This window comes from Ursus arctos, unplaced genomic scaffold (assembly GCF_023065955.2).
Source record: "Ursus arctos isolate Adak ecotype North America unplaced genomic scaffold, UrsArc2.0 scaffold_19, whole genome shotgun sequence".
Classification (NCBI taxonomy): Eukaryota; Metazoa; Chordata; class Mammalia; order Carnivora; family Ursidae; genus Ursus; species Ursus arctos.
The window spans coordinates 28,488,364-28,591,506 of NW_026622863.1; the positions used below are offsets into that span (position 1 = coordinate 28,488,364).

Below are 103,143 nucleotides of genomic sequence, written 5' to 3' on the forward strand. Positions count from 1 at the left end.
CAGGCGGCCTACAAACCAAAGCCAAGCATTCGCGCAAACCAAAGGTTTACCCCATCCCTTGAGGCCTGCCCTAAAAGTATATATAAGTCTGAAGGCGCGATTTATTGTTTCATACCGCGCAGCAACGCCTACCAAACTGACCAGGGACCCCGTCTCCAAAGGCGAAACTTTCCCTGATTCTACTAAGGCCATTATTCGCCTTTTTCAGTTTCATTCTCTCACCAGTGCACAGTGGTTTTCCAGAGGCTCCGTGGTATAGCTTAACAAGCTGAACGTCAGAAGCAGATGTGAGAATCCAGCGTTTTTCTATTAAGCCAGACATTGAAGAGATTTGCCGTTCCTCCCACTAAAATTTTTTCATTTTAGGAAACATAGGTATTTTTTACTTACAAAATGTATTATTAATATTAATGTGCATTAATGTTTGAGTGAAATCATGAAAAAATATTTTTTTTAAATTCTCCGTTTTAATTTCTAATAGTTATGGGGTACCTGGGTGGGTCAGTGGGTTAAGTGTGGGACTCTTGATCTCAGCTCAGGTCTTGATCTCAGGGTCCTGGGATAGAGCCTTGCATGGGGCTGCCTGTCCAGTGGGAAGCCTGCTTCTCTCTCTCCTGCTTCCCCTGCTTGTGCTCTCTCTCTGTCAAATAAATAAATAAAATCTTTAAAAGATAATAAATTTTAAAAATTAAAATAAAAATAAGAATTCCTAATAGTTACTCTCAGTAGATACAGCTCACATAAAAGTTTGGTGGGGAGGGTCCTTAATAATATTTAAGAGTGTAAAGAGATCCTGAGATCAAGAAGTTTGGGAACCACTGTGCTAACATGGTGGTAAGTGGTGAGTTCTCTTCTTCTGTTCCACCCTTTCAAATCCTAGCTTACCCAGCTTAGCTTCAATTTCCTTATGAAAAGGAGAAATGACCTACTTCCTTAGTTTGGTTCTTGTGAGGAGTTAAGGACAAGGCCAGGAACGTAGTGAATATGAATACTCTTACTGTTAATATTATCACTACTTCTGTGTACAAGTCCTTGTGTGAGTAGAGATGAGAAGGACTACCTTCCCTCCTGGAGTCTTGCATATAATGGGGAAAGAAAGACATATCAACAAATTAGGGTGACCAACTTGCCCAGGAAACCCTTCCATCCAGACAAAGGTGGATAGTTGGTCACAGTACAATAAGTATACGTTTGGGACAATGAATTGGGTTTTATAAAACACTTGCAAGCAACGTGGCAGAAAAGGACAGCCTAAATAAGAAACCTGACATGGCATCCTGAGCAAGGTGACATTTAAGCTTTTCAGTATACTATTAGCATTTTCGTAGAATACACTATCAAAAAAAAGCATTTCAGCTTTGAAAGTGAACAAAGACCCTTAAGCGTGAAGAGGGGGGATGCGTTCCAAAGATAAAGCAATTCCCCAAAACACAGTCACAGAGCTGTGCTGCTTTCTTTTCCTTCGGAATATAGAATCACAATTTGTAATTCAGTATTTGTTTGTTTATTTAATGTTTTCAAGCTTCGGGAGGATAGGGACCAGATCTCCTTTGTTCAGCCTTGCATGGTGACTACACACCAAGGCACTCCATATTTGTCCAATTAATGAATGGGAAAAGCATATAAAGTCAGGTCCCCAGAGTACTGTCTAGGGCAAAAGGATGCCTTCTGCGAAACCAAAAGTAATTTCTAAAACCATTCAAGGTCTTCACTTGTAACTCTTTACAGCCACAAGGGGATACAGAACCACAACATGTTCTCCTCAAAACCCTTCACCTATTAGTTATTCTCACACACTGCAGCCCTTTAAAAACTCCTCCAGCCCTGGCCTTCACCCTCCTGTAGTGGCCTTTCTTCTTGCCTCCCAGTTTCCTCCCAGTTCTCTATCACAAAAGGCCAAAGCCTGCTCTGGAAAGAAGGGCCTCAGCTCACGGGGCCAGGAAGGGAAAAAACTGCAAGCCAGGTTCAAGGCCAGAGAGAAGGAAAGATAAAGAATACTTGCTATGCACGTTCAGACTGTCACATGGGAATAAATGAATCCATTCATCTAACATGCCATATTCTTATTTGTTTATTTGCCTACAGCCTTGGATGTAGTAGGTGCTCAATAAATATCTGCCAAGTGACTAGCAAATAATCAGGTATGGTTATCACGTAGGGTAAATGGCAGGATGTAGCAAGAAGTACAGCTAAAAAAGCTGGTAAGGGCTAGTGAGGAAGGCCCTTGCTTAGGCATTTGAGTTTTATTTTGGAGACAGAGATACAGGTATTTCAAAGCTCTCTGACTATATATAGCTTGGTAATCTGTTTCCCACCGGAACTGGTAGGATTGCCCTCGTCTGAGCATTTCTGCAACCTTCCCCCACTCCCACCTCTTTACTTCGTATTTGTCTACTTCTCAAAATCTGCTTGTCATGGTTCATAGGAACAGAAAGTACTTTGGGTTTCAAGTCCTTGGTGCTCTCTGTTCTCTCAATGTTTTCTCTCTTAGATATGAAAAGGGCCCTGGTAGAATTTTTGAGAGAGGGAGCATGAGCACCTTTCATACAGCCCCCTGGGGCCCTTCCTTTTCTATCTCCCACCCACACTGTCATCACAAAAGAGTGGGGACTCTGGAGCTAAATCTAGAGCTCTCTGGCTGCTTCTTGATTGCTGTGTGCCTCTGAGACCCACAGATGAATGTCCTGTCTCAATCAGAGACTGGGGACTGTTGGGGGTCCCTTGTCAAGTACACTTCAACTTGCTGACCAGGCCATAGGGCTCTGATCACCAAGCAAGCTCTTTTCAGAAGGTCACTTGCCAGCCACGCCACAGGAAGGCAGGGGACATGGTCAACCCAGAAATCCAGGGCTTTGGCTGGCTGTTATCAGCGGCTACCCTTGCAAGTTTAAACACAGATCCTTTATCTTTCTAGTCCTCCGCTTCCTCTTCTGCAGAATGTGGAGTTAGCCGACCCCTCAGTCTCTTTACATCTGGGAATCTTGGAATCCTGCCCTGAGCCCCACTAGTAATTTTCCTCTCCATCAATCAACAAATATTTGTGGACGTGCACGCATGCTCGTGCTCCTTGCTTTGTGCATTTGGTTGCCCATTGCCCTGGTTTCTCTAAGTTTTCTCTTTTCAAGCAAAATAATGCAAATGTAAAGAGCTCTGAGAAATCTGGGGGCAAGTTTCTTACTGAGAGATTCTTATCCACCCCCAGAGGCGGTGCTGGGGGCTCCCTCCAGAGCCATGGCTCTTGGAGACAGAGAGGAAGGAGGCCACAGGTTTCCCAAGGCTTCTTAGGAGCAGGCCCCAGCAAGCTGCTTGCCTCATTTTCCGAACCTTTCAGGAACTTCCCAGACTTACATTCTTCCAGAAATGTCTGAAACTGGGGCTTTGCAGCATTGTTATGCACTGGCATTTGCAGGCTTTGGCAACACCAATTTTATACAGCCGTTTCTCCTGTCAGTTCTGGAAGGGGGGTCAGTGGTTTATTAACCCTGTTTCACAGCTGAAGAACAGTCAGAAAGCAGCACACCCAGGGTCAACGAGAGCAGGAAGGTAAAAAATTATAAAACAGAGTCCTAAGTCTAGCTAGGGCCCTTTCTGCATCTGATCGCCTTGCATTGAGAGGATCCAAAATGACTTGATACCTCTCCAGACCCATTAACTTTAACCCAAGAATCCACAGGAGAAAGTTGCTGCAAAGCCCATACTGGACTCTCAACGCAACAAATGACAAAATGAAATAATCGGAGGCTGCAGGTCTCCGTGGATGCCTGTTGCTAGGCCATGAGTCACTCTGCCTAAGATGTAAAGGGGAGAGGCAAGCTACTGAATGAAGAACTTTCCCTGCTCTGTATTTTAATATTGTAATTTCAAAGGAAATGTGTTCTTTAGTAAGTGCACAAGGAGATAACAAGGGCATTGCCTGAGAAAGGCTGCCAGTCAGAGTCCCACAGGGCACCTAAGCCTAGTGTCACCACGCTGCGGAGAGTACAGGCTTCAGCCACTGTTCAGGCTTTCAGCTGTTCCGTGGTGCCAGATGGGAGAGAGCCTGGCCTCTCATAGTCAGTAGACTGGATTATAAACCTTAAAGGCAAATTCTTAAGTTACAAAAAGAAATAGAGCTGTTAAGCAGACCTACTCTTTTTCACCCCATTGGTGAGTGTACAGAGTAAATGAACTTGTCATCCAGAGATTCCTTGATGAACACGTTCACTGGGAAGCTTAGGAGTCCGGCTCTGCCCCTACAAGCCGGGTGACTTTAACGCCCGTGTGTAGACTTTCTCTCTCTGTCTCCCTCAATTTAAATGACTCCAACACTAAGATACAAAAAAGTACATAATGAAACAAAATCTTTGCCATCCATCCTGTCACCCCACTGTTCAGTTTCCACTGCCCACCCCCCAGGGGGACGACATCATATTGTTTCATGTTTCTCTCCAGTATCTTTGTGAATCTAGAAGCTAAGAAGAATATAGATGTTTATTTGGGGAGGGGGCAAGTTTCTTAATTTTTCAAGTCTTGACATCTTCAGTGCTCATTAGTCATTGGCCATTCTTATTTGTACTGATAACAATGTTGATAAATCTTCCTAGAGTTCCATAACCCCTCAGGATATGGTTCATGCTCCCTACTGTGGCTCCTAGGACCCTCAGGTTTGCCCCTGAGGACCAGTTTCATCTTCGGTTCCCACATTTTCTCCTTTCAGCTCCACTGCAGCTTTCAGTTCCTTGAAGATGCCATGTTCTCTAGGCCTTCAAACATGCTAGGAACATGCTTTGAACATGCTTTGAACATGCTTGTCTTCCTGGAACGCAGTTCTCCCCCTGCGACCCTGTTCCCAGGCTCGTTAGCAGCTCATCTTTTAGGCCTTGGCTCAGACCCACTGTTACTGCCTGTCTCCTTCCATCAACACCAGGCACTTTCGCTTTCATGGCACTTCCTCATTCATATGGAGGGCTAATTACACGCCAGGCACTGTTCTAGGCCCATCTGTCACAGCGTATTGTCACTGCTTATTTCAGTACTTTGTATGGCAGTGCACTGTCATTCACATACTATTAAATTCACCCTTTTAAGTGTGTAATCCAGTTACAAGGTTGTGCAAACATCACCATTATTCTTTTTTTAAAAAAGATTTTGTTTGAGAGAGAGAGAGGGAGAGAGCATGAGCAGGGGGAGGGGCAAAGGGAGAGGGAGAAGCAGACTCCCCGCTGAGCAGGGAGCCCAACAATGCAGGGCACAATTCCAGGACCCCAGGACTATGACCCGAGCCGAAGGCAGACGCTCAACCAACTGAGGCACCCAGGCACCCCAAAATCACCATTATTTAACACAGAACATTTTAATCACTCTAAAAGGAAACTAACCCATTAGCAGTCATTCTCCATTCTCACCTCCCCCTCGGCTCCGACAACCATTAACCTTTCTGTCTCGGTAGGTTTGCCTGTTCCGGAAATTTCTTGTAAGTGGAATTACACAATATGTGGTCTTTTGTGATTAGCTTCTTTTACTTCGTGTAATGTTTTCAAGGTTCATCCATGTTGTAACACGTATCAGCACTTTATTTCTTTTTGTGGCTGAATAATAGTCCACTGCGTAGGTACACCTCTTTTGCTTTATCCATTCATCAGGCGATACACCGTTGGGTTACTTCCACTTTTTAGCTATTTTGAATAAGGCCGCTACGAGCATTCACATACAAGTTTTTCTGTGCATAAATGTTTTCATTTCTTTTTGAAATAGACCTAGGAGCGGAATTGCTGGGTCATATGATAACAATTTGTTTAATCTTTCTGAGGAATCACCAGACTGTTTTCCAAAGCAGCTGTACCATTGTTCATTCCCACCAGCAAGGTATGAGGGTTCCAGTGTCTGCACATCTCACCAACACTTGTATTTGTCCCCTTTCATTATAGCCATCCTAGTGGGTATGGAGTGGTTCTTCGGAAGCTTTGTGAGAACCAGGACTCCATCTGTCTTGCTCACCACTGAATCCCAGAACCCAGTGCAGTGCCTGGCACTTACTAGACATTCCTATTTTGTTCTATGTGCTGAAGAAGTGTTGAATGGATAGGTAAATCAAAAGTTACTTAGATGGTTACAATAATCCTTCTTGATTGTGTGTTCGTCTCCCCAGTAGAGATCTGTCAAGGGATCTAGTATCCTTTTTCCTGCGCAGTACTGCACCATCGCCTTTCCGTTACCACACTCTTTCTTCAGGGAGAAAATTCGGTTAAACTTTCTTATTTTCCTTCAGACCACTCATTTGGGTCTTAGGTGTGCACACATTCCTTATTTAGGCACTTACAGATAATTTCTTGTGTTTTGGAACATTTTTTCCCCTGTGTAATTCTCAAGCAGAATTCTCTACTTCCTTCCGCAGGGCTTTCTGCTCACCCCTAAGCACTCCATGCTTGCAAATAAATAGCCTTCCTCCTGTTTCTTTCCAAGCTGCTCACACTGGGACAGTCAATACCTGTGACAGACCAGCTCTTCTTTGGGGGGGGGGGTTCTTTTAATATCTCTTTACACCCTGTTTTGGCTTCTTGATGTGGAAGTATCTGGGGACATTTAGAACAAGGAAGTCGGACCAGGGACTGAGTGATGCTCATAGCCAGCACCTAGCACTGGAAAAATAGTTGTTGAACGAATGGATGGATGGATGGATGGATGGATGGATGGATGGATGTAAATATGTGAGAGAGACATATTGTGAAATGCAGACTAGGCCGACAAATACTGAGTACCCACTGTGTCCCACTATGCATGTTGGAATAAAAGGTAAACAAAACCGGGGAGTCGCCTTGGACTAGGGAGTTTCTAAAATCACCAGTTCTGGTTGTGTCTAGATCTTGTCACTTTCTATCCTACACCTAATGATTATCAGAATCACATTTTAGCCAAGGAATGCACCCACTGCTTAAGCCCCAGATAGGAAGTTCCGATCTACTCTCAGCAAAATCCATAGTCAAAAGTGCGCCAGTGCTCTGTGTACCCCCAAACAGGTAAAAATCCCCCAAGTCCTAGGCTTCCTGATCTTAGGGGTTCCTGGTTGGGAAACCTCCGCATGAATGGACAGCACGTCCACCAGAGGGTGCTGTGGGGGCAAATTTGTGCCGGGAGGGAGGCTTGACCAGTGACCCTCAGAGCCAGGTAGGCGTCTCGAGCAATTTTCATTCTTCCTTGCATTTCCTTCCCGGCCCCTTGAACCGTCGCCGCCCCTCCTCCCATAGGTGGTTCCCCCTCAATAATTAGCCATTTTCGGGGCCTTTAAAGAGTGCTTGCTTTGAAAAGACGCCTGGCTTCTGTTTCTGACGCCCCGAGGCTCGGGCCACTCAGGTCACAGGCCGGTCGTGCTGGGTGGGTGGGTGGGTGGGGACCTCCCGGGCGTCAGCGGCCGGGCGCCGCAGGGGCCGCGAAGGGGTTAACCCGGCGGGGGGGAGGGGAGGGGGCGCGGGCCGCGCCTGCGCTCTGCCGCCCTCCATTGTCTCCACGGCGGCGAGGAGCGCCGGCGAGCGCAGCCCGGGACCGAGCGGGGCGGAGCGGCTGGCGGGGCCGGCGGCGGCCGGAGCGAGAGCGCGACGCGACGCGACCGCGGCTTCCCGAGCTCCGCCTGGCCGCCCAGCGCCGCAGCCCGCCCGAGGCCTGGAGGGGTCCGGGCCGGCGTCCATGTTCGCGGCGTCCTGAGGCGGGGGACGCGCCCGGTGTCCCCAGCCCTCCTCCGCCTCCTCCTGTCCGGCGGGCGGCCTCCTCCGGCGCCTCCCTGCGCCCGCCCGCCGCCTTCCTCCCTCCTTCCCTGCGGCTCCACCGGCTTTCGGGAGCCCGGGGGCGGCCTGTGGCGCGCCGAGCCCGCGCCGGACTGCGCCTCTTTGGACCTTAAGGGGAAACATGCGTTTGGCTTGGATCGTTTTAAATTCTTAGTTTGGGATCCCCGCCCGCCTGCCTCTTCCGCCCCGTGGGTTTTCTTTTCTTTTTTCTTTTTTTCCCCTTTTTTTCCTCCCGGTCTCCTTTTTGACTCCCTCCCCCTTTATGCTCGCCCAACCCTCCCCCCGCTGCTGAGAAGTGGGGGAGGGTCTCGGCCTCCAGGTTCCCGCCCCACCGGGGCCCGGGCGAGCATGGGGGGCAAGCAGAGCACGGCGGCCCGCTCCCGGGGCCCCTTTCCGGGGGTCTCCACCGATGACAGCGCCGTGCCCCCGCCGGGAGGGGCGCCCCACTTTGGGCACTACCGGGCGGGCGGCGGGGCCATGGGGCTGCGCAGCCGCTCGGTCAGCTCGGTGGCGGGCATGGGCATGGACCCCAGCACGGCCGGGGGGGTGCCCTTTGGCCTCTACACCCCCGCCTCCCGGGGGACCGGCGACTCGGAGAGGGCGCCCGGCGGCGGAGGGTCTGCGTCCGACTCCACCTATGCCCATGGCAATGGTTACCAGGAGACCGGCGGCGGTCACCATAGAGACGGGATGCTGTACCTGGGCTCCCGAGCCTCGCTGGCGGATGCTCTACCTCTGCACATCGCACCCAGGTGGTTCAGCTCGCACAGTGGTGAGTCCGCGGGCGGTGGAGGCCTCGGAGGGTGGAGTGCAAGGGAGGGCGCGCCGGGGCGCCCCAAACCTTCGCGCGCTTGCGAAGATTTGGATGTGGAGTGCGCGACCTGGATCTGTCTGCCGTCCCTTTGGTTCCTGGGGATGAATGGGCTATCTACCTTTTAGAAAAGAGGTTTCCTGCGAGGCTGCGGAGCCGGGCGTTTTAGGACTTCAGGCGTTGGTTCACTTGTGGATGAGCAGGGTGAAACCTGCCCATTGAAGTCCCGTTTATCGGCATCACCGTCCTCAGAGAGGAGGTCTTGTCTGGCTTATAGCAAGTCAGCCTCGATCGCTTCCTTTCTGTCACTGCAGCATTGTGCCTACCTCACCGTTAACAGAGAGAGAGGGATCCAGTTTGACCAAGCGGTGTCTCCCAAACAAAGAGTGTGAAAAGAAAGAAAATTGGGGGCAAGTGTTGTTTGGATTAGGGCTCTCACTCTTGCTGGGAGAAGGGGGTGCCCGGTTTTGCCACCCTGCTGGAGATCTGTTTGAATTGTTTAAAATGGAGCAGCCGGAAGGCTGCTGCCATAGACAGGTGTGGCCTGCCGAATGGAGGGCCTAACCAGGGAGCCTCCCTCTGAGGCTTTGCAGGACCAGGGCTCTAGTGGCGGGTGCTGCATGCAGTAGGCTTGGCTCGATGACTCTCACATCCCTCCATCTTTTTTCTTCCCCTCCATGCTAAGTGCTAGGTCTTCCTGGTAATCGGTATCTTTTTGTAATGGGGGGTGGGACTTTATTGTCCGGCCGTTGTTGGTACATGACAGGAAAAGAGGAGGATTCAAAAAATCTGGATAAATTCATTTTGTGAACTTCTGGTGACAGGCCAGCAAAAAGCTGGAGGAGGATTTCCCAGGCCCTGACTGGCAGGGCAGAAAAGGCACTGGCAGGAGCTTCCGGAGGAAAACAGGTCTGTCTGCTCAGCTAACCTGAGAAGCCAGGTTAGGCTTCTAGAAAATTGGTCAAAAGGGGTGTGGGGCCCCTATTTGCTAATTGTCAGGTCGGAGTGAAGAAGTTAACAGATTCAGATTTCTTTGGGAGAGTTAAGAAAATTTAGATATTGTGTAGAAAGAAGAAAGATTGCCGTACGGAGGGTGTATCTATTGGATCACTGTTCTAGCAATTGTGAAATAGGGTAGATTTAAAAAAAATTTTTTTTTTAACTTCTGAGAATAGTCTGGCTTTTGTTTCAATTCTGTAAACTTTAATTTGTGAAATAATTTTTGAGGGGAAACTAGTGACTAATTTAGGGTAACACTTGAAAGTGGCTTTTGAATTGCTAAAATGGTATTTTAATTCCTGAACAGACCTCTGGATATCATCGGAGCTTCCTTGATCTACATCAGTCTCTGCCCTGAATAAGATGAGAGGTGTGACTGCTCTGGGCACTTTTAGACATTTGATCCGTTTTAGACCTCATGAATTAAAATTTTTTCTTGTAAAATTTGGTCCAGAAACGGTAGGCTGCATTTGTGAGATGACTGTGATTAACTTGTTGAAAGCACTGTCATTAGTATCTGATTTTAAACTGAAAAGCAGTATAAGTAGGTTCTCTAAAATCACAGAATTTTGTGTGTTGCAAAACACATGTAATCCTATGGATGCTTGTCTGGGGAAGGAGTTCCCGTTTTGCTAAAATTTCTTATCTGTCTCTTACTATAAACTTCTTTTTCCTTATTCCACCTGGTACCAGGTTCCGTGTTGGAGTTACGAGCTTACAGTTGGATTCCAAAATTTCAGACTCCTCAGTTGTGCAACCTGAGTTTAATTTTTTTCATCCAGCTGCAGTGAGGGTAAGAAGAGCCATCGAACCATGAGAATACAGGAAAAGCTGGGGCATAGTAATCCCTCTGGGATTAATATAAAAGTGTGTGAGGCTGCTCTTAATATTTTGGGTAATACAGTCTTTTCCCAATTTGTGTGTGTGTGTGTGTGTGTGTGTGTGTATATATATATATATATATACACATTTTTTTTTTTAAGTAATCTTTATACTCAACGTGGGGCTTCCGCTTACGACCCCAAGATCAAGAGTCTCATGCTGTACTGACTGAGCCAGCCAGCCTCCTGGGTAATACATTCTTTATAGGATCATCCCGTCCTTTTGTAAGACTTTGAGCATACCTGCCTCTGCCCACTACATGCCTCCACAAAATTTCCAAATGCTGTTGGTGTAGGAGCAGAACACCACCCCAACTGACAACCACTGCTTTAGGGAGTCATCCTTTTATTCAAGTAAAGTAATTCGTTTTTCCTTTGCAGTTCATTTAAGATGAACCTTCATATTTCCACTCTCCTGCACTGGTGGTTCTGTCTCACTTTCCGGAACAGCCACAGGATCTTCCTTCCAGGACATCCCTTTCCTCTCTTGTTTATTGCTGTAAGAAGAGAAACTTGTTTCTATTTTGGAGGCTTTGAGTAAGGTCCAAGCAGTTTTTGCTCCTGTGTCATAAGAGTGAAGGATAAGGACTTTGGTGCACAATTGACTAGATGCCTAGAAGTTGATGTGATTGCTGTTGCTTCTGTTTTTAAGGTGCTTTTGGAACTCTTCATGGGCACCGAAGACAGTTGTCAGTGAAATAAGTGGGGGAGTTCAGTGTGCATGAAGCTTCCTCAGAGGGAGGGAGCTGATGTTGTGTCTGGAGGCAGAATCCTGGGGTCTCAGGCCCTCCTCAGAGTAGGTCTGACCTTGGGAAAGACATCACCTCTCTCGAGCCTCATCTTTGTTATTTTTAAAATAACTGTGGTAGTCTTGGCAGCCAGCCTGTGAAGGTTGTTCCCCAAATCCCGTGAGGATACATTAGCCATCACATTTGTCTTCTTGTGGTTCCCAAGCTTCCCCAGGTTGTGACCCTTGCACGCCCTGGTCCCTGTAACTGGAATGCTTTCCCTTCTGCTTTCCATCCTGTGTATGGATACCTCTTCCTGATCCCTCATGCCTCAAACTGAAATTTCTCCTTAGACACCACTCTTAAAATTTGCCTCCCTCCTGTTAATCTTTCCAACCACTCACCTATTACCTTAACAGCACTTCACACACTTTACAAGTATCTTATTTATCCATTTGCCTTTTCTATTTAGTTTGACTGAATTTTAAGCTCCGTGAAAGTAGGACTGTGCCTCTTGCTCACTCTTGTATCTCTTGCACCGTGTGTGCCTGGCACAAATATTTGCTGAGGGAATGAATCTGAGCGCCCCATGTCCGTCATCTCATTTAATCATCACTATAACTCTGTGTGGTAGATGGTGTCATCCCCATTTTACAGGTGAGGAAACGGAGATGTAAGGTGAGGAGCAGACACAAGGTCAGATAACGAAGAGGTGGCAGAGCTGGGATTGGAATGTAGGTCTGCCGGTGTCAGGACCTGGGCTCCTAACCATTACACTGCACTGCCTTCCATCCCGAAACACGAGGAAGCTGGCCAGTGTCCTGGAAATCGGATTGGCCGGCGAGGCAGAGGGCTAGACTCATCTACTGGTTGGGCTACCAGATGACTGCCTGACTTGTGATCTTGGGCACGTGAGTCATTTAGCCTCAGAGGCACTATTTTCTCACCTGTAAGGTGGAGATAATGCCTGTCCTGCTTACCTTTCAGAGTCATCTTGAGGGTCTCACGAGCTAGTGTTTACAAAAGCCAAATAACATACATAAGGAGAGGGGTGTTCCTGTAGGGACTTCTTCAGTTCTCTGCCTTTTTTGCTGTCTGCAGAATTTGCTAGGCAGGGAGATTGAGAACTGTGTGAACTGTTTCCCCAAAATGGAAGCTAGTGCTCTCCACTGAAACCTGACCTACATTGGCATGCCGTTGATAATAATGAATGCCACTGAGAAGAACTGCCTTATAGGATGAGAGTTAGTGTCCCTTCCTTTCCACATTAAAATTTTCTCTAAGGTGTTTAATCTCCAAATGGTCTTCTGGGTGGTGTTCTGGAGGTCTGGCCATTCTTTTGTAGTAGCTCTGTTTATCTCAGAACATGGATTTCTAGGGCGCTTGGGTGGCTCAGATGGTTAAGTGTCTGCCTTTGGCTCAGGACAGGATCCCAGAGTCCTGGGATCGAGCCCCACATCGGGCTCCTTGCTCAGCGGGGAGTCTGCTTCTCCCTCTCCCTCTGCCACTCCCCCCACTCATTCTCTCTCTCTCTCTGTGTCAAATAAATAAATAAAATCTTAAAAAAAAAAAAAAAGAACATGGATTTCTAGATGTGGGAGTGAAAACATGGAGCATTCACTATGTTGGAAGGAAAAGTTTGCCTGTTTTCTGGATCCTGCTATAAAACGTCTGGTCATGGAAGGTTTCTCTCCAGCTTCTTAGTCACAAGTATGTATACATGTGCATATTCAGAAAAATCTAAACTGTTCTTTGTTGTCACCACGTCATCAACTGGGGCTGATAGAAGGTAACTTTTGATAAGTCTTTGAACAAGCTAGCAGGATATCTCCTGGATTCTATTTGCTGCCATTCTGGGGTTCTCAAGTGATTTAATTGTCTCTCCTTAAATAATTAAACAGAGTTGCCAACTCCATTGGAGTGGATCAGAAAGCCTCTTTGTGCCTCACCATAGGTGTGCTGGAGGTAATGGTCCTTTAAACGGTTTCTGGGGAAGGAAAGGCATTCTTTGGTCTTCAGAGAGCATGGTGGGTCTCCTGCCCTGCAGAAGTTCTGTTGTTAATGAAAATTTTTCTGTAAAGCGGAGTTTATAGTTTTCTATTACCATGAGGGCTTATTTTCTACAAAATAAAAATTTTAAAAGTTCCCTTGAGAAGCCGGTAATTCCTTAAAGGTCACAGTTCACTCTTCCTTATTGGGGTTTGAAAGGTGTTGCAAGAAACAATGGTTTGGCTCTTAAAGTGTTTGTTTTATGGGATGTGTGCATTTTGCTATCAAATAAAGACACACCCCAAATATGTCATAAGGAATACTCTGAGCCAGGCCACGCTGCACCAAAGAAATGCAACTCTAGTTCCTTTTGAGAAAAGGGACGTGCTTTGTATTTTACAAATGTGATATTCAACACAAGCTTCTTGGGCACTAACATTTTTGTAAATCAATTATAAAACTAAACATCAATTTTGACAGTTTCAAATTGGAAAAAACTTAATAGAGAAGTGGTCGTAACATAAACAGACTAGTCTTGCTCCTGCTAACCCTTAAATAGGGGTGCTTCTAGTAACAGTGGGTCACTGAGGTTGTAGTACTAGAATCTTGAGGTTAGCTCAAAACGTAAATCCTAATCCCAGCCTTTCAGAATGCTGGATGAGTGTAAATTACCATGTGTTTCTTTTCTAAACTTTGTCATGGCCTAGTCTGTATCAGATCGTCCTTAGTGATTATTGTGGATACAGGCTTGAGTATGAGAAGGCACTTCTCATAGACCCAGCAGTTTTCACTTCTTTTTTTTTTTTTTTTTAAAGATTTTATTTATTTATTTGACAGAGATAGAGACAGCCAGCAAGAGAGGGAACACAAGCAGGGGGAGTTGGAGAGGAAGAAGCAGGCTCATAGCGGAGGAGCCTGATGTGGGGCTCGATCCCATAATGCCGGGATCACGCCCTGAGCCGAAGGCAGACGCTTAACCGCTGTGCCACCCAGGCGCCCCAGCAGTTTTCACTTCTGAATCGTATTTTCTCAATAAGGACAGAGGTTTATCCTTGAATGCAACACTTGGGTTCCTGGTTTCGATATTTGAGGGGTGAGTTGTGGGTATGAATGAATAACCTGAAAACGCAGCAACCCTCAAGTGTGAAGCAAATAAAGAGCCAAGTTTAATCTTAAAGCAGCAGCTAGGGGTAGCTTCTAGACTGATGAGACTGTTTACCCCGAAATCTCCCTGTAGCTATTAGAATCGAGAGTACAACCTTCCTCTGCTGGAAGTAAAGGGGAAGGGGGAATTCACTGGGTCCCTATAAACACCAAGTTAAAGGAGGCATGGTAAGAATTTATAGTGCACTCTTCAGATCTGTAACAAGGAGGAGGCAGAAACAAACAAGTGCCCTCTTGATTTCTGTGAATGGGTCAAGGGGTTTTCAAACTTGACTGCCCCGTGTTCTCTGGGGGGCTTGTTAACAATGCAGATGACTAGACCTCACTCCCAGAATTCAGTAGAGCTAAGGAGACACCTGAGAATCTGAACTTGTAACAAATGATTCTGAAAATTCTCATTCCAAACAAAGAAAGAACTCTGAATGCTTTTTTGGTGCACTCATCAGCATTATTTTCAATATTACTAAATGAATCAAGTATCCCCTAAGCAGGATCCGTACAGATCTTCCTTTCAGCTGCTCCGGAGGGTGGATTCACCCAGCAAGAGCATTGCTGATGGTTTGATGTTTTTCTTTTACATGGAACTAAGCCTTTTTCTCCCAGAGATAGGCCTGAGCCCATCTGCCTTGGTCCTGAGAATTGAAGTTGCTCAGAACAGAAGGTAATTGTGGCAGTGTCCCCTTCCCTCCTGTGCTTGTCTTCCCCTGATTTTTCTTCTAAGGCACAGCTGCCTTTGGCTGCTTGTGCTACAGAAGGGCTTACTGAGCCAGATCCTCTTTTATGTATCCCCAGCCAGCAGCTAGACAAGATTGTTGCTTTAAATGGACAAAATACCTATTTTTCCTTTTTTCCTATAGACGCAAAAGTGTGAGACTTTTTGAGTGTGTGTATGGAGATTTGTTAAGACATTCATTTATTCAACTGGTATTCACTGAGTGCCTCCACTATACTAGGACCTGTGTTAGGTGCTGGGAATATATATTTATTATAAGGGTGATTAACATTACTTTGTTCTTTCTAAGAATCTTTGCTTCCTTACTCCTTAAGAGAGAGTCTGAATATTGCAGCTTATGGGAGATTTTTACCTTCTTCATCAGTTCTTCTGTTGAATAAATACATTCAAGGTTTTGTCCATGAGGCTGCTACCCGGATGGTATTTGCTCCCTACTCTTCACTGACACTCTCCGTTCTTTCCTAAACCCTGCTTCTGGGCTGGAGCAGGTGATCTTTTCTTTGTGGTTCCAGCCAAGTGCCTGCTAAGAGATTCCTCGTATATCCTAATACAAGTGGTCCTCTGTCTTCTCAATGAGAATATCAAAAGGAAAAACTGTTTTGCAAACTCTTTGTGTGTATCTTTGGCATCGGTATCTTTGTCATCCCTAGAGCTACTTTTCTTTCTGGTCATTGAACACTGTTTTCTAGAAGCATGATCTACCACTTTAGTCATCTTGTCTCTGTAAAATTCATCCCAAGCCACAAATACCCATAAGGAAATATGAGGAACAGTTTTTCCCCTTGGTCTTGTATGTCTCTGAGCTCTGCAAGGTTGACAGTGCTATTTTAAGTGATTTTTAAAGCCTTGTTTATGATAGCCAGCATTGGTGACTGAAATGTCCTCCTCACCTCTCCCAAATAATTATTAAATGTGTGTTATATTCAAGTATTTTTTTGCTGACAGAAAAGCGTTTAGAAGAATGCTCCATGCTCAGAGACTTGATGGGGGCTTGGCTATAAGATGATACCTTAATTTTTGGAGAAACCTCACCTTATATTTGTGAACATGTAGTCATCTTGATCTTAGTGAATTAGGTTTGCATTGCTTGGCTCCAGCTTTTTCGTTGGTAGTACCCTTTAGCCCTCTAAAAAGTACAACTAAATAAGCCATGCTTCCCAAGGAGTTGTTCTGAAATTGGTCAGCTTTGCCATATAGTGTCTCTTAAGGTCAAAATTGATTTGTTAGCATGTGGGAGAAACTTAAATCTGCAGGCGCCCAGAGGATCTGGGACAGAGCGGGGAGAACCCAAGACCCTAGACCCCAACCATTTTGGTCACTTTGCCCATATTTCTCAACTCTTTGGAGATGTTTTCATTTGATTCCTCTCCAGTAACCCTTTTTTTCCTGCTAAGAGCGTGCATTTCCTTAGGGAGATCCATTAGAATTTTTTATCCTAATGCTTGCCTAAATACTCTGGGAATCCTACAAGGATTTGAGGGAGTTCTTGGGATTCCAGCCCAAACCACTAAAGTACTTGCCTACCATATATACAAATTAGCTTGCTGTGATATTGTTCGATTCTATTTAGATTATTTACACTTTTAATGCCCTGTAAAGTATAATGCTATCTAAGTCAGCTTTTCAGAGAAACTCTGTTATAACACCACTCACTACTGTGACGAGCATCACCAAATACCCCATGTACACCATATATTATTAGATTTCCTCTGTCCTGGTCAGATGTGGCTGAAATAGTCATACCATTGCAGCCAGTTGCCCTGGAGAACTATGGCAAGTCTAATACCTCTGATGAGGGCTGGCTTACACGCACTTGACGAGCCCAGTCTTGTTGGCTGTATTTAATTCATCTATTCCCTACCTCTTCCCTCAGCCCAGAGGCCAAGTGCGACATAAAAGGATAGAGAATCTAAGCATCTCCAGTATTTTGAGGTATAGGAATCGCCTATGAAGTGGCAGACCTTTGAGAAATAGTATTATGAGCTGTTCTGTGTTTGCTGTGGCTTTGGAAAACCTTTAGATTCTTCTACTGAAAATTTGTTTGAAAAAAAAAATCTTTTTAATGAAACAGTGAGTCACAAAGCAGCCACTCCTTCTCATAATAGCATTTCTCACCAGGGGAATTTTTGGTAGCTGTTGGGGGAGGGATTTGAGTAGGTTGTGGATGATAAATCCCTGGGTGGAACATGACCAGAGGCTGCCATATCAGAACTCTGGTGCTTTCCATGCTGACGGTGAGCCCTGAATTCAAAGTGCAGGACAGCAGAATAGAGTGGGGGAGGCCTGTGCTCAGTGAATTGCCACAGGAGCATGACCAATGAGATTGGGGTTGAACATTCAAACTCAGTTCATTAAAACACCGTTGTAGTGTAAAAGGATCATGAAACAGGCCTTGGGTCAGAGGGCCTGAGGCCTTCTACGGGAAGAACATCACATTTCTGGATTAAGGGATGGCTGTGGACCTAATGATGACAATGTAAGAGGAGTGTGCCTCCTTTTTCCATATTGTGAAATGGTGTCCTGGTGCTTGGCACTGACTGTGGGACTGCGTTATAAGGAGACAATTTATACAAGGTCATCTGTGCTCTGAAGATTTTAGGTCTTAATAAAGTCTTTACAATGACTCCTACAGTGAGCGTCTTACCCAGTCAGCCTCTATAGAATGGTGAGAAGGAAGAAGGAAATGCTAGGGTTGGTAAGAGTTGAGAACAAGCCAGGATTAGGATTATGCTATCAGCATCCAAAATGCTGTCCTCAACCTCTCTGCCCACCCAAACCTGAGTTTTAACTGTTCCCAACTTCAGTGACCTACAACTCTTCAGTTCTTATGTCTGAACCACTGTCTTATGTAAGCTACAGACAGAGGAAAAGTCTGAAAGGTTATTACAACCGTGTTAAGATTTGCTTTCCTTTGGAAAGTTGTAGCTGTCTCCATTCCGTGTTTTCCTGGCTTTGTACTTTTCTTCAAAGCCTCTTACCAGTTCCAAGGCCCCAGAGCTCAATAAAGGGGAACAGGAAGTCAGCATTTAATGCCTAAGAGCCAGCAATAACTCATAGAGAAAAGAGCACAAACAAGGGATTCAGAGGGGGATTTCTGGGCCTTAAAGCTCTCAGGCCTGTAGGATTATAGATCCATCCTTCAGGGATGACTTTGACCAGGTCTTCAAACAAGGTGAGAGCAAGAAGAACCTCTACTCAGAGAGGACTTTTTCTTGGGTTATATAGTGGAGGCTCAACATTTTTAATTGATGGCATAATTACAAAGTATCTTTTGCCTAAGGAGTTCAAGACACTGAAGGAAAAAGTGATGGTCACTTTTTTTTAATTAAGATTTTGGTTTTTTTTTTAAGATGTTTTTATTTGTCAGAGAAAGAGAGCATAAGCAGGGGGAGTGGCAGGCAGAGGGAGATGCAGGCTCCCCGCTGAGCAAGGAGCTGGACTGTGCAGGACTTGATTCCAGCACCCTAGGATCCTGACCTGAGCCGAAGGCAGACGCTTAACCGACTGAGCCATCCAGACTTCCCATTTTATTAAGTTTTCAATTTTAACTCCAGTATAGTTAACATAGTGTTACATAATTTTCAGATGTACCCTATAGTGATTCAACAATTCTCTACATCACTCGGTGCTTATCACGATAAGTGTACTCTAAATTCCCAGCACCTATTTCCCCCATCCCTCCGCCACCTCCCCTCTGGCAACCGTCAGTTTGTTCTCTATAGTTAAGAGTCTGTTCCATGGTTTGTCTCTCCTTTTTTTTTTTCTCCTTTGCTCATTTGTTTTGTTTCTTAAATTGCACATACGAATGGAATCATGTGGTATTTGTCTTTCTCTGACTTATTTTGCTTAGCATTATACTCTCTAGAGCCATCCGTGACATTGCAAATGGCAAGATTTCATTCTTTTGTATGTCTGAGTAATACTCCATTGTATGTACATACCACAGCTTCTTTATCCATTTATCTATTGGTGGAGACTTGGGCTGCTTCCATAGTTGGGCTATTGTAGATAATGCTGCAGTAAACACAGGGGTGCATGGATCCCTTTATGAATTAGCATTTTTGTACTTTTTAGGTAAATACCCTTAGTGCGATTACTAGGTTGTAGGGTAGTTCTATTTTTAACTTTTCTTTTTAAGTTTTGCTTATTTAAGTGATCTATACTCCGCAAGTGGGGCTCCAGCTCACAAACCTGAGAACCAAGTGTTGGCTGCTCTTCCAACTGAGCCAGCCTGGTGCCCTTCTGTGTGCCTGTCTTTATGCCAGTACCATACTGTTTTGATTACTACAGGTTTGTATCATAACTTGAAGTCTGGAATTGTGATGCCTCCAGTTTTTCCTTTATCAAGATTGCTTTGGCTATTTGGGGTCTTTTATGGTTCCATACAAATTTTAGACTTGTTTTGTACTAGCTCTGTGAAAAATGCTGTTGGTATTTTGATAGGCACTGCATTAAATGTGTAGATTGGTTTGAGTACTATAGACATTTTAACAACATTTGTTCTTCCAACCCATGAGCATGGAAGGTCTTTCCATTTCTTATTGCCGTCTTGAATTTCTTTCATCAGTGTTTTATAGTTTTCAGAGTACAGGTCTTTCACCTCTTTGCTTAAGTTTGTTTCTAGGTATTTTATTGTTTTGGGTGCAATTATAAATGGAATTGTTTTCTAATTTCACTTTCTGCTGCTTTATTATTAATGAATAAGAATGCAGCAGATTTCTTTACATTGATTTTTGTATCCTGTGACTTTACTAAATTCAGCTATCAGTTCTGGTAGTTTGTCAATGGAGTCTTTTGGGTTTTCTATATATAGTATCATGTCATCTGCAAATAGTTGAAGTTTTACTTCTTCCTTACCAATTTGAATGCCTTTTATTTCCTTTGATTGTCTAATTGCTGTGGCTAGGACTTCCAGTACCGTGTTGGATAAAAGTGCTGAGAGTGGACATCCTTGTCTTGTTCCTGACCTTAGGGGAAAAGCTCTCAGATTTTCCCCATTCAGTATGATGTTAACTGTGGGTTTTTTTATATATAAGGCCTTTATTATGTTGAGGTGTGTTCCCTCTAGACCTACTTTGTTGATGGTTTTTATTTCAAATGGGTGTTGTACTTTGTCAAATCCTTTTTCTGCAAGGCAATGATTACTTTTATGAAATAGCTGGAATTATTCCTGTACCCCTCTTTTCCTTGAGGGTCCTCAGGGTAAATGTGTCATAGGATCCAGGCTAGAGCCTGACCCTTCCTTCTCCTGTCCATTTACTTGTATTAGAGGAACTCTAACGTTTCAGTCCTGTGATGGCGAAATGAAAAAGTCACAGGAGTTTATACTATCTCAATTTTGGTTTCACTTGCACGTTTCAGGAGATCAGATACTGGTATGACTGAATAGAAGCTCTGGTCTCTTGGAATCTTTTCCAAAAAACTATTTTAGGCATTCAAAAGAGATAATGTATTTACCTACCAAACAGATTAATAAATAAACCATTACAGATGTAACTGCATAAAACCTACCCAGTTCCCATATTTTTTCTTCCCTCCCCAAAGGTAACCATTGCCTGACTCTCCTGTTCATCATCCTCTATATATTTATACTTTTATTGCACGTTTCTGTCTAAAACAATATTCATTTAAGTCACAATAAACTTCGTCATTATGACTCAATCCCATATATATATTATATATATACAATATATATAATATATATATGTAATCTCAAAATGGATTTGAGATCCATAAATCCTTCGTACTACTTTTTGCTTGTATTGACACATTCATGTTCACTGTTGTACGACTGTACCACAAATATCACCATTTCTTGATCCATTCTCTTATACTGGCTATTAAAGTTATTTTCAGTTGCTTTGAGAATTTTTTCTATGTTTGTTTACATACTTGAGTGAGAGTTTTTTAGGGTACATCCTTAGTCGTGAAATAGCTGGGTCATAGATATATATATATATCTTCAACCTTTAATGAGATATTGCCCAGTGGTTCTCCAATATTCTTGTACCAATTTACATTCCCCAAATAGCATATTTTCACTTCCTCCATGCCCCTGCCAAAACTTGATATCATCATACTTTAACTTTTGGCAAGCTCTCGTGGGTATGAAATGGAATACCACTGTGATTTTGTTATTTATATATTTGATAATATGTGTTTACATATAATTAATATATTAATATCATATATTTAAACTAAATGTTTCTCTTCTATGAAACGCTTGTTCATGTCTTTTACCCATGTTTATGTTGGAGAGTTTATCCTTCTCTGACTGGTTTGTATGAATTTATATTTTTGTTCTGTTTCCAGACAATAATTATTTGTTGTCATATGTAATGCAGATGTATTTCTCCCAGCGTATGGCTTATCTCTTTATTCTTTTTGTGATTTGTTACAGTTAGCCTAATTGTGTAATTGAATATTCCAGTGTTTTTCCTTATACCATATGCATTTTGTGTCTTAAGAAAGATTTTCTTTCCCTGAGGTCATAAAGATATTATCTTAGATTTTCTTCTAAAAGTTTTTAACTTTTGCCTTTCATATTTACATCCTTAATCCCTGGATAATTAAATTTGAATGGGGTAGGATAAGAATATATTTTTTTTTCCCGTGTGAGTACTAGCTCTCCCAGCAGCAAGTGAAGAATGGTGAAGTCCTTTCCTACTGATTTGCAAAGCCACCTCTGTCATATATCAAGTTTCCTTCCAGGCCTGTATTTTTCCTGGGCTTTTTGTTCTGTTCCATTGGTCAATTTGTCTATCCCTGTGCTAACACTTTCTTAATTACTGTAGTTTTGTCTTGCTGTGTGGAAGGGCAAATCCTTTCATCTTGTTATTCTTTTTCAAAGCTGTGTTGTCTAAGTGAAGCTTTCTAGGGGACAAATAAGGGAATCAGGATAGAATAAACAAAATGACGTACAAAGTACTAGGAACTGCTCTGTTTATAGCTGGTATTCTTAATGACAGGACATCTGGCAAACTGACCCTAATGGGCAGTTTTGAATTTTTTCCCTTACTATGTTGTACAAACAATAATGTTTCCCTATGTCTTTGTATTGCAAACAGCAGAATAAACAGTTCTTTCTGTATGTTACAGACAACAACAGTAAAAACAACAAAAACTGGTTAGCTATTTTTGGCACTTTCTGCTCCCAGAATCAGCTTTGTCAACTTCTTTGGGGGAAACACTGTTAGGATATTTATTGGAATTACATTGAGTTTATCAGTTGCCATCTTTATAAACTTGAGTCTACCTATGGACCTGATGGGAATGGGTTTACAGATATAATAGAAGTTTAAAGTATTTTTTAAAGCTTTGAAATAATTTCAGACTTACAGAAAAATTGCAAAATTTGCACAAATAAATATTGCATTTGCATCACCCAGAATCCTCAGATGTTACTAGGAACACATAAATAATTGAATGTCCATATAGTTCTTGACTCTGTAAAGTAGCTTAAGATGTTAATAAATGAAACTTACCGGGGCGCCTGGGTGGCTCAGTCTTTAAGCGTCTGCCTTCGGCTCAGGGCATGATCTTGGTGTTCTGGGATCGAGCCCCGCATCAGGCTCCTCTGCTGGGAGCCTGCTTCTTCCTCTCCCACTCCCCCTGCTTGTGTTCCCTCTCTAGCTGTCTGTCTGTCTCTGTCAAATAGATAAATAAAATCTTTAAAAAAATAAAAATAAAAAAATAAATGAAACTTATCAAGTCTGAGGAATCTACATTGACCTCCTGGGAATGGGAAAACCACGTGATCTTAAAAGTGACACAGTGTCTGAAGGGGTGGCTAGATCTAATGCTGAGATCTATTTTCTTCAGAGTTGTTCTGTATTCTTACCATGAACCTTTGCTCCCAAGGTTTGTGCTCTGATCCCATCTGTTGAAATAGGGGCTTGTTGCCCATGGTTCAGGTCGAGTCTGCCTCATAATGACATGAAACTATCTCCTGGAGGCTTGAGTCAAGTGAGCCAGAGGTGCCTTCATGAGAGGAGTGGGACACCCTTCTTGGGAGAGGCAGTGTAGGGTACTGGCTAGGGTTGCAGGCTTGGAGCCAGACTGCCTTAGATTTGAATCCCAGTGTAGCTGATTTTTAGTTTTGGAATCTTGGGCAAGTGATTTATCCTTGTACCATAATTTATTTAAATCTAAAGTGAGGCTAATAATAATTATATCTATCAGATGGGACTATTTAATGAATTAAACTAATTTATAGGCATAACCACACCATTCAAAACAGTGCCCGGCAGATAATAAGTGATGTGTAAATGTGACCTCATATTATTATGAAATGTTTTTAGATAAAGCTTTATAATTTTTTAAAAATCTTGAATCCCTTTTGTTGGATTTATCACTAGGTACCTTGTTTTTGGGTTATTACTGTAAATAGCTTTAAATTTTTTTAAATAATCATTTCAGATTTCTTGTATATTCAGCAAATTTGCTGAACTCTTAGAAAGAGAGAGAATGAGAATGAGTATAATAGTTATAATGGGAAACATCTACAAAGAAAATCCAAGAGAATCATCACATCTGCAAATAACGACTCTTTAGTTCCTTCTTTTCTAATCCTCTTCTGTGTCACTTCTCTTTCTTTTAAGATTGCGGGCTAGTTCCTCCAGTAAAAAGTTTGTTTGAATCGGTAATCATGGGCATCCTTGTTTTCCTCCTATTAAAGGGAGTGCTTCTTGCATTGGAACCATTGTCTGTTTTTGGTCAATTTCCTTTATTCCCTTCTATTCTTAATTTGTTAAGTATCACAAGTGGCAATTTTATCAGATTTTTCCCTTGCATTTATTCAGATGGTCTTTCTCCCTTTATTTGTTAATGATTACATTAATAGATTTTATAATGTTTAACTATGCTTATATTCTGGAAGTAAACCCTACTTGGTTGTGATACATGTATTTTTTATACATTGCTAGATTCAATATGTGAATATTCCACTTGGGATTTCCGCAAATATGTTATGAAATTTCACTCATAATTTTATTTTCTTCTCTTGCTATTATGGTTAATGTAGACTTTTTTTTTTTAAAGATTTTATTTATTTATTTGTCAGAGAAAGAGAAGGAGCGAGCACAAGCAGGGGAAGCAGCAGGCAGAGGGAGAAGCAAACTCCCTGCTGAGCAGGGAGCCTGATGCAGGACTCCCAGGACCCAGGGATTGCGATACTTAACCGACTGAGCCACCCAGGTGACCCAAAGGTTAATGTAGACTTTTAAAAGGAGTTTAGGAATATTTATATGTTCATTCTTTTCCAGAAGAATTTGTATAAAGACCTATTAGAGTTCTGGCTGCAAACAGATGGCACACTCAGGTAATGGAATCAAATTTAATTGAAGAGACAGTTTACAAAGCCTACTTTTGGAAGACAGAAATTTAACTCAGATGAAGTATGATGATAACTGGGCAGGATTAAAGGCACTAAGAGTGGGTGGATGAAGCATCTGGAGATTGGCTGCAGCGGCAATCTGTTAGCACTCCTGGATCTGAAGTGTATGTGGACGGGAGTTGTTAACAAACCTGGTGAGAACTCTGGCCCTGGGAAAGATCTTGCATGTAAAATTCTCCTGTAAAACTGTGTGGGCCTAGCGCTTTTTTAAAAAAAATTTTTATCATGAGTAAGTTTTTATTTAATATGATTCAAGTTCTTCAATATTATTGGTATATTCAGGCTTTCTATTCTTGTGTTAGTTTTGATAAGGCATATATGTCCAGGGAATCTCTGTGTCTATCCCTGTATTATGTCCCCCTTTCCATTCCTTATTATTTGTATGTTTTCTCTTTATTCTTGATTAGTCTTACCAGGGCTCTGTTTTATTAATTTATTTTCAAAGGACCATCTTTTGATTTTATTGATTACCCTTTACCCCCCTCTTTTTTGTTGCTTTCTGCTCTTTTTTAAAAAAGATTTTATTAGAGAAAGAGAGAGAGAGCATATGCAAGCAGGGGGAGGGGCAGAGGGAGAAGGAGAGAGAATCTCAAGTAGACTTCCTACTGAGCGTGGAGCCTGATGCTGGATCGCATGACCCCGAGATCATGACCTGAGCCAAAATCAAGAGTCAGAGGCTTAACTGACTGAGCCACCGAGGTGCCCTTCTTTCTACTCTTAACTGTATTTTATCTTTCCTTCTACTTCCCTTGGGTTTACACTGTGTTTTTCTAACTGCTTGAGTTATCATCATACTTCATCTGAGTTAAATTTCTGTCTTCCAAAAGTAGGCTTTAAAATTTTTTTCAGTAAGTCTCCTAATGGTAAACTCTTTTTACTTGTCTAAAAGTGTTTTTATTTGTCATAACCATCGAATGATAATATGGCTTGATATAAAAATCCGGGTTGGCAGTTATTTTTTCTTAGCAATTGAGTGATATTATTTCTGTTTCATTATCTTCCAGCTTCTAATATTGTAATTGAGAAATCTGCTTCTCCACTCTTATCCGTTTTTTTTTCTCTTAGCTGCTTTTTTATCTTGTCTTTGTTCATAGTGTTCTGCAAATTTACTGTTCCGTTGGTTTATTTATCCTGCTTAATATTTGTCTTTGAATCTGAGATTTCGTGTCTTTCAAAGTACCTGAGAAATTTTCAGCCGTTTATCCCTTCAAATTTTGGTTTTCTTCTATTTTCTTACATCTTTCCTTTCGGAAATCCTAGATTTTATATATTGGACTTTCTTATTCTGTCCTTCATGTTTCTGAAACTGTTTCATATTTCCCACCTCTTTAGCTCTATATGCTGTACCCTGGGTAATTTCTTACCTACACCTGCCAGTACGTTCTTTCTTCACCTGCTTTTTAATCCATCCACTGCTTTTTATATTTCACTGAACTGCATTTTAAATTCCTTGGAATAAGTTGGTGGAGTATTTACGTATTGCCTTCAACTGCATAAAAACAAACAAAAAATGAATAAATCACTTTATTTCCATAGTTCTTGTTTTCCTCATTTGGAAAATAAATGGGGCTGGCTGGTTGCTTTTTGGTCTTGTCCTCAAAAATCCCGTGAAGCCATATCACTGGCTTTATACCCTTGAGCAAACAAGCACTAGGAGCAGGGAGGCAGGAAGCTGGAAGCCCATCTTCAGTTTGATTCCTACTCCGAAAAGAAAGCAGCTCCTGAGTCATATAGGGAAACCTTTTAGCACTGTACCTCTTTGGGGTGGAGGGGGCTGGCTCACAGCTGTGACAAGGATCCGTGTCTATGGCAGTAGGAAGCTTAACTCTTCCTCTGTACTCACGATAAACTTTTAGAGCTTTCCGTTTTCTCAGGGGGCTGAATTTATTCTCTTTCTTCTTCTAGACAGCACTATGCAGTACTGTAGCCACTAGCCACATGTGGCTATTTAAATTATAATTAATTAAAATTTAAAACTTAGTTTCTGACTCACACTAGCCACATTTCAAGTTCTCACTAGCCACAAATTGCTAGTGACTGCTATAATTGGACAGCACAGATATAGAACGTTTCCATCATTGCAGAAAGCTCTATTGGGCAGGACTCTTCTGAACTCTTCCACAGTATTCTTAACAGTAGATAGAGAACTGGTGAATATGAAATTTCAGAAAATGGGTCAGATGAACTTGCTGATACCCAGAATCTAGAAAGGCACTCTTTAGGGGCGCCTGGGTGGCACAGCGGTTAAGCGTCTGCCTTCGGCTCAGGGCGTGATCCCGGCATTATGGGATCGAGCCCCACATCAGGCTCCTCTTCTATGAGCCTGCTTCTTCCTCTCCCACTCCCCCTGCTTGTGTTCCCTCTCTCGCTGGCTGTCTCTATCTCTGTCAAATAAATAAATAAAATCTTTTTTAAAAAAAGGCACTCTTTAGAGTTACCACTATTCTGCACCATCTACATGTAGGAAGAATCCAGAGAGGGCATTACAGTCTAAGAATGATTTATGGGATGAAATGGTGTACTGAAGCCTGCTTGTCTTACCTGTAACCAGGGCCATGGGAAGAGGGGAAGCCATGTATGTAGAAAGGTGAATGAACCCCTGATGTTTAATCAACTTTGGAAACATGGAGAAAAATTACTGCATGAGTATACTGATGTTACGTAATCGTGATTAAGCTGAGAATAGGGAAGATGGCCTTGTGAGGTAACTAGAGAAAACCAGCCCAAGTTCTTATTACTTGAAATTTGACTCAGGTTGGAAATTCCTTGTAATGAAGTCAGCTTTTTCCACCCCCTTAAACTGGCATCTCATTCTCCTTTGAGTTGCTATAGAACAGTTAAAGATTCTCAAGAAAAGAAAAGAGATACTTTCGTTCTCCCCCCAACCACATACACACAAACACCCACACTTTCTTCAAATATAGCCACGTTTCATAGTGACTGGACTCCAGATAGACCAAGAATAAGTGCAATGTAGGTCACACCAGCCCTGGCCCCAGCAGGTTATACTGTGAAGAGCCACTGACCCCAACTTTGTTCATCGCCCATGGCAGACGGTGCAAAAACTTAACTCGCTCTTTATTATGGAACTCTGTGTGGACTCAGAATCCTTCTCAACATAGTGCTCTAAGTTCCCAAACCATATTAACTAGTTGGAGTTGACAGGTGAGACTAAACCTGTTTACTGCTCTTTACTAGAGATTGAGGCTTGGAATTTGCTGTAGAGAAGAGACATTGTTCTTGTTGATTTCAGAGTATAGTACCAATTATAAGCCAAATGAAGTAGTTGGGCTGCCTTGCTGGCTCAGTCCATAGATTATGTGACTCTTGATCACAGGTTCATGAGTTCAAGCCCCATGTTGGGCCTAGAGCCTACTTTAAAAAAAAAAAAAAAAAGTCTATCTTGAGTATTTATGGCCCAATGTAAGAATGGATACCAAAGTAAAAGTTGTTAGTGAAAATGGATGGTATTCATAGGGAATTCATAATGGAAAGGGGTTCAATACTTAATTCGTTCTGTGATTTTTGTAGGGTTGGCAAAAGTAAGTTGGAGTTGACTTTCTGGAAGAAACTGATCTGAAAGAAAAAGAAAAGTAAGATGACTGGGAGGGATTTAGGAGGAATTCACGGACAGCATTTGTAAAAGGAGAAGGAAGTTCTAAAAGAAAAAAAATGCCCTACAACAGGTAAAGGAGTAGGAATGGATAACTAATAGGTTATAGGCCTCTGCAGAAATACAAAAGGTTAGCAGACGTTTGTGATTTGGGGTTTTTTGTTTGTTTTTTAAGCAAATCTGGAAGCATGGATTCTTCCTGGGTGTTTACTCCCCATCACAAAAATAATCAGAATTGTCATTGTAAAGATTTAAAGCATTAATGTAGAAAGCAAAAGTTTCACATGCTTCCTCCGGTGTGTATCACAGACTTTTGCTCTTGTGGATGAATAGCTATGTATAAGGAAGTGGAAACCGTGTTACCATTTCACAGCTTGTCTCTTCTGTTTAACGTCTTCTTCACTGTTCCACATCATCCCCTGTGCATGTGTGGATTTTCTTTTGTTTTTGTTTCTGTTGTAGTTTCCGGAAGCTTGTACAAGGAAGTGGAACCTATTCACAGCAAATCCCTCCCCTTGTCCCGTTGTCATTGTGCCCGTTTGGGTGAAGTCACGATGTAACAGGTCGTTGTCTGTGGAGTTTGCCTAGAAACGGCTTTTGTCCCTTTACTTCTTTGCTAGAGAGACCATATCTACTATTTGGTCAAAACTTCTCTGTAAGGTGTTAAAAGAATACCACAAGGAGAGATCACGAAGCCCCTCCTATAAATTTAGTTCTTTCTCCTAGAGCAAGTGAATTATAAACTAGAAAAAGCTCAGAGTGCGGCCGGCCCCCACGGCAGAGGGTGTTTGGTAAATAAATCACACCAGGCAGTAGGACTCGTAGCAGCCCTCGTTCTCCTCCAGTCTTCAATTCTGAAGCAATCTGAATATGTCTCACTTGTTCCAGAGTTCGCTGCTTCTTTCCATTTTTCTTTCTGATGAGATGATTGCTCCTGCCAGTAGCTAGACTTAGAGCCTGAGAAATTTGTCTCTTGGATCTACAATCTCAGCTACTCTGAAAGAAAACACTGGGCGGGGAATGGGGGTGGAGACATTTCAAGCCAGGCCTGTACGAGGCAGCTCATCCTGGCTCTGCACTTAGCCGCTGCCTTTGCTTCCTTGTGGTGCTGCAAACAGAAACTGTCAAAACAGGCAGCGTGCTGGTGGGGTCTGCAGCCATTCCCTGGGACCTAGCAACTAGCCGGGATTGTATCCCACAGAGGAGTCTCCCGTGGGCTCCATTCCCACAGCCCCACGGTCTGAGTAGCCGTCAGGTGACAGTCAGGCAAGGATCTATTCCTCCCCCTTCCTCCAGTGACCCATGGAGTAAGAAATTACCCTTTCCCAAGGTGTTTTATTAAAGATGCTGCTATTCCACGTGACTGTCCAGTTTTGTGGGCAGGAAGTAAAGGTGCTGGCACAGAACCTGAAAACTGAGTTTAGGAGGAAGTAGAAGCCCTCAACAGCAAGGTTTGATGATTATAGGGGTCCTGTCCTATGAACAGACAGCCCTTTTGGATGGCACGTGTCATTTCTCCCATACCCCCAGAAAGTGGAGAAACAGGAGCAGAGTGGGAAAAGTACTTGGAGAAATTCTGGAATGATTTCTATCTCAGCAGCCTTAATATCTGAGTCTCTGAACTCTTCCCTGCAGAGACTTGCTTTTATAACAGTCTGTTTTTGTTGGTTATTGCATCTTTTAAAAATAAGAAACATGCACGATCTCAGCAAATAGTCAGGCTATTACCAATAGCAGACATTTATTTATCGCTTACAAAGTACCAGGCACAGTTGTAAGTGCTTCGCATATATTCTTTCAGTCCTTATCCTGTGAGTGGTTACTGTTATCCCCATTTTACAGATAACTGAGCCCCAGTGGTTAGGGAATTTGCCTGGTGTCACACAACTAGGAGTGATGTGGCTCTAATTATTAGAACCTCCTGTTGTTACTCAATGCCATCAATCTGGCCATCACAAATTAAATGGTGGGAGTCTCTTTCAGCCCTGGGTCCTTCCTACCACTTAGGAGCCTACAGCGTTCTTTGTAGTTTCCTAAAATGGTGGAGAAATAAAACACACTGCCTTACCCTGTCAACTGTGAGAGTTGCCACTCATGAGTGTGCTTTTCTGCTCTTTATCATAACATCAACCCTCTCAACAGTCTGACTCCAGCAGGACCTGTAGTCCTCCTTTCTCCCTGTCCCTCATCCCCTCATGCTCTGACTTTCTTAAATAACTTGCATTCCAAGGTCAGTCATTGTCAACACTGCCTCATGTAACATACTGTCCATTCCCTTCCCCTCTTTTGCTTTGCCACACTTGCTCGGCTAAACCACAACTCTGGTTAAATCCAAGTCACTGCCTACTCTGTGGGTGTACTCCTGGGCTGGAGGAAACACCGAGCATGTTCTCTGACCTCACTCTTAATTCATGATCACTCACCTCAAGCAGGCCTTTAATGCTGCCAGGGAATCCTGCTGTATTTCCGGAGTGCATCATTCTCCCACTGTCCTAGAGGACTAGTCTATACCTTCCCGTCTCTTCTCAAAACTCCTTTCTCAGCCTTTGCTGATGACCTTACTTCTTATTTCAAGGAAACATGCTATTGACACTCACCACCACATCTATCCACCTATTTGCATCTCTGCTGTTTTCCCCTTTCCTCTAACTGGTACGTCTGAGCTGTCCGTGCCCCTGGGAAGGGCCAGGGCGTCCACTTGTGCACTAGATTCCATTCCTACTTGCTGAGTCAGGAGCATAGCTCTAGCCTTCCTCCTCTCTCTCTCCTAAATGTTGCTTCTCTCGAGTGCATGTTCTATCAGCCCACAACTGCTCATGTTTCTTCCATCTTGAAAACAGTAACACATTCTCTTAGTGCTCTACTTCTCCAGATACTACCCCATGTCTCTACTTCCTTTTATAGCAAATTCCTTAAGAATTCTCTTCTCTTGATTTTCTGAGTTTTCTCCTTCCAGTCTCTTCGAACCCACTCCAATCAGGTATTTGCCCACACTACCAAAGCGACACTCCTCTTATCAAGGTCACTGAGGACCTTTGTGTTGCTAAATCCAGTAATTGCTTCTCACTTTTCAATTTGGGAAAGCCAGCTGCGTTTGGTCTCCTTGAAACACTTTCTTCGCTTGCTTGCAGGATACCACCTTGCCCTAGTTTTCTTCCCACCTCTCACTGCTCTTATCTCCTTTGCGCTCATCCCTCTGCCTCTCATGTTGGAAGGCAATGGAGGCTTAGTCCTTGTCCTCCTTCTCATTCTTCTGTATATCGCAACCTTGGTGAAGTCGAGGCTCGTGGTTTTAAGTACCACGTGTAGGCCCATGTCTCCAAAATTTACTCTCCTGCTCAATGGCTCCCTTGGCCTTTTTTTACTTAACTGCTTATTGAGATATAATTCACATGCCATACAGTTCACCGATTTAAAATATACAGTTCAGTGATTTGTTAGTGTATTAAGAGGATTGTGCAACCATCACCACAATCAATTTTAGAACATTTTCATTACCCCAAAAAGAAACCCTGTAACCATTATAATAACTCTTGTTTCCTTCAATCTACTCCAGCCCAGGCAACTGCTAATCTACTTTCTACCTATTTGTCTCTTCTAGGCATTTCATAGAAGTGGAATCATACAAAATGTGCCTTTTTCCCTCTGATTTCTTTCCTTAGCGAATGTTTGCAGGGTTCCTCCATATTAAAGCATGTGTCAGTACTCCATTCCTTTTTATGGCTGAATAGTATTCCATTGTCCGGGTGTATCCCGTTTTGTCTATCTGGTCATCAGTTGACGGACATTTGGGTTGTTTCCACTTTTTGCCCATTAAGAACAACACTGCTGTGGACATTCATGTACAAATTTTTGTGTGAACATGTGTTTTCATTTCACCTGAACATATACCTGGAATTGCTGAGTCATATGGTAACTATGTTTGATATGTTTTAGAAACTCCAGGCTATTTTTCAAAGAAACTGCAGCATTTCACATTTCCACCCTCAGTGTATGAGGGTTTTGATTCCTCCACATCCTCACCAGTACTGGTTATTGTTTGTCTTTGGTAATAGCCATCCTAGTGGTTGTGAAGTGGTATCTCATTGTGGTTCTAATTTGCATCTCCCTAAGGATGTGGGTCATCTTTTCACGTGTTTGCCCTTCATAGATCTTCTTTGGAGAAATATCAGTTCAAGTCCTTTGCCAATGTTCTAATTGGATTGTATTTTTGTTGTTGAATCAGATACATGATTTGTAACATTCTGTTGTCTTTTCATTTTTTTGATATTGCTTTGAGGCACGGAAGTTTTTAATTTTGATGAAGGCCGACTGATTTATTTTTTTCTTTCGTTACTTGTGCTGCTGGTGGCATATTTAAGAAATTTAAGAAATTATTGCCTAATTCAAGGTCACAAAGATTTACTGCTGTGTTTACTTATAAGAATTTTATAGTCTTAGCTGTTATGCTTAGGTGTTTGATCTGTTTTGCATTAATTCTAGTATTATAATGTGAGGTAAGTGTCCAGCTTTATTCATTTGCACGGGCACCATTTGGGCACCATTTATTGCAAACACTGTTATTTCTCAATTGAATGGTCTTGGCACCCTTATTGAAAATCAGTTGACCCATGGATATTTGGGGTTATTTCTGTACTGTATTCTGTTCCATTGGTCTGTATGTTTATCCTTATGCCAGTATTACTTCTGGATTATTGTAGCTTTGCAGTACATTTTAAAATCAGGAAATATGAGCCCTCCAACTTTGTTTTGGCTGTTTGATGTTGCTTGCAATTTCATTTGAATTTTAGGGTCATCTTACCCATTTTTGTGAAAAAGGCAGTTGGGATTGTGATAGGGATTGCACTCAATCTCTAGATCAATCAAATTGCCGTTACCAATATTAGGTCCTCCAGTGCACGAAGATGGGATGTCTTTCCATTCATTTAGATCTTCCTTTCTTTCAGCCATGTTTTGTAGTTTTCAATGTACAAGTCTTGCACTTCCTTTCAAAGTTTATTTCCCCCCCTAGTTTTTCCAGCACCAAATGTTGAAAAGATTACCCTTTTCCTTACTGAATTACCATGGAACCTTTATAGAAACTCTATTGGCCATGTATATGGGGGTCTGCATCTGGACTTAATTCAGTTCTGCTCTATATGTCTGTCCTTATGCCAGTAGCACACTCGTGATTACTGTGGTATAAAAGTAAGTCTTAAAATCAAGTATTGTAAATCCTCTACCTTATTCTTTGTAATTGTTTAGGGTATTCTCAATCCTTTGAATTTCCATATACATTTTATTTTATTTTTTTAAAGATTTTACTTATTTATTTGAGAGAGAGAGCACACGTGCAAGCACAAGCAGGGGGAGTGGCAGGCAGAGGGAGAGAGAGAAGCAGACTCCCCGCTGAGCAGGGAGCCCGATGCGGGGCTCTGTCCTAGGACCCTGGGATCATGACCTGAACCAAAGGCAGACGCTTAACCGACTGAGCCTTTAGAATGAGCTTATAAATTTCTAGAAAAAAAGCATGCAGGAATTTTGATTTGGATTGAATGAAATTTATGAATAAATTTGAGGAGAATTAACATTTTAATATTACAAATTCCAGTCTATAAAAGCCGTATATTTCTACATTTATTTAAGTGATCTCAGTAATGTTTCGTAGTGTTAGAATAAAGGTCCTGCATACATTTTTAAACATTATCTTTAAATATTTCATGTTTGTTTAAAAACTTTTTTTAATTATTTGTGATTCCACATAACATAAAATTTGCCATCTTAACCACTTTTAAGTTACAGTTCAATGGTGGTAAGTACAGAATATTTATATTGTTGTGTGACCTCTAGAGTCTCCAGAACTTTTTCATCTGGTAAAACTGAAACTTTCTACCCATTAATTAAACAACTCTCCCTTCTCCCTCACCCGGCCCTTGGCAACTATTATTCTACTTTCTGTTTCTATGAGTTTGACTACTCTTGCTTTACTACCTCATACAAGTAAAATCATAGGGTATTTGTCTTTTTGCAACTGGCTTACTTCACTTAACATAATATCCTCACGGTTCATCCATTTTGTAGCAAGTGCCAGATTGTTTTTCCTTTAGAAGGCTGCTTAATATCCCATAGCATGTATGTATCACATTTTGTTTACCCATCCATGCATTGGTGGACATTTGGGTTCTTTCCATCTTTTGGCTACTGTGAGTTATGCTTCTGGGAACATGAGTGTGCAAACATCTCTTCAAGGCCTTCTTTCAGTTCTTTTGTATATATACCCAGAAGTGGTATAGCTGGATCATATGGTCATTCTGTTTTTAATTTTTTTGAAGAACTGCTATCCTGTTGTCCACAGTGGCTGCACCAGTTCACATTCCTGCCAGCAGGGCACTAGGGTTCCCTTTTCTCCACATCCCCACCAGCATTTGTCATCTCTTGTCTTTTGGACAGTAGACATCCTAACAAGTATGAGAGGATGTCTCATTAAGGTTTTGATTTGTATTTCCCTAATGATTAGTGATGTTGAGCATCTTTTCATGTGCTTGTTGGTTATTTGTACATCTTCTTTGGAGAAGTGTCTATTCAAGTCCTTTGTCTATTTTTAAATTGGGTTACTTTTAAATTGTTTTTTTGTTGAGTTATAGAAATTTTTTATGTGTCCTGGTTATTAACCCCTTATCAGGAGGTGCCTGGGTGGCTTAGCCGGTGAAGGGTCGGCCTTTGGCTCAGGTGATGATCCCAGGGTCCTGGGATTAAGTTCCTCATCAGGCTCCCTTCTCAGTGGGGAGCCTGCTTCTCCCTGTCCCTGCACTGCTCCCCTGCTTGTGCTTTCTCTCTCTGTCTCTCTCTCTCTCTCTCATTCACTTTCTCTCTCAAATAAATAAATAAAATCTAAAGAAAAAAAAACCTTATCAGATATATGCCTTGCAAATATTTATTTCCATTCTCTGTTTTGCTTTTTCACTCTGTTATAGTCTTTGATGCACAGAAGTTTTTAATCTTCATGTGGTCCAACTTAATCTGTTTTTACTTTTGTTGCCTATGCTTTTGGTATCTTATCTGCTGATGGTATTTTTTTATTTTTTTTAAAGATTTTATTTATTTATTTGACAGAGATAGAGACAGCCAGCGAGAGAGGGAACACAAGCAGGGGGAGTGGGAGAGGAAGAAGCAGGCTCATAGCGGAGGAGCCTGATGTGGGGCTCGATCCCATAACGCTGGGATCACGCCCTGAGCCGAAGGCAGATGCCTAACTGCTGTGCCACCCAGGCGCCCCTGATGGTATTTTTTAAAAACTTTATTTTCCTATAGTTCGTTGTTAGTCTATATAAATAAATACAATTGATTTTTGTATATTGATCTCGTATCCTATGACCTTGCTAAATTAACTTACTGGTTTTAGCAGCTTTTGTGTAGTCCATAGAACTCTCTACACACATAATTACGTTATCCGTGAATCAAGACAGCTTTACTTCTTTTCAAATCTGTATGCTTTACTTAATTGCACTGGCTCGGATCTCCAATACAGTGTTGATTACAAGTAGTGATACAGATACCCTTGGCTTGCTCCCAGTCTTAGGGGGAAGTGTTCAGTTTTCCGTTATTAAGTGTGATACTAGCTGTATGTGTTTCATAAAGTTTTCTTCTATTTCTAGTTTGCTGAGGGTCGTTATCAATGGCGTTGGATTTTGTCAAATGCTTGTTATGTATCTATTGAGATAATCATAGAATTTTTCTTCTTTATCTGTTAATATTGATGAAAAACTATTTCAGTTCAAATTTATTTCAATTTGTTAAAATTTTAAGGATTTCTGCTTTTATATTTATACATATTTTTTCCATGCACTGTTTTTGTCTTGTTTTGGTATCAGTAATGTTGGCCTCATACAACAAGTTGGGAAGCGCTTCTTTTCTATTTTCTGGAACATGTTCTAGAGTATTTTTCTTTCTTAAACGTTTGCTAGAGTTGACCAGTAAAGCCTTGTGAGCCTGGAGTTTCTTAGTAGGTATGGAGCTACTCAGGTTATTTATTTCTTATCAAGTAAGCTTTAGTAATTTGTCTTTTTAATGTAATTTGTCCATTTCGTCTAAGTTATTGAATTTAGCAATAATTTATTATTATCATTGTGCTTATTATTATTAGCAAAAAGTTGTTTGCTGGTTTTTTGTTTTGTTTTGTTTTTTCATTTTAACAACCATAAGGATATTTAGGGATGACTCATCTTTTACTCCCGACATTAGTAATTTGTGTCTTCTCTTTTTTCTGATTAGTCTGGCTAGAGATTTATCAATTTTATTAATTGTTTCAGTGAACCAGGTTTTGGTTTCATTGATTCGATTACTCTATTGTTTTTCTGTCTTCCATTTTGTTGATTTCTGCTTTTGATTTCATCTTTCTTTCAGTTTAATTTGCTCTTCTTATTTTAGCTCCTAAAGATTGAAGTTTAGATCATTGATTTTAAACCTTTCTTCTTTTCTAGTACAAGCATATAAAGCTGTAAATTTCCCTGTAAACACTGTTTATTTAGCTTTTTTGTATTATGTCGTCCATAAATTTTGATACACTGTGTTTTCATTTTCATTCATTTCAATGTATATTCTAATTTTTTTCTGGTTTTTTTTCTATGACTCATAGAATAAGACATAGAAGTGTCTTATTTAATTGCAGATATTTGAGGGTTTTCCAGGTATCTTTAGTTTAATTCTGTTGTGATTAGAAAACATACTTTGTGACTTGAATTCTCTTAAGTTTATTAAGTTTTTATTTTAATTCCAGTGTTGTTAACATACAGTGTTACGTTAGTTTCAGGTGTACAACACAGCGATTTAACAATTCTATACATTACTCAGTGCTTGTCACAGTAAGTGAACTCTTAGTCTCCATCCCCTATTTCCCCCATGCCCCACCACCTCCCCTTTGGTGACCATCGGTCTGTTTTCTAGAGTTAAGAGTCTGTTTCTTAGTGTGTCTCTCTTTTTTCCCCTTTGCTTGTTTTGTTTCTTAAATTCCACATATGAGTGAAATCATGTGATATTTGTCTTTCTCTGACTTATTTTGCTTAGCATTATACCCTCTAACTGAATCCATGTCATTGCAAATGAATCCTCTTAAATTTTTCGAGATTTGTTTTGTGGCTCAGAATGTGTTCCAGTTTGGTGATGTTCCCCATGAATTTGAGAAGAAAGTGCTTTCTGTTGCTTTGGGGTGGATTTTCTATGAATGTCAGGTCAATTTGGTTGATAGTGTTTTTCAAGTCTTCTGGAATTATACTAATTTTCTTTTTTTTTTTAAAGATTTATTTCTTTTTATTTGAGAGAGTGTGTGTGCTTGCATGCAAGCCGGAGGAGGGGCAGAGGGAGAGGGAGAGAGAGATTCTCAAGGAGACTCCACACTGAGCGGAGAATCCTGTTTTGTGGCTCACCGTGGGGCTTCATCACAGGACGCTGGGATCCTGACCTGAGCCAAACGAAACCAAGTGTCTGCCGCCTAACCCACTGAGCCACCCAGGCACCCCCTCCTGATTTTCTGTCTACTTGTTTTATCAGTCACAGAGGAAAGTGTTAAAAGCTTCAGCAATAATTGTAGCCAGTCCAGCTTTCTTTTGATTAGTGTTTGCATGATTATCTTTTTCAACTTTTTCCTTTTAACCTATCTGTATCTTCCTACTTAAAGTGGATTTCTTAGAGGAAGCATATAATTTTGTGTTACTTTTGTTTATCCAGACTGTCTTTGCCTTTTAACTGTAATATTTGCATTTAATGCAGTTATCAGTATGATTGGCTTTAAGTTGACCGTCAACTTGCTTATTTGTTTTCTTTCTCTCTGCTCTTTCTTTTTTTTCATCTTTTCCTGACTTCATTTGGACTAAGAGAATTTTTTATTATTCCATTTTATGTCTACTCTGGGCTTATTAGCTTTTTACCTCTTTGACTTGTTTTATTAGTGGTTGCTTCGGTTTTACAAAATACATCTTTAACTTATCACAGTGTACTTTCGATTAGTGTTTCATCACTTCACGTACAGGGTGAGAACTTTGCAGCAGTGTTCCGTTTATTTGCCTGCCCCAGAAAATCTCTAAGTCCTTTACCAGTGCCACAAGTTCAGCCCCTGTACCTGAGAGGAGAGTGAATGAGTAGGCCCTAAGTGACGAAATTCAGATTTCACATTTCATTTACCAGACATAAGATATTGAGCAAATCATGTAAAGTTGAGACCTGAAAAACAAATGTAGTTTCATTTTTTTTTAGGGGTGGAGGGTTCTGTGATTCCATTGGATAAAAGAGTGAGGGAAAGTTTGGTATAATAGAGACACGTGAAGCCTAGGCTGTGATTAGCAGGTGGCTGCCCTTATCAGTTTAATGCCAGTTAAAGATGGAGATTCTGCTTACTACTTTATGTAAGAATCAGGAAGGGTTCCATTGAGAATCATCAGTGTCCTAAATCCTACCAGAGCTAAGCTTCTCCACCTGCCAGCATCCTTCTGAATGCTAAGACTGTTGGCCCTGTTTCAACCAAGCCTTCCTCTCTCTCAAGCAGTAGACTGAAGGACTTGTTACATCCCAATGCTGAAGTTCACGAGCCAGCTCTCAGTTGTGAGTGGAGATCATTAAGACTTGCATAGCTGCTTTGGGCTTAGAGCTCATCTCTCCAGTTCTCCTTTTAAGGATCCATCTCTAGATGAGCACTGCTTGTTCTCTGGCAGCTAAGTTATCTGCTCTCTCATCCAAAGAACTTTGGACAACCTGTCCAGAAATGTAGAAGCAGCTTCATTCATTTTCTTTCTCAGATGTTGACATTTTAAACACTTAAAAGAGATAGTAATATCTGTATGGTACTTGGAGGAGTAAAGTTTGTCCAGCGTACCTGGATGGTATATATTTACATATACAGACATATGTTTAATTCCCATGGGCACTATTAACTGAGTCATATGTGATTTAGTTTCTTTATTGTATCTGCTTAGAGTACATTCAAGAAAATCCCAGGGCTATGCAACACTTTATAGGTTCAGTTGCATTGATTTGGGAGAGACGAGAGAAGGGAAACATGAACTTGACATTTCTTGTTCAGGGCCAGGCCTCCCATCTTACAGATGGGAAATGACAGAGCCAGAATTCAAATCTGCTTGACTCCAGCATCATTTTTTGCAGCCCTTGTCATGGGTGGCATTAAAAAATATATTTTTTTATTATGTTAGTCACCATTAGTTTTTGATGTAGTGTTCCATGACATGGGTGGCATTTTAAATGTGGTTACATTTGAACTTCTTCCTATTTAAAATTGACACAAGGTTCTGGTATGTAGAGGGGAGGGCAGAATGGATGATATTGTTGAAATCCACATCTTCAGGGTCTCGCCTTCCTCCTGTTTCAGCAGGAACCACATTAATAGGTTGGTGTGTAATGGTGGAGCCGTATTTCATTTGGCCTTTAGAAAGGATATAAAATATTCGTGTAACTTGCTTTTTTAATATAAAATTTGGAAAGCAATAAAACCTTTTGCTGGCAGACATGGAAAACTTCTGTGATAAGGAAGCAGATCAGGTCTGGCTTGTGAATATTAATATTCTCCCCCCTCCCCCAGCTAGATTCAGGCTCCTCCTACCCCTGAGGTATAGAGATCAAGTCCATACCTGTTGACTACAGTCTGCATATCATGTACCTAAAAGAATGTTCGAGAGCAGGCTTGAAACCTCTTTTTGTTGTTTGTGGTTAGGTAACAAAACCAACTCCCAAACTTAAGGCTTAAGACCACAGCCATTTTGTATTTGCTCATGATTCTGTGACTCAGGAATTCAGGCAGGGTTCAGCCAGGCAGTTCTTCTCTGCGTGCCACAGAAGGGGCCTCTCTTGAGGTTGTAGGAGGCGAGAGAGCGACCAGAGGTGGAACATCTAAGATGGTTTCTCTCACACGACATGTCTGGCACCTCAGTAGGCATGGCTAGGAGGCAAGGACCTTTCCTCCCCTTGGCTGACTGGGATTTTGTTACATGGCGGCTGGGTTCCAAGAGTGAGCATTCCAAGCAGTGAAGGCAGAGATGCAGTTCGCTCAGGATCCGGCCTCAGAAATCGCCTCCTCCTCCTTGTGTGGGCCCAAACAAGAATCTGGGCTAGCCCTGTGATAAGGAGGGGGTGGAGAGGGGCCTTTGTGGAGGAGCCTGCGGGCTGGACAGTATTGTCTTGACTATCTTTAAAAGGAGCACAATCTACCTTTAGGAGCACAGTCTAGGAGACAGCCCTCTCCCTGGAGTGCTTGAGCCCCACCCCAGGCCAGTTCCGGCAGAATCTGATGAACAGTGAGGTGCTATTAGGGAAGTCCTGTGTGTGTACTCCTCTAAGCACGTTTTATATTGAGGTCCTCATTCTGGCTCTTTCTGGCTCATGCAACATGGCATTGCAGTGTGCGAGACTACTCCCACTCCTTTGAGCCATACTGATAAGAGAAATTGAAAATAATTTAAGTGCTGTTACATTTTTTTCTAGGACACAGTCCTACTTCTATAAAAATTTCCCCCGTCTGTTCCCGCATACACTGATGTTGAGTACTATTGTTTTTATAATAGTTGGAAAGTATGGTGAATTGCTGGTAAGAACGATATCTTCTGTGTCTGTGACTTCTGTGATAGTACAGCATTAGACTCCAGTAGGTATGTAGGAAATTGTAGGATTGAACCATTGGCACCGCCACTGCTCAGTGTTATTAGTGCCTGGCAGAATTGTGCTCTTATAGATCAAACAATTACACATCCCCGTTAAGAATTCAGAAAAACATGTGATCTTGCACTTGCACAGATTTAAAATTAGATTCAACTTGAAAAGTGACCTAAACATTTTTAAAGGAGAAAACATTATTTTAAAATGTGGAAGCATATTTAGAATACCTTGAATAAATATAATTTACTTCTGTGCAAATGACTTCATTTAGAAAGGCCTAAGGCAGAACCCTCTGACTTTGAACCATTTAAAATATAGAATGTCTTTGGGGCTCCTGGGTGGCTCAGTCGCTTGGGCCTCTGACTCTTTATTTCAGTTCAGGTCATGATTTCAGGGTCATGAGTTCAGGCCCCACATCAAGCTCTGTGTCGTGCTCCGTGCTGGGCGTAAAGCCTGCTTGGGATTCTCTCTCCCCCTTTGCCGTATTCCCCCACCTCGCCCACGTGTTCTCTCTCTCTCTCTCAAATAAATAAACACACACACAGACACACACACACACGTAAATACATAAAATGTAGGACATTTTCTTTGTCACTTTCAACACAGGAACACACTGATTTTATTCTTGAAACTGCTTATTAATGGTCTGTAAGAGTGTTGTAGCTCATGAAGTACTAAACCATGAGATTGAGTAATCATAAGATTCTATCCTGTAAGAGGTATAGATTCCCAGGTCTGATGTAATCTCTGGGGGGACTTTGGAAGCTGTGTTTTTTTCCTCTGTGTTCCTGGAGCTTTTTAGAAATGCAAATTAATGAGCCCTACCCCAGACCTATCTGGGGTGGAGGGATATCTGAGGCATCTGTGTTTCTAAGTGATTCTTACATGTGCTAAAGTTGGAGAACCACTCTTACAGAGGAATCCATTTCTCTGTCCTCTGCCTGAAAGTTCCATTTCTACTAGAAAGTATCCCAAAAGATTTTCCCAGTCTAGGAACCTGCAGTTAGGGACCCTCCAGATAATACAGGTGGTTGGTTGGTGGTGGTTTTTTAAATTGAGTTGTAGTTCACGTACCATAAAATTCATCTCTTGTAACTGTACAATTCAGTGATTTTTTAAGGAAACATACAGAGTTGTATAACTATCACCGAAATCCAATTTTGTAACACTTCCATCTCCCCCAAAAGTTCCATTATATCTGCTTGTGGTCAGTCCCTGCTCCCACCTCCAGTCCCAAACAACCACTTATTCTGCTGTCTCTAGATTTATGTTTTCTGGAGATTTCTTTTTTTTTTTTAAAGATTTTATTTATTTATTTGACAGAGATAGAGACAGCCAGTGAGAGAGGGAACACAAGCAGGGGGAGTGGGAGAGGAAGAAGCAGGCTTATAGCAGAGGAGCCTGATGTGGGGCTCGATCCCATAATGCCGGGATCACGCCCTGAGCCGAAGGCAGGCGCTTAACCGCTGTGCCACCCAGGCGCCCCTGGAGATTTCTTATAAAGAAATAATATGTAGTCTTTTGCATTAGGCTTCCTTCACCATGTTCATCCACGTTGAACATGTTGTTCCTTTTTATTGCTAACTGGTATTCTGTTGTATGAATTTACCACCTTTTGTCTCTCCATTCACCAGGCCATAAGACATATGGATTGTTTTTAGTTTGAGGTGGTTATGAATGATGCTGCTGTGAACGTTCACATACAGGTTTTTTGTGTGGTCATGTATTTCCATCTGGCAGGCCTACGTTTAACCTTTTAAGAAACCGACAAACATTTTCAAAGGGGCTGTACATTTCAGCAGTGCGTGAGGGTTCCAATTTTGTCACATCCTCCCTACACCTGGTACTGTCAGTCTTATGAATTATAGGCAATCTAGCAGGTATGTAGTGGTATCCATTTGTGGTTCTAACTTTTGTATTTCCCTAATAAGTGGTGACATTGAGCTTCTTTTCATGTGTTCATTAGCAATTCATATATCTACTTTGGTGACATGCCTTCAAATCTTTGCCTGATTGTTTTTTCTTGGGCTGTTTGTTGCTTTATTATTGAGTTGTAAGAGTTCCTTATGTATTCTGGATTCAAGTCTTTTATCAGGTACGTGACTTGCAAATATTCTCTCCCAATCTGTGGCTTGTTTTTTCAATTTCTTATATGGTTGTCTTTTGAAGAGCAAACATTTTTAATTTTGATTAAGTTCAGTTTTATCAATGTTTTTCTCTTCTTGCTCATGCTTTTAGTATCATATATTAAAAAAATCTATGCCTTGTCCAAGGTCACATAGATTTTCTCCTATGTTTTTATCTAGAAGTTTTATAATTTTAGCCCTTACATACGTTCGTGTTCCATTTTGAGTTAATTTTGGGGTATGGTGTGAGGTAAGGGTGTAAGTTCTTTTCTCTCTTTTTCTTTTTCTTTTCTTTTTTTTTTTTTTAACATCAGTACAAGCAGTTGTTTTGACACCATTTGTTGGAAAGACCATCCTTTCCCCACTGAATTCCCTTGGCAAAACCAACTGGCCATAAATGTAAAGGATTATTTCTGGACTTGGTTCTGTTCCATTGACTTATATGTCTGTCACTATCTTGGTTACTTACAGTTTTACAGTAAGTTTTGAAATCTGGTAGTATATGTTTTCCAACTTTGTTATCTTTCAGAATTGTTTCGGCCATACCTGGTCGTTTGTATTTCCATCTGAATTTCAGCTTGTCAATTTCTACAAAATAGTTATTCCTTTTTAAACCTTGATATTTTTCATTCAGGAGTCCGAGACTTCTCAGAGAGTAGCTGAAGCTGACTCACTGCTCTTTAAGAGGTTATAATAAACGGTTCCTGGGAGACACTTGCTGTCATGGCACTTCTCCAGGCTAGGCATGTTACATTTAACAGCTAGTGAGAACACAGGCCAAGGCCAACTACAGAGCAGCAGTGATGGGGGGGGGTGTTCCCTTCCCTTCTCCTCGAAGTCTCACCAATAGTTGGCACTCCATAAATACGTAATAGGAGTGAGAGAGCATCTGCAGTAAAAACAAAACAAACAAACAAAACCAAGTTGAGGATGAAGCATTTATCTCCTCTCTTCTGTTTGAGCCTTCCTTATTTGAAAGCCATCTTGATACCAGTAAGTTTTGAAGCAGCCTGGCCAAGCATGGCTCCCTCTCCATTGAGTTACAGGCAGTATCTTGGCTGATGGCTTTTATCAGATTTTTTTCACCTGTTCTTGCCTAAGCCTGTAACACATTATCACTCAAACCAGACATGCTTTTATCTTTTCAGACGCTTGCAAGAGGAAGCTCTGGTGCTTTCCTTCCTCACTTAGAGGAACATTTTATCTTCTTCTTGCAAAGGTCGGCTGTTCATCTTTTAACATTTTAAATGGGCATTTCTTTTGAACAGGCTGCCTTCCAAAAATTGTGTAGTTCTTCCTTCTACTTCACCAGGCCTTTTGTGCCAGATTCACTGAAACCCAACTAATACTTATTGAGTGTTTGATATATTCAGGCTATCATTTTAGGACCTAATAGATATGGAGAAATGGATAAAACCTTGTTCTTGCCCTCATGGAGCTTACAGTCTGGTCAAAGAGACAGTGTGTAGCGTGGGTATGCAGATAGCTGTAGACGGCAGCAATATCAGAGGTTGGGAAGATCTCAGATTTCCCAAGGAACCTCCTGTGGACTAGGAGCTACCCTTGCTTCATATTTTAAAACTGTGATCTTGACTTTCAGAATTTAATTTTTGGAAATCTCTTGTGGTGGTTTAGCCTTGCTGACTATAGAACAGATAGAGTGCTTGACTTCCAGACCTCCTTGTCCTGCTGACTAACTTTGCTATCTCTGATTTTACAAGGCTCTAGGATATACTTTTAATTATTATTTGATGGGCATTCTGTTTTCCCTTGGAAAAAGGTCTGTATACTTAACAAATGAACCATGAGTGAAATGCTTATAAAGGGAGTAACGTAATATTTTAAGCAACTCATCTGTTATTTAATATATATTAAAAGTGGGATTCTTTTCCCTAACATTGCTTAATACTTCCACCAGGAAAAGGAGGTGGCAGAGGATTTGAAATAGTAATGCTGTAAGCCGCCACCCCTGTCCCGTTCTCTACGGTAGGAAACCCTGTTCAGCAGAATCTCCTGGCAGGTGTCCTGGTTGGATCTGTGGGCGGTGCTTGTCTGGTGGTGTCATGGATCCGGTTTAGGGACCTGTTCTTTGAGCACTTGGTGTGAGAGTTTGTTTGTTTTTAATCTAACCCACACCCATGCAAACCACGTTCCCCATGCCAGTACCAAAATAACTCTGGCCAGGACTCAAGAAAAACCTGGTAAGTGACCTAAAATTAAATTCATGAATTCTTCCTGCCCTTTGCATTACATTTTTTGTTGTTGTTTTTGTTGTTAGGTGTTCTTGACTTTTTTGCCCCTCGGAAAAGTCTGGGGAGTAGAAGTTTGAGTCATTATCTTCAGCGGAGAGAAGGGATGGATGACCAGGGAAGGAAGGGTACTGCTAACAAGCATAGGTGCGGTCAGTGCAAATTTTACGGGATCTAAGATTTTCTTTTTAACCTAGCAATAAAGAGTCCATGACATTATCAGTCACTGGTTTTGCCCAAGAGAGAACGCCATTATTGTCTTGACTCTGAACGTGAACCATGTTGCACTGGGTGTCTGTAAGCCTGCCTTGCTCTTTTACCCTCAGCTGATGAGCCCACTGAGTACTCCCAGGTGTAGAGTGTGGTGTATTTACCCCTGACACCTTCCAGATTATAGGAGATCAGACAAGCCTTTAAAAGGGCTTGGTTTTTACTCTGACTTAAAAATAAGTGTCTTGGATATTAAAACACTTTTCTTTGCTCGCTTTACCTTCCTGCTGGGGTAGTGAGTTATAGGCATGAGTTTATTGTCTTCTGAAATGGCATGCAGTGTTGTGGGACTTTTTAAAACATCATGAGCCCCTAGAATTCAATGTTTGCATTTATCTAGATCTCAGACTTTTTTATTTTTACCAAAAAAATTAAACATTTCAAGTATATAGGAGAATATAGAAAGTAATGTGGCAAACATCTATGTGCCTGTCACCAAGATGAAGTGTTTATATTATTTTTTTATCATTCCTGTGAATTTATCTGTACTTGTACCACTTATATGAATCCCCATGATTTTGTGTGTGTCAAAAATGAATAGACTAATGTATCTTTGTAACTTGCTTTTTTGTTGTTTTTAATTCAGAGTTATGTTTTTGTGATATATCCATACAGATCCAGCCCATTTATCTTAACTACTGTGTAGTGTATGTGGATAAGTATATTTCAACTTATTTATCTGTATGCACAGTGAGGTGCAGTTAACTAATGCACCTAATTTTCTAATTGTTTTCTAATTGTTAGTGGTATATAGGGAGGGGTGCCATTGATTTTTTTGTGTGTGTGGATTTCTGTCTACCAGCTTTCCTGAACTTATATTAGTTCCGGCCGTTGGTCCTGGCAGATCCTCCTGCCTTTCCTGATACATACTGGTGTTTCTAACTTTCCAGTCCTTGTATCTCTCCTCTCTTTTTCTTAGTGTGTTAGTTCGCTAGGGCTGCCATAACAAGGTACCACAGACTGAGTGACTTAAACGACAGAAATGTATTTACTCACAGTTCTAGAGGCTGGGAGCCCAGGATCATAATGTCCACAGGGTTGATATCTTCTGAACCTCGCTCTATGGCTTGTAGAAGGCCCTCTTCCCGCGTCATCACACAGTCGTCTTCTGTGTGCGTGCTAATTGCCACTTCTTCATTAGGATATAGTCATAGTGGGTTAGGTCCTGCTGTAGTGACCTCGTTTAACCTTAATTATTTCTTTAACAGCCCTGTGTCCAAATACAGTCACATTCTGGGTTACTGGGGATAAAGACTTCAAGGTAGGAATTTTGAGGGGACAGAGTTCAGCCCATAACACTGTGCTGGCTCAGCCACCTGATACACCACCGAAATTAAGCAGTGATGGTGGATGTCCTTGACGCGGTCACGACTACAGAGGGATTTTAAAGAAATGTTCTTAAAAGTTTCAGGACTGAAAGGGATTGTCGCTGTGAGTTTGTAGATACCTTTCACTACGTTAAAGAAATTCCTTTCTGTATCTTGTTTGCTCTCAGGAATGGATGTTGGAGACTTTCCAACCCCATGAGGGCTCCCTTCGCAAGTTAGAGTCAGAAAGTAGAAATCCCTGGCCTTCCTTACGGCAGGGTTTGGAGGCATGACCTGGGATCCATCCAAAGGCTAATTTGGAAAGAGCAGCTTGAGGCGGTGGAGGCAGCACGCTGACAGCGTCCAGTTCTAGCAGATAAATGGCACAGCGGGGGGTGGACATGAAGGTGGCAGTTTCCTCAAGTGCCTGCCTCCGGGGTGGAAGGCTCCTCATCAGTCCAGTTCCATGGTGTGGTGTTTGGCTTTGTCACTAGAAGCTTAGCTTCCAGTTCCTCGTACTCTGCTACCATCCTTCCTCCTGCTCACCGCGGTCATTTTCCGCTGATTGCTGTGAGGAATCTGTTACGGCCCAGTCGTCCTCCCTCCCACTCCCTGTGAGTTTGGTCTCTGGTCCTGTCCTAGGTTTTTGAGTTGGACACTCTAACTTAGGATTTCCCATTAGTTTATTTTCTAGTATGTGCCTTTTTCACATTTTTATTGAGATATAATTTACACACAATTCACCCTTTCAAGGTGCACTGTTCAGTGGTTGTTAGTATATTCAGAGTTGCATAACCATCACCAGCATCAATTTTAGAACATTCTCATTACCCCAAAAAGAAACTCCACGCTCTCTAGACATCTCCCATTTCCCTCCAAGTCTCCTGGTGCTGGGCAGTGTACTTCCTGTTTGTATAGATTTGCCTCTTAAGTATATACATTTTAAATCGCCCTTAGGTTCTGCTTTGCTGTGTCCCACAAACTATTTTTAATGATAGAGGAATTATTTTTATCCCCTTTTATTGTTTCTTTCTAAAGATCACTTTGATATTAACTTAAGAGGCCTTATGCTTGGTAACTTAATATTCGAGATTCATGGCTAATGAATGTAGAATGAAAATATTACTCTTAGATCTTTTGGTGAACATCTTCCGGTGAAGCAATTACAGTTTCTTAGATGATCCAATACAAATGCGTACTATTATCCACTCTAAGTAGTATGAAATCTAGATTCCCTGAAATAAGTGAACTAATTCTTCCTCTAGTGTACTCCTGGGGACTTTCGTATTTCTCTAAGTTACTTGGATTGGAATCCTGATATATCATTAAGTGCTTCCAGTGTTTTCATCCTTCTTTTTTAACCCCTACCCTCATTACCACATTTAATTGCCTTGATACAAACACAGGTTTTTCTGTTTATGGTTGTACAAGATATGTTTTTTCTTTTCTTCGTCTTCTTGCTTTGAAAAATTTCAATCCTATAGAAAACTTGATGAAATAGGACAATAAACACCTATATCCCCCTCACCTAGATTCGGCCATTTAACATTTTGCCATAATTGAAGTTCTCTTCCCTCTCTGTCTCTCTTTTTTTTCTGTACCATTTAAAAGTAAGTCATAGACACCATGACATTTACTCCTAAATATGAGCTATTAATATATCTAATATTAACGTCCTTACCCAAGTTTCCGTTTGTCCCCAAAAGATCCTTTATCTCATCTACCTTTTCTTTTCTCCTTCCCTCCTTACTTCCCTTGCGTCCTTCCTGCCATAGTATCTTACACTTTGGAATTCTGAATCCTTCTTTATGTCTTTAATTTTCAAATATACTTATTTTACAAGGCCTCTCAGACTGGACTATTCTCAGATTCCTGCCCACGGTGGATTGTCCCCCTCCTGTGTTTTGTAATTTTTAACATTAAGCTCTTTGTAAGCAGGATACAGGAGGTGCAGGCCCGTGGTCACAGGTCTCAGGAGAGACTTTTCTGTCCTCTCTATGTGGATAGACAAGTCTTTCTCTCCAGTCTCACTGTCTCTTCGGCTCTCTCTCAGTTTCTGGTACTTGGGGATTTCCAGTCCTTTTCTTGTGTTCTCCAGTTGTATAAGGTACTTACAGAGGTAGGCTTTCTGGTTATGTAGGCCGTCATATTACCGTAACTGGAAGTTCCCCTGACTTTCATTTTCAGAATTGAGAGTTGGCACTTCAAAGAATTTTTAAGGCTCAGGTTTACTCTTCTGCAGACTTCCAGCAAGTGTCCAAAGTGGTTGTCTTTCTCCCCATCTAACAAGTCCAGGAATCTTAGCTCCCAAATTATTAACCCCGATTACAAAGATCTTGCAAATTCTTCTTATTTTTTAAATGACTGGAGGGGGAGGTTGGAGAAGGAATGGGGTACAGGAACATGGTAGGGAGGGTAGTGAAGTTGTCCATCTGTGGAGTTGTCCAAGCCACAAGTGTCTTGTTTTGCTTTATCTTTCAGTTCTTAAGGGTGTCAGTACATCAGCATTTGAATGTGTCAGAACAGTTTGCTTTTCAGCGTGATCAAGCCCCAGCAAAGTTACTACATTTTGTAAGATGAAAAGAATCTTGGTTCACTCCCCTGCTGAGGTTGTAGTTTGAAGGATTTATGACTTTTTAACGTTTTCTTTTTTTAGACAGGATCTTATTTTCAACAACAGATGGAAACAGCTGTGTCTAAAGCATGTTCCCTCCTGCATCTCGTGAAATTTACCAGCAAATGATGGTTTGAGAGTTCTCAAAGTTGCGAGAACCCCATTTTGACAAACCCAGGCATGGGTAAGGTGGGTGTGAAACACTCAGTTTAAAAAAAAAAAAAACTTCTCTATAATTTTCAGTTTGTAAATTTGCAGCAACCCCCATGTAACTATAGAAAAGATCTGTGTTTGGTTTTTTTTTTTCTCCTTGCGGCCCTCTTGACCTAAATTATCTATCGATCTCCTAATATTTCATGTAATGCCAAGATTCCTATCCCAAGGAGGAAGGGAGGACGTCTTTAGGCACAAAGGGCTCAGAAATATTAATTAACATTTTCGGTAACTGATTAACTGTCCTTTAGTTTTAGAATTAGAAGATAAAGGTTTCTGTGATTAAGAAACCTCTTTGGACTTTGGTTTTCCTTCTTTACAGTAAGAGTTAGACAACATCAGTAGTTCTTAACGAGGGAAATGTTTCAGAATTGTCTGAAGAACTTCTGTGTAACTTTCTACTTTGAAATAATTCTAGATTCTCAGGAAGTTGTTAAAATAATACAGAGTGGTCACTTGTAGCTTTATGCAGTTTTCCCCAGTGGTACATCTTCCATAACTTATGGTATAAGATCAAAATGAGGAAATGGACGTTGGTGCCCTGTGTATGATCCCCAGACCTCATTCAGATGTCACATTGGATATGCACCCATTTGTGTGTTGTGTAGTTTATGCAGCTTTACCACGTGTGTGGGTTGGAGTGTCCACCCCCACAGTCAAGAGACAGAGTGCTTCATGGCTGCAGAGACCCCTAGTGCTTTCCTTCCTAGTCACACCCCTCCCCTTCCCCCCATCCCTAACCCCTGGCTGCTGCAGATCTGTTTCCATCTCTGCTGTATAAATGGAATCAAATGTGTGGAACCTTCAGGATTAGCTTTTTTCACTTAGTGTAGTTCCCTCTCTTTGTGGTTGTGCATATCAATAGCTTGTTCCTTTTTGTTTGGGGTTAAGTGTATTCCATGGTATGGACTGACCGTGGTCTATTTAAGCCAGCTGAGGAACTTGATAAAATACTCGTCCAGTGGTACAGCCATTCCACCGCTTCCAGCACCGCCCCCCTGAAATAGATCTTCTACTACACTTGTTTTGTCATCACGTGCCTACTCATCTATCCACTCTTCTGTCCATCCATCAGTCTGATGGTTTTGACGCATTTCAGAGTTAATTTCAGACATTCATATACTTCCCTTAAATATTTTAACATGCATACCATTAACTGGTATTCAATACTTGTTTATAGTTTCTCCTGATGTAAAATTTACAGCCAATGAAATGCACACATTCTGAGTAAATGTTCGTTGAGTTTTGTCAAGTGCATATACAAGCACAGCTCAAACTGCTATCAAGATAGAAAAATTACATCATCCTACCAACCTCAGACCATGGGTCAGTAGACTTACAGACCAAACATGAGTTATTTGTAAAAGGGCTCTAATTTTGATAAGACTGATTCCAACGCATCCCATCTAAAGAACCCCTGGTGACTTGGTAGACCTCCTTCAGGCCAGAAGACTGGCTTAAAGTGAGGGTAGGTCTTCTGATCTCAGGGGTGAGTGACATCCTTACTCCGGCAAAGCTGCCTCCATCCTCGAGCAAACAGGTCTGCCAGAGACAGTAAAATGAGAGAATTATGCAACAGACACCCATGTGACCACCACCTAAACTCTACAACCAACATTTCCCTATGTTTGCTTTATCACAAATATTTCATCCGTGCGGTCCTTCACCAACCCATCTTATTGTTTTGATGCATTTCACCAAATCTCTGCATGATCTCTGATTCTGCCCCTTTGCAGCGCGAGCTTAGAGAATTAAAACAGAGCTGGTAAGCCATGTGAAAATGAGGAGGACCAGAGCCTGCAGATGTGAGAAGCATTTTCACTTGCTGCCATTGGGGCTATAGACGTGTGTATTCCCGAGGCTAGCTAGACACCCTGTGACTTGGCTCCATACGGCGTGTGTACTGGAAGCGAAGGAGGAACCTCCCAAGGAAATGGACTCTTTCTTAAAGTCCTGGCTAGGGAGGCCGACTGCCTTCCTGAAGCCCTATTTATAGCTCCCAGAGGAAATCTAGGGGATTTTATCTCACTTCCCACCCTACCTTATAAAATTAGTTCAGGTGGGTGGTTAGAATCCTAATGTTAAACACCAATTATCTAAATATACATGTAAGGTGGGAACAGAGGGTCAGAAAAGACTTACATTCTCCAGCTTGAGGACTCCAGCCAGCAAGATGAAAACTGCAGCGCCCAGTGTCTGTAGCTGTCAAAGGCTACTTGTGAGCCCAGAGGTTTTCTTCTCTTTGCATCGTAATTCCCGTCCTGGGTGTGCCTCATGCTGCACAACACCATTCCCATATTAAATAAGCGAATTTGACTCATCTAAATAGTTTTCCTCATAAGCTCAGATTATATCTTTGCCGTCTGTGCTTTGGTATGGCACGTCACATTGTCAAGAAAACCTAGACTTCAGGAAAGAACCCGTAGGGTATTTCTGGTCAGTCTGGGGCTCCTGGGCTCCCTATTCAGGCCACCTTTGCTATAGGGGCCATTGGCTTGTTTGGCTTATCCTGGTGGCTCACATTCTTCTGTTATATTCCCTTTCATGGTCAGCGTCTTCCCAAGCTCAGGTCAAAACTTTGCTTCTCGTTGAATGAACTATGTGTCTCTTCCTTCAGCTTATAGATTTGCTTCCATTTTAAATTATTCCTTCCCTCCTTGTTGACAGTTCACCTTGTTGACAGTTCACTTTGTACTCCGCCCTCTCCGCAGCAAGGCCCCCTTAGTTTCCTCTGGTTTTGTGGTTCCTGTGGAAATGGCAGAAGCCCACGTGGAAAATAATCCGCCTGCTGTGTGTGTTTGAACAGCATGACATCTTTATGTACGCTTTTTGTGTTCCAGAGCCCCTAGCTATTCTGCCTACCTTGCTGACCTCTTACAGTCAGAGGACAAGCTCGGCTTAGACTAGTGGTCTCAGATCCTGGGCAGAATTCCGCATCAGGCCAGGGTGAGAGGGAAGAGTGGGGAGGGGTCCCAGGGTGGGGACAGCCATGGAGGAGATCCCTGAGGGCTTCTTAGGCCACACGCTGGGTTTGCAGTTTTGACTCTAGTCTCTGAGTCAGGCATGTCTAATTAAGGGTCTAGAATCATTGCTTTTTATTCTAAGAAGCAATTTAATAACTTAACGGTCAGTAATATTAGTACTCTGTGCTTCTGACCACCTCCTCTATCTAAGTGCTTTGATGGCATTACTGTATCGCTCCGTGAGTTCTCTCCTGATACCAGTTCCACCGGGGGATTGGCCTTACCTGTTCATGTGGAACATCACCTCTCCTGGAGTGTGAGACCTGCTCCCTGGTGATGGTGCCTTGGCTTTCACTGGCCCCATCAGTTGGACGATCTCAGCCTCTCCTTGTCTCTCACACCTGGCCTTTCATACTGGTCAGGTCCAAACAAGAGGATCTGACTCTCTTCCTGATGTGTTCTCCTGTGTAGCTGTCTTGTTTTAGAGCAGTAATTAAAGGAGCAGGGTGTCTGGATGAACCTGTTCCTGTGATCTTATCAGCTTCCCAGAGCAAATGCAGAAAGAAGGCCTTTGTAACAGGCAGAGTGGGTGGGCCAGCATTCTCTTTCCCTTATAGAGGGATGACTTTCCTCTCTCAACAAGCAGGGCCAGGCATCATCCTGTGCTGCATTGATGCAGGAGAGAATTGAGAAGTGTGGGAACATCGTTTGGACTTTACCTCTTGCTCCCATGTTATTGTTTTCTAAAGGAACTCTTTCTCTGGTTTAAATAAAGCAGCAGCAGCACTAGCTAACTGGAATTGAGAACCACTCCTCCTCTGTTCATATTCACTTGCTTTTCCAGTCCCCCACCTATGATTTAGAATTTCACTCTTCTTGTGCAGATCCAGGGTCCTGATTTAAGGTCCTGGTGTCTCTTGTTGGGAAGAACTTGGTCCCCAGCACTTTCTGTGCTACTGGCCCAGGAATGTTCTATCCTCAGACACTGGGGTCTTCTTGGAAAGGGTGAGGGCTTGAAGATGGGCACCACTTGTCCCTCTGGGAGAGAGGTCTTTTCCTCTGCCCACAAAGCCAAAGATTCTGTGGACACGCCAACTACCCTCTTGAGCAAGAAACCCCTTCTTGCCAGTCTTGCAAGAACCTCGGTTCTGCTGGAAACACATATGCAATGCCGATTGACCTCTTCAAGTGAGCTTGGAGACCAAAGACTGATTTTACAGAAGGAAAAGCAACATAAACACGCAGTCTTATGGGGGATAATTACTGCCTTTCCGACTGAAATGAGCTTTCCCTGGGAAGGTCAGCCTCGTCTCTAACTGAATGTGTCTTTGAAGGACCAAGAGGGTGTCTCTTGTACCATAAGCTCTGAAGAAAACAAGTAATGTTCCTGCTCCGGTATTTCCTCAATAGAGACATTAGCTAGTGCACGACCCAGAGCTGTCCCTGAGCCGCTCAGAATTTAGATCCATTCCTTTGCTGAGCCGGCAGGTTATATTTATATGTGATCGGGACTGTTTGCTAGTAGAGAAAATTCTGAGGACCGCAATCATTTTAGCTGTTAAAGCTGATGATTATTTCTATAGGTTCCCTTCCCTATTATCACTTTAGAAGCCTTTTTTTCTTTTTTTTATGTCTGTTTGAAATATAAGGATCCATAAGATGAATTGGAATCTTCCTCTTCAGAGGTCAGGGCTTGAGCAAGTTGTCTGAAAGGATCCTTTCTCTCCACAGATCTCAGTGGCCATTTTAATTCACATTCCCATCAGGCAGCTCTGGCCAGAGACCCCATAAAATAAGGTATTGGGCTGAGAAGTCCATCTTTTTTTCAGTGACAGTCATGCTCCTAAGTTCCAGTGGTCATGGCCAGAACGGGTTTGAGAGTCAGGTAGATACAGTTCTATCTGATGCTGGTGTTTACCTTTCTTGGTTAAATAGTAATTTCAACACTGGCATTCTAAGAATGGTCACTGTGTACTTGTACAAAGACTTGAAGATCTGAAGTTCACATGTCATGTGCAGGAGAACAAACCGCCATGGACTTAACTCATGGAAGAGACTTTTAATACCACCAGGTTCAGCCACCCACTGTGGGAATCCCCTTGAGAAGCAACTAGAAAACTCAACAGTTCTCTGCCTCTGGCCATTTTATTGCCAGAAAGGTAAGGCCCAGGGGCACCTGGGTGGCTCAGTCAGTTAAGTGTCTGCCTTTGGCTCAGGTCATGATCTCAGGGTCCTGGGATCGAGCCCCACATCAGGTTCCCTCAGTGGGGAGTCTGTTTATCTCTTTGCCTGCCGCTCCCCCTGCTTGTGCTCTCCCTCTCTCTCTCTCAAATAAATAAAATCTTGAAAGAAAGAAAGAAAGAAAGAAAGAAAGAAAGAAAGAAAGAAAGAAAGGGAAAGGCCAAGAAGATTGCAATGTATGGACATCCTTCGTTTCTTAGTTAACCAAAGTGAAAATGAGTCAGAGTGTTACCTGGCTTACTGCTTTGAGAATCAGTTGATGTCCTTCCATTTGTTCAGAGGTAAAATTTCCCAGCAGGCATGTTTTTAGAATGATACTCCAGTGAGTGTGTGAAGTGTTTAATCTTTGAAGGGCAGGCTGCAAGACCCTGACTCTGTGTCAACTTGTCAGTTTTCTCAGGAGAACTTTCCTCCCCCGATGCCTTCAGTCCCGTGGCATCTTCCTGTTCACTTTCTCAGATTGCTGGAATTCAAGATTTAGGATTTTTATTCGGACCGCATTTCTCCTTACAGAGTCATGCTGTTGTATTTTCTTTCAGATTTGTTCAAAATCTCCTGGGGTTTTCCCTTATTCAGAATCTGATGGCTACAGGGGTTCTTTGAAAACCTCCGCCCTGCCAACCTCCTCTTCCATTTCACTGCTCCTTTGACTCCTGTGTAACTCAAATGCTTGTTTTATGCTTATTCATGCCAAGCAGATTTCTGATTGGAACAAATTTACTGAGGTTATTCCAGTACAAACATAGATGGCGACAGAGTTTTGTTTTCTTACTTGCTCAGCAGGAATCACCAGGTTCATTCAACACCTGGAGAATTTTAAAAATGATTTAATTTGGTCCTGGGTTGAGAGGGTCTTGAAGACGACGAGCTCCTTCAGCCCTGAGACTAAAGAGCTTTCCCTTAGCCGTGAGGTTGCCTGGTCAGGGCAGCAGGCTGACCAAATTCCTGCTGTTCTTTCTTGGGCTTTCTCTGCGTCTCTGTCACTTTTGAACCTTCTAGTTCTAGTTCCGAAGTCAAAGGTCTTGGGACGGGAGTGGAAACAGCTTTATGGGAGAGAATGCAGACTTGGTAAAGCAACAGGGGATTCGTCGTGCCTGGCCGCAGCATGGTCATCAGCTTCTGCTTTGCCAGGAAGTCGGCGGAGGGCGTTCTGTAGGTCTGCCTCTGGAACCGCTGTTTTCACGGTGAGTTGTGTGTGCAAAGAGTAGGGACAAGTACACTGTAAATCCCCTGGACAAATGTGGGGTCTGAGAGAAAAGAACCTGCCCCTCTGGTCCTATCAATACTCTGGTATCTGGCCTTCCTCCTTTGCTTTTCCTTCACCACAAGAGTGGACAGATAGGAGAGCCTGGGGCTGTCCCATTAGGTGAGCTGTTTTCATCAGCGGTGTGCAGCTTTTTCCTTTTTGGCTCTCAGTCCAAGGATGATTTCCCCATACCTTGCTGGCTCAGCACCACTGTAGGCAGCAGGCACTAAAGGGAAGAAAAGTGGCCAAGGCCTCGCAAAAGAGTGGGAGAAGTAGTTACCGATGGGAGCAGCTTGGAAGGGAATTGGAGCCCTCCTGGACAGTAGGGATCCCAACCCATCTTAGCGTACTTGGGCAGAAAGTACGTGGCAAATCTCATCACATTGCTTTGAAAAGACAGGTTTGGATTGAGTTTGGTAACTTGATAAGAGCTGAAAGGAAGGTAGGACTTATCCTGGGCTCTGGGGCAGCTTTGGGGGGTTGGGTCCAGTAGAATTATTCCAGGTGGTCCCTTTCCTCTTCTCCTTTAAATAAATCGAATCTCACCAGCCGGAAGATGCACCAGGTTTTCTGCACACCTTAGGTAAGAGTTTTTGACCACGTTGGTTTTTTCTTGTTCAGGTTCTGAGCTGCTGCCATCCCAGCGGCTGCTGCTTGCTAGGCTTTTCATATTTGAATATAAATGACTAGATACTGGCCTTGATGTCCAGCTGCATGAGCATCTGGGAGCTGTGAAGGAAGCCCTCAAAATGTCCCAGACATGCCTGCTATAGGAAGAGCCTGCTATCAGAACTGTTTTTTCCAGATTAGATTACAGGATTCATTATAGACACTTTACAGTTACCCTTCCCATTTCGGGCTTGGCAGCAAATATTTGTGGATTTTAAAAAAGAACAGCATAATAAATCAAGATCAAACATGATAAATCTGATACTGTGAGGGTATCAGAGAAAACTATGGTCTTTTTATTTTTGTTTGTGGTGAAATGATTTAGCTGGCCTAGGAACCGGTCTCTGCCATCAAAAGACTCCAGTCTCTTGAAGTTTGTTCTTAGGTCTTATTTGATCATGCTGCTTTTAGATGTGAGCAGAGAAAGATTTGGAGCCAGGAGTTTGAGTGTTTTACTCTACCTGTAATGATTGGAAGTTATATAAATCAATTTAAAAGTGGACCAGGGGTGGCTGGGTGGCTCAGTCAGGTGAGTATCCAGCTCTTGATTTCAGCTCAGGTCATGATCTCAGGGTCATGAGGTAGAGCCCGCCTCAGCTCTGTGCTGGGCGTGGAGCCTGCTTAAGATTTTTTCCTTCCCCCTCTGTCCCTTCTCCGCTCACATCTGTGCACTCACACTGTCTCTCTCTCTCTCTCTCTCTCTCTCTCTCAAAAAAAAAAAAAAAAGTGGGCTAAAGGTGTTAGGCTGATAGATTTGACGGCTCTCCTCTCTCTTTTGGGCCAGCTTTTTGTTTTATTTGACCCTTGGAAGTCATATTGTTTATGCCCCTGTATCTTTTCTGTCCCCCATTTCTCCCTCCACTCCTTCACACTTTCCAAGTCTGGAGGAGCAGAAAGACAGTCGGGGAAGAGTTATATGACCAGACATCCTGGTGTGATTATTTGGTACAGTCCAGGTTATGAGGATCCCCTCTTAATTGTGGAAAACCCAGAAACACTTGGGCTTGCCATTGCTAAACCAAGGTGATGGGCAGTTTTCTAACTTGGGTGGTCCTACCTGGCCTGTGGCAGGACTGGGGAGATAAATCCCATCCACACAAGTGAGCACCAGAGCCACGAAGTCCACCTGAGCACCCCCGCCTCAAAGGACAGTTTAGGAGTCCAGAAACCTGGATTTTAACCTTGGCTGCACCCTTGGTTTGGGGGAAGACTTCTGAGGTCATCTCTTCCTTTTTCCTCTGTACTGGCATCTCTTCACTGCTGGAGGAGGAAGCTAAGAAAATGAGGCAAAGGGATCTCAGTAATGCCTTAGCGATGACTTCTCTTCAGGGGACATGATAAATCCAGACCGTGTAATGGAGCTCTGGTATTCTGACTGGCAGGTTTTATGATGGCTTAGTCAGGAGTGACCAAGGGAAGAAGACATGCGAAGTATGGCACTTCTCAGCCGGTCTCCGTGCCCCAGTATGACTTTGACTCCACCAGTTTTCCTAACGGAATTCATCATTTTGCCACCAGCTTGGTTTAAAGTGTGAATTTGAGGAACCAGCCTTGTAACAGCTTCTGACCTGGCTGAGGCCTTTTAATGAAAATTGGGCTAAACATAGTGGTGCCGTGAGCAGTTCCTGTGCCCAAGAGCCTGGCTGCTGAGACAGTGCAGCACGCTGGTTTATATCGTATTTCCCTCCAGTTCATCCGTGAGAGAAACTTAAAATCAGGTTAGACTTCTGACTTGACAAAGTATCCGTGTTCTCGCTGTTATGCTGCTTAGAAGGATCTAAGCAAATGGCTGTTCACTGACTTCAAAAGAATCGAGACAGTTGAAAGAACTTGCTTTGACAGACCTGTTATATCTCATTTATAAGAACATGCTTAGAACCGTATTTATTTCGGAGCGTCTCAGAGGAAGGTAGTGCCGTGCGGTTGTTCTTTGGAAGCCCCAGCAAGCATCACCCTGGGAGGTTAGGGTATCAGAGGCAGACACCTCACGTCTCTTCAGAAATTGTATTTCTTAGTCACACAGGAAATACTACTCCTTCCATAAGACCTCTCGAGGCCTCTCTGAAGAGCCGGAGAAGTTTCTACCTGCAACAGCTCAAGGTCAATGCTTTGACCTTCTGCTAAGGTTCGGAGTTGCTGAGGTGAGAGGGATTATTTGCCAGAACGAGTTGATTCAGAGAGCTAAGAGAGAGTGCAAATGTGGACTACTTTACCTTTTCACAGCAGCTGTGGCCACGTGCTCCTGAGTTCACTTTGCCATCCCCCTTCCCAGTGGTAGGTGTGGCGCAGGGTCACCCGGGAACTGGGGTGTTCCCATGTCAGCCTCCTCGTGGCACTTGTGGCAAGGTGAATGGCACTGCGGTACCCCTCAGTCTTTAACCGCTTTGTGAGAGTCTCTCTCTTTCAGGTCACTGTAAGTGACGGAGGCTTAGTGGGGGTGGGCTGGGGTGCTGCACGGGGGCAGGGTGGGTCCAGGGGGAGGCATCAGGAGGAGTCTCCCGGAGCTTCACAGTCAGTGTGGGAATAACAGATATCCCCTTGCCTTCTCTCATAGAGGCTTAAAAAACAAAGAAAAAAACCCAGGGGTATTAGTTCTGAAATATTTTAGGGGGCGCCTGGATGGCTCAGCTCAGGTCATGATCCCAGGGTCCTGGGATGGAGCCCCACATGGGTTCCCTGCTCAGCGGGAGTCTGCTCTCTCTCTCTGCCCTTCCCCCTACTCGCACTCTTGCACACACTCTCTCTCTCAAATAAATACAGTCTTAAAAAAAGAAAAGATTTTAGAATATTTGTCATGTGTGAGGCTTCCCATCCCTTTTCTTCAGCTGGGAACAGTACTGCCCTTCTTCAGGAGCAGAAGAGCCCAGGGTCCTCCCTGAACTGAAGAGGACCCTCAGGTAGGGAAAAAAACCACAGTGATCCCTGACCTTAAATCCATAAGCCTTAGAATTAGGAGGAATCTCAGAGATCTAAGCCAGTCTCTCTTTTTACAAGTGAAGAAATGGAGACTCAGAAATGCTAAGATCTGTCCCAGTTAGGGATAGACCCTTGATAAGAACACTTATACTTTTAGCTCCTGGCTTAGTCCTTTTCCTACCACCCCACCCCCTACCCCCATGTCCCGCCCCCCACCTTCCTGCCCCTCACCACACCAGGAGCAAGCTGGACACTTAGAGCACCTCTGGGAAGGTAGGGAAGGATGCTTTCCTCCTGTGCATTCCTGGAGGCCAGGGGTAGATTCCAGCCCAGATTGGGGTGGGTGTGGATAGCCAGGCACCACCTGGTTTGCCTTTTGCCTTATCCCCCTTCATCTCTGCCCCTCCCCCCTCCCCCCACCGGCTTCAGCATTTGCCTTGGGTGGGTGTTCGTGTTATGTAGCTTTGAAAAAAATACACAGTGACATTCATTTGTATGTTTCAAATTTTAGCCCAAAGATTTTTATTTCGCTTTGAAAGTATTTGAATTAATAAACGAATGAAGATCATGCACTGCTGGTTTTGAGAATGGATGGTGAAGTTTGTGAAGTCACTTTGTGAGCTGTCAGTCCTGCAGCTGTCAGGGAGGTGAGTGCCCGTGCGCACGTGGTCCCGCGGCCACTCAGCTCACGTCATAAGGGAAAGACAGTTCTTACCAGAATCAAAATGAGAAGGGAGAAAACTCCAGGCACAAAGCCATCACCACTTTTGTCCTCAGGAATAAATGTGGGGGATAAGTGGCCTTTTGAGCTGGCAGTGACCTCCCTGTGCGTGTCTGCCTCCCTCGCGCCAGGTGGGACTAGAGAGGGTACGGGAGTTGTCTCCCAGCTTACGATTTTTGTTACAACACAGCGGTCCATTCCCCATTATTCCTACCGCCCTTCCCGTATATTGCTAGATCACCCAGAGGAGGATAGGGATACTACTCCTGAAAACATCTCCCCTACTTTGAGTCTTGCATTAGCTAATCTTTGAGATGAGGGCCTGATTTTAACCCAATACTCTGTTGCTCTGTCCTTGATTGAAAAGGCAGAGCAAGTCAGTTTGGGTTCGTTGGTTCTATCCCTCCCTCCCCGCCTCACTGTAAGGTAGGAATGATAACGGTGCGGAGCACAGAGGTTCGAGAGATTACATGCAGCGAGGCAAACAAGCCGCCCAGAACATGGGCCGCGCACATTGAAGTGGCTCTGAAAATGCAGGCTGCTGTTCTCATTTTTGCCTCCTCTTCTTCCTCTTCCCACTGTCCTGGGTGGATGGAGAAACTAAATGGGCAGTGGATTCAGAGCTGAGTGGCAAGAGAATTGAGATTTTTTTTCTGGCTACTCTTGGCTATCCTTGCGATATGTGGCACTGGCGTGTCTTGAGTTGGTGAGAGCCAGAGGGGCTTTTCAGAAGGACTTAACTGCCTGGCCGTGCCCTTGGCTCACCGTGTGTCCTCCCCAGCATCACATGTGCCATCCTGTGTCCCTCAGAGGGCCCAGCAAAGGACAGCGTGAACACCAGCAGCTGGTACGCTTGATTCAGACCTGGTGGTGTGGGAATGCAGCGTTCAGTTAAATCAGACTGATGAAGCTGCTTTTCCCGGGGGCTCACAGGGTAGTTCTCCCCTTACCTTATGTGAGACATGGGCCGTGTTCCTGCGTTCCTTCCTCAGTAGCTCTCGTGCCTTCAGATAAGGAAAAGGGGAATGTGCTTTCACGGAGTGAGAAACTATACCAATCTCATTGCTTTGGTGATTATAGTATTACAGGAGATAAATGCAGGCATTCAGAGCTGGAAAGGGAGAAGCAGGAAGCAGAAATGAGAAGCCAGGGGGAGGCTCTTCACTGCTCTTTCCAGCATGGTTGTCCAGCCAAGAGGTGCTGGCTGCTCCAGGACCTGGGGCCTCTGGGGCAGCCCCGCCCATTGCAGGGCTGGTCATATTAAGTAGCTCTCTCATGGGGGGCACGAGCTGGGCGAGGGGCAAAGGGACAAGCAGACTCCCTGCTGAGTGGGGAGTCCAACATGGGGCTCGATTCCATGACCCTGAGATCATAACCTGAGCCGAAGTCAGACGCTTAACCGACTGAGCCACCCAGGTGCCCCTCACTGCAGCTCTTAGAGAAACTGTTTTTATAAAAACTGCCAAACATTCAGAAAAGTTAAAATGATACCCCAGTGGACACCCACATATCCACTACCTGAACTCAACACTTAGCATTTTTGCTATATTTCCTTTATCTATGTAACATGTGTATATGTTTTTCCTAAACTATTTGAAATAAGTTGCAAGCATTGTGACAGTTTATCTGTATATACTGCTACATATAGGTATTTCCCAAGAGAAAGGACATTTTCCTGTAGAATCACCATGTAATTGTCATACTTGAAAAAATTAACAGCAATTGGGGCGCCTGGGTGGCTCACTCAGTTAAGCATCTGCCTTTGGCTCAGGTCATGATCCCAGGGTGCTGGGACTGAGCCCTACATAAGGCTTCTTCCTCAGCGGGGAGCCTGCTTCTCCCTTTCCCTCTGCCTGCCACTTCCCCTGCTTGTGCGTGTGCGTTACTCTCTCTGTCAAATAAATAAAATCTTTAAAAAAAAATTAACGGCAATTCCGTAATATCAATACCCAACCCATATTCAGACTTTCCCCATTTATCCCCAAAATGTTTCCCCACTCAATAAGTGTTTATTGAGCATTGGAACATTATTTGTTTTTTGTTCATTGAACAATGTGTAGTGAACATTAGTGAATACCTGCTATTGGAAGTCACTATGGGAAACAGAAAAATAAATTTAAAAAAATAGATTAAGGGTGCCTGGCTGGCTCAATTGGTTAACCATCCAGCTCTTGATTTTGGCTCAGGTCATGATCTCAGGGTCATGAGATCCAAGCTCTGCATCGGTCTCCACACTGGACGTGGAGCCTGCTTAAGGTTCTCTCTCTCCCCCTCTCCCTCTTCCCCACCCCCTACAATCAATCAGTCAATCAATCAATCAATCAGACCTGCTCCCTGTCCTCATGAACAATCTGGTGTGAGAGATGCAAACATACACAAGAAGTGTGATGCAAGATAGACCTCAGAAACGAACTCTGAGACATGGCGCCATCGTTTCCTTCTGGAGGGGGGCTTCCTCCTGCTATAGCACGTGGGGGGGCCTGCCAAATCCCTAGTCCTAACCCAGCTCCCTCTCCGCTCAGTCCTTGGATTCTAATTTGAGGGATATTTGGTCTCAGACCAAAAAGGTGTTTTTTAGATATCTTTATTGAACTAAAATTTAGTCAAGGGTCATACGTTGCATTTGGTGGTTGGTCAGTTTCTTGAATTTCTCTTGATCCAGAACTCCATGTGGGCATGTGTGTGTATAATAGTGACATCTTGTAAAGACCAGAACCAACTGACTTACAGAATGTTCCTCATTCTGGATTTGTCTGATTGTTAACTTACGGTGTCATTTAACCTGCTTCTCTCTACTCTCCCTGGTATTTCCTTATAAACTGGAAGCTGGGTCTAAAGGCTTGACTAGTTTCAATTTAAAGATTTTGGGGGAGTGTAGGTGTTACGGCTCCATACTTCATATTGTATCATGTAAGGAGATATGTAATAAATGTCAGGTTTTTCCACCATTATAGTTCTGTTAAGTTTGATTATTTGGTAAGATGGTAACTGCTGACTCCCCCCCCCCCCCCCAATAAAGGTACACTTTTTCTCTTGGCACTGAGCAAGTTACCAACAGGGTGATCTGTTGTGACTTGCAGACACCTGTTCTCTGGCAACAAAATGACCTTATCATTCTAAAGATAAAATTTAATGGTTTTAATATCTATTGATGATCCTTGCCTGGATCAATTACTTCTAGGGTGGGTCATTTCAAAACTGTTCATGTGTATAATTATGTGGTGCTGTCCTAGATGTTAACAGAGGTATTGTCACCTTTCTTAAGTCCGGAACAGCCTGAATTCCAAAACTCCCAAGCCCTGAGGTTTGCAGATAGGGGATTATTTAAGGAAAAAAAAAAAAGTAAGAAAAAATGCAGAATGTCTTTGTCACAGAAGCAAGGAAAAACTTTTTCAAGCACAAATAAGACAGAAATGCAGATAATATTTAAAGCCTCAATACTCAGAAAGAGAATAGTAGAGGGTCAGGACTGAGGCGTGGGACATCGACTGTTATTAAGTGGTTGGGAGGAAGAGGAGAAAGAAAACAGGAAAGGAAACAGAAGGAGCAACCGGTGGGGTGAGGAAAACCAAAGAGTGCCGTGTGGAAGCCAAGTGAAGAAAGTGGGTCAAAGAGGACTGATGACCTGATCTGTGCTTCTATGAGTAGACGAGGACCATGAGTGGACTCAGGTTTGGCGGCATGGGGCCAGCGGTGCCTTTGATGCGCCGTTTTGATGGAGTGATGAAGGCAAAAGTCTCATGAAAGTGGGCTTAGGGTGAAAGGGAAGAGAGGCATTAACTGGTATGGGCAATCTTTTGGGGGAGTTTTGATGCAAAGTGATGCAAAGAAATGGGGAGATAGCTCTTGGGGGCAGCTGAGTCAAGAGAAGGCATTTTTCCAAAATTGGAGAAATAGTAGCATATTTATTTGCTGTTGGGAATGATTCAGTAAAGAGCAAAAAAGTAAAACATCCACATTCCCAAAATGACAACCCACATTTTGCAAGCACACCTGTAAATCAGAGGATTCACGTAAAGTACACTTAAATGGTTGCTTCCGGAACAGAAGGTTTTGCAGGGAGGAGAATGGAATGACTCTTGAGGATGAAAGGACACACGAGAAAGGCCTCACTCAGGCCAGAGTGCCGTGAACCGTGGAGTGTGTTAAATCAGCCCTTGCAGCCAGAGGGCAAAGAGTCTGACATCTCTGACATCTCGCAGTGAAACCGCCAGTCAGCCAGCCAGCCAGCCCCCCACCCACAGACATGTGAGGTTAGAATTAAGTCATTTGTGAAGTCTCAAAAACTTGCCCTTTCCTGGGAAACTGCTGACGGATGTGTTCCATCCTAATGAGGGAACAAACCAAGAAGGAGGGAAACCTGGAATCCCAGGAAGGGGCCCTAGCAAAGGAGGAGATAGTAAGAGGGCTCTGTCCTTATAGGACGAAAAAGATACTGTTATCAGTAATGACCTCTGGGGAGTGGAACTGGGGACTTTCTACTCTTACTTTTAACCTTGTACCTTTTCGTAGTCGGTAGAAGTTGTTTTAAGCATCTGCGTCTTAACTAAGCAGTTTTACTTTGCGAAATTTACCCAAAGGATGAAACTGGACAAGTGCCTGAGATACTCAGGTGCCGTCAAGATGCAGTGTTGTTTCTGATACCGAAGACCTGGAGACAGCCTAAATTATCTGTAGGAAATCAGCTAAAGAAATTATACCTCTGTACAACAGAATGCAATATAACCATTTCTTAAAAGAGATGAGTGAGGTGGTATTATTTCCATGTAAAGAAAATGTATTTTATCTTTTTTTAAGATTTTATTTATTTGGTAGAGAGAGAGTGTGAGCATAAGCAGGGGAGCGGCAGGCAGAGGGAGAAGCAGGATCTCCGCCGAGCAAGGAGCCCGACATGGGAGTCAATTCCAGGACCCTGGGATCATGACCCAAGCCAAAGGCAGGTGGCCAACCAACTGAGCCACCCAGACGTCCCGAAAAATGTATTTTAAAATTAAAAAAAAATACACCCCAGATTTCAAAATACTGTAGATGGCATGGTATAAAAAGGAAAAAAAATCAACTTATAAATATTTTAGTCCAGAAATATATTTTACAAATAAAAATCTCTTGATCTACATTGGGGAAGAAGGGTGTCACATCACATAGGCCTCAAAGTTCACAGCCACTTGCGGGCGTTGCTCAAGAGTGCCGTGTCCTGGTAAAGCCTTGAACTGGAAGAAGATGGCAGTTACAGTTAGGGAACACTTGAGAATATGCTTAAGTGATTGGGGGGAAAATCCCCAAGCGTTATGCCATCCCCAGGGAAGGTACCTTCCCAGGCGGGGGGTCTCCGTCTGCATGGGGAGCAGGCCGTGGAGCAGCTGCGCGGTGCGGCAAACCCCTCTCTCGGGAGGCAGAGCTGAGCTCTGATTGTCTAGTTGGTCGGTTGTGCCTTTTAAAGCCAAGCTCAAACATCAGGCGGTCCAAATAGTTCAAAGACCCAATGATCTGGTCTTGGAGTGTGGCCTCTGGAGACAGCGTGCCCCAGGCGTGTGCGAGGGCCTCCGACACCAGCTGGCGCCATGAGCAAGGCCAAGCCTGGTTCTGGGGTCTGGAGTCTGCACAGCAAGCTTCCCGGTCTCCAGCCAGGCTTCCTGCCTGCCTCTGGGGCACTGAATATAATCTCCCTAAATCCAAGTTTAAAATTTGGCTCTGGTGGCCAGGGCTGGAAAACACACTTCTCTCGTCCCCCTGTGTCCATTTCCTTTCCTGTGTGAGCCTTTTTCCTCTTCTGCAAAACGGGCCTGAAGCCACCCCACCAAGTCATTTTGGCTGCACCCAAAAATGAGAGGGTCCACTCCCGCCTCCCCAGTTTCATTCAAGCCTACACCTGAGAACAGTGGGACTGAAGAAAGTGAGAGAAAAGGTACTTCCTGCTGCTTGTTAGCCAGAGAGGGGAACAGTGTCATTTTATCATTTTAAAGATCTGAGTTCAGGTTAGCCAAAGTCAAGAGGTAGTCTTTTAGTAGCACCACTTCCCAGCTAACAAACACAAGAACAAAAGGAAAGTAAGTAAGAAGAGTTCTTTGGAGATAGATGTCTTCAGTTTGGGAACTTCATTTTGTTTTGTTTTGTTTTGTTTTGTTTTCTCTGGATCTCAGGGTATGCACTGTAAATATTATTCCTAGCTGTGCCCTTCTGCGGCCAGTATCCACCATAGCTGCACTCATGTTGAAGTGTGATCCTTTACATGTTCTTTTCCCTCAGGGCCCAGGCTGGGATCCTTATATGTTCTCTTAGAGTGGTCTTACCTGTTCCCATGGCTTTTTTTTTTTTTTTTTTCTATTTTAAATTGTTTCTACCCTCATGCACATCCCCTGTCCAGATCTTCCCTCTGGGCCTCAGCTCCTCACCCCACGCACACCAGCTATCTCCACTTGCATGCCTCTCTGATTCCTCAAACTTGTTGTGTTCAGAACTGCCCATCATCTTCATCCCCCACCTCCTTCCCAAAACCCATCCTCCTCCCAGGACTCATGTCCATAAAAACCACTGTTCACTTTCTGATGCCAGAAACTTGAACATTGTTGTTAACTACTCCTGCACCCACTCCTCTGACTTCTACGATAAAAAACCCCAGAATAGGAACCCCTTCAGGATCTTTTTAATCCATATACTTCTCTGCCAGGGTCGGGCACAACGTATAAGAGGATGCCAAAAAAATGTTAGTAATCAAGATAAATAATTGTTGAGGGTTGCATCGACCAGATGTCCCTCCTGGATTCTGAGTCTGCCAGATGGCTCATTGGGCAGCCAATCCAGAGGCCCTAGTGGCATAGGGGACCTTCATGTTTACCAGGGGTTGGCAAGACAGCGGGGTAGCCTGGCCCACACCTGTTTTTCTCCATTCACCCCACTTTTGACCTGAATGACTGCAGCAACCCCCTAATTGCTCTGCAGGCTTTCAGACCAACCCAATCCGTTTACTGCACTGTAACCAGAGTGGTGCTTTTAAAACGCAGTCCGTGGCAGAATTGCTGGATAGTTTGTAATATTTCTGGAATGAATCACCTAAGTCCTCAGTGTTCCTTACAAGGCCCTATCACATCTGATCCCTACTTCCCTCTTTAGCTTCCAGTTTGTTTGGGGTTTTTTTTTTGCCACTCTACCTGTCAATATTTTAAGAAAGGAAACTTTTTTAAAATTATGGTTTCAGAAATGTACATACAGAAAAGTGCTTCTGTGAAGTGTGCATCTTGATGAATTTTCACAAACGCAACAACTCTGTAAGCAGCATCCCAGGACACGCTTCTCATGGCTCTTTCTAGTCACTGCCCCATAGCACGTACCGGCTCTCCTGATTGGTAACAGCGCGGATTTGTGTTATGGTTGTACTTTAATAGGATCATAAACTCTGCACCCCTGTTTGTGAGACGTGCCCATATTGTTATAGTTGTAGACCTTCCTTTTGCTTTGCTGTAATCGTTTTCCGTTATATGAACGCACTGTATTTTGTGTGTCCGTTTGTTTTTGCACTAGAGCTGCATAGCAAAATAGCCCCAAACTAGCAGGTATAAAATAACTGTTATGCTCACGGATTGTGTAGCTCTGGTGTTTGCATAGGGGGCAGCAGGAACAGCCGGTCTCCGCTTCATGATATCTGGGACTTCGGCTGGACAACTGGGTGACTGGGTGCTGTGTCTCTTGATGGCCCATTGACTCCCGTGGCTGGCTCTCAGCCGGAACGCCGATGTGTGGCCTCTCCTTTTGGCCTGCGCTTCCTCACAGCACAGCGGCTGGGTTCAGGGTGGGGCTTGCAGGTCCTGAGAGAGCACAAGGTGGCAGCTCTGTCTACCTTCTGTACGAGAGCCTCACAAGCTGTCTTTCCAGCTCTACTCACTTGGTCAAAGCAGTCGCAAGCCCACCCAGGCCTGGTGAAGAACAGCAAGGTTCTGGAAGTGCATGTGGGACTGGGAATAGTCCTAAGGCCATTTTTGGAAAACAGTCTGCTACTCCGTTTGACTAGTGATTGGTTTTTACCTTTCTCATCCAGCCACACTGATAATTTTTTTAGTTCTTTGAAAGAACAGCCTCTTTGTCCTCAGGCCTTTGCACATGCTGTTCCATCTACTTAGAGCAAAAAGCCCCTTCTCCCTTTCCTTCCTTGCTCCCTTCTGCTCCCCCACCTTCGCTGCCTGGCTGCCTTCTGCTTACCCTTCAGTCTTAGCTTAGCCATTCCTAATTGCTAAAAGCCCTTCTCCCATCACTGCCGTCAGCCCCCAGCCTCCAGATCTCCATGACGACTCCACTCCCCTTTCCACTTGGCCCCTTGTCCTGTCCCTCTCATCGTAGTGATCATGAGCTAGTCCACTTGCCTGTGTACCTGTCTGTGTCCCCCATCAGAGTTTAAGCTCTGTGAAGGTGCTCTTTCTGCCTTGTCTGCTAGTCAGCGCCTCTCACTTAGCAAGCCTCAGTAAAATGGAGAAAATGGATTCAGCCTTCAGTGTCCACCCACTATGTATACACAACATTGAGCATTAACACTTGAATACATTGGATTAATTGTGTTATAGGACACACACATGTGCGCACAAGCACTGGGTATTAGAGCAAGGAGCAATGGTGGGTTTCGATTGTCCGATCAAACCCCTCCTTTTGCTGGCAAGAAATGTAAGCAAAACTGCGACATGAGTCACCCAGCCGGAAACAGGTGCCTCTGGGACCATCACTTGATTCCAGGTCCACAGTAGGAGGGGAGGCATTGCAGTGGATGGGACTCTGTTTGAACCCCCCACCTACCTTTACCTCTTAAATGCAGGGGATGAAGGGGTGAAGCCCAGGTGCTTCCATTCGTCATACCCTTCCACATGCAGGCAGCGAGAATGAGCGAGGCATCCTTTCTGTCCCCCTGCTCTCCCATCCCTTATCCTGGGCCATTTGTCAACCCGCTAGCTAGTCGGGTGAAAGAAAGCCTTGGAAAAATTGAGGCCAGGCAGCTTTTCACGAGTATTGATTGTTTGCTGGCTTCTGTTAATAGTGTGCTGCTTTTTTTTTTTTTTAATCTCCCTCTGGTGCAGAGGGTTGAGTTAATACTGTTTCTCAGTTTATGGCATTTTATCATTGGTCTGGGCAAGGCCATTCTCTTGGTTTTACTCATTTGTACATTGATTTACTCCCTTTTATTCCTATTCTCCATTCCACTCCACAGCCTCCCATGCAAATGTGCTCCATGTGTATTCTCTTATTGGTATGTATTACAAATTGTTGCTTTGTGTGCATGTGTGTAGTGTTTGTTGGCACTGTGCTCATATCTGTCCTGTGTGTATATTCAGTCCAGCGCTGATACCTGCTACATAATGCTTCGTAGTGTACGTGCTCTCCATGGTGCTCATGCATCCAGCATCTGGGCTGCCTGGGGCTCCCTGCTGCTCGCCTTAGTGCTGGAGTGAACGACCTGTGCTGTCTTCTGATTGCCTCTGGGAAACATACCCAGAGCTGGGGTATACCAATGAACTTTCTAGGATCATTTCTTCTGAGGAATCAAAAGAGATGATTGTGTCTGGTTTCTCTCCCTAGTCTCTCCTAGGTACTAAGAAGGTAGGCTGCTTAGACTGCCCCCCTTTTTAGCCTGGCTCTGGAATCTTGCAGTGCTACTATCCAGAGGCAAAGGTTGGGGTTTTATTCCCTTGTGGGTCAGTTTGAAGTTTGAGTTTCTTCCCTTTGAGTTATGCAAAATCACATTGCTCCTTTTGTGTCCATGTGTAAAATAAGCCACAGCTGCCAAGGTCTGTTCTGTTATCCTGTTGTCCGTGACTGTTTCTAGACCTCCTGTATGGAGGCAGCTTGGTGTAGTGCAAAGAGGCTGTACGGTGGAGTCAGGCAGGCAGAAGACATAGCTGACTTCTCCATGTGCTTGGTAACCCCATCCATGAGCTGGGGTCACGCCATCAGCCCACAGGGTGGTGTGGGGCCCCACATGCAAGCACATAGCACAGAGCCTGTCCAGGGGCAATTCTGACTCTCCCTTCTTGGCTCTCCTGTTATGAGATGTGAAAGCCCCGAACAAGAATGTTAAAGAAAACAGTGTCTAACGGGTGTTGATCTGTATTAAAAATTTGTTACCACATTGTGAATTATTTATAGATGGACTTATGTCTGGAATTTGTTTCAAAACAATGTGGGCACAGAGGGGAGTGGGTTGGGGTAGACGGCAGGTGACCATATAATTTATTGTCCAGTCCCAGGCATATTTGAGACTGAAAGAGGGGGCTCTTAATTATACCAGGACAGGGGCGCCTGGGTTAGTCAGTTAAGCATCTGACTCTTGATTTCTGCTCTGATCATGATCTCATGGGTCGTTCTCCCTCTGCTCCTCCCCACCATTCATGTGCACTTGCTCTCTCTCTCTCTCTCTCTCTCTCTCTCAAATTAATAAATAATTTTTTTTAAAGATTTTATTTTTATTTATTCGACAGAGATAGAGACAGCCAGCGAGAGAGGGAACACAAGCAGGGGGAGTGGGAGAGGAAGAAGCATGCTCACAGTGGAGGAGCCTGATGTGGGGTTCGATCCCATAACGCCGGGATCACGCCCTGAGCTGAAGGCAGACGCTTAACCGCTGTGCCACCCAGGCGCCCCAAATAAATAAATCTTTTTAAAAAAATTATACCAGGATAAGCTTAAACCAAGATTGTCCAAGCAAACCAAGACCTGGACATCCCAAGAGAAAATGAGACAGAATCGACCCTGAGTTGATCATTGTTGAAGCTAGATGATGAGTATCTGGGAGCTTATTCTATTCTATTTCGTTTGTCTGAAATTTTCCATTAAAAAAAGTTGTTGTTTTTAATTTTAAGGAAATCTATCTATTAGGCTGCTGAAGCATTCAGAAGTCCCCACCATCCAGGAAATGGCTATTGGGTCTCCCTAGGCAGCTCCTGCTGGGGTAGGAAGGTCACCAGTACTGTTCTTCCACCTCTAGGCACTTCTGTGTGGGGAGAAGTAGGTAGAGAGGTCCTGCCTGCTCTTGTTGGTAGGACGAATGAGACACCGAAGAGGATTCTAGCTCAGCATAACTTGGTTTAGCATGGGGGCAGGGCTGACCTCTTTCCTGCCCCCAGGACTTTCAAGGCCTGCCCAGGTGGCAACCCAAGCAGAGCCCTTCACATCCGCTCCGCACCATAGTGCTGGTAGCAGGGGTGGCTGCACTCCGTGTACTACACGCACATGTGGTTACGATCTGCACCCTATATCAGAACCACGAGCTGGGCAGGAAGCAGCGTGACCGCAGTGGGTTTTTAATTCACATTCTATCTCATACACACTGCACCATCCTACTTAACTCTCACTGTGGTCTGGCATTTGGTGGAGCCTTGAGTGGTAGAAGGTAGCCCCTGCTGGGAATGGACTCAAACACAGTCTGACGTACCCTTAATTTGTTATCTCTTTCCAGTTGTACAGCTGGGCCTTTTTCACACAGTTCCATGAAGTGTGATATTCATTCATCCAACACATAGTTTCAAGAGCCTATCATATGCCACGATCTGGGAACACAGTACAAGAAAGACTCTGCCTTCAAGGAGCTTATATTGAAATGGGGGTGACAGAGAGCAGGTGCAGCGGTGGTGAGTGCTGCTGAGAAGAATAGAAAGCACATTGGACTGGGGGGTGGATGAAGATTGGTGGCTGTTAGAGGGCTTGTCCAAAGAGGTGAGAGGGAACTAGCACATGTCAGAGGAAAGGGCATGATAGGGGACCAAAAAGCAAGTGTAACAGTGTGGTGGGAGCAGGTGGAGGAGGGCCACCTTTCTCAAATGCCGCTAATTGTTGGAGAATTGACTTAAGGATACCATCATGTGGAGGTCCTTGGTAATGGCAGTTTTGGGGATTGGAGTAGTTCAAGAGGGAACGGAAGGAGAGGAAGTGTGAAGAAAGACATTGTAGATAACTCTTCGCAGGTGCTCCTTGTAGTGAATGGGGCAGTTGATGAAGGTTGGGTGACATTGAGAGAGTGTCGTACAAGCCTGGGATGAGTGCACGTATGTGGACTCAGTAGAAAGGGAAATTGTGTTTAATGGAACTTGTCGTAAGTGGCCCTCTGGTATGCTTTGGTCAATGTTAAAGGATCCCGATCATGAGGTATGGAGCCCTGGAGGGCCTGGTTCAGTTTTCTTTTTTCTCTTGGTGGTCCCTCATCTCCATAATAAAGGTAAGTCACAAATGTTTGTACTGTTTTCAAAATATCCCAAAATACTAGATAATCTTCTACCTGTATTTTTTTATTATACAAATGGTTATTAACTTTTGGGTTATAAACCCAAACCCTTTTGACAATCTAAGTGTATGGATCCATTCTCCAGAAAAAAACATCCGTGCCACAGAACCTGCCACATTATTTCAGGAGGTTGACGGATCCTGTGATGTCCATTCTAGAAGTGTTCAGGTCAGGAAGCCACATGTCAGATATGCTCACTAGATGCTCACTTAAGGCTAGAAAAATCATGAAAAGAATAAGAGCTCTGTGGCCTTGTCGCCTCTCTTCTTCCCTAATAGATCATCAGTTTCTTGAGGGTAGAAATTAGATTCCATGCTTTGCCATGTTTCCTTACCACTTAATAACTAGAATAAAAATGAATGGACAGACAGGCTGACTCACTTGAGTGTGGCAAATAGTTGTGCAATTGTCAATGGTGCCCCAAGAGAGAATGTCATGCTCCAGTAATTTTTAGTAGAGTCAGGGAACCCCACCTACCTCCCCCTTTAAGATTTGATCCTTTCGGAGAATAACCGTGTCTCCTATGACAATCTGCATTCGTTTCCTATTGCTGCTGTAACAGCCTACCGCAAGTTTGACAACATAAATTTACTCTCTTACATTTTTGGAGGTTAAAGTCTGAAATGGTCTGACTGAGCTAAAATCAAGGCATTGGCAGGATTGCATTTCTTCTGGAGGCTCTAGAGCAGAACCCATTCTTTGCCTTTTGCAGCTTCTAGAGGCTTCTGCTTTTCTTGACTCATGGCCTCTTCCATTCCTCAAAGCCCACAGTGTAGCGTCTTCAAATCTCTCTCCGACATCTGCTCTCCTGATTCTCCTGTCTCTCTTGTTCCTTTGTAAGGAGCTTGTGATTACATTGGGCCCCCCTGAATAGTCTGGGATGATCTCAGACCATTCTAAAATCCTTAATTCATCCCATCTGCAAAGCGCTTTTTGTCATGTAATTCATGGTATCTGGGATTAGGATGTGGACATTTTTGGGGAACCGTTAATCTGCTTGGCACACGTTGTATAGCTTTTTATATGTATATTTTCATTGAATGGCTAGGCTGGCAAAATTATTCCTGTTTTACAGGCAAAAAGAATGGGAGTTCAAGGAGGCTAGGTGACTTGGCCTTGGCCACATAACCAGTGACTCGAATGCTGGAATTCTGACTCCAGGTCCATGTTGTTCCATTCTGTTTGGTTGCTTGTGTTTTTGATTTTCTTATCTTCCATAGATTTCATTAAGTGATGCTTATCAATATTTAGGTACCCGATGCCAATATTTTGGGAAGTTGATGTGCTGACTTGAAATGAGGGGAAGTCAAAATCTATGCAAAACTAGTCATCAAGGCAAAAATGTCAACGTGAAGAAGGAATTCCCATTATATGTGGTCCTCCCATTTCATAAATGTGTGTAAGGTGCAATACAGGGTCACCTTACTGGCTTAATATTTTATCCACTGTCATACACTTGACTTTACATGTTGCATCATATCCCAGGTTTTTTGCTTGCCAGCCAGCCAGATCACTTAATCATTAGGAGACCCCTGACTTTCTTCACCTTGGAATTAGTACTGTGAAGAAGAATTTGTGAGGAATTGCCATGTTCCTGCTACCACGCTGGAGTGTCTTTCCTCTTGCTACCCTCTCTGTCTCCCATTTTTGTCTACCAGCCTCAGAGCAATCTGAACCAAAGATGAAGAAAACCAGTACAGTAGCACACTTTGTGTCTTGATAGGGCTCATACACTATTTTAGGGAGCTTAGAATTAATGATCCTTCTAGCTCCTGCTTTGTGTCTGGAGGGTCTCTTGGGGAATCCTTTTTTAACTCATCGGTTGGTCAGTACCTCCTAGCTCTCTAGGGTCTTTCCATCTCCTCTGTGGTATTCACAGCACTGGATGACAAAAAAGCAAGGAATGAGGCATGAAGGCCTTCTCTTTTGAGTTCCCTTTGATAAGATTGATTGTTCTACTGCTGTTAGGCTTTCAAAAACAACCCCATTCTATTCTTCTGGCTTCTTCCCCTTTAGATTCCATTTCAAAGCACAGTTGTGGCCTACAGGACTGTGTCCTCTGAGTTCCTGCTTCCATCTACTTCTGTGTTGGAGGTACAGCTAAGCAGAGGATGCCCTGCTGGGAAAGGGCCAGGTCTAGACCCAGGCAAGAAGCCAGCCGGCATTCATTCTGCCAAATAGCCAAGCTCAGCCTGCAGTATTGCCGCGTGCCAGGGCCCAAGCTGGAGCTGATAGTTGTTAGGGAGTGAATACAGCAGCACGCGTGCTGCATCCTGAGATTACATTGAGAGATGTGAGGAGCTTTCCAGCAGACCTCCAGTGACATGAAGGCCAGGGTTGTTGGCATCAGTAGTGCCAGGCCAATGGTGTTTTCAGTTTAAGCAGTCACTTAGATGTGAATGTCATGTCCATTTACCTGGTGAGTCAGATTCTGGTTGAACATGATATAGTAGTACGTTCAAGTATTTTCCTTCTTGTCAGTGAAATTCCTGTCAGCCGTATGGGCACTGGGGTAGATGGTGCCTTCAGGAACTCAGAAGTAAACTATTGATCCTATATAGATTTTGTGTGAAACTTCCCTTCTTGGTCCTTTCCCTTCCATAACTCTTCTTTCTGCCTCCAATTCCACCTCCAAAAACTTCATAAAAAAAGCAAAGTTCGTTAAAGGTTGTTTTTTTTGTTTGTTTGTTTTTAAATAAATCAAGAGCCCAGGATCTGAAAAAGGGTATATTCAGCAGAGAACCAGGCCAGCAACAGGGTGGTTCCAAGCACACTCCTGGCTGCTGGCACCTGCTGTGAATAAAGCTAGGCCTGCATGGCTGGTGTCCTACTCAGACAGTGTCCCCTCTGGAACTGGAAGAAGTGAGGCTCCCTTCTCATGCTATCAGTCCACAAATCCTCTGCAGGTGATACCTGCCCGTTTTTGCCTAGAGACCAGATTTTATTGTTCCCTTTGTCTTTTTTGAGATCACGTGGTCCGTGGCCCCACTCTTTGCTATTGAATCTCTGAAGAAAAGGCTGAAGATTGCCGCCTACTCCTAAGAGTGTTCTCTGGCATTGCCCAAACACTGGAAAGCCCACTTCAGCAGTGGCTATGGGTATTGGGTCCAAGGGCCATAGGTATGTGGTGTGTGAAGGATTGGAATGAAGGTAGGGCAGCCATTGAGAGGAAAGCATGGTATTCAGCTAAGTAACTAGGCATTTCCTGGCCAGACCTGTCTATCCCGTTGCCCAGCTTTTGGTGATCACTAATATCTAAGAATTTAAAGAAATTCAGGCTTGACTCCTTAGATGCTATTACTCCTGTAATATATGGTCCATCCTTCAAATAAGACATTTCCAAAATAAAAGCCAAATGTTCATCTGGAGTCCATATTTACGCTTTTCTGAATCATGATTGGATGCCCCTAAACTTGCCTAAGCATGCTAGCCGGGTGACAAGGGATTATATTTGACATTCGTCTTCCCTGGCCACTAGTTGGGGACTTGATTACACTCACTCTGAGGCTTCTGTCTTTTCCATATTCATACTTGCTCAGTCTTGGGTCATCAGACCATCATGTCCCCACCTCCCACTCTCCCTGTCACCCCATTCTAGGGCTTTCTAGGGCCTCTCTCTCTGGAAGAAATGAGTTATAGGGTCAAAGGAAACAAAACCAATTAGTAGCCATAGCTCCTGTTCTGGCAAATGCCTTTCCTCTTCTTCACTTGGCTGGAATGCTGCTGTTGGGCTCCACCTGCCTAGAGTTGCTATAGCAGCAAGGTGGGTTTGATGTCATCAGGCACCTATCCATGTGCACACCCTGCAGGTCTTCTGTTTGTTCCCTCTGTAGATATCTTCATTGAGCCTGTTCTCATTTGCAGTAAATGAACAGGAATAAACAAATGTATTGGGTATATGGTTGGGATTTGGTCTATATATATTTTTAAATATCCATCTATGTATTCCTCATATATTCACTGATTCTAAGGCACATACATTTCACAATTTAACAACTCAAAAATCAGGATGTATCATATAATCACATCTTAAAGTTATAATTGGCAGATTTTTTATTTTTTTTTCCTCTTGAAGGTTTGTGATGATGTCTCTTTAAATTGACGGCATCTTAGGGTCCACAGAATATGTAGGGTCAGCCTGTTCTTCAGGCAAAGAAATGAAATAGGGAGATCTAACAGTAAGCCTCAGTATATTTGAGCTATATTGAGTGCAGCCTAGTAAAATGGTTACCCCACATTCCACATGTCTTTTTCTCTGCACAGAACACTCACACAGCCATCTTTGGTTGGGCTTTAGAACAATACTGGACACTATACAAATATTGCTAAGTAGCTTGCACAAGGCCACCTGGCTAGTGCTAGGGAGAGCCTGGTTCTTCTGACTCCTGATATGATTTTCTTTCCTCCAAACCAGTCAGCCTAGAATCCAGAAAGAGCAAAAATATGTTGTGGGTGGAATATACTGTGCTTGGAGTAGAGAATGGAGATCACTCCTGAAAGAATCTTTATAGTAGGTAAAAATTGGGAATCCAAACACCCATAGAAGAAAAAAGCTAAGCACAATATATTATCACTATAGAATACATAGACATTGAAAATGATAAGTATGTGGATTGTTGCTGATGCAAGGAAGTATGTATATTTAAAAAGCAGAATGTGAATATCCAGACAGAGAGGATTCTGGGAAGATAGTGGCTGGAATGCATGTCTCATCTTTTTGACTTACAGTACCAGCTGTTTACCTATTTGAGCCAAGCAGCGGGGCAGGCACCCATGACTCAGGAGTTAGAAAGGCTGAAGCTCCTGAGAAAATGCTAAGACATAGAAGTTATGGAGGTAGAGATTGGAGATGAGAGACCTGGAAGATGTACAAGACATTTGACATACAAGTAATAGGAATAATAGAAGGAGAAGAAGGTAGAGGAAGAGTGTATTGGTCAGGACAGGCTAGAACTACATTGATAATGTAATAACAAATACTTCCACAAGCTCAGTAGTTTAAACTCAACAAATTCATTTTTTCCCCACACTACAGTATCCAGTACAGGTCATGGTTGGGGGCGGGGGGTGCGTGGAGTGGTGGTCTGCTCATTGTTACTTAGGAACCTGAGGTGGTAGGCAGCAGTGCAGGTCTGTAGTGAATCATGGGCTAGTGCTTAAAGTCTGCTTGGCAGTGCATACATTACTTCTACTCACATTTCACTAGCCATAGCAAATCACAGCCTCACCTTTAACTTCAAAGGGAATAAGCAAGTGCAATCCTACTATAATGTATAGCTAGAAGGAGGAACACTAGAAATACTTGGTGAAGGACACTCGTGACTTACCACTAGGGGAATAACTAAGACATGTCTAAGCATATCCTGGTAAAATATCTAAACTCAAAGGATGAAAGGAAAATCTTTCAAGCTTTCAGTCCAAAGGAACATACTATTTACAAAGGAAAAAGAATCACACTGGTATCACATTTTCTATTTGCAACACCAAAAAGCTAGAATATGATAGAATTTTATCTGTAGACCATTGAGGAAAAAAAGGAAAACAACTCAGCAATCCTATACTCAGGCAGACTTTTATTCAACATGGTATTAGAAGTCTTAGCCAGAGCAGTTAGGCAAGAAAAAGAAATAAAAGTCATCCAAATTGGAAAGGAAAAAGTAAAATATCAGATGACATAATATTATTGTATAGAAAACCCTTAAGCCTCCACCAAAAAATTGTTACACTTAATAAACAAATTCAGTAAAGTCAATGACGTATCAGAAAAAGAAATTAAGAAAATTATTCCATTTACAATTGCATCGAAAACAAATACTTAGGAATAAATTTAACCAAGGAGGTGAAAGATTTGTACACTGAAAACTATAAGATGTTAATGAAAGAAATTGAAGAAGACACAAATAAATAAAAAGATATTCCGTGTTCATGGATTGGAAGAATTTATACTGTGAAAATGTGATGTACACATTCAGTGCAATCCATATCAAAATTCAAGTAGCATTTTTCACAAAAATAGGAAAATGTGTATGGAACCACAAAAGATCCTGAATAGCCAAAGCAATCCTGAGAAAGAAGAATGAAGCCAGAGGCATCACACTTCCTGATTTCAAACTATGTTACTTACTATGATTAGTATTGTAATAAAAAACAATATGGTATTGGCATAAAAACAGACACATAGACCAATGGAACAGAATAGAGGCCAAAAATAAACCCATGCATATACAGTCAGTTAATTTTTTACCAAGGCCCCGAGAATACCCAATGGGGAAAGGATAGTCTATTATTGGTGTTAGGAAAATTGGTTATCCTCATGCAGAAGAATGAAACTGGATCCCTATCTTACACCATACACAAAAATCAAGTCAAAGTGGATTAAAGACATTAGTACAAGACCTAAAACTGTAAAATCCTGCAATGTGTGATTGAAATTTGCTAAGATTTGTTCTCACCCAAAACAAAAGGTAAATATGTGAGACGATGCATATGTTAACTCAGTTTTGGCAGTCCTTTCACAACGTGTATGTGTATCAAATTATCATACTGTGCACCTTAAATATAATTTTATTTGTTAATTATACCTTAATAAAGCTGGGGGAAAAAAGAATCCTATACCCAGACAAGATACCCATTCAGCTATCAAAATAAAAGAAAGGCATTTGAGCATAGACAGTAAGAGAGCATGTCCCCACTGTCACCTGCCACCCCGGGTACTTACTGTGCTTGTGAACCTGACCCTCACTGTCCTAACACACCAAGTTCTCTGGCACCTATCTCCCTCTCGGAGGGGCCTTCCTTGACCTGCTGTGGCTGAATTAGTGTGTGCCCACACGCGCGCGCGCGCACACACACACACACACACACACACACACCACTGCTTGATACTTTTTTTGGTGGTTTATGATGAAAATTTCAAACGTACAGAAAAGCAGAAAGAAATTTAACTTATGCATCATTTTTTGATGCATTTCATTTCGATGCACACGTCAGTACATGTGGCTCTAAATGCTTCAGCTTGTATATCATTAGCTACATTTCAGTATTTGCTTAGTTTTTTTTCTGGTTGAGGTAAAATTTACAAACAATGAAATCTCAAATCTTAAGTGTACTTTCACTGAATTTTGACATGTACATGCATATGTGTAACCCAAACCCTCTTCATTATATAGAACATTTCATCACCGCGAAAAGGTCTCTCGTCCCCTTTTCAGTTCATTTCTGCCCAATTCCTACCTCCTAGAGATGGGCACTGTTCTGATTTTTTCCACTACAGAGTTTTCCCTGTTGTAAATCTTCATACATTTGGAATCATAATATGTGCTCTTCTGGGTCCTTCCTTAGCATGTTTTTAATATCTATCCATGTGGTTGCATGTATCAGTAGTCATTGCTTTTTATTGCTGAGTAGTGTTCCAATGTATTCCATCATGCCACAGTTTGTGTACCCGTTCCGTTAATGGACAGTTGAGTTATTTCCAGTTTTTGCTTGTTATGAATAAAGCTGTGATGAAAATTCTTACAAACATCTATTTGTAGACATAAGTCTCCATTTGTTTTGGCTAATTATGTAAAGGAGGAGTTGCTTAGGCCAGGCCAGGTATATGTTTTATTTTATAAAGAACTACCAGACCGTTTCCCAAAATGGCTCCTGCCAACAATGCCTGAGAGTTCCAGTTGCTCTACATCCTCGCCAACACTTGATGTTGCCAGTCTTTTAAATTTTATTGTTTGGCAATTTAGTAAATAGATTGATTGGGGTTCTCCAGAGAAACAGAGCCAGTGGTGGGGGGAAGGAGAAAGGGAAAGAGAGAGAAAGTGATTTATTGTAAGGAGTTGGCTCATGCGGTTGTGGAAACTAAGAAATTCCATGATCTGTCATCTGCAAGTTCAAGATCCAGGAACGCCTTCTGGAGTTAGTTCAGTTTGAGTCTGAAGCCCTGAGAACCAGGAGAACCAATACTCTACGTCCCAGTCTGACGACAGAAGACCAGTGTCCCAGATCAGTCAAGCAGACAGCTCAAAACCTCTTTTTCTCCATCTTTTATTCTGTTCAGCATTTCCAGTGTATTGGGGCATGCCCACCCACATTGGGGAAGGCGATCTGCTTTATTTAGTCTACCAATTCGAATGTTAATTTCATCCAGGAACACCCTCACAAACACACCTAGAAGTAATGTTTAACCAAATATTTGGGCACCCCATGACCCAGCCAAGTTGACACATAGAGTTAACCATGACAACAGACATGTTAAAACACACGTGCACAAACACACACATACACATTAAACTGTTTTTAGGTGTCAGCGTGGCTGTCTTCTAATATCCACTTATGAGAATCTTCTTGGCTCCTGAGGCAACAGGTGAGCCTCAGTCCCTGGAATGGAACTGCAGAGGCTGAGTCCAGAAGAGAGGTGTTGAAAGAAGCAAGTCAGAACTGCTGGGCCTTTTCCTAGTCCAGAATGTTCTCCAGGCAAGAGTGCCTTACCATCTCATAAATTGTGCATTGGTTTCCACTTATTTCTCAGGGGTTGGGCGGGAAAGTATGTGTGAAGAATGTGATATCCACAGCCTCTGCTCTTGGGGACACATCTCTTCGGCAATATAGAAATGTCAAAGAAAGTCATCCCATGTTTCCCCTTCATCTTTCTTTTGTAATAAATCCCATTTTACAGGGACGCCTGGGTGGCTCAGTCAGTTAAGTGTCTGCCTTCAGCTCAGGTCGTGATCTCAGGGTCCTGGGATCGAGCCCTGCATTGGGCTCCCTGCTCAGCGGGGAGTCTGCTTCTCCCTCTGCCACTCCCCCTAGTTGTGCGTGTTCCCTCCCTCCCTCTCTCTCTTTCTCTCTCTCTCTCAATAAATAAATAAAATCTTTTTTTAAAAATCCCATTTTACCAAATGCATTTAGTGAAGTGTCATTTCACAGACAAGCACCACAGGATGTGAGAGGGAAAGATCCAGGCTGGAAACTAGGAACTGAACAGTAGGGATGTGGCGTTGAGGGTGGTTCTCTCTGAGCCCCTGGGTGAGGGGAATCTACACCAGCCCCTCTTCCCCGGGACAGGAGGGCCTGCCTGGACGGCCTGGCTTCCTTTTCCCTGGTTGGTGCTTTAGATTCTTCTCCCTTTAGGTGATCCCAGAGACAGGCAGAACTGGGGCATCGTTAAAATAGCGCATCAGCATAGGAGGGAGGGTCAGGGAGGGAACTGGGGCAACATGCGGAGCACACGTCCCGCCCGAGAAATCAGGTCTTAAAGGAGAAGGTTGCAGTTTTGGGAAAGGAGAAAAACTGATTGACATCCCAAGATGAATGTTGTGGAGGACTGGGAGGATGGTAACTTGGGCCAGTTGCTCCTGCCTTCCCTCAGTTGCCCTGTCAGTCCGGGAAGGACCCGGGTGCAGGAAGATGCTTACCATACATGACTATGTGCACATTCCCAGGGTCTCTTGGTTTGCCTACCAGTGGACTTACCCTGACCTTGGGGTTACAGCGGTCAAGGCCCTGCACTGGGTGGCGAGTAGGGGTTTGTCTTCTCCCAGGAGCTCTGGTTTGTAGCCCAGCTGAGGATTCCCCCATTTACGTAATCCGCTGTTGAAAGACAGGAAGCAGCTGGGCTCTGGCTGATCACACTCTCGTGGGCTGATCTGGCTGTATAATTTTGAGCTGCTCTGATGACGAGAAAGAACAGAAGTAAGGTCCCCATTAGAAGGGCTCCTCTAGATTGGGGTGGGGGAATCCTGTAGCAGCGTTTGCTTGGTAGAGCCCAGCCGGTGCAGAACTGGGGGGTTACAGACACATTCCCCTCAGTGCCCTGTCATTCCTTCCTTCCTCATTTTGAGAGGTTGGCAGAGAAGGTCTAGGAACCCTATAACTCCCTTGCCTCTGCCACAGCCGGGTGGGAGCACATGACGGCTTAGAGGAACCGCTGTCGGACTTGGCCCGCAAGCCAGGGCTAGCCGGCACTTCACTCTGACAGTGGCACACAGCACGTGCAGGGCGCTGCCTCTGACAGCAAATAAGATAGGGAGAGGTAAAGCGGCTGGGTGTGCGTGCCGTCTGCCTCCCAGCTCCCAGGGTGCGCTGGGCGGTCAGGTCTCACACGCAGGCAGGCAGCGTCCCAAAGGCTCTACCTGTAGCTTTCTCAGGAGGGAAAAGAAAGCATGTCTTATACACACTTCCTGAGTGCTGATGAAGGGCTCTTCTGAAATTTGACTCAATCTCGTCGATCGGGTGACTTTGTGGACCTTGGTCTTTGTCCACAGGGCTGACTTTAAATTGGCTTGAACTTTTTTCCAAAGTGGGATCAGAATTTCCTAGACATTTTAACCTTCAGATAGCTTATAAAGATCATAGTATTTATCATTCCGTAGGGCTGTTGATGCTGAATCGTGGCTGGACATTTACAAGAAAAGATTGGGGCAGTAGAGTGGTAGCATCCTTCTTGATCATCCATGACCTTTCAGGAAAGAAGGTGGGGACATGGGGACATAAGTTTTTTACCCTTAGTTCTCCTTGTTTTTCCAGCCCTCTTACCTCATGTCCTTTATCTTCTATTTAAAAGGTAATTTGCAAACTCTGGCACTACTGGCTTGGTGCCAAGCAGAAAGCACAGCTCTGTCCTTCCATGTTAACACAATGCCCGGGAAGAAAAAAATTCTCAATTGTTTCCGTTTATGGGATAATCCAGGCCCACAGTGCTTCAGAAGAAAATGCTGGGACAGTGTGGAGGATTTGAAGTTACTCTTTAGTAATACCCAGCGTCTGTGTGGCGTTTATGTTCCTTTGGCCATAGAACGGTTCCTCCTTAGACCAGCCCGCCTGTCGCACAGCTCGGCAAGCAGGGCACACGCGGTGCACTCAGGCTTCTGGGTGCTGTGTGCCAGCTCTGCGAGGTGGAGTTAACGGCAGTACCTGCTCCATAATCTCGTAAATGAGGAGACACATACGGCCCGGTGGCTGGTCACAGTAATGGCTCAGTACATGTGAGCTGTTGTCTGTCATCGCGTGCAAGAGTGGGAGCCACAGAGGCTGAACGGGGAGCCTCGGTCCACACGGGCAGTATGGGAAGTACCATGCACGGTGCTCCAGAAGTTCTGAGGAAACAGATGGGACAAGTAGAGATGGCCACTGCCCCTGCTCCCGGCACACTTTACGTGACCTGTGTCCTCTGTGCCCTCCTGCTCTGCCACCCCCATCTCCCAACCCCCCAAATCCTTGCCCAGCCCTCCTCTTCCTTCCTCCTCGTTCAGTGCTGCCGGGCTTGATGATACATTTGATTAGCTTCTTCGTTGGGTGCTTTCAGGTTTCTTACCTCACCTGATCCTTGCAAGAAGGAGGCAAAGTCCTCTTTTTTTCCAATGAGAAAACGGAGGTCCCAGGTATCTGGAAGCTGGAAAACCCAGGTCATCTTGTCATTTCCCACTCACGTAATAGACCCTGAGTTATTTTTTGATCCTTACCCCACCCCCCCCATTCCAGAGGAAGGTCAGGCAAGTGGTGCTTCCTCTCCCAATGTAACGTTTCCCAACCCACCTCTTTCTTAAAACGCTGTTCTGAGGTGTTTTCCCAGCACCACCAAGCAGTTAACCCAATTTCATCACTGTCTACCCGGGGAAAGCATCAGACCGCACAGGTTAACGGCTCCGTCCGCCAAGACTACCTCCACGTCAGACCCCACACAAGTTCAGGTTGTCACCTCTGCTTCTGCCTGACTGGCTCTTAATCAGACGTTCCCATGACCCCCTTCCCGGGTTCATTTAATTTGCCAGAGCAGCTCACAGGACTCAGAGAAACACGTACTTGATTACTGTTTTATTATAAAAGGATATACTCAGGAACAGCCAGATGGAAGAGTTACAGAGGTCAAGGTAGGGGACAAGGCATGGAGCCCCCATGCCCTGTCCTGGAGCACCACCCTTCCTGAATCTTCATGTGTTCACCGCCCTGGAAGCTCTTTGAGCACCATCCTTTGGGGTTTTTATGGAGGCTTTATTACATAGGCATAACATTGTTGAAATCATTGGCCATTGGTGATTGAACTCCATCTCTAGCTCCCTCCCCTCCCCAGAGGTTGAGGAGGAGGACCAAAAGTTTAGACCCTCTAATCAGCTGGTTTGTTCTTACAACTAACCCCCATGCTTAGTTTACCAGGGAACTTTCCCAAAGTCACCTCATTAACATAAATTTTGGTGTGGTTGAAAGGGACTTGTTATGAACAACAAGACATTCCTTTCACCTTATGGCTCTGGAGCTATTTCAGGAACCAGTGACAAAAGACCAAATACTATTGGTCTTATTATGTTAGGAAATTCCCAGGGTGTTAGGAACTCTGTGCCAAAAACAGGACGAAGACCAAATACGTAGTTCTTATTGTAAATCACAATATCACATGTGTAGTCGGCTCCTTCTTCCCAGATGGAAAGGACTTTAGATGACCAGCTAAGAAATCTGACTGGTCTCAGCCCCGCCCCCTCAAGTATTTGAGCCCGAGTCTTCCTCAAGACCTCTTTCTCTTTACAATGAGGGCACTGGCCTAAACCTGGGAGTATCACCTTGGTCTGTTTTTCTAGGACATAAATGTCCGATGACATTTCCTTGTAGACCTTCTCGTTGGGTGGCCTGCTTCCCAGTACCTCAACTATAACTCGACTCCCTGTCCTGCATTCAAGGAGTCATGTTGGGATGCAGGGGTGATTGGTGCTATTATAGTGATGACCATGAGTCTGTTCTAGGTTATCAGAAAAGTGAGTAATGCGAGGCGTAAGACCTTTTATCAGTAGTAACAGTTCACTTTAGCACCCCCAGCGACTGTATCGAGGCCTGGTGTTGGAGGAGCTGATCCAGAGAGCAGCCACCCTGGCTTGCCCTCAGCTCTGAGCCCTCAGCCTGCAGACAGGGTGCTAACGTAATAAATTTAAATGAGAAATGTCCTATAGTCATTTAAGGTATCATAAAGCCTTGATCTTTTGAGTCAGAAAAAGGAGGAATCTCCTGAAGAAAATGAGACAATCTCCCAGTGGCTGGTTATTCTGTGAAATCTTACTTAATACTGGTTTATTTGCACGGCCCGCACATGAGGGCAGAGGCAAGGCTGCCGAGGGACCTAGGGTAGATGTGGAGACATCCTCGTTGTACGATACTCAAGTTCATTACTCACCTGTCCACCACGTGTGTCACACTGGGTCTGTAGACTTCTAAACTGGGTTAGAAAAGAATCAGCCTGGTACATTTGAGATCTGGTTTTGCCAGAAAACTGAGGATGGACCCTCCCCCCACCATGTTTCTTTTCAGTCTTCTGGTTTTGTTATTGATGGATTCATAACCACCCAGAGATCAGAAAGTACAGCCCTCACTCAAAGCTTGGCCAGAATCCTTGGATTGATAGCACTTGCAAGACTTTTTAGCTGAGACACAGGATGCTCATGATCTTGGAGGGGAGGGGTCAGGAATGGGGACTATGCCACGGAGTCTGAGGTCCATTTTGTCCAAGGTTAACCAGGCCCTGGATTTTCTGTCTGGTCCTGTAGTTCATTATCACTGAAAAGAGCAGAGTTTGGAGAAGACTTTAAGCAAAGTGCTTGTGCCTTACATGGAACACAGGAGCTGGCTTGCTTCCTGTCTCCGCACCTGCAGCTGTCAAAGTCCAGGGTTTCCATAGAGAATGAGCAAGGCCCTGGGAAGAAAGGTGTGACCTCCTCCTCTGTCCGGTAGCAGCTAACAGTCAGTACAAGTCCTCTGCCTTTTGTCTGTTTCATAGGAAATGTTGCCAACAGATATTACCAATATCCAGTGAAACTGTGCATGGAACACTTTGACAAGTAAACAGGAGAGTCAAATTTTCACAAGATTTACATGTGCTGTATTGGACCTAGGAGATCCAGGCTGGGTGGGTAGGAATTACAGTCACAGAAGGGGGAAGCTGCAATGTGTGAAATTTGATGTGAACAAATAAGTAATAACTTTCCAATGGTAATAGATCTTTTTGGTAGAATGGAAAATAACCGATCATTTGAAAATAAGTCAGGGAACTGGGTTTGCTTAATGGAGTTCAGCTCAGAAGATTCTCAGTGGAAATCTCCAATATTGGTACAGTTCTGACAAAACTGCTTGGATGTATAAGCAGTCCAGACACCCCTGGTAGCGGGACAGTAGGGTCACACCACCCCGTGTTCGCCGGGCGTTGTGCAACAGCTGTTACTCCTAGTGGCATATGGCCAAGGCGCGCATGGCATCTGGGAGTACTCCGGAGGGCCACCCTGCTGCTCCACGCTCTCAGAGGACAGCTGCCTGAGCCACAGGGAGGCCGGGTGCCCTGGGTGAGGGAGGGAGGTGCTACCTGGTTCCAGGGGGTGGGGGAGCCGGGGGAGGGATGGAGGTGCTGACCTGGCGGTAGGGCTTCCTCCCACAGGTGGCCCAGCCAAGTGGTTTGAGGGCTGTGAGGAGGAAGGGCATTAAACGCTTTGTTATTCAAAGACTGATGATTTGTTTGCCTTGATTGCGTTCCTCCCTATTCCTGCTGCCCAGTAGACCCCCTTGGGAAAGGGTCTCAAGGTAAATACTCAAACCAGCTGCCAGTGCCTTCTGATAAGCTTCGCTGCCCAGGGGCCTGTGGCAGGGACAGCACTGTCCGGACAGTGGGAGTTGGGAGGCTGTGGTAAAATAACAGAATTAGTAAAGGGGAGACCGGGTGTATCTAGATTGCAGTTCTCCATGTTGACTCTGACCCCACGTGGCCATAGCTATCCAAGGGCCTCTGTGTTGATTGTGGGTGTGCTTGGTCTGGAGGAAGCATTTCATACTGTTTTCCTCTCTTTCAGGTTTCAAGTGCCCCATTTGTTCCAAGTCTGTGGCTTCTGATGAGATGGAAATGCACTTTATAATGTGTCTGAGCAAACCTCGCCTCTCCTACAACGGTAAGGGTTTGGCGGGGGGAGCCTCCGAGTGAGGGTGTTTGGCGGGGGGGAGCCTCGAGTTCACGTGGCTCTGGGCAGCGTGACGCCGCGCTCTCCGGCGGGGATGCCTGCACAGCGTTGAGGCATCGGCTGGTCACAGAGTCTTGGTGCAGCAGCTGGGGAGGAAGCAGAGTAGAACAGGAAGGAAGGCCCAGGGGCCAGGCCCACTGCACCGGACAGTCTCTCTGGTTGTCAGGTAGGCCTTTTGCCCCTGAGTTCCTCGGACCTCGGGTTGGGAGATGCAGCCTTTGCCCATTTATACACCTGCCCACAGAGGGCTCGGGGGGAACGCCACCTCCTCAGGGGAGAAGGCACCTGTGCCGCTGGTGTGCACAGCAGAATAAGTTCAGTAAGTGGACACCCTTCAGGGATTAAAAATGCTGACCTGCTACCTAGTCGGTCCACCAAGGCCACACTGCTTCCTACCTTGGAGGCTGCCTCAGAGCTGAGCAGTGAGTGCAGCAGGGCTAGAATCACCAGGCCAGGCCATCCCGTAAAACGCGGTACCTCTGTGGATGAAGGAAGTGTCCACATCAGCCTGGTATGCTGTGGGTAAAGATTTGTGACCCAGCCGATCTGAAGTCCAAGTCTGCCTCCGTCACTTACTCACTGTACAGTCTTAGACAAGTTGCTCAGCTTAGCAGAGCCCTGGTTTTCTGGTCCATGAAATGGGACTGTCAGCAACATGACTCTTAGGATTTCTATCAGAATAAAGTAAGATATTTACCTCTCAAACCTTTCAATACAGAGCCTGGCACACGGTCAGTGCTCAGGAAGTTACAGCTGGCATCGATCGAGACAGTCACCCTCAAGGATGTGAGCCCATGCGTGGGGTTCTGCTCGTCATTTTCCAGAGTGGACTGACCTCTCTTTAGTGCTGGGCACCGTGGGCCACCAGCAGCACTCTGGTCTGCCACTGTTGTGTGCTTACTCTGGTCTTCAGACCCTGTCCACCGGAGAAATGCATCTTCTGCAGGAACAGACACTGGATCTGAGGGGGGTGTGTTCCAGCCCTGTCACAGGGCTGCTTTCTGGGGTTGAAGTCCTAGCAGTGCTGGGGATGAACTCTGTGATTTCTCAGTCTGTGGACTGGATGGGAGGTGAGCCTGGGATCACTTGAGCCCCATCCTGACGACGAAAGTTTCCTGAGTAGACTTTCCTTCCAGAGCTGTCCTTGGCCTCCTGCCTCCTCAGACCCAGATACACTCCTGGCTCCACACAGCATTAGCCTAGGGAGGCCTGATGATTCCAGATTGTTCCTGCAAAGTACATCTGACAAATCTGATCTACTCCTTCTCCTAAAAACACACCCTACTATTCTCTTATCTCTTATTTACTAGCTCAGCCGAAAGACCCTGCATGCGTGTGGGCAGGCCAGTTACCTTCTTGTCTCAACTACCCTCAGTCTGGTCATTTTGCTCGGGTGGGAGGACCGGCTGCAGAGCAAGTTGTGGTCCTCCCTCTGCCCCCAGCGTTTCCTTCCCCTTTATTTCCCACCTGGTGCCCAGGAAGCCCGTCTTCTATCCAGGGACAGCCTCTCCCTGTCCCTGGACATTGACTGCTGCCACTTCTGTGAAACATTGTCATGTGAGCTCTGGGCGTCCTGTCAGACTCGTCAGTGTACGTTCCGTAAACGGTGCTCCAGCTCCACTTTGTTCTGCTCCTCGTCTCTGCCTGGGACCATGGAGGAAGACGTGTCTTCTCCCATGGCCCACAGCCCTCCCCAGCCATGGCCTCAGAAACTGTGTTCACTTATTCTCCACATGTGCAGAGCCCTCATGAAGACCGCTTTTTGTCCTGTGGGTGGCTGGGGAGAGTTCTCTGTTGACACTGCCTTGCTGTCAAGAACACAAAGCAGCCTCAGAGTGGGCTCCATCCAAGAGGACTGAGCTCTTGACATCATCAGGGAGAACTTTGCAAGGGCAGCTGTGGAGGACAGAGCGCTCTTGGGGCCACCTGAGTGAGAGGTACCCACATGCCCCATTCGAAGAACAGAGAAGGTGAGGGCCTTATAAGTGCCCAGTGCTTCCCGGAGCTCTCCTCCCTGCCCACAGTCAGGGCAGGGCCCCCTCTGCCTGTCCCTTTCACTTCCATGGGAGAGCCGGCTTGGCAGCCCAGCCTGAGCCTGTGCCACCCACAGAAGTCACACTCAGAGTCAGAATCCCCTTAGAGGAAGAAGAAGTTGGCCAACCAGCCTGAGACAGAACTGCAGCTGTTCCCATTCTGGTCCCATTTTCCCCTCCTCCTCTAACTGAAAACCACCCCTTCAGGATGTGAGAGAGAGAGAGAGAGTGAGTGTGTGTGTGTGTGTGTGTGTGTGTGTGTGTGTGTGTGTAAACTAGAGGCTTTAAACTCAAGGTTCTCTTTTGCAAAAGCCAATCCTTCCCAGCAGAGGCAAGGAGAGGCATGTTACATCTGGTCCTGTCAGTGGAATTTGACTTAAGGCCATGAAGATGCTTCAGAAATGATGGCTGGCCTCTCTCTGGACACTTACTGCCTTCATGGCTGGGCTCCCAGTAGCCAGTCTCTGTTTGCTGAAGATGTCTGAACCTTCCAAATAAGAGAAGGCGTTTGCCACCTCGAGTGTGTGTGTGGAGTGGAAGTCTTCAGAGCTGGTCTAGGGCCTGTTCTAGTTCACATAAAGGACAGGCCTTTCAGGGGCCATAGGCCACCCAAGTCAGGACCTCTGGGTGTTTATTTTGGTTTTGCCAATAACATACTTTACCCATGATTTCTCCCCACCCATCCCATCCTCCCCACCTTCACTTTATCTTTTCTATTAAAAAGAAATGTGAGGAGACTTAAAGAGTCTGTCAAGTGTGGAGCTCCCAGAATCTTCTGGAAAGTGGGCAAGATGAGTCTTTCTTAGTGGATAGAGAGCAAAGTGCTGTTTTTTCATAAAGATTCACCAGAACTCCTGGTCACTCCCCTGGAGATTTCTCATCTGCATACACATACACACACTTTCTGTAATTGCTGGCACTAATTGGGGAAATTTCTAGAAAATTTACAGTGGTTATATAAGATGAAATTTAGTTAACCACCAAAGGAAAAAAAGTAGAAACCTCCTAAATGAGGCAGATAGAAAGTAGTATTTTTCTTATTATGAGGGTTGGCCTGAGCCGTGGGTTGGAAAGCCTCCAGTAGCGGCCTGCCAGATTTAAAAAAAAAAAAAAAAAAAAAAAAAAGCCAACTTAGGAAAGGCAAGACTAGTTTAACTGGTCTACCCAGTGCTCAAGAGGAATGTGAAGAGCAGGAGCTGGTGCTCCCAGGGTAAGCACCTGCCTAGGAAGGCTTGTGAGTGGCTACCCCAGGCTGAGGGTGCAGGGAGGGTGCCAGACCCTAGGGCACTGATGTTCCATCCTTCCTTCTCCTCATCCACGGGCCGCTCTGAACTTAGGACCCCTAGGAAATGAGGGAGGAGTTGGTGGGTCCCACTTTTGTGGGTAAATGCAGTGAGCTTGAATGTGCCTTTAATTTCTCTCCCTTTCCAACATCTGTTTGTAGTTCTGAGACCGGGGAGCTCGCCCTCAAGAATCTGCAGTCAAATTTTGACCTTCACATTGCTCAGCTAGCAGAATGAGCCTTGAGATGGGCTGGGGACCTGATTTTGTTGTGAACAGAAGAGAGTCCTAATACTAGCATGCTAGAACATGCTAGATGGCCAGCTGTCCATGGAAAGTTTAGGGGGCCTTGATTCCAAGACCAACCAGGAGGTCCGTGGCCCCAGGAGATTCTGGGGTGTCTCGGGTTCCTTTGCCAGCAGTATTAAGGAGAGCTTGGTGGCTATCACAGTGGCTTCAGGAGATGTTCACCTCTCTTCTGGAGGCTGACCCACGCCCTGCTTCTTAGGTCCTAACCTCTCTCTCTCTTCTTCTCTGCCAGAAGTCATTTCCCCCAACTTGAGGGCTCTGAAAATGCTGTGTGTCACACAAAGTTTCTTTAAAGGAGAGGGAATCTGACTCTCCTAAAAGCAGGAATATCTCCCGCTAGTTTAACCCGAGCCAGCAGACTTGTGTGAATGGTGCTTATTTGGCCTGCGTCCCTGCTGAGACCCTGTGGTTGGGATATAAGTGCCTTTTCTTAGCCCTGGAGGAACCAGGTCCTGGCCAAGGAGTGTGCCCAGCCCAGTGGGCCCTGCCATGGGCTAGTGTTAGATGCTGCAGCAGTGCCAGACTCAGAGGTGTCCCTCCTACAGGAGGGAAGGCTGGAGGGAGCTCCAGCAGGGTGAGTAAGGAGTCAGGGAGCAGGAGACCCACAGGGGCTCACCACAGTGGGGACACCGCGATCAGGTGGCTACAGGAGAAGGGACTGAGTGGGGTCCCCATGGGGAGCCCCAGTAATGATGAAGCCCTCCAGGCCTGAGCTCTAATGGCTGACCTCTCTGGGCTTCCATCCTTGCAGCCAATCCACCAAAACAATTGGAGCACGCTCCATAACCTGGGGATGCCCCTTTTCCTGGAGATCTCCCAAGAAGGGAGCTGGCAAGACCTGGCATTGGTGGCACTGCCCCTCCCCAGCCCCCAGGAGACGGGCCGGCAGCTCTGCATGTTGCTGAGGAAGCTGCAGGACCAGGCTCTGCTGCCCTGGGCTGGAAATGAGGCCAGGAGGTGGAGTCGGAGTCTGTGTCATTTGCTAGGGGTTCTCCCTCTGGCTCCTACCTTCCTTCCCACTAGGGCCTTGACTGCTGTTAGGCGCCAGGGGAAATGCACTGTGTATGGTCCTGCTCTCAGCTGGGGGCTCCAAGCTGCACCAACTTCAGCCTGCCCCCCAGGATGCTGGCAGAAATGGATCCGCAGCTGTTTGGGCCTTCCCGCCCCCTCCATGACGCCAGCGGCTCTGTGGGTCCTCTGGGGAATGTGGGAGCCGGGGCTCTCCACAGGGCAGCGAAGCCTCACAGTGGCACTCAGAGGGCAGCAGTGCAGCTCCCTACATCTAGGCTCCTCCTTCTTGGGCCCCACGTGCACATTTCTACAAGAATTGAAGGATCTGAAACTGTGAGTTGGATGGTGTTTTCCAGCCCCATAGGGAAAAGACCCTATTGCCTGGTCTTCTAAAGAAAGGAGGTAAGGTGGCCGAGTAGAAGGAACTTGTCTTGGGAACGCCACTTACCAGTTACATGAGCTGATTCAGAGACACTGCCCCCCCCCCAAAGGATCTTTAGGATTCACTGAGATGTTTCTGTGAAGTCCTGGCATACAGCTGGCCCCAAAGAAGTGAAGCCTACTTTTTCTCCTCCTAGATCTTTCTGTGACAAACAGCAGCTGTCAGAGTGCTCCCCCTGTATCTCAGGAAGGGAACAGAAGTATGCAAGTCACCTCCCACCGCTGCCCCACCTCAGCCCCTGCCCAGGCATCACCCTCCACGCCCCCTCCCCACGCTGTGGCACCAGAGAGCTTTGCCTCTAGTTTGGCTCCCTGGTCTAGTTGGAGGGACAGGCATTGGCATCACTTAGCACCACCCCCAGCCAGACCAAACACTTCTAAAGTCCCGCTTGGGCAGTGACATTGGCTTTGCACAGGGCATCAGGAAGCTTGGGTGGAGTGGGGCCCGGGGCAGGGGAGCGGGGGTTGGTGGTTAGGAGCCAGTAAGAAAAAGGCAGAAAGCAGAGCTTCATTAATGTGTTCTTGTCAACCAGCATCCATTGAGACCCCGTCCTGTGGGTACCTGAGGATGCCAAGGGACATTTGTGTCTGTCTACCAGGTGGCCTCAATTTGTGCCAGGCCCAGGGTCCTTGGCTTCGGGCCTGGAGGTCCCCAACACCAACACTGCAGCCTCCTGCAGGAAGAGTATGGAAATCCCGTGGAAATCCCGTAGGAACCTGTTGATAGCCAGGCATCAGTTTCAGTTATTTCCACTCCCCTGCTGAGCTCCCAGGGACTGATGGGCTGCTGATTCCAGAGCTCCAGGGATTGGGACAGGAAGTTTTACTCAGCCCACTCAGGCCTGTGACCGGATCTGTGTACCTCCTGCTTTCCGCTCTGGGAAGAATGCCTCTCCCCGGGCACCGCGCTGGGTGTGGACACCGCTGGCCTCCCCACACTGTCGGGTTCCCGGCCTCTAACTCCTCCCTGCCCTCGCCACTCCAGGCCCCCTTTTGCAGCTAGGATCTAGGCCCCAGTGAAATGTGCTCCCCACTGTGTGCCAGCCGGGGTGGGGCAGCCCACAGTTTCTTCCCACCCGTGCTGCAGCCCCAAGCTGGCTGGTGAGGCGCAGCACGGCGCTGTTTGCCAATGTGCCTCGCAGAGTGTTCTGTGCTGGTAATTGATTGTTAGGAAGAAAATGCATCTGACCTTCATGTGCTCAAGCCTGAGTCCTTGGTAAGAAAAAAGAACCGCCCTTGTGCCTCCTGTCTCCTACGCCCTCCCCTTCCCATAGTGACATCCAGTATGCAGAGAGAGGAGGGTTGAGTCCATTCCTGTTGAAGAAGCAAACCTCGAGTCTTACCTCCATTCCCAGCTCCCACTCCGTATCTCTGTCACGTGTGCCCTGGCCTGGAGCCGGCGCAGGTGGACAGCACAGCTGGCCGGGCAGGAAGCTATTTGGGACCCAAGGGAATTCTAACCCGCCCCTTGGCCTCACAGCTGGGGTGCCGGTTGGGGAGGGGGGGCATGCAAGGGACACTGACTTGGCGTCTGTAAACTTACTGCACCACGAGGTTAGGAACTCATCCCTAAGTGTGGAGAGAAGCACATGAGAGGTAGCTGGGCCCAAACTCACTTTACCAATGAGACACCTGAGGCCGAGAGGGCAGAAGTCAGCGCCCAGGAATATCTGCAGCGCGGCTCTGCCTTCTCAAAGCCACACTGGTTTTCCTCCCATCTTTATTGGGGGGTTTTCCTCCAATGCTTTATTATGAAAATGTCAGACATCCAGCAGAGGTTGAGGGTTTTCTGTGAACACCCAAATCCTCCCCCCCCCCCCCCCCGTCCGGCGTCTGTGTTTTCCTGCACTTGGTTAGTCACACGGCTCTGTCTTCACCTGTCCATGTGTCTCAGAGCCAAACGAAAACACCAGTGCACTGCCTTCTTGGGTTTTTTAATTCTAAAGGTAATGCGTGTGCAAATAATCTTAAAAATACATAAAAACATTTTGCTTCTAGTCTTCCTTTCCTCCACCATTGACATGTAGATCCTCCCAGATGTTTTCTGTGCTTACACGAACATTCAGATGCACACTTATTTCAGTATGGAGGGCATCGGGTGCTTTAGGAAATGGGATCACGCCCTTTTACCGATCCACCACTTGCCACATTCGGAGTCTGAGGTGACACCCCAGTGGCCGACTGATGATGCGCCATCTGGTTTCTGTTCTCGTCACCCTTTCAGGTGGGCCTGTAAGTTAGTTAGCCTGATGTTAGCAGGAAATGACCCCAGGCTGTCGTGGCCGGGCAGCTGAGAGTGACTTCTCTCACAGCTCCTGTGCACAGGAACGTCTGTACTGAACTGGTCCTGTCTTCGGCTTTTTCCTCAGGGTTCCTGATGGGAAGCTTTGAGGCACTTTAGCTCTCTAGGCCATGAAGAAGCCTCGTTTTCTGGGTCCCAGATGTTTCCCTTCCCACCAGAATAATCAGAGTACCCAGAAACAGCAAGGGAGGGGGGCACCAAGTGAAGGGTTCCAGGCCCTGCACTACCACTCACGGACCCCCAACTTAGGCAAGATGCTTGGCAAAATGGGAGTAACACGTATGCCCTGCCTTGCTCGTGAAATTGACACACACGCGTGCGCACACACACACTCACGATCTCAGTATGTATCACTGGCAGTGCTCGAGAACCAGTGAGATCTATCAGTAGTGAGGAACTGATTCGGCTCCCAGCTCACCTTTCTTCACATCCATAACCCCACTCTCGGTATTTCTCCTGTGGTTTTGGGAACTTCTGAGTAACTTTGGCTGCTTTTCCCCCTGCACCTGCCTTTTAGATGTTAGAGTTAACCTTGTGTTCTGTCTTCTGCCTTCTTGAATTTCAGTTGAATCTCTCTCCCACTTCTACCCCTGTCACCCATGTCTCTCTTCTAAACCCCAGATCTGGACTCCAGTGGACTCCTGGAGGTTTCCTTAGTGCGTCCCAGTGGAGACGCCTGGTCAGTGCCTCCCACCCACCTCTGAACTCCCTTCTCATGCCTGTCCTCCTCTTCCTGGGTCCCCTCTCCTTGTGACGCGCGTGAGCCATCCATCCCTCCTTGCCCCCGTGGCTAGTGCAGGCCCCGAGTCCTTCCCTCCTGCACTGCTGCATTGGCCTCCAGAGTGGGCTCCCCATCTCTGAGCTCTGCCGGCCCGTTCTCCAGCCCGTTCTCCAGGAGTCAGCAGAGACCAGCTGTGATTGGAATGCATCTCCAGGGCCTCGCCGTGAACCAGATGAAGCCGAGGCAGCAGTGCAGAACACGAGTTCGTCCTGGGGGTATCGGTCTCACCCACCCCCACCCCCACTGTGGCCCCACGTCTCTCTGCACACACCATAGCAAACTTCCTGCTGTTCCCAGTGCACGGATACTGTTCCCTTTGCCTGAAATGCCCTTCCCTGAACGGTCCCCACCCTGGTAGGGCATCAGCCATACCTTCGTAACTGAGCTTGTATGCATCATAAGGCTTCCTAGAAATTCGTGTGCTGTTCATGTCTATTTTCTTGTCCGCCTCCCCTGTGAGACTATGACTTCCATCCTGAGACTGCAGCTTGTTCACAGAGTTGCCAGCACCAGAATGTCATAGAAATGTAGTAAGGGGCTGCTGCCCCAGCCACGGTGCTCCCCTGATTCTTTTCGGGCTTTTCCAGCCGTGGCTGTGTGAGGGGCCTGGGATGTGCAGTAGTTTCCTTCCTTTCCTTTCTTCTTCTTTCTTAAATTGAGTCGTAGTAGCATCTAGGACCTTCCCAATGCCGTGCTACCACCCTCTCCGTCTAGTTAACAGTTTTTGAAAGAAAACCCCTTACCCATAAAACAGTCACCCCCCCTCAGTCTCTCCTGCCCCCTGCCCCAGGCCTACTTCTTGTCCGGATTGGCCTCTGCTGCATGTTTCATAGAAGGGCGTCGTTTGATAGGTGACTTTTTGTGTCTGGCTTCCTTCACTTCGCGTGATGTTCTCCAAGTCCATCCACGCTGCAGCCTGCATCGGTGCTCTGTCCCTTTTCACGGCTGAGTGATACTCCGTTGTATGGAGAGATCCCATTTGTTAATCCAGTTCCCAGCTAGGGGCCTGGGGTGGTTTCCACCTGTCAGCTGTTGTGAACAGTGCTGCTGTGGACGTGCTCGCCTGAGCCATCGCTAGACTTCCTGCCCCTTCCATTCCCTCTTTCCTTGCACCCCCTCACCGTGCTTTGCCAAACCGGACCTCCGTGCACCTGGTACACGTGTGTGTTTGGGGGAAGGTCTGCCCAGGGAAGCAGTTGGCCTCGGCTACATGCCTGTCTCCTCCGGAGCCCTTTCCACCCTCCATCCCCTGGCCACTTACTTGGTGATTAATCCTAGTTTGTCTTGAGATGATTGGTGTGCGGTGTGCATGTCCTGTCTCTGCAGTGAGGGCCTTCAGGTCATAGTACCCCTTGGTCTCCTGTGTCGCCTACACAGCCTTGCTCACTTTGGGTGACCCAAGCAGTCCCAGCCAGTTCCTAGACCTGTGCCTGCTTTGTGCCACCTGTCTGCTGGTGACTGACCCTCTCCCACTCTCTTCTGTCCCCCCTTTTGCAGATGACGTGCTGACGAAAGACGCGGGTGAGTGTGTGATCTGCCTGGAGGAGCTGCTTCAGGGGGACACGATAGCCAGGCTGCCCTGCCTGTGCATTTATCACAAAAGGTATGAAAGAGCCACCAGGACTAGTTCAGCCCTATCTGAGATCCCAGAGGGCTCCTGTGTAGCTGGGGGAGAGAAGGGGAGACCCTCCTTGCTAGCCATTCGGTCCCCTCTGTTGTGGGGTGACCTCTCCTCCCACCAGGGGCTCTAAGTAGGGCAGAGGCAGAGCAGGTCTCTGGTTTGATGGCCTGGATGGTGCTGGCTGACAGGGAGACCTGCAGAGCCCCCCAGGTTGGAGGCACTTAGGATCTCACCTGGAAGGTGGGTTCTGCATCCATCTTCCTGAGCCCTTTCTTCCTCCATGGGCCCCTCTGCTCCACAGTGTGAGGACTGTCGTCTGCGCCAGGGAGATAGCATGGAGGGGTGTGTGTGCTGCCCCCACCCCTACTTCTCTCCCCAGAGGGCCAGAGGCAGGAATAGCCCCGACCTGTGCAGCCACGGCACTAAAAGCTGCTAGAATTAGCAGGGCTGGGAGTCGTCCTCAGGCTCCAGCACGAGCCTCGTTCTTGTCTCCAGCTAGAAAGAAGACACCTCCTTACCCAAGATGGGAGGACACTCTGTGCCATCTGCTCTTGGCTCCTCGAGTCCCAGAGCTGCTTCGGACACACAGGCTTTTTCAAAGCCTGCCTCACGGGCTACTGACCACGACGCAGTTGTGGTGCCGGGCACACAGATGTGGCTGGTGCACGAGAGGCTCGAGGTCGGCCCCAGGGGAGGGGGTCTAGGCCTGGGCCCAGCACAGATTTCTCCAGTGCCCCAGGGAGGCACCACTCAGGACCAGAAGATGGAAATCTTTGGCTCTGGGGGAGAATTATGCAAATTATCTACCTGGTTCCTGTGTTTGGAAATACCCAGATATTGGCTTACAAATCAGAAAGCTGTCTTAGGGCAATCTCTGTTCTCTGTCTGGTTCAGATGGCCCTTTCTATAAACACTGGAGACCAGGGTTTCATGGTCAGCCTTCTGTCTGGCCCTCCCCAGCAACGTCACTGAGCCAAAGGGTTGGTCCTCTCCTTCCCACCTTCTCCAGGAAAGGCTCCGTGCCATCCACTGACCACAACTGACCAAGCCATGTAGAGCTTGGGGGTCTCCTGAGAAGTCCCACCAGGGAGGAAGCCTCAAGGCTGCCCCTGTGACCGAGGAGGGGGCTCTCAGGACCCCAGAGCTAGAGCAACAGCCAGCCTGCTGGGCCTTGGTTCCCATCTCCTTGTGCTTTAAGCCCAAGAGATGGTGGGCTCACTGGCCTGCATGGCCCTCCTACTCTCACCCTCTCCCTGGTAGCTTTTGCCCCCCTCCAGGCTCCGTGCAGGCGAGGCCTGAGTCCCTCTCAGGTCCATACTCCCTGCTTCCTGAAGTGCCCAGATCCACCCAATCCTATGCCTGCCACACTAGGCTGATGCCTCAGGCTGAGCCAAGATCAGTTTTGGTGTTCTCCTTCCTGCTTCAAAAAGTGGATGTCTGGGGACACACTTTTTTCCCCCTGAGGTCCTCATGAGTGAGATTTAGCAAACCCCTGCTTAGAAGCCTGACCCTTGGAGAATGCCCCCTAAGGAACAGCCTGGTCAGCAGTAACGTGTCTCCCCTTGCCACCTCCCTGCCTCAGTTGCATAGATTCATGGTTTGAAGTGAACAGATCTTGTCCAGAACATCCCGCAGACTGACCCTGCTGGGCTCACTTGCCGACTCCTCTCAAAGGTAAGCCCATGGTTGGGGGTGCTCCAGGCTCAAGGCCTGGGGTCAGTTGACTCTGGGGCCTGGAAGATAGGGAGCTCAGTTGCCCTTACACACCCCACCAAGAGGGGAGTATTTTACCAGTTAGTGGTTCTACTGGGGGGTGAGGGGCGTGGTAGAAGGGGAGGATAGGAAATACGAACTCAGAAGGTTATAAAGGAGAGCCTGCTCAGTAAAAGTAGATTCTTGGGAAAAGATCAGTGTATTCCAGACATCTAAAGTGAGTCTCCCTGAAGAAGGTTCAGAAGGATCCCGTGAAATGTGCCAGGTGGGAGAAGCAGCAGCACAAGCTCTGGGACCAGACACTGGGTTTGTGACCCACTCCACCTTGTGCTTGAGGGGTGGTGAGGGCAAGTCCTGCCTCTCAGAGTCTCTGCTTCTTTGGGGCTAGAGGGATAACCTCACTCCCTGTATGGACATCCCACTAATTAAACAAGACAGCTTGTGGGACAGTACACTGTCCTCTGTGGTACTCATCCGTGATCATGTCACTGCTGGTTCCTCCCGCCTGCAGGCCACCTGCCTCACTCACACACACACACACACACACACACACACACACACACACACACACCGCGCTTCCAGATGAATCTCTGCAGCAGGCCGGCACAATCTTCCCCACCAGATGTGCACACGTGGTCCCCTATTGAACCATGCAGTCTGACTCCCCGTCTCTTCCCCAGGGCACCTTGCTTCTCTGCTGACCATCCTCTCCTGTCCCCCATCCTACCTGTCCTTTGCAAGTTCTGGGCTGGCACTTTCTTTTTTCTGGCAAACAAACAAAACTCCCAGAGAAACCAAAACCCTGACTCCACCTCATCTTACATCCAAAGGTTTGGGGGCCTCTTTTCTTCTCTCTCTCTCTCTCTCTCTCTCGTTTTTGTTTGTTTTGTTTTCCTTTGTTCTTCATTAGGTTTATTTTATTTATTCCAAGTAAACTCCCAGAACAGCTGATGATGTCAGACAAATCAGGGACATTTGCTCTTTTTACCTTCCCCTCAAAAACTGAGGACATGGGGAGAAGAAAAAGCAAGGGTGAGAGTGAGGCAGAGGGACTGGGCCAGCGCCGGAGAGGGAGTCCAAACCCCGACGGCACGTTTGGCTTCGGGCCCCAGAGCGGAACCACGGACACCTGGCCAGCCTCGGCGGGATGCACGCGGCCGGCCTTGGCCGCCAGAGCGCGACTTACGTGTTCCGGTCCACACAGGGACAGCCAGCCCCCGTTCCTGAGAGGAGGCATCCGACACGGGCAGAGCTGAGCTGGGGACACCAGTGGGAACAGGGCACCCCTTCTGCACTGACTTCCAGAGAATGGTTCTCCCTTTCTCCCTGAGGACACCAAATTGGATGAGAGCGAGTTTGAGAGAAGAATCAACTGCTATCCTTCCCCTCACCCCTCATCCCAGGAGGGAAAGGGCATTTTCTTTTACACCTTTGAAAGGCATTGTGGGTCTGTCTAAAGTGTTTACAAAAAAAAAAAAAGAAAATTATATAAAAAAAAAAAGTCTAGTGTCGACTGATGTTTTCCCTCGTGATGTTTACAGATTGCTGTCTGCTGCCCAGCTAGAGCCCACTCAGTGACAGAGACGAACGGGGCCGCGCGCTCTGACGTCATGGGAGCAGGCACACGGTCTCCTCCTGTGCCCGGCGCCCCCCAGCCGCCCTCTCTGTCACCAACCACTCTGCCTTGGGTGGTTTTTTTGTTTTTTGTGGGTTTTTTTGGTTGGTTTTTCTCCCCCCTCCATTTTTCTGCCTTGGTTTTGCACTTTTCTCCCCCTGGGACCCCGATATGTAATTTCATTGCCAAAAAGCACCCATCGAGGACCTTCTCCTCTCCTTTCCCTTTTCCTCTCCCTCCTTCTCTCCTGGTTCTGGTCAGTTCAGAGGGTTTAACAATCACAAGTGTCCTGCAAAAATGCCTGAACATTTTTCTTAGACCCTTGTGGATTTTTTTTTTCCAGAAAACTTAAACAGACAAAAGACTTATTAAAGGAATATGTACAGTTATCCCTGTTTTCAGGCACTCTGTTTGAGAACATTTTAGCCATTGATGTTCATACGTGGCATCAGCCCATGCAAGATAGGTTTCTGTATTTATATATTAAAATACAAAAAAAAAACCCTTATAAAATGTTTAAAAAAATGTTCAAAGCTTGGGGGAAAAGCTTTCTTCATTAGTCAAGGTGTTTTGATATGGTATTAAAATGTCTAATAAAAGATGCACTGTGTGACTTTATTTTAATGAGGTATTGTTACACAATCAGGAAGTGGGAGTTGAAGGCCTGTCCCCCCACTCCCTCACCTACCTCCTTAGCCTTCCTCCAGGCTGCTACTTGGCACTACATGAGTGTGAAGTGGTCCTCAGAGCAGTCCTGCCTGGGCAGAGGAAGCCTGGCAGGTCAGACCCGAGTCCTTCCGGGTTACTGACTCTCCCAAGCATCATGGAGTCCACCTGCCATCACCTGCCGAGTGGTTGTGACAGAACTCTTCAGGAAAGATCTGCGGGGGCAAAAGATCTTGCAGCCAGTGGAGGCTGCAAGGATGCGGATTCTTCCAGGTATCGGCCCAGTCCCCGCCTTCATCCTCAGCTCCCCATCCCACGCCCCGTCCTGCCCTGCCTGTTGCTCAGTCTGCCTCTCAGTGCTGACTCATGGGCATGCTTCATTGAGGCCCAGAAAGAGGCCCTGCTTTGGGGCTGAGCCAGCTCAGAGCCCTTGAACTAGAACCAGCCACTCCGGGCTCACAAGAGTTGGCACACCTCAAGCTGGGCGGGAAGCTTGGAGCAGGGGGTAGCGGCGCATGCCCGGCCTCTGTCCCCATGCCAGACAGGCTCCTGGAGCGGCATTCCAGAGCCTCCTGCAGAGCCTGGGAAGGAAAGCTCTGGAGGGAGATACCTCCAAGCTTCTATGCTCACACCCCTCCTCGGGCCTCTAGAGTGTTGCTGCTTCTGTGGGCCCTGACTCCCCCAGACCCTGGCTCTGCAGTCCTCTAACTTCACGTGCTTCCCAAGGCACCTATGCTGTGCGAGGGCACTGCAGGCCAGTGGGCAAATGGGAACCAAGGCACCAGCACGCTCGGCATGTTCAGAGAAATGCTAAAGAAGAATTTGTGAGTCTGAGCCTGGGCCTTCATGTCAGACCCACCTGGGGTGGGGACCCCCCCACCCCAGGGAGCAACAGTCCCCATGGTGGCAAGAGCATGAGCTCTAAACTGTCTGCATGTGGGCTTTTCTATTTGGCAGAATGATCTTGGGGCGACAACTTTGCTCTTCTGAACTTCAGATTCGACCACATATGAGTGGGGACAGTCGCCCAGCTCAGAGGTCACCGTGAGGGTCAGAGAATCTGCCCGAAAGCCTCTGGCGCATGCATAGCGGCTCCCTCATAGTTCTGTCACTGCAAAGAGCACTGTTCTATTCACAGCACCTCCTGCTTCTGCCTGGCAACTGTGTCTCCCTGTTCTAAATTTAATTCCTCTAGCAAAGCTGGCCCTGAAGATCTCCTTGCCTGACCCCTGGGCCTGCAGGCAGAGGCCTCTGTGACCATCTTGGTGGCTTAGGCCCAGCGGCCTTGGTGGCACCTTGGGTGATCCAAGTGGTCGTGACCCGGTGGGCAGGCTGGAGCCCACACTGGGCACTATTCCAGGCTCCTGGGGCTGCTCCCTGTCCCCACCCCCAACGACTTGCACTCCCACCCAGCGCACGGCAGCCCTCTGCTGGCCGCAGTGTTCTCCGAATCCGCCCGGATTGCCGGCTCCTCCGGCGGGGGTGGAACGGGGCTGGTCCAGGCTTCCCAGGTAGGACTGGTCTGTCATTCATGCTCTCTCCAGGCAGCTCTCCCAAGCTGTCTGTCCGGGAGGGGAGGCAACCGGCAGAAACTGCGAGGTGGGTTCTGCCCCCGCCCTCCACTAAGGGCCCAGCTCACTTTGGGGGGCTTCCTGGGCAGAAACACCTCACTAAGACCGTTCATCTAGCAGCCACTTAACAGTGTTGAGGTTTTTAGGAGAAGGTCCTTATGCTTAGGAAATAGATGCTAAATTCTATAGGTAAATGGTGTCGAGAAATGTGTAACTCAATTCCAGATGGTTCCCCAGAAAGTACACACACAAAGCAAATAAGGCAAAAATAGTCACTTGAATCTTCAGGGGCTGGTATTTCAGTGAACAGTGTGCTTGTTCTTTCAGCTCA

At 45.2% G+C, this 103,143-nt stretch overlaps 1 protein-coding gene across 6 annotated transcripts; it reads left to right on the plus strand.

Moving 5' to 3' along the window:
• The first annotated feature begins 7,528 nt into the window (after positions 1-7,528).
• Positions 7,529-100,722, plus strand: ZNRF1 (zinc and ring finger 1). Of its 6 annotated transcripts, none has more exons than XM_026495228.4 (5): positions 7,529-8,529; positions 87,304-87,399; positions 97,124-97,229; positions 98,830-98,921; positions 100,502-100,722. In XM_026495228.4, exons 1-4 carry the CDS (start codon positions 8,106-8,108, stop codon positions 98,885-98,887), a joined length of 684 nt encoding a protein of 227 aa, XP_026351013.1. In that variant the 5' UTR covers positions 7,529-8,105; the 3' UTR covers positions 98,888-98,921; positions 100,502-100,722. The 6 variants fall into 6 exon arrangements, with proteins under 6 accessions (XP_026351013.1, XP_026351015.1, XP_057170231.1 ...); XM_026495230.4 differs by lacking the exon at positions 100,502-100,722 and adding an exon at positions 99,892-100,495; XM_057314248.1 differs by lacking the exon at positions 100,502-100,722 and adding an exon at positions 100,073-100,495.
• Positions 100,723-103,143: the final 2,421 nt, after the last annotated feature.

Excerpts from the sequence above, each read along its gene's own strand:
- ZNRF1 (XM_026495228.4), top strand. The coding sequence starts at position 8,106 with ATGGGGGGCAAGCAGAGCACGGCGGCCCGCTCCCGGGGCCCCTTTCCG. Across the intron at positions 8,530-87,303 it reads GTGGTTCAGCTCGCACAGTG|GTTTCAAGTGCCCCATTTGT; the intron begins GTGAGTCCGCGG and ends CCTCTCTTTCAG. Across the intron at positions 97,230-98,829 it reads CTGTGCATTTATCACAAAAG|TTGCATAGATTCATGGTTTG; the intron begins GTATGAAAGAGC and ends TCCCTGCCTCAG.